General features: G+C 37.6%; 1 protein-coding gene across 2 annotated transcripts; it reads left to right on the forward strand.

Annotated features, from left to right (window-relative positions):
* Window positions 1-5,993: 5,993 nt before the first annotated feature.
* On the forward strand, window positions 5,994-104,937 carry CEP162 (centrosomal protein 162). 2 transcript variants are annotated; one of them, XM_028108126.2, is made up of 27 exons: window positions 5,994-6,080; window positions 7,098-7,199; window positions 20,037-20,151; window positions 23,888-24,034; window positions 24,396-24,579; window positions 27,275-27,342; window positions 32,373-32,488; window positions 34,215-34,245; window positions 40,505-40,618; window positions 44,720-44,911; window positions 45,487-45,568; window positions 50,048-50,330; window positions 51,279-51,537; window positions 57,918-58,051; window positions 58,302-58,529; window positions 59,064-59,204; window positions 61,320-61,432; window positions 63,769-63,874; window positions 66,334-66,460; window positions 67,672-67,835; window positions 68,610-68,714; window positions 72,068-72,280; window positions 75,640-76,292; window positions 81,133-81,274; window positions 83,296-83,394; window positions 91,360-91,494; window positions 104,001-104,937. In XM_028108126.2, exons 2-27 carry the CDS (start codon window positions 7,143-7,145, stop codon window positions 104,208-104,210), a joined length of 4,218 nt encoding a protein of 1,405 aa, XP_027963927.1. In that variant the 5' UTR covers window positions 5,994-6,080; window positions 7,098-7,142; the 3' UTR covers window positions 104,211-104,937. The 2 variants fall into 2 exon arrangements, with proteins under 2 accessions (XP_027963927.1, XP_087880046.1); XM_088023920.1 differs by lacking the exons at window positions 5,994-6,080; window positions 7,098-7,199; window positions 20,037-20,151 and adding an exon at window positions 20,676-20,761.
* The last annotated feature ends 8,480 nt before the right edge of the window (window positions 104,938-113,417 follow it).

Genomic DNA, 113,417 nt, shown 5'->3' on the forward strand with positions numbered 1-113,417 from the left:
TATAGCGGAATGTACATTTCAATGATACAGCAACTTACTACTGTGGCTACTAGCTCTCATAAAGTTTGGATAAGTTGAAGCAATTATGGTAATTTATAAAATTATCACTCTTCCTAAATCTCTGTACATATGAATAATGAAACATAATTGCATATTAAGATCTGACTTATTTGGATGTGTTTATCTTAAATTAGCTAATAAGATTAATGTCTTGGCCTGAGTTCCTCCTGAAAAGCCTTTCCCAGAGGTAATTTATCTGGGAATAGACTTCAAAAGCAGGAATAACGAACAAGGGAGAAAAACAGGAAGAAGGAAAAGATGAAATAGGGATGCATTATGAAAATGACTATGGCTAGGTGGCTCAGTCCGTTAAGGGTCTTACTCTGGATTTCAGCTTAGGCCCATGATCTCAGGATTGTGAGATCAAGCCCCGCATTGGGTTCCATGCTGGGCATGGAGCCTGCTTAAGAGTCTCTCCCTACCTTTCCCTTTCTAAAAAAATGGGGGGAGGGACTATGGCTATGGCCAACCTGTGCTGAATTCCATCAACTTTCTAAGAAACTTTAATGAGATCTATGAAAAAAATGAGAAAGATTTTTCTATGAGCTTCCATTCCCCATGGGTGGAGGTGGCCCCGTGGACACTGACTACCGCATAACCATTTGTAGTTTGCACATGTATGGCATTTCAGTGGATATTCCACATTTCTGTGTCAGAAAATTTCCAGCGAAGGAAGCAAGAGGCTCACACCCTTGGCCAGAGATGAGACACTCTCCAGTTGCACCTGCAGGAAACTGGTCAAAATCTATAAGAACTGGTTGTAGAAACAGTGACTTCAGTAAAATGTAGGGCTGAGAGGATTTTAAGTGATGGAAAAAGTGGTAACTGATGCAGTAGAACCTTTGCACTACTCAGATCCACCCTTTCTCTCCGTTAATTCCAGCCCATCACCAAATCTCTTTCAAGGTGCTTGCCAGCTACCATTTCTGCAAGAGGGTCTGTAGAGCTAGTGACAGTCCCTGCTACCAAAGGTGGTTCCAAAGTCTTGTTGATAATCATCATCTCTCTCCTCCACTACTTGATTTTAAATTTCTCTTATCTTTGGCCAGCATCTCAACTGATCTAAAGTTGCTTGCCTGGTAGAGTGACCCAGACCTTCTCATTCTAGGTTTGGTTTACTTTGCCCTTATCAGGGCATAGTTGCTGTAACTTCCATTCACCATTATTACCTGGCACAAAAACACTGGGAGATGCATCAGTCAAGCCTTTGCATATTTCTCCCTGCCTCCATTAAATAAGAGTGACCCAGTCTCTCTATACTAATAAGGGTAGATTAATCCTGTAAATATGTTGACATTAATTCACTTTTGCTTGATGATACAGAAATGAGGATCCTAGTCACTGGAATGAAGATCCCCAAATGACCAGGTAATAGTCAAGTTCTGTGGAACTCTTTTGCTTTTTCTTCTGTAAAAGCGTTCTCCTTTTTGGAAACCAGGACCTCTTATCCAGAAGGGATAAACTTTGAAAATGGGTCACTAGGACTAATGTTGAAAGAGATCAATTGTACTTCCATCCCTCGGTTCCTGAAAGAACACAGCACCATAGGTCAGCCATTGACACAGCACATATATCGTATCCTTTCTCCAGTCTAGAACTTTAGCTGAGCCTTCAACAGGCTATTCCACCACTGCATTAAGTCATCTGCCTCTGGGTGATGAGATACGCAGTAATGCACCCATTGTTTCACTACTTTTGTCAAAAATTAATCCCTTGAACAAAAGTAACATATGGGGGGTGGGGCGCCTGGGTGGCTCAGTCATTAAGCATCTGCCTTCGGCTCAGGTCAGGATCCCAGGGTCCTGGGATCAAGCCCCGCATTGTGCTCCCTGCTCAGCTGGAAGCCTGCTTCTCTCCCTCTCCCACTCCTCCTGCTTGTGTTCCCTTCTCGCTGTGTCTCTCTCTGTCAACTAAATAAAATCTTAAAAAAAAAAAAAAAGTAATGTATGGGGAATGCCATGCCAATGAGTAAAGCATTCTGTAAGCCCTGAGTTGGTGGAGGCTTTACTGGCAGAGAATGCAGATTCATTACCCTACTAGGTTTAAATTCAAGCGAGGATGAATTGTTGCCATTTCCCCAGGTGGAAGGGATCCAGTAAAGTTACTCTGATATTAAATGACTGGCTGGTGTCCTTGAAGGATGATATCATATCAAAGACTCAGTATCAGTCTCTGTTGCTGACAAGTTGGGCATTTAGAAAGTGGCAGTAGCTAGATCAGTATTAGGAGAGGGAGACCATTCTGTTGTGCCCATAAATAGCCTTCTGCCCAACCATGGGGTAATGTCTGTTCATGGACAAATTGTTCAAACAGGGAGGTGTCTAAAGATTAAGAGAGAGTGTAGCTCATATCCACAGGGCAAACTAACCTATTTGGTTGCTGCTTTCTACTCAGAGAATGCTCTTTGGTGGGCATTAGCATGAGACACAATGATCTGTATGCTATGTACCCACTCTTCCCATAGATCTATCTACATGCCTCTCTATCCAGATTTCCTTATCTCTGTTTTCTTTTTTAAGATTTTATTTATTTATTTGAGAGAGAGATAGAGCATGAGCAGGGGAGAGGGGCAAAGGGAGAGGGAGAAGCAGGCTCCCCCCTGCGTAGGGAGCCCAATGCAGGGCTCAATCCCAGGGCCCTGGGATCATGACCTGAGCCAAAGGCAGATGCTTAGCCAACTGACCCACCCAGGCGCCCCACAATGCCTCTTTCTTAATGATAGGTTCTGATATGTATCAATTTGTTCTTTATCTTTATCTTTTTGGTCCCAACATGTGCCAAATAGTAGGTTTGGGACCAATATGGCAGTACCATAAAGTTTTGTGAGGATTATCTTCTACTCTCTGGTTTGGATGTGCCTAGGTAAGATAACCTAGAATAATTTTCACTTCCTGCTCACAAATACAATTAGTATGATGCCATCAATATAATAAACCATCATGATATTCTGTGAAATGTCAACAAATTTCCTCCAGATTACATTCTGATAGAGTACAGGAGAGTTAGTTCAGCCAGGGGGGATAAAGTGCATGTGAACCATTGTCCTACCCAGGTGCATGCCAACTGCTTTCATGCTTTTTCTGAAGAGAATGTAAAAGACCATATTTGACAGATAAGTAATGGCATACCAAGTGCTGTGAACTGTGTTGATCTCTTCCAGTTAAGCAAATATATCTGGCATGACAGCTGAAATTGGGGCTGGTACTTGCTTAAGTTTACTGAAGTCCATTGTCATCCAAGATCTGCCTATTTTTTGTAGGAGCCAAAAAGATTGAAGAGGGAAATGCAGGGTTTACTACTCCTGCATCCTGTACGTCTTTAAGTGGTGGTGCTAATCCCTGCCATTCCTCCCAGGAAGAGGTATCGTTTTTTATTTGCTCACTTGGATGGGGGTGGGATATTTTCAGGATATTTCCACTTGGTTCTTCATACCATAATGGCTCCACAGATCAGGGAACCACACAAGAGTTCGAGTTTTTCCAGTTATAAAGTATACTTGGGTAATTTATATATCTCAGTTATTCATTTGGGGAGTGGGGATACAATCACAGAAAAGGCCACAGATCCATTGTACCCTTGTGAAACATACTTGGGCTAGAACCCTAATTTTTATCTGGCCTCCATATGTCCCCACTCTAACTGGAAGACCATTATGGGATTTAAGTTTCTCTGACACCTGTGTCAGTTCATACCCCTTACCCAGCAATCCTTGAAAAGCTGAGAATCCTTCTTTGAAAGTTTGTGTAAAAAGTGGATCGTGCCCCCGTCCATTCCAACCCTCTCCAAATACAGAGACAACTATGAATTAGTTAAGAGATCTCAGTTTTAAACCGTACTGACTAGTTTTAATATCTAAAAAATTACTAAAAAGTTATGCAATCTAAAATTTGTCTGGGGTGCCTGGGTGGCTCAGTTGGTTAAGCGACTGTCTTCGGCTCAGGTCATGATCCTGGAGTCCCGGGATCGAGTCCCACATCGGGCTCCCTGCTCAGCAGGGGATCTGCTTCTCCCTCTGACCCTCTTCCCTCTCGTGCTCTCTGTCTCTCATTCTCTCTCTCAAATAAGTAAATAAAATCTTAAAAAAATAAAATAAATAAAAATAAAATAAAATTTTATCTAAGGTGGTAAGAAAAGGGATACTGGTATTTAACACAGCACTGTTTAAAAAAGTGATAATTAAAAATAAAATAACTTCATGTTTATACTCCAACAAGCTGAGATGTCTCAGAAAACTGGTTATAGTCTGACCTGTTGGGTGATTTTCTCAAACTATCTTCAATGGCTCCAGAGCAGGTGTTTTATTGGGTAGGCACACTCCAAGGGCACTGGGGCAAAGCTATTGAAAGTATTTGCAAAAGGCTTTTGGAAGGATGATAGAATGCAAGCTGGATAAGAAAGCAGGTGAAAACAAGTCTTGAATTCTGGTTCAGCCACTATGATTTTGAACAAGTCACTTACCCTCTCTGCTTCAATTTTCTCATCTATAAAACGAGGACAACAACTTCATAGAGAACTTATGCATCTTTTTACATGGATTCCTTCGGACTGAATACTGCCTTTCTTCTCTTCATCAACCCTTGCTACCTTCTACTTATTCTTTAGGTGGTTTAGGTTTCAATTTAGACTTCCTCTAGGAAGCCTTCTCTAACCTGCTAGGAGGGTGAGAAGACCTCTAACATCTTCTAAGCACACCCAATTTCTATCATAGCTGTTGTCATACAGAATTGCAATTGTCTGATCATTTGTCTATCAGTTCCCTTAGACCAAAGACTCTATTAGGGCAGGGATTATGATCATTTTGTTCATTTGGCACATATTAGAAACCAAAATATAAGCTAAATTGAATTGACTTGAAGAGTGTAAGGATTAAGAGAAAGAATGCTTGTGAAGCCCTGTTAACCTATGTGTTCAATAAATAGTACCTTTAAAAAAAAAACCTCCATTACTGAGGGCATGTACTGCATGGAGCACTGGGTCTTATACAAAAACAACGAATCGTGGATCACCACATCAAAAACTAATGATGTATTGTATGGTGACTAACATAACATAATAAAATAAAATTTCAGAAAACCATTATTATTCAAATCTTTATCTGAGGGCACAGCTCCTGGTATGTATACACTTGTTTCACAACAAACACTTGCTGAACGAAAAGTTTAGGCTGGTGATAATTAAGTCCTTAACCTGTGTCTGCCAGTGGCAATCCTTTCAACTGTTGTTCATTTTACTTTCACTATCGTAAATGCTGTCCTCTGAAACTGAAACCTGTGTGTTTTAGAAGAAGCAAGAGCAAAAATAAAATTAAAAATCCAAGGAAATAATTGTAAGATGCCACTATAGAGTGGGAGTAAGGGAGGTGTAGAGGGAAACACAGAGATGCTCTGAGAGGAGTAACAGGTTGGGGTTGTGTATGTGTATTTTCAATTTTTTGCCCACTAGATGGTGGAACAGAGCCTCTATCTTCATAACAGAATTCTTTCTCACCTGAGTTTCTCTCACAACGCCTACTCAGGGGTTTGCACGTGGAGGAAGCCAATAAAATAATTTTTTCCAAAATTTCCGCTTGGAAAGCGGAGCCAAAACCACAAGGGTGGGGAAAGTTAGGAAGAGAAAAGACAAGACGTGAGGAAATACAAGGATTAAGGAAGCTAAACTACATTTCCCAGGAAGCCACGGGCTGGGCCTACAACACCCAGCATGCCTGTGTCCCGGCTCTCGAGAGCCGCTCGCTCAATCCACTTTTCCAAGGAGCGCAGAGAAAGCTGTGGAGTCTCTCCTGGTGCAGCAGCGACGGCTCTTACCCTCCAAATTATTCTGAGCCGCATCAATCGTCACCTTCTTGTACAGGAAAAAAGACACTAACCACGGTCCCGTTGCGGGGGGCGGGGTGGGGCGTCCACAAGCCACGTGACCAGTCCGGGTCAGGTGACTTGGGAGCCAGGCGGCTGGAGTATGTTACCCTGGTAACTCTTGGGCCCCCGCAGACCTTCGGGATAGCGCGGAATTCGGAGGCTGAGGTAGGTGAGGCTTCCCACTCGGTGGACCCTGACCGAGACTGTCCTCAGACCCGCTCTTCAGGGCTTTACTTTCCCAGTCACTCCCGCCTCCGCCCACACTCCGTTCAAGTGCGTCTTTGTCCTTCCGCCACTCTGGAACCCGCGCTTCCTTGAGCCCGTACCCCGCCAAGCCGAGCCCTTTTGATGGGATCCGTCTCCGACCAAGATCTTGGGGGCTAAGACCATAACTGCACACACCCTGAACTGATCAGAAATGCTGAAGAGGCGGGGAGGTGTTATTCTCAGGTTGGGAAAAATATTGTCCGGGCGGGGTCTCCACACACACGGCCCCACCTCCACCGCCTCTGGAAAGTGAAGCTGCGGTTTGAGCAGCCTCAAGGAGGTATATCCAGAAGCTGGAACAGATCTGAAGTTGTTTGGGTTCAATAGAGGGGTGGGAGAGCTTTGCGTTACAAGTCACTTACGAATAGTTTTGTTGGCTTTCCCTCCAAAAGGAACATAATTCGTTCTGATTTGTATACTCCATTAACTTGTATTTTAGGTAGATTTTTAATCTTAGTGAATTGCAGTTTGTCTGTGTCCGGAAACAGTCTATTTTGCAAACTATTAATATGTACTGATAACCAACCGAATGATAGGGCAGCACAAACTCTGTCCCATGCTTTGCAAAAAAAATGGCCTTTTGGACTTGCTAATTTATAATTTTTGAAAGATTCCTGATTTGTTTCAGGGATATTAAATACGCCCAGTAGGTGTAGGAAATATCGTGGAGGCTACCCTTCAACAATTGGATGTTAATAATGAAAATGTAATTCTGGACCCTAAGTACAGTGCAGACTGTGAAAGGTGCTTTTCCAAAGCGGCTTAATTCATGAATTCGGAATCTTTTGTCAAGGTTATTGGTCAATAATTGTACATATATACTAAATCATAAGAGAAATGTCTGAGGTTTAAGTCTGGATGCTCTTACAACGTGATATGAATTTCCTCAAAGCATGTTTATTTCTTGTCATTTAGTGTTTCCAATGTTATAAATACTTTGGGAAGTGAAAATTCTTGATTATGGCTCACTATTCCAAAGAAGAGCTGGATGAAGAGTTTGAAAAGTTCATGAAAGAGGTATGTTTATCTTTTAAAAGCTACATTGTAAATTTGTGTCACAAGAAATTCATCTTTCAATTCTCTCTTTCCCTTCTAATATGCAGTCAGCTTGGCCACCTTGAAAATAAAGCAGCCAGTTATCTTACCAGCAAAATGTGTTTATTTGGGAATGACAGAGGAACTGCGATTCAGAACATGCAGGCTGTGGCAAAAGCATAGGCAACTCCTGAGACCAAAGGAGAGGAACCATTACTTTATAGAGTAAATGAGGAGAAAAGTTGGGAGGGGCTTCTTTGAATGAAAGTCCATGGTAGGAAAGAGAGTTCGGGGTGGTCACAGTTTCTCATTGGCGGAGTTGTGGTATTTTCTTATTGGCTGAGCTAGTTGCTTGGCTTGGAGAAATTCATTCTCCCCCCTGCTGGAAAATGCAAGGTCCCGCTATCTTACTGTTGGGTTCTGCAATGGATGATGAGTTGGTAGATAGGGCATGAGAGCTCCCCCTTCTGGCCTCCTCTTTGATTCTTAAATGTAGTTTCCTTTATTTAGTTTCACATTTCTCCCTTTTGATCCAAATCGTTCCTCAAAAGCATTGCTGACCAAGAGTTGGGTCGTCTGTGTCTCAGTGCCAGGAAGGAGCTTTCCTGGATGTCAGATCCCACGTCAGAGAGAAAGTGTATAGCAGAACCCATTTTGGACCATATTTGAGTAACAAAGAAGCTTAGGAAGGAAAACTCTCGGGCATTTCCCTTCCAAAGTCTATATCTTGTTGAGGTCATACGTGTTGGAGATCATTCTTGAAGTGTTGGGCTAGCATCACCTTATTGGGTCCATGGTTTCTACAAAAGTTTGACAAGTAACAGGTGCAAAACTTAAAAATTATTATACAAAAGGTAACTAAAAGCATGACAATTCTAAATTGTATGATGGTTCTAAACCATGGTCCTAGGCCTGAAGAAAGCCAACTGAACAAAAGATCATTGAGAGTCATGTGAAATTTGTTATAGTAGGTGCTTGTCCCCTAGTTTTGTGCAATTGAGTTTCTACTTTTCCAGAAGAGTTTATCTATGTGCAGTAGGTGGTATCTGCTCTCGCGCAGATGCCTCCTTGCTCAGCAGGTAAGTAACGCAGAGCTATGTGAGTGTCCAAGGCTACTTCAGCCAGTGAGCTGAATAATCACTGTTGGGCTGGTGTTGCTTTGGCTATAGAACTGACCAGCTCTTCTAAGTTTAGGGAAAAACTTCTGTGTCTATTAGTACTTACTCTGAAGGGAGAAAGGCTCTCTCTATGGAGGCAGACTTGGAGTTGTGTATGCCTCCTGGAAGTTCTCATTTAAGATGGTCATGAGGGTTTAGTGACGTAGACTGGTAGGAAGCTGCTAGTTCCTTATGAAGCATAAATAGAACAATGAACACAGCAAGAGCACATTGTCTTTTATCCTTCAGCCATCAAGGCAATGAATTGCTCAAGCATAGGGGCCATTACCAAAACCTCCACGTGCAGAAGAGTAGCCAGGAGCTACACATAGGGCTCCCTCATAAGTATTGGCATTTATGGACCCATTTGTCGGTGTAGAGGCATTAGCATTATTCAGCCAAGACTCAAATACCATGTTACCACGTATTGAAAGTCTTCTAAATATATGGGTATGACAGCCAGCTTACAAATGGTCCAACTTACATTGGCTCTTCCACAATGTGTTTTACATACGTATTCAAGAGATCTCATTTCTCCCACCTAGATTTGGGTGGAATTGAGGCAGGAAACAAGTATATGTGGATTTAATACTCTAACTTTATAAACAGCTGGGCAACAGTTTAGGCATGCAGCAGCAATTGGACTTCCAGCAAAATTACTTGTAGGGTGAACTAAGGGATCCCTGTTGCTCTGGACAGATTGAGGTTTCTGGTGACAAATCCCACAAACAGAGAGGTTCCCCCTTTTGCAGCAATTGGGAAATGCGGGTAAGAGCATTATCTGTCATGGAAGAGAGACAAAAAATAAGCCTGGTCCAGTCATTTTGGGAAAGTGATCTTTATCAGATGCCTGCTTTAATTCCTGGAAACCACTTTCAGGTCACCAGTTGGTGTGCAGGTCTTTAGATGTGACGTGTGAATCCAGGAGTGTGTTTCTTGAAATTTGGTGGCACAGGGGTTGGTAAACAGTACCTGGTAGGGCCCCTCCAACAAGACTGAAGAGAGAACTTTTTGAGGTGTCTTTTGTAGTAGACAAAATCTCTGGGTTGCAAGATGCGATGCTTACGGCCTTTGTCTCCCGGGAGTGTGCCGTGAAGATAGTCCTACTAAAGCATGGTTAGTTTCAACAGAAGCAATGAGGCCTTTACAATATCCGAGTAGATCTCCTTTTATCAGCAGTGGATTAGACGAGGCAGGAGCCAGGTGCATCAGGTGCCCTGTGACTGTCTCAAAGCATGTGAGAGTTAATGAGTTACAAAGGGGGTGGTGGATCTCAGATTTAGAAGGACCCAATCGTGTGCTCACTTCAGCAGCACATATACTAGCGGGACTCCTTGAAGGGTCTCCACAAATTTTGCCAATTGAGTCTTAATGGTGCTGTTAGTGTTACTAGCCCTGAGGATTGAAGGTGGTAAGCACAGTGATAGTGCTGTGGAACCGGCCAAACAGCATAGACCTTATTGATGAACTTGACCATTCCCTGATCACTGGGAAGCTCGAGAGGGCTTCCTCAGGTAGGAGTAATCTTTTCTATTAGGATTTTAGCTACAGAAAAGGCCATACCCTATCTGCAAGGGAAAGCTTCAGATCAGTGAGAAAAGAAACCATGACCAAAACATAGATCCACAAGACAGGGGGAGTGGAATAAAATCCATTTGCCAAACTTTGAATGATCCCTTGGGCAATTTAAAATGCCAGGGTGTGGTGTGATGAGTTTCCCGAATTGTATTTTGGACAGGTGGGGCAAGCAAAATAGGCACTTTTGTGGGCTTCTTAATATTTCTCTACCGGAATTGATTCATTAAAGCTATCATCTTATCGGTAGAGCCATAATTAATGCATGTGCAGTGGTTAGTAATGAGATTTTCGAGACTCTGGCAGGACTAGATTGTTATTTCTCTCAAGCTAGAGTTCTTTTTAATCAAACCAACAATTATTTGATTTCCAATATTGTTTTTCCCTCTCTGGGGCCAATTGTTGGACATCTCTTGTCAGTTTTTCTAGATTGTCATTTGAGGCAACATTCCTTTGGACCATGACAGAGGTTTGGTTATCGGTTCCTTTAAGAGCAGTGTTTTTAGTGGAAACATCAACAAGGTAGTTTCCTTTGGCCTCCAGGGAGTCAAATCTGGAATGCACAGGGGTCTTAATAATAGCTAGGGCAGTTGGCAAAGTTTGACATCTAATGAATTTTGGACATAAGAGCCATTTGTAATTTTATTCCCATTAGAAGTAAGGAAACCTTGCTGTTTCCATAACATTCCAAAGTCATGAGCTGACCAAAGGGCATACTGACTGTCAGTATAGATGTTTGCAGTTTTACCCTTGGCAAAGGTACAAGCCCGAGCACGAGCATATAATTCAGCCTGTTGGGTCAAAGTAGCCAAAGGCACAAGTTCTGCCTGGATGATTTCAAAAGGAATTTGCAGTAGCATACCCAAGACAGTACCATTTTTGTCCTTTAAGTAAGACCCATCAGTAAGCTATGACAAATCTCCATTGGTTAGAGTTATCTGTAAATTGTCATGGGCAGGCAAAAGGTGATCTGTCAGCATCAAGCAGTGGTGAGGGGTTTATCAGAGTGGTGAAAGAGAGAATAGCAGGGTCAGGGTTATTACAGTGAGGAAGAGTTATATGAGGAGAAGCTAACAGGAGGATTTCATAGGAGGTAAGATGACTGGCCAACAGGTGTTGAGTGTGATGGGAATTCGGAGGAGCTTCTGCTGCATGGGGCACAAGGATGGTTCAAGGGGATCCCATGATTATTTCTTTTTTTTTTTTTTAAAGATTTTATTTATTTATTTGAGAGAGAGAGAATGAGAGATAGAGAGCATGAGAAGGAAGAGGTTCAGAGGGAGAAGCAGGCTCCCTGCTCAGCAGGGAGCCCGATGTGGGACTCGATCCTGGGACTCCAGGATCATGACCTGAGCCGAAGGCAGTCGCTTAACCAACTGAGCCACCCAGGCGCCCCCCATGATTATTTCTTCAGTGGCCTTCACTTTGGGCCTTCACTGCCCAAAAGGGCAGTGGCAGGAATGGCTCTGAGGCAGGGGGGCTATCCTTGGGCCACAGGGTACAGTTGTTGACTATAATATCCTGTGGGTCGATAAGTTTCCTGATATTTGGATGAGTTCTCCAAGGGCATAGCCTTCCTCTCATATACAAAAAGGATAATGGGAAGCTAATAATTAGGATGTCCAAGGGAAGGAAGCTTTGTTAAGATTTTCTTTAAGGCCCCAAAGGCTATGTCATTCCGATCTTCCCAAATAATAGGGTCAGGCTTGTTGTGTTTAGGTAAAACATATAGGGGTTAGGCGATAAGAGAGAAGTTTGGAGTCCAATTTTTGACAGTAGTCCCCTACCCTAAGAAAACCTTGTAATTGGCACTTAGTTTTAGGTTTGGGGAAGTTCAGGATACCACAAAGCCTAACTATGTCTAAATGAACCCCTGTTCTGGGGCACCTGGGTGGCTTAGTTGGTTGAGCAACTCTTGATCTTGGCTCAGGTCTTGATCTTGGGGTTGTAAGTACAAGCCCCGCATTGGGCTCCATGCTAGGCATGGAGTGTACTTAAAAAATAAATAAATGTATGAATGAATGAATGAATGAGTGAATGAATGAACAAACAAACCCCCATTCCAAGATCAGGTGCCTTAAATATCGAACCTCAGTTTGAACAAACTGCAGTTTTTTCCTTGGAAACTTTATGTCCCTTTAAGGCTAAAAGTTTTAACAGCTACATGCTGTCCTCCTGTGAAGAGGCTTGGGAAAGGGAGGAGAGAAGCAAGTCATCTACGTATTGTAACAAGCCAGGTAGGGCCTCCAGAAAACTTTATATCATCTGAGTCAGCTTTGAAGGTTTGGAAGAAGTAAGACTCTTAGTAAAACCCCGAGGCATTACTTTCAAATGTTTTGTTTTCTTTCCCAAGTTAAGGCAGAAAGTTATTGGCTAGCCTTATCAGCTGGAATACTAAGGAATGCACCACAAAGATCAGTTACAGTGAAAAACTTGCATTCAGTAGGAATAGATGCTAGTAGCATGTTGTGGTTAGAAACAGCAGTGTGCCAAAGGATAACGTTATTTATTGCCGGGAAGTCCTGGACAAACTTCCATCCTCAGCCACTGGGTTTTCTTACAGGTGAAATAAGGGTGTTACAAGGACTAGTGCAAGTGATAATGCGCCCCTGACTGAGCCTTATCATCTTCTATTATGGACTTGATGCCTTGAAGGGCTTCTTTCTTTATAGGGTATTGATTCATTCTGGGGAGATGTTTTGAGGGATCTATTTGAATCTTAGTAGGAAGTGCTTTATGTATTCTGCCAAAATCAGTTGAGGATTTTATCCATAAGGAAGATGGTAACTGATCCAATAGGGACAAATGGTTAGTGTCCTTAGAATTAGCTCCAGTGCTGTCAGAGACGAGCAAGTAAAAGATGCTGAAGGATCACTTGGTTGCTATTTTGGTTGCTTCTATCAAATTCTAGGAATTACTTCCCCCTTTTTGAAAAAAGAAATTCCAGCATGATATTTTTTCTAAGAAATCTCAGCCCAATAAGTGAGTTGGGTGAGAGAATTAGGGAAAAAGGGTGACTGTCTCTTGAAGGGCCTAAACAAAAGGGAATTGATTTAGAGATGGGAACCCTCACTATTTGCTCAGTTTTGCTCCTCTGAAGCAGGGGCTGCTTTGTAGTGGTGGCGTTGTGCACCGAGAGTGTAGCTCCAGTGGTGATGAGGACAGACAAATTCATTCCCAGTCTGGAGGGCTGCTTCTGTAAACCGACTGAGAGAAAGAATTGGGACAAACCCCTGTAGTTCCTCAGAGCCCAGTCACTGGGGATTAGGAAAACATAGGAAAGATTGCTTAGAGGACCGAACGGCATCTGGAGCGCTTAAGTTTGTAACAGTCCTTTTTCCAGTGTCCTGGTTTTTTGCAATAATGGCAGAGATCAGGAGGGTTTGGGGTTTGTTTAGGGGCCTGCATTTGTTGGAGATGAAACTTAAGGATTTTAGTGGTGTTACTGTTAGTCGACTCATCTAGGGTGTGGGCCAGCTGGTTTGCTAAATTAACTAAATCTGGGGCAGATGTAGTTTTTCCCATTGCATCCTGGTCCTTTTAACTTGAGGGAAAGATCTGGTTTAGCTGGTTAATGAATACAGAATTAAAGGCTACCTGCGTGGATTTGACATCTAAAGGAAGACCAGTTTTCCTTAAAAATAATCTGAAGTCAGTTGTAATAATCATAAACAGATGCATCAGGTTTTTGTGTGTGCAAGTCTGAATGATGTTCCAATCATCAGGCTTAGGAACAGCTTTTGTCATTGTGCCAAAAGTCAGAGATCTGTTTTTCTGAATCTCTTTCAGGACTTTTCTGTCAGACTAGTTTCATCCAGTGTTAGGCCTAGCCCTCACCAACAAGCGTGTGAACTAATTAATATAAATCTGAGAAACCTAGTCGATAAGTTTGAGTAACTGTGTTAAATTCCTTGACAAATCTGTGAGGATCCTCAGTAACTTTGGGAACGTTTTTGACTGTAGCCTGTAGTTCAGCTTTAGTCCAGGGAACATAAGAAGGTAGGAGTTTAGCAGTTGGATCCTTAGAGGGCTTAATAAAGGGACGGTTCTGATAGGTTCAGAGGAAGAGAGCGCGGGGAGGGGTTCAGAGAAGAAGGGACAGTCAGAAGATTAGACTGAGGAAGCGAAAGGGTAGGGTAGAGAGGGGCTGGGGACGGCGCTGCAGGGATGTAGGGAGATGGCAGCAAAGAAAAGGCCCGAGCACAAGCCGGCTGCTGCATGTCCCAAGACCAAGGATACTGGAAGGGAGCGGGGACTCAGAAGCCCTTCTGCCTTCTCGCAGTTGTTCAGTAAGTAGCCTAAGTTAATTTAGAAATGGTATTTTGCAGAGAGGCAATTTTGGAGTCCTGAATTTGTTGGGAAGCCTCCAGGTACCAATTAAAACGGGCATTCCATTCAGTTTGTTTAATTTTAGAGGTATGGTCTTCTAATTTGGTTTTGAGAAAAGTAAGTGTGAGGAGATCAAAAGTTCCCCCATGGTGGTCATTGAAATTCTAAATTTAGCTAGGTTGGTCTGTTTCGTTAGCAACGTGCGTGAGGAAGGATCGGAGTTTTTAAACAGACAGCCTGTCAGGGTCCCAGGAGGAGGGCTGTCCTGAGAGTTTGAGGATTGGGATCCTGTTAGTCAATACTAGAAGTTCAGAAAAACACATGAGTACTCATCAGAAGGGACAAAGCCTTCACAAAAATAGAAAGAATAAAGCTTGTAAACAGATTCTGAATAAAGCCAGAAAGAGAGCTCAAAACGCAAAGAGAGCAGAGCTTGGATTCAGGAGAGACTTACCTTCAAACTCCAGGCTCAGGGAGAAAGCAGTGAACTCATTGGGCTCAGTGGGTACAGACACCTGTTTGCTCCCCAGCCTCAGAGTTGTTGGAGTCTTCCCTGGATCCCACTGCTCATCACTAAGTAATGTCGACCTCAAGGATAAAACAGCCAGTTATCTTACCATTTATTTGGGAATGGCAAAAAAGTTGCAGTTCAGGACATGCAAGCTATGGCAAAACCCTAGGCAAGACCTGAGATCAAAGGAGAGGAACATTATTTTATGGAGAAAAGGAGGAAGTTGGGAGGGGCTCCTTTGAATGAAAGTCTATTGGAGGAAAGCAAGAGTTCAGGATGTTGATGGTTTCTCATTGGCAGAGCTGTGGCTGGGCGTGAAGATAAACCTTTCTTCCTCCTGCTGGGGTAGTAAAGTAGGCTTCTTCCTGTTGGAAAATGCAAGATACACTTCTTTGTTGGAGTCTGCAGTTGATGACAAATTGATAGGTTGTGAGAGCTCCCCCTTCCGACCTCCCAATTGTGTTTTAAAGAATGGGGTTTCCCCGGTATTCATTTTCACAAGTCCGTCACCAAGCTCTGTCAGCTCTTCCTCCAGAATGTGTCTTTCCTCTTCCTAGGTCTCTTCTGTTCACTGCTGCCATCCTAGTCCAGGACACCGTCTTCTCTCCTGGGCTCCTGTAGCAGTTCCCATATACCGTCCGCCCATTCCTTCACCACACTGCAGCCATTGTGATCTGTAACATGAATCAGATTGTTCCTCTTCTTTGTAAAACACTCCATTAGCTTCCCATCCCCAACGGAATAAACTCCAAACTTCTTCCCATGGTTTACAAAGCCCTAGATGATTTTACTCATGTCTTCCTCACTCTGTACCTCTTTTCCTCCTTATCTACTTACGCTACAGTGGCCTTTTTTCTCCCTCAGACATGCCAGGCTCATTTCACGTAAGGAGCTGTGCACGAGCTGTTCCTTCTGCCAGTAATTCTGTTCTCCTAAATTTATCACTACCACAGAGAGGTTTTGTTTCTGTTAATGCAGTAAAAAAGTTAACAGCAACTGGCTTCTTTGTGTACCATATATTTAATTCTCTGTGTAGCACTTGGCACTATTCATTATTTTCCTTGTGTAGGTCTGTTTTCTGCCTCCCTTTGTAAGAATGTGTGATTCGTGATGTGACAGCTCTATGTTCACTGCTATACCTGCTGTACCGAATAGATGCTTAGTAAGTACTGGCTGAATGAATAAATGAGAGGGTTGCACTATATCCTATGTATTTATATAAATAGGCCTTGTAGAGCATTCAGGAGTCACATTTTAAGCGATTATACTAACATTCTTGTTCATAAAGGGGATTTAGATGTAGGGTGTAGTAGAAAACCTCAGTTTCATCAACAGGAAAAAGTAATGCCTACTTTGTAGGATTGTTGTAAGGATTTTAAAAAGCATCTAGGGCTGCCTGGGTGGCTCAGTTGTTAAGCGTCTGCCTTCGGCTCAGGTCATGATCCCAGGATCCTGGGATCGAGACCCGCATCGGGCTCCCTGCTCAGCAGGAAGCCTGCTTCTCCCTCTCCCACTCCCCCTGCCTGTGTTCCCTCTTTCACTGTCTCTCTCTCTGTCAAATAAATAAATAAAATCTTAAAATAAATAAAAAAATAAAGCATCTAATGATTGAATGTAATAGACACTCAGGATAAGAATCTCACTTCCCGTTTGAAAACTGATTTTTTAAATTTTAAATATGGGTACATTTTGAAAATTATAGGAAGTATTTTCACTGTAAAAGATGAAAAGCAGTACAGGCCAGTTTTTTTTTCTCTTCTGCCCCTCGTTTACTTCCCTTTCAACACCCTCCCTCCCTCCCACTCTTTCTCTCATATTCAGGCTCAACTGGTAAAAGCTTTTATCTTATGCTAGAGATTTGGATAAGGCAGCATCTCGGTTTTTTTTAAATAATGAAAACCATGATTTTAGAGTCATGCTAACTTCTTTAGTCATTTTGCTAAATTACTGTTCAAATAGTTTGTTCAGTGATATGGCTTACATATCTCTGTTTATAAGGAGATTGGTGGGACCAGCTTTTTTTTTTCTTCCAAAGCTTTATTGAGTTATCATATACCATACAATTCACCCATTTAAAGTGTATAATTCAGGGGTGCCTGGGTGGCTCAGTTGGTTAAGTGTCTGACTTTTGATCTCAGTTAAGGTCTTGAGCTCAGGTTTGTGAGTTCAAGCCCCATGTTGGCGGTGAGGGGGAAGGCCCAGCATGGAGCCTACTTAAAAAAAAAAAAAAAGTGAAGTGTACAATTCAGTGTTTTTTAGTTTGTTCACAGCAATGCAACCAATACCACAATCACTTTTAGAACACTTTTATCATCTTCAAAAGAAAACCTGTACCCATTAGCAATTACCCCCTTCTCCAGCCTTTGGCACCACTAATCCACTTCCTGTCTCTGAATATATGCTTGTTATAGACATTTCATAGACATGGAATCATACAATATGTGGTCTTTTGTGACTGGTTTCTTCCATTCAACATAGGTTGAAACAAGGTTCATCCATTTGGTGGCATCTATCAGTACTTCATTGCTTTTTATAGCTGAATAACATTCCATTGTATGGGTTTACCACATTTTGTTTGTTTATCCACACATCAGTTGATGAACATTGAGGTCTTTCCACTTTTTGGCATTTATAAATAAGCTGCAATTAAAAGTCATGTACAAGTTTTTGTGTGGATGTATGTTTTCATTTCTGTTGTGTGTATACATAGTAGTGGAAATCGTCGGTCATATGGTGACTCGATGTTTAACCTTTTGAGGAATGGCCAGGCTGTTTCTAAAGTAGCTGTGCCATTTTACATTCCCACCAGCTGTGTATTAGTATATTAGGATTCCAGTTTCTCCATATGCTCACCAGAGTACGGTTATTCGCTGGGGACCAGCTTTTGTCTTTTGTTTTTAATGATAGGAATCTGGAAAGCAGTGTGGAAGATTATCAAAAGTGAGACTACCTACTATGTATTCTTTTCTGATCTTTGTCACAAGCTTGCAAGGTCAGTGGTACTATGACTATTTTTTAACAGATGAACAAGCTGAAAAGAGAGGATAATTTTCCCTAAGCAACAACTAGTATATTTTGAAGTTAAAATTTGAACTCAGATCTGTCTGGCCCCCAAAACCTATATTCCTTCCACATTCTTATCTGTCCATGGGGCTTAAGAGGAATAGACTGAGTTTGAGGCAGATTGTCAGAATTTGGTGAACAGTGAGATATAGGGAGGAGAGAGAAATGGAACATTTCAAGGTGATGATCAAGTTTAGAGACTGAGTGGAAAGTGATGGAACTAAAATTCAGATAAAGAATACTTTTCCTTCCCACTTCCCCTCTTCCTGCCTAATTGTCAGGAAAGACAATGATTTCTTTTTGAACATTTTAAAATTGACTTTATTTTAAGTCACTAAGATAGAGTTGTTTCGTTGGCAGGTGGAAATTTGTGCATTGTCATCTTGGAGGTTTAAAAGGGCATCCTGGGTGACATTGTCCCAGTTCGGGGACCACGCAGTATAGTGGAAAGTGGACAGGTGTTCTCAGACCTCGGTCTGAATCCCAGGTGTGTAACACTAACAGTAGCAAGTGGGGCAAGTTGCTTAACCTCCCTGAGCTTGTTTCCCCCTCAATAAATCTTGATTGAATTGCTTAAAGATTGAGAACCTGGTTATATATCCTGACATATAGCAGGCATGGAATAAATGTTGGTTTCTTCTCCAGGAAAAGTGTGCAGAGTGAAGATAAAAAGGACAAGCACAGAGTCCTGGGGAAGTCTAGTGTAAAGAAATGGGCAAAAGAACCAAGACTTATTAAAATAAACAGGTGGGAAAGGTCACAGAACTGAAGTATAACTTGGAGGAAGTGATGCTGTGAAATCAAAGATACAGAGTTTCAGGAAGAGTCAGTCACCGGTATCAAATTCCATGATGTGATCAGGGAAGATGACTGGCAGAGGTCCTTTATTTCTGGCATTTAGGAGACTTGGAACCTGGAGGAGAGCTCTTTGGGAAGGGAACCAGATTTTAAAGGGTTGAGCAGTAAACTCAAGAAATACACAGAAAAAGTAATAGGTAGAATAAAGGGGAGGTAGGAATAAGGATCTTGTTTGTTTTGTTTTGCTTTGCTTTTTTTAAAAGATTTTATTTATTTATTTGACAGAGGCACAGTGAGAGAGGGAACACAAGCAGGGGGAGTGGCAGAGGGAGAAGCAGGCTTCCCGCTGAGCAGGGAGCCCGATGTGGGGGCGGGGGGGCTCCATCCCAGGAACCTGGGATCATGACCTGAGCCGAAGGCAGACACTCAGCGACTGAGCCACCCAGGTGCTCCCTGCTTTGCTTTTTTAAAAAAAGGTGAAGTAGAACTGAATGTTCATTCTTCCGTTTCACAGTTGTGCTATGGCCTGAGGTTACAGAGATGAGCTGGTTTATAACCTGAGGGAAGGAGGGAGGGGAGAAAGAGGAGGAAGTGCAGATACAGAGATGACATGGGATGACCAAGGAAGTAAGAACCTAGAAAGGTAGGAAGTGATTGACCCCTCTTCAAGTTCTCCTTGGTGTGGAGGAAAGAATTTCTTTTCTGAGAGAGGAAAGCAGTGTCTTTACAGGTGAGTGTGATGGTGGAGTAAGGGAAAGGAGGGTGGCTTTTGACTGAAGGTCTTTATGTTCTCTGTGAAGAGAGAGGCCAAGTTACTGACTGAGAGTGGTGGCGGTGGGTCAGTTAGGATTAGACTAGGGGATTTAGGATTGTACTGAAATTTGGACCTGAAGAGTAGAAAAAGACAAATAAAAGTTTATTAAAGTTTATTAATCATTGTGACAAAATGCTAATTTTTCTGGTAAACACCTGAAATTCAGTTCATCTAGAATTTTGTGCTCTTTGAGAGTGATGGGTAACTTTGCTCAGTCATTATTTATTCTTAGACCCTAGAGAATGTCTAGAAGAGGATAGCATAATTCTTTTCTTCCCCTTCTTGATCGAGTTTCTTGATAAGTTTTCTTTATTTCTTTGTTGTTATCGTTGATGTTTTCTCCCTGGTTAGCTTACTTATTTAACTCTAGACATGAAATTGATGTTCAGAAATGTATGCTTGATTTTTAAGTTATTTTAGCCACGTATGTTTAAAAGGACAAATTTACATGTTGTTGCTGAGAATATTGTTTATGTACATGATAGCTGAACTGTGAAAGAACTAAAAGAAACATTTTTAGTGATGAATGTGGGATTCTCGAGTTTTAATTCAGTAGCTTGTATCTGATTTAGCTTTCAGATGATTCTTTTGAGAATTCAAACAAAACACCTAGACAACCTAAAAGAGAAGTGAAAAAGAAAGATGCAGTGCCATGGTGGATAACTGAAGATGATTTTGAAGATGGTGGTAAATACTGCTGATTTTTTTATTCCAAATTATTTGACCACAAGGGGTCAGTCAAGACTTTTTTAATTCTGGGATTTTGTTATTGGACTATACATATATAAAGAAAATAATACTAGTAGCGTGACTTTTTGAACCTTGAATTTTCATATTCACTTCATTATGTATTTATTATGTAATTGAGAATCTATGATGTTTCTGCATTATCAGGTTATATTACATTGGGATAATTTTATATTTACTCAAATTAAGATGATGAATAATACATGTATATTTCTACATTGTCATGTATAATGGTAAATTGACTTAGGTGATTTAATAAAATATTCTGACAATGTATTAATGCCATTACATTGGGAATATTTTAACAAATCTTTAGATTTTTGGTATCACAATCTCTTAATAACAGTAGTAAAAAAAGTAATTTATTGCCTTAATGGTAAAGAACTCATTAATGATCTTGCCTGACATATGTGTATACCTTTCCCCAAACTGTTCTTAGTCACTTCTTCACAAATGGAAAAGTACTCTCTGGAGTATTTGCTTTGGTATAACTGCTGTATATGATACTGCCGTATCCATAAGGAACCCTAGACTACTTCTCTTAACCTAGGTTTGTACTATTTATGGATCATTAAGCAGCATTTTATAAACTTAGAGGATTGTTCTATCCTAGGGGGGAAATTTGCCCCATAGCTTTTGTTTTTCCCCATGAAATTAAGCCCAAATTCCTTAATGTGCCTGCTAAGGCTCTGCATCATCTGAAGAGGACCCTCCTTTCTAGCTTCCCGTGCCCCAGCTATACTTAGTTATTCCCTGTCTCCTGGAAACATCATTGACTCTGTGCCTCTGGGCATTAGCTCATGCTTTCTCACCACTAGACTGCCTTTTCTCATCTTTCTTTCCTAACTCTTCCAGCTCCCTTTTCAGCATAATTATTTTCTTCTTTGTTTTGATTTCAAAACACCACAATAGCACTTACACATTGTGCTGACATTCATTACCTGTAGGGTTACGCCTGAGGTTGGGAGTTTTGTGAGGGCGGGAAACACTTCTTTTTGTTTGTATCGCCTGACCCCAACAGTAAATAAATAATAAATGTATTTAATAAATGAATGTTAGAGTAAATTTGATAGTCGTTTTTCTGTTCTTAAAACTATAAATAAGGAAGTGCCTTATTGAAAAATGCAGTGCATTTTTTCATAAATCCCCCAACCACATAACAGTGCTAAAGTTTGCATGCAAAGAATTCTTTTTTAGAATCTTTTCCCTGTTGGTGCTTGAAAAGAATATTACATGATGAAATACCATTGGAATTGTTCACAAAGATTTGAGGCTTAATTAGCATTAAAGTCTCTTTCTAGAAAGTAATGAATCAGATAGAATGTGCATACTCATCCCAAAGGGAAAGACTAGGTCCTGGACCAACACTTGAATGTAACCTGACCAAAGGTATTAATTTTTAAGAAAGAATTTATCAATCAGAATGGATTTGATTAGTAAAAGATTCAAAGAAGGATATTTAAGAAGCAAACTTTGACGACATCCATTTAAATACTGAGGAGAGGGTTTCTCCATTCAAGGACATATTCTGGTCCCTGGTTCAATCACAAATATTGCTGAGTTCATGTTGTGTTGGGCATACTAGGCACTAGTATACAGACAAGATAGGATTCCTGCCATCAAGAATGTAGAAGCTTCTGAGGGGGAAGTAAACACCCTCTTGAGGAGAGGAATGCATTACCAATCTTAGACATCATTTGTTTTTTTAAAGATTTTATTTATTTTTTGAGAGAGAGAGAGAGACAGCGAGTGAGGGAACACAAGCAGGGGGAGTGGGAGAGGAAGAAGCAGGCTTCCCACTGAGCAGGGAGCCGGACATGGGGCTCAATCCCAGGACCCTGGGATGATGACCTGAGCCAAAGGCAGACGCTTAACGACTGAGCCACCCAGGCGCCCCAATCTTAGACATCATTAAACATCAACATTGAGCTACTTCAACCTTATAATTTTCTCTTTCAATTGCCATAAGGATGAAATGTTCTGCCTAGAGGATGAAACAATCAAATCCTTCTACTGGTCATACTCTTCATTATGAATAACTAAATTGGATCTGGGTTTTGGTCATTAGTCTTTTGTGAGCTCAGTTAGTATGGGTCACATCCCTGGGTCCAGCTTCAGAGCCAAGGTGAGACCCACATAGGCACCACAACAGCACCCCAACCATGGCATGCACTTTTTCATTTGAAGTGTCTATAGATAACGTCTCTTGATTTTCTGCAACCATGGAAGTTAAGTTATTATTTGATCTATAAAACCATTATTCACACAAAGCCATAAAAAAATAGATTGGAATCCTTTCCAGGAGGATACTAATTAGGAAACTGAAGTCAGAACTTGACTTTTTTTTTCTTTTTTTTAAATTTAAATTAAATTAGCCAACATATATTACGTCATTAGTTTTTGGTGTAGTGTTCAACGATTCATTAGTTGTGTATAACACCCATTGCTTATCACCACACGTGCCCTCCTTAACGCCCATCACCTGGTTACCCCATCCCCCCACCCAGCTCCCTTTCCACAGCCCTCAGTTTGTTTCCCAGAGTCCAGAGTCTCTCATGGTTTGTCTCCCTCTCTGATTTCTTCCCATTCAGTTTTCCCTCCCTGTCCCTATGATCCTCTGCACTATTTCTTATATTCCACATATGAGTGAAAGCATATGATTATCTTTCTCTGATTGACTTATTTCTCTGAACCCTCCAGTTCAGAATTTGTGACTTTTTTTTTTATTAACATATAATGTATTATTTGTTTCAGGGGTACAGGTCTGTGATTCATCAGTCTTACACAATTCACAGCGCTCACCATAGCACACACCCTCCCCAGTGTCCATCACCCAGCCACCCCATCCCTCCCACCCCCCTCCACTCCAGCAACCCGCAGTTTGTTTCCTGAGATTAAGAGTCTCTTATGGTTTGTCTCCCTCTCTGGTTTTGTCTTATTTCCAGAATTTTTGACTTCTTAATAAGACTTCCTTCTAAGCAAAAGTGATATTCTTCTAATCTTAATATATACACAATGTAATTATTTGACTTCTCTGTTTTTCACTTTTTTATAACAAATATATGCTATTATGACAAATTTTGAATTTTGTATAGCTTTTTCAGTGTTTTCTAGTGTTTTTGGCATAAAGAGAAAAATGCTATCCATGGCTATGAGTACTGGCCTGGTCTGACCATTGACTCCTGCTCTGGGCTCATTTCCACCCGGACTCACCCTCACTCTCTAGATTCAACCTCACTGGCCTTTTGTATCCTCCAGTGTTGCCTGCCCTCCCATTGCTGACCCTTTGTACCTTGTCTCCGTCCTGCCTGGAGTTGTCTCCCTTTTCTAGTTCACCTATTCTTCCTTCACATAAGGCAGAGGATACTCTTTAAAGTGGCATGGTATACTGTATTAAATAATTGTGCTTCAAAGTAATTTTTAAAATTTTGTCTCATGTAAACTTTTGAGATTATTTATTAAGATACAATGCAGATAAATAGTGTTACAATTTTTCTTTTGTGAATTTTAGGTCTGATGGATTCTTATTTAATAGACCAGATTTATTTTGTAGCTTCTGTCTACAAAATTAGCATAACGGGAAAAAAAAGTATAACAGTTTTACTGGTTAATACATAGTGGTCAGAACAGTTTTCTGAACATAAATATCCAGCTATATCTTAAATCCCATCCCTAGGACTGCTTGGAACAAATGTAAGCTATCTGAAAGCAAAGAGGCCTTCTCAGCCTATTATGGAAATAGAAGCAGAGTCTGCTGAAAGGATTCAGTTTCTTCAGAGCAGTGGAACCTCTATCTTAAGTATTGACAGCTTAGAAACAAATGGTAAGAAACGTGAGGGATACGAGTTGACATATTAATTACTGTGCTTAATTAAATACTATAATTATACTATTAATTTAATTAAAATTTTTATAAGAACTAACCTGTATCTAGGACCCTCCTTTACTGAAGCATGTAGACATTCTTAATACCTTCCTAGAAGGTTTAGAATTAGATCTTGAGGGAAGCCTTATAACCTTACATACTGATTATGAATAGGAGTCTATATGTAGTGGGTGAGAGATTAAGTAAAGTATGTTTTAAATTTTTTAAATTTTACTAATATCAATAAATGCATCATTCAAATTTTATCAAAATTCAAAATTCTGCCTATTAATAAGGTATATTTGTCCTTTTCATTTAGAGATAGTAGTTTCTGAACTCAATCATAGTGTTCTTGGATTGGAATTGGACACATTAGAAGAACAAGAAGAAAAAGAGCAATTTTTTGCCAGGCTTGAGGAAGGCTTAACATCTTCCATTGATTATTCAAGATTAAATAAGGAACTGGATTCTAATGACTCCACACAATTTAAAGCTTTACATAGGTAATGTATGTACAATATCAACTAATCATTAAATGATTTCTATATTTTTCTCTCTCTATTTTTTTAATTTATTTATTTGACAGAGAGAGATAGTGAAAGCAGGTACACAAGCAGGGGGAGTGGGAGAGGGAGAAGCAGGCTTCCTGTGGAGCAGGGAGCCCGATGCAGGGCTCCATCCCAGGACCCTGGGATCATGACCTGAGCCGAAGGCAGACGCTTAACGACTGAGCCACCCAAGCATCCCTTATTTTTATCTCTTTTCTATGTTCATTGTTTGATCCTGGCTTCCCTAATATATGAATGGAATATGTTGATTTGTGTTTAAGAGCCCACTCTGCATCCAGGTATCTGAAATGTCATGCGTGTGATGCTACTGAGACTAATGGTGCACTGCAAAAAGACCTTACTAGGAAAGTAGCTTCTTAAGTGATTTTCCACAGATGAAGTAAATAAGAGAGTTCAGGTAGCTGTCATAAACTCAGAGAAAAAAATAAAAGGGTGAACCAGGGAGTCAAGACAGGTTTTGTCTCCGTCCTCCCTTTGTATATGGTTGACCCTGATGATTATCAGGAAACCTTGTTTATCCTGAAAACCCTACTAGTTGACTGAGCTGGCCTTCTGTAAGTACAGTAGACCTTTGACCTTTTAAAATTATAAATGGAGAGGCACCTGGGTGGCTCAGTCATTAAGCAGCTGCCTTCAGCTCCGGTCATGACCCAGCGTCCTGGGATTGAGTCCCACATCGGGCTCCCTGTTCAGTGGGGAGTCTGCTTCTCCCTCTCCCTTTGCCTACCTGTCTGCCTACTTGTGATCTCTCCCTTTCTTTCTCTCTCTCAAATAAAATCTTAAAAAAAAAAAAATTATAAATGGAAGCCAGATTACAACTTCAAGATTTTAAGAACACCAAACTATAATTAAATTAAGGGTGAGGAGAATCATTACCTCTTGTTATTAGAGTACCTGGCCTCCTTAGAATGCTTGGTTTCTTACAGACCATGGATAAAGCAGTACAGTGACTTTCATGAATTTTGTAGGGTTTGAGATTTTTACCCTGTTTGTAAGCTAACAAGTTACCCTGCCCGTTTTATGGATGCTGACAATAGACACAAGATTCCTGGGTCAGAAACAAAGGACTTTATTTCTCACAATAAAAGCCATATCTGAGTTTCATGTTTATTTACCTCAGTTCCCCCATGCTCCACAAAGCATGTGGAGGCAACATGGGGGGTCCATGATGGCTATCTGCATGGGCAGTGGGTTGCTTTATAGGAGACGAGCACTGAGCTTGGGGAATCCATTGCTTTTATAGTAAGAGGAAATAAGCCTGCTTCTTTTCTGGAAGGAGATACTGCCTCATCTCTCAGGGTTGCACTCTGCAAACACAATCTTGGGAAATAACCTAGGAAAGAGAGGTTTGTGCTTTGTATTCTTGGTGTACCCACAAGAACATGCAGGGACACTCAGGGCCCTTGGTGATTGCCTCTCCCAGTAGTAGCAACACAGATTAAGTATACACAAGTTGGCTACAAGTTTTGGCCCCTTTGTAATATTTCTTAACTTTCTTTATTTCTTTTTTTTTTAAAGATTTTATTTATTTATTTGACAGAGAGAGACTCAGCGAGAGAGGGAACACAAGCAGGGGGAGTGGGAGAGGGAGAAGCATGTTTCCCACTGAGCAGGGAGCCTGATGCGGGGCTTGATCCCGGGAGCCTGGGATCATGACCCGAGCTGAAGGCAGACACTTAACGACAGGGCCACCCAGGTGCCCCTTTTTATTTCTTAACAGTATTCTTAACTAGTCATATTTCTGCTTTAGGACAGGCGAGTCAGAGTGCTAAATAACATTGTGTATAGAATATTGTTGCTGCTGTTATTATTATAGTTATAGCTTCTTGGATTTGCTGATAATCTCACTAAAGACAGGGTTGATAGACTGAAAAAAGGGTGGATTCCTTGGTTTGAAAGAAAGCAGTATATGAACTAACCCAATATAATTAAAATTTGCTTAAGCTCCTTTGTTACTTTTCTGAGATTTTATTGGTTTAAGGTTCCTATTCAGCCTCTATGTCATGATTATATTGCTTATTAACAGATAAATGCTGAACCTGACATTTTATTCTGGCCTCCATGTAGACTTCATTGGGTCTCATGTGGTCAATTCCTAATCTTTAGTGTAGAAAGGATATCTGGGCCCTGAGACATGTAAATGCACACACTTATGTATAAAATTGTGTGTATTTGTGTATAAAGTTATGGCATTTTTTTCTTTGTATTAATTTGATAGCTTCAATTAGGCTATGAGGATCCTTTATTTTCAAAACATTTCCTTTATAACTCCCAGATTTTTAGTTTTTGTTAAAATAAGAGTACTTGAGAAGAAAAGTATAATGCTAGAGATTTTTAAAAAATATATGTGAAAGAATCCATGGAAATGTATTATTAACGTTTAATACTAAATTAAGTAAATTTGGGGGCACCTGGGTGGCTCAGTTGTTAAGCGTCTGCCTTCAGCTCATGTCATGATCCCAGGGTGCTGGGATCGAGCCCCGCATCGGGCTCCCTGCTCCGCGGGAAGCCTGCTTCTCCCTCTCCCACTCCCCCTGCTTGTGTTCCCTCTCTCGCTGTGTCTCTCTCTGTCAAATAAATAAATAAAATCTTTTAAATAAATTAATTAATTAAGTAAATTTTCTTTCAGTAATCAAGCTAATATAGAACTAAGTGAAGATAAACATGAGAATGAATCGAAACATGAAGAATTGGCAGGTAATTTCATTGGTTTAAAAATGTACAATACTAGATAATATAACTATTAATAAAGACATTGATAGAAAAATAAAAGTAAAACCATATCTTTGAAAGAGCCTTGATCAGGTAGAGTGAACTGCCTATGTTACAGTCTGAGCTGCTAAGAAATGATTGAAAGTGCACTGCTGCCTCATTTGTTGGGAGTGGGCAGTGGACCAATTAGGAAGACAGGAAAAGGGCTAGAGGAATCTATGGAGCCAGGACCAATGTCTCTAAAGCATAGCTCAGTAGGTATTTCTTTTTCTACCTTTGACTTTTAACATGTCCTTGTTTTTATATTTAAAATGATTTTCTCATAGTTAGCATATAGCTGGATTTTCCTTTTTTTGTCTAATCTAACAATCTCTGACTTTTAATTGAAATGTTTCTACCTTTATAAAAATATATTCATTGGTATGGTTTTTTACTCTTTGGCCATTTGGTGGTTGTGTTGATTTCGTCCTGCAGTCTACTGGATTGAGTATTTATAACATTCCATTTTATCCCTTCTTTGGGCTTGTTAGTTGTACCTCTTTGTTGTATTTTTTTTCTAAGTTTCTCTATGATTCATAACATGCATCTTTATCTTATTGAATACAGTCTATTTTCAAATAACATTATACCACTTTATATGAGTCTTAAAAACAGTAAACTCCCCCAACCTTTTTGCTATTTTGTCATACATTTTTCTTCTATATATCTTAAAACCCTGGGATGTCTTATTGTTACTATTATTATTATAATTAATATTGCTTTTAATAGTCTAAAAAATTTTTAAGGAATATAAAAAATGTATATTCATGTAAAAACATTTATCCACATATTTATCATTCCCAGTTTTTTGTATTCTTTGTAGATTTGAGGGTATTTTTTAACTTCTTATTTAAAATGAATTTAAAAAAATTTTTATATTGAAGTATAAGTGATATATAACATATTATTTTCAGGTGTACAACATACTGCTTTAATACACTGTGAAATCACCACAAGTCTAGTTAACATCTATAACCAGTACCAAGAAAAACATTTTTTCTTTGAGATAAGAACTTTTAAGATCTGCTGTCTTAGCAACTTTCAAATACAGTTGACCCCTGCACAACATGGGAGTTGGGGATGCTGACCCCCTACACAGAAATCTGTGTCTAAGATTTTTCGCCTGGTATTGTGGCAGTTTGATGATGGTGTATCTTGGTGTGACTTTTCTTGTATTTATCCCGCTTGGAGGTGGTTGAGCATTGATCTGTGGATTTGTAGTTTCCATCAAAATGAAAAATATGTTTTGTCCACTCACTAATTCTTCAAATATTATTTCTCTCATCCCCTGCCTTCTGACCCTAATCACAATTGTGTTAGATGGTTTTTTGTCCCGTAGGTCACTAAAGACTCTTTCATTTTTTAAAGCTTTTTTCTTCTCTGTGCACTTGTTTTTACTGCTGTGTCTTCAAGTTTACTGATTGTTTTTCTTCTTTCCTTTGATCTTCTGTTAATTCACTGAATCTTTTTTTTCTTTCAATCTAGAAGTTCATTTTGCAGTTTTTTTAAATCTCTTTTGTATCTTTTCTCATGTTTTTTTTCCCCCCAAGTCCTTAACATTAGTATATTCTCCTGATCCCAATGTTTGTGCATTTCTGGGTCTCCTTCTATTGAATAGTGCTTCTCCTTGTGATTTTTTTATTGGATGTTGGATATTGTAGATTTTTATATTGTTGAGTGTCTGGATTTTGTTTTTTTTCCCTATAAAAAGTGTTGAGTTTTGTTCTGGCAGATAATTGACCTTGCTAGCTTGATCCTTCCAAGGCTTTTCTTATGCTTTGTTAAGGGAAGTCTTGAGTAGCCTTTCCTAGTACAGCTTGACACTAGTACTAAGGCTCGGCCTTTCTGAGGTTTCTACTGAATGACCCTACTAAACAATGAGGATTTTTTTTCCCACTCAAGCTGGTTAGAACTCCAGAGTCTCTCTTTCTTGTGTGAAGCCTGTGAATTTTCTAGCCTATAGCTTTCCAGTTGCTCAAACTATACAAATATGGCTTAGTATTCCGCAAAGACTCAGGGAGACTCCGTGTAGATCTTTAGAGCTGTATTTCTACGTTAAGTGTTTCCTCTGTTACTGCCCTGCAACTTCTAATCAGCTCAGCCTTTCTGAACTCTTATCTCTGTCACCTTAACACAGTGAGACTGTCCTGATCTCCCCCTCCCTGCTTAACAATCCTGAATTTATGTACCTTCAAGTAACTGTAGGGCTCACCCCACTTGTTTATCTTTTCTTAGGAATCACAGTTTTGTGCTGCCAATTGTCCAATGTCTGTAAATAGTTGTTTCATATATTTTGTCCAGTTTACTCGTTGTTTGCAAAGTTCTTGAAATCCAACATAGTAGAGGAGAAAGTCCTATAGGTTGGATCATACTTAAATTTGCAGCTAAATTTTCCAACAAAGAATGAAAAATATCTCCAAAATCTATCATTCAGATCTTTTATATTGACTTTTATTTACTTTACCTCAATTTTAAAAACTTCTATTTATGCAAATAACATTTTCAAGTTATAAAGTTAGGGAATATAATAATAGAAATAGTACCTTGAATGTACAACATCTTCCTCCCAAAAAGGTTGGAACACAGCAAATTAATACCCTCATTGTTTTCCAAAACAATATGGAAGAGCCTGCATATTATCTGAGATTTGTCATATGAGAACCACCTTCTCAATGTGGTTTTATTCGTAGATTTTTATAAACTTAATTGGCCTCGATGTTTCTGAAATCTCTGATATGCTGTTTTATTTCCATTCATTTCTCTGCTGTGTCCTTTCTGTCTGTATCTTCCAGTGACTTTTCCTTCTTACCTCAAATCTAGTTTATTCATGACAAATTCCTAGAGAAGGGATTGGTCATTTGTATGTTACAGTATTTGCCTCTAGACTATTCAGTTACAAAATACAGTTAACAAAATGCAATATTGAAAAATACACATTAGCACTTTTCCCATTCAGAAATAATATTTGGCCTTATTAACTTATGATTTAGATTAAATGCAACACTAGTTATAATACTAACGAAAGTCATTATTACTACTAAACATAATGGCTAATGCTTATAAATAGGGAATATTATATACAAGCCACTGTTCTTTTTTTTTTTTAAGATTTTATTTATTTGACAGAGAGAGACACAGCGAGAGAGGGAACACAAGCAGGGGGAGTGGGAGAGGGAGAAGCAGGCTTCCTGCGGAGCAGGGAGCCCAATGCGGGGCTCAATCGCAGGACCCTGGGATCATGACCTGAGCCGAAGGCAGACGCTTAATGACTGAGCCACCCAGGTGCCCCACAAGCCACTGTTCTAAGTGCTTTAACTTTTAATCTTCTCAGCAGTCCTTTGAGATAAGTACTATTATCATCCCCACTTTATACAGATGGGAAAAATGAGGTTGAGAGGGTATGTGACTTGCCAGTGTTTCTACGCTAAAAGTAGTAGAACCAGGAATTAAATCCAAGCCTTCTGGCTCCTAGTCATGCTTTTAAGCACTATACTGTACTATTTAAACTGTTTCTTACACTGCCTCTTTGTAGTCACACAAATACTACTTCCCTTTCCATTGATTTCAAGTAGTTCTCAAATCCCATGTAGTTGTCTAAGTTCATTGTCATAGCCTCCCATATTTCCTCTCTCCTTGTTCATCATCTATACTTAAATAAGTCTGATCTTTGAGGTTACTTAAAATTCAGTGATTCCCACCTAGGACATTAGAATTTTAATCATGTTATATTGGTTTTAGCACCTAGAAGTATGTCTAATACAAAATAATATCTTGATAACTGTTTTGTGAATTTAATTATGTCTGCTGATATTTAGAAAATCCGAAACTGTTCTTTCTCATACGGAAGAGAAACAAAGGTGAGCTTCTCAGCCTCAGAATATAGATACCGATGTAGTTAACCAACTAAGGTAGTTTATTTACCTAAGGTACAATACCCACCTTGTCTTCCTTATGAACTAAAATGGAGATGTTTCTGTAGGTCGATGTCACTGGGACCATCTCTGTTAACTCGTAAGCCCTCTCAAATTCATTCCCAGACTTTCGTTATTAATTGCACTCAGGTTCTGCACTCCATTCTAAGAAAAGACAGCTATTCCAGAGCAGACTCTGCAGTACTTCGTACATCTTTCTTACATCAAGCCATCCTGTTTCTGAATGTGATCTAATTTTTAAAATACAATTAGGATTGTGTTTATTTATGAAATGATGGTTTCCACTCTGAAAAGGTCACAGATCTCTGTCTTTTGATTTAAGGGCTATAAACAACACGTTAAAAATTGGCTTAGAGACCCTGGCCAGATAGCCCCTACCCCACCTTCCCCGTAAGTAGTGTTATGGCATCATATTAACATGGACACACCTTTCCCTTCTGGTGTAAATTCATTGAGGTATAATTGGGGATTTAAGCTGAGAAGTGCCCAGGATTGGGAAATAATAGAGATCATATAGAGCCAGTATTTACCTGAGGGAAGGATTAGAGATAGAGCTTTCATAAGTACTGTTTCAGGCTTACATTAGAGATACCTACAGAGACCAAAAAAATCAACTTTAAAAAAATAAGCAAATCCAACCGTTTGTTTAAGAATGTCAAGATTTCACAGAAGTGCTATCTTTTGTAAGTAAGCTATTTGAGACTTTGTCTTTAAAAAATAAGCATTAAACTTTGGTTTAAAAATAAAAAAATTTTTGGACAGCTCTAGAAATGTTTTATTAGTTAATAATATAAAAGATTAAAAATTTAAAACTCTTATAACTAGAAGTAAACCTAAGTCTTATGAATTGAATTCTCATTAAATCTTCACACACAAAAAAAATCTTCCCCCAAAAAAGTATATCCTCTAAAGATAGCTTTATGGTAATATTTCAATAAAATACTCTTATGCAGACTCCTTCCTTTGGAAATCAACAGTCTTTTCCTGGAATATGACTTTTTTGATAGTGTGATCCTTGTATTTTTTAAAAATTATTTTCTTCAGAAAATTACAGTGATGATTTTGAAGGTGAGGAGGATATTGATGCACCTTTGACTACTCAAGAAGAGACTAATACCAAAGAAAATCCCAAATCTGAAAAACTACACGTACCCAAACAGGTATACATCAATTATATATTTGACAATTTTGAAACTTCTGTCATCACCTTAGCTGACTGTCACTATATGAAGAGTTCAAAGTATGGAGTTTGTCATTGTCTTGCTCATTGTTGTAAAGTTGTAAGTCTCTTAACACTCAGACATTTTCTTAATTTAGGATGTCAATTTAATGTAAATCTTAATGAAATATGGCAATTGATTTTTTAAAGGATCTTTTTGGCAAGTAACTTCTTTAAGTTTTAGAAATTAAAATTCTAATTGAAATCTCAAATCTAATTTTAAACAGGTATATTAAGCTACATTTTCTTTGGTAGATCTTGTCCTTGGGAAGTACAATCAGTATTTATGCTAACAATGACATTACTGTCTGAAACTTAACTTGGCTAAGATCATGAATTAAATTATTCCGTTCATATTCAGTTGTTGCTGTACTCCAGTTCTCACAAATACTGGCTTAAGTGTATTACTACATAATGCCTGACATACAGAACTTACCATTGAAGCTATTTAATAGTAACTAACTAGTAGGATAATTACTGTTTGTTATGTTGGTCTTGATCTGTACAAGTGAGGTCTCTTTTGTGGCTGCATGTTAAGACTAGATGTTTTAAATATGTATGAAACCATAGGTGTCTAAATAGAAGTAAGAAATGCTACCCAGATATTAATAAATACTTATTTTTAAATATACCTTGTGCTTTGTCACTGGGTGTCTCTACATCACTCAGTTTGGAGGGGAAAATAAGAAAACCTTTAGAGGGGCACCTGGGTGGCTCAGTCGTTAAGCGTCTGACTTCGGCTCAGGTCATGATCCCAGGGTCCTGAGATCGAGTCCCACATCAGGCTCCCTGCTCCACGGGAAGCCTTCTTCTCCCTCTCCCACTCCCCCTGCTTGTGTCCCTGCTCTCACTATGTCTCCCTCTGTCAAATAAATAAATAAAATCTTAAAAAAAAAAAAAAAGAAAACCTTTAGAAATACATGAAGATTAATGTGATCTGGTTATCCTTAGAAGCTTAATGGGATTTATACTTGGAATATGGCAGTTTAAATGTTTTATGAAAGATAGGTCAGTAGAAGGCACAGTGGTTTGATATATAAAGAAAATATAGCCTGCATAAAAATGTGTCAGTGTAAATGTACACATTGCCTATCCAAGTGGAGAACATAGGTGACACTAATTATAAAACTTACTATAAGGGAACTTAACAATTTTTTTTAGAGAACTTATAATTTTGACAAATTTCAACTATCTTGCCATTTGGTGGCCTGCCTCTTTGAAAATTTTGTTTCTCAAAATGTAGGTGAAACAGAATACAAGTTATATTTGATCATTAATTTTGAACAATAAAAGAAAAATGATTGATGTTACAATAGCAAGAATCTTATGTGAAGTATCCATGTTATCTTGGAGTTCAAAAAGTAGAATTTCTGAGCAAGGTGATGAGCAAATGGCATCTAGATACTTTAAACAAAGCTTTTAAAGGCCTAAAGGGATTGGTAATTGCTGCTACAATTCTGAAGAAACTTCTAGAAGTTCTTTCACAGCTATGTTCTCAGTCTTATAGAATTATTAGTGAATGATGGTGATGAAAGAAACTTAGAAAGTACATTTCTTGACTTTTTCATAATGGAGTAAAACACTGGTTTTCAGATTTTGCTATTATTTGCATTGTGGGCATTTTACATAATTTTGATTTCAAATCATATTATTTTCTTTTAATTTAGGAAGAAGAGAAAATTGGTATGCTGGCCAATGGTAAGTATTAGGTGGGAAAAGATTGGTCTCTTCAAATTGTATCTAAATAATTCTGAATAAGTTACTATCTTCCTTTGTTTTTAAATATCTCTAATGAATTAAAATCTACAGATTTTTCTCAGCAATATGTACCTTATGCCTGTCTTGAATAATTCCTGTTATATGTAAGAATACTTCATTTTCAAAAGACTAGGACCAGATGGCAGTATGGTAAAGTCTACCAAACGTTCAAAGATGGAATTCATCCTTCTTAAAATCTTCCAAAAAACAGAAGAGGAATTCTTCAAACTCATTCTATGAGGCCATCGTTAACCCTGACACCAAAACCAAAGACACCTCAAGAAAAGAAAACCACAAGAAAGCAAGCAATCCCATTTACAATAACATGAAAAAGAATAAAATATTTAAGAATAAATTAAGGAAGTGAAAGAGATGTACACTTAAAACTATAAAATATTGATGAAAGAAATTGAAGAACACAAAAATAAGTGAGAAGGTATTCTGTGCTGATTGATTGGAAGAATTAATGTTAAAATGTTTGTACTACCTAAAGTGATCTACAGATTTCATTACAATCCATATCAAATTCAAAAGGTATTTTTCACAGAAGTAGAGAAAACAATCCTAAAATTCACATGGAACCACAAAAGACCCTAAATAGCCAAAACAGTCTTGAGAAAAAAGAACAAAGCTGGAGGCATCACACTTCCTGATTTCAAATATATTACAAAGCTACAATAATCAAAATATTATGGTATTGGCATTTAAAAAAACCACATAGATCAGTGGAACAGTAATCAAAATAGAATGGTATTGGCATTTTAAAAAGATCAATGGAGAGTCCAGAAATAAACCTATGCATATATGGCCACTTAGTAATGGATAATGGCACAAAGAACACACAGTGAAGAAAGGAATGGTTTCTTCAATAAATCGTGTTTGGAAAACTGGATAGCCACATGCAAAAGGTGGAACTGGACTCCTATCTAACCCCGTACACAAAATTGAACTAAAAAGGATTAAACACTTGTACATAAGACCTAAGACTATAAAACCCATAGAAGAAAACATATGGGGTAAGCTCTTTTACACTGGTCTTGGTGACAATTTTTTAGATTTCACACCAAAAGCAAAGACAACAAAAGCCAAAATAAACAAGTGGGATTGCATCAAACTAAAAAGCTTCTGCACAGCATGGGACACCATGAGCAAAATGAAAAAGCATTCTGTGAAATGGGAGAACATATTTGCAAATTACATAACTATTACAGGATTAATATCCAAAACATACAAGGAACTCATACAACTTAATAGCCAAAAATGACCAATAGGCACATAAAAAGATGCTTAACTTCAGTAATCATCAGGGAAATGCCATTAACAACCACAGTGAGATAACACCTCACACCTGCCAGGATGGCTATTATCAAAATGGTAAGATGCTGGTGAGGATGTGGAGTAAAGGGAACTCTTGTTGTTGGTGAAAATATAAACTGGTATAGCCACTATGGGAAACAGTATGAAGACTCCTCAAGAAATTAAAAATAGGACTATTAACATGGTCCAGCAGTGCCACTTTTGGATAGGTATATCCAAAGAAAACAAAGTCATTATCTCAGAGAGATGTCTGTATTCCCATTTTCATTACAGCATTATTCATAATAGCCAAGGTATGGAAACAACCTAAATGTCTGTCAATGGATGAATGAAAATGTGATATATATATACTAATGGAATATTATTCAGCCTTAAAATAAAGGAAATCTTGCCATTTGCAACAACATACATGGACTTGGCTTAGTGAAATAGCAAGACAAAGATTCTTACAGATTCCACCTATAAGTGATACCATGCAAACAAAAGTTGAACTCAGAAACAGAGTAGAATGATGGTTGCCAGGGGCTGAGGGGTGGGGAAAATCAAGAGAGGTTAATAATAAAGTCCAAACTTTCAGTTATAAGATAAAGTCTGAGAATCTATATAAAATGGTGAATACAGTTGTAACTATTATATAATTGAAACTTGATAAGAGAGTAGAATTTAAGTGTTTTCACCAAAAAAAAAAGTGAGGTGATACATGCATTAATTAACTCAGTCATAGGAATCCCTTCACAATGTATACATAAATCATCATGTTGTCCACATGAAATATACTGAAGTTTTATTTGTCAATTATACCTCAATAAAGCTAACAAAAAAAAATATGGTTAGTTGACAGTAGAAAATGTAATTTACAGAGTAAAAGAATTTTACAGTGAAAATTAGAAAACATTGATGAAGAAGACACAGATAAATGGAAAGACATCCTGTGCTTGTGAATTGGAAGAATTAATACTGTTAAGATGTCCATACTACCTAAAGTGATCTGCAAGTCTACAAAGGTAATCCCTATCAAAATCCTAGTGACATTCCATTTTAAAATTTATAGGGAACCACAAAAGTCTCCAGATAGCCAAAGCAAGCTTGAGAAAGAGCAATGCTTGGAGGCATCACCCTCCCTGATTTGGAAATATATTTCAAAGCTATAGTAATCAGAACAGTATGGTATTGGCATAAAAACAAACATATAAAACCATTGAGACTATAGAATAGAGAGCCTAGAAATAAATATACACATCTATGGTCAACTGATCTTCAACAAGGGGGCCAAGAATATACAATGAAGAAAGGATAGTCTCCTTAATAAGGCATACCTTGTTTTATTGTGCATTGCTTTATTGTGCTTCACAGATAGTGAGTTTTTTACAAATTGAAAGTTTGTGGCCACCCTGCATAGAGCAAGCCTATCAGTGCCATTTTTCCAACAGCATTTGCTCACTTTATGTCTCTGTGTTATATTTTGGTAATTCTTGCGATTTTTCAAACTTTTTCATTATTTGTTATAGTGATTTGTGATTAGTGATCTTTGATGTTACTCTTGTGATTGTTCTGGGGCACCATGAACCATGCCTGTGTAAGGCAGCAAACTTAATTGATAAATGTTGTGTTCTGACTGCTCTCCTGACCGGCTGTTATCCCATCTCTCTCCCTCTCCTCAGGCCTCCCTATTACCCAAGACACAACAATATTGAAATTAGGCCAGTTAAGAACCCAATAGTGACTCTAAGTGTTAGAGTAAAAGGAAGAGTCACATGTCTTTCACTTTAAATCAGAAGTTAGAAATGATGAAGCTTAGTGAGAAAGGCATGTTGAAAACTGAGATAGGCCATCATAATACACTTGATCATCCAAGAGTTCTGATAGAGATGTATGTTGAGATTCATGTTGTTTTCATGCGTATGTTTCATAACACAGCATCCATTCTGCAGCCCATGGATCAGAGTAATTTTGACTTTCAGGTCTTACTATTTAAGAAATACATTTCATATGGCTATCATTGTGCAAGATAATGATTCCTCTGATGGATCTGGGTAAAGTAAATTGAAACCTTCTGGAAAGGATTCACCATTCTGGATGTCATTAAGAACATTCATGATTTACAGGAAGAGGTTAAAATATCAACATGAACAGGAGTTTGGAAGAAGTTGATTCCAACCTTCATGAATGACTTGGAGGGGTTCAAGATTTTAGTGAAGGAAGTAACTGCAGATGTGGTAGAAATAGCAAGAGAACTAAAATTAGAAATGGAGTCCGAAGATGGAATTGAACTGCTGCAGCCTTATGGTCAAATTGAAAGGATGAGGAGCCTCATGGATGAGCAATGAAGGTGGTTTCTTGAGATGGAATCTTCTGGTGAAGAGGCTCTGAAGGCTGTTGAAATGATAACAGAGGATCTAGAATATTACATAAGCTTAGTTGATAAAGCAAGCAGCAGGGTTTGAGAGGATCAACTCCAATTTTGAAAGAAGTTCTGTGGGTACAATGCTATCAAGCAGCACTGTATGCTGCAGAGAAGTCATTTGGGAAAGGAAGAGCCAATTGATGTAGCAAACTTCATTGTCCTACTTTAAGAAAGTGTTACAGCCACCCCCACGTTCAGCAACCACCGCTGTGATCGGTCAGCAGCAATCAACATTGAGGCAAGACTCCACCAGCAAAAAGATTACAACCTGCTGAAAACTCAGGTGGTGGTTGGTATTTTTTAGCAATAAAGTATTTTTAAACTGAGGTATGGACACTATTATAGATGTAATGCTATTGCACACCTAATAGACTACACTTTGGTGTAAATATAACATTTATATACACTGAGAAACCAAAAAAATTAATCTGACTGGCTTTATTGTAATATTTGCTTTATTTCAGTAATCTGGAATTGAACCTGCAGTGTCTCAGTTATGCCTGTATATGGTATTAAAAAACTAGACACTCATATGTAGAGGGATGAAATTAGGCCTTTATCTCACCCCACATACAAAAGTCAACTCAAGATGGACCAAAGGCTTAAATATAAAAACCTGAAACTGTAAAATAACTAGAAGAAAACATAGGAAAAAAGCCTCTTGGCATTGCACTAGGGAATAATTTTTTAAATATTACCCCAAAACACAGGCAACAAAAGCAAAAATAGACAAGTGGGAGTTCCTCAAACAAAAATGCTGCCTAGCAAAGGAAACAATCAACAGGGTGGAAAGGCAACCTATAGATGGTAGAAAATATTTGTAAACCATATTTCTGATAAGGAGTTGATAACCAAAATATATATGTGAGACTCAATAGCAAAAGACCTGATAACCCAATTAAAACTGAGCATAAGACCTAAATAGACATTTTTCAAAAGAAGACATACTAATGGTCAACAAACACATGTAATGCTTAGCTTCACAAATCAGGAAAATGCAAATCAAATGAGATATCCCCCTCCTACCTGTCAGATTGGCTATTTATCAAAAAGACAAAAAAATAACATGTTGGTGAGGACATGGAGAGAAGGAAACTTTTGTACACTGTTGATGGAATGTAAATGGGTGCAGCCACTATGGAAAACCATATGGAGGTTACCGAAAGGAATTTAAAATGGAACTACCTTATGGTTTAGTAATCCCACTTCTGGATATATATTTTGAAGAGTTATCTGTACTCCCGTCTTCACAGCATTATTGACAATAGCCAAGATACATACACAACCTAAATGCCATTGACACATGAATGATAAAGAAAATGTAGTACATGTAATATTACACTGTGAAGGACATCATGCTAAGTGAAATAAGCCAGATGCAGAAAGACAGATACGACTTTTTCTGTGAAAGGGAAGTATATGCAAATCAAACTTCAAAGGCCAAAGGAGTCCTAAGGCTGAAGGAAAAGGCCAACAAGTCCAGCTTGACAAGAAGTGGTTTATTAAGGGAATTTACAGGCAGAAGCATGTTTTGTGCACCACAAGATGAGTAGATCTCTATAACCCCACTTCCCTTCGTACCTGCCTGTATAGCCCTAGAGGCTGGGAGTACATGCTGAGGGACCACCCAAGGGGACAATGTTTAAGAATAGGTGTGGATCATAGTCCTATCTCCAGGGCAGATCAAGGACTCTATGCCCTGAGGGTGTACTTAAGGATGTGGTAAAGGAGAAGGAAAGAATGTTGGATGGCAGCTGTGCTCAAGAAGGTTTCAGGTCATAGAACAGGTACGGCAGATATGTCCAAGATAGTATTAGTCTTGTTCACCCATGCATGACCTCACTTACATGTGAAATCTAAAAATGTTAACCTTGTAGAAACAAGAGAGTAGAATGATGGTTACCAGGGACTAGGGGAGGGGGATTGGGGAAGATGTTAGTTAAGGAGTACAAAGTTTCAGTTATACAGGATAATTAAGTTCTAGAGATCTAATGTATAACAATACGGTTATAGTTAATATTATTGCTATTGAAATTTGATAAGAGGGGGAAATGTGTGTTCTCACCACACACATACACAAAACCAAAAGATAGGGTAATGGATATGTTAATTAGCTTCATTGTGGTCAGTATTTCACAGTGTGTACACATATGAAAACATCAAATTGTACACCTTAAATATATACAATTTTTAATTGTCAATTATGCCTCAGTTAAGTTGAGGGTGGAAGAATATTGCTTTTTTGTTCTTTTTCACAGGCCCTTTGCATTCCACATGTAAATGTACATTATACCCGTATATAAGCATAGTTATGCATGTTAATGTAATCATGCTTATTACATATATATGGTTATATGCTCTTTATATGGAAATATTTATCTTTGTTTTTATACAGCTTATATGTGATTGAAAATATTACATTGAAGGAACCATACAAATTTCTCTATATTCCTCTAATTTTTTTTTATATTGTTCTAGTGGTGCTGCTTGATTCCTTAGACTCTGTTGCAGAGGTCAACCTTGATGAACAGGATAGAGCAACTAAGCCGGAGGCCCTGCCAGAAATGGCTGATAATGAAATGACAGGAACAGGTAAAGGTAGAAAACTGGCTATTCTCTAAATATGTAATAGTTTAAGACTAGTTGACTTTATTTCTAGAGAAATAAATATAATATATAATAATATATATAATAACTATATCAACAATTAAAAAATTTTGGTGGGGGGTTGCTGAGGGAGAGGGAGAGAATCTTAAGCAGCCTCTGTGCCCAGCGCGGAGCTCAGTGTAGGGCTTAAACTCATGACCCTGAGATCGTGACATAAGCTGAAATCAAGCGTCAGATGCTTAACCGACTGAGCCACCCAGGCACCCCAACAATAAAATGTTAATCCCACATTTTTACCATTATTGACAACTTAAATAATCTGAACTTGCCAATGGTGACACTTACTGCTAGTAGGCCAAGTAAAGTGTATGTTTAATAAAGATTTGTTAATGAATGAATGCTGTTGATACAAAGTATAGCACTATAGTGAATATTAATTAATTTTCTCTGCCCCTCCAGAGTATTTTGTTAAATTTGGAACATGTAGGAGAAATGAGATTTCAGTCTCACTTTGCTTTTCTATTGTTCCCTCTTGTAGGAGAAGGCTAAATCACATTCCAAAATTCCAAAATGCCTTGGACCATCTAGACTTTTCAAAAAGTTATATAAAGATCTTTAAGACAATGCCTTTTCAAACTATTAAGGCAGTGGAATCCTTACCTCCAAATGAAATCTCATGTAGTACTCTCTGTGTATTTTATCAGTATAAATATAAACATTTACATTTATTACATTTACTTATAAAGTTGGTGAGAACAATAAGGGTCTTTTGAAATTTTTAAAATCAGAAGTTTTAGACATTTGTTATATTCTTATATCATCGTCAGACCTGTGGTATGTTTGTATATTTTATTTTTGTTGTATAATATTAAGATATTCTTGGTTTACTACATAAATAGTGGCAGCTGAGAAATTTTTAATCAGCTTGCTTTGCAGGTCTCAATTGACTGGTATGGTCAATTAAACCAATTCCAACATTTGGAACAAAAGAACAATAGAAATGATAAATCACTAACCAACTCTAAACATCTGCTTGTATTTTATTTTTATTTTATTTTTTATTTTTTCTTACATTTTTATTGAAGTATAGTGTACCCACAGAAAGTTCATGTATATAATAGTGCAACCTGATGAATTTTCATATACTGAACACACCCATGTAACCAGCAACCAGATCAAAAAACAAAGCATGACCAAAACCACAAAGTCCACTCAAGATCTTATTTCTAGTCACTGCTGTTCCAAAAGTCACCACTGTCTTGTTTCATCCACTTCCATTTAAAAACATAATTATGAGGGTAAAAAAATTACAACAGAATTTTCCCATTGAGTCATGTTATTCATTTACTTGTTATTACCCAGTTGAATATTCGCCGTAATGAAAGCATGTGCTGAGCACATGTTCCTCAGTCTTACTGCTGTTCAAGTACATGTCGTGTGTGTGTGCTATGGTAGTCACCCTACATGCACAGTTGTCAGCCAACACAAATTCTTATAAAAGACCAATATAGAGTTAACAGCTTTTCTAATCAGTGATACATTATAGGAAATGCATATACATACAGGATAGTCAGAGGAGCTGCATTCTAAGATGTGCATGAAAACAAAGGAAACAAAAGTTATCACTCTGATGGTTTTCAAAATATTACATTTGCCTAAATAGCACAGTTGAGTGTGCAGATTAATTTCTATTTTTATGTTTTAAAGCACGATTTAAGATGAAATTTCAGTCAAACATCTGTAGAACCTATGATTTTCTCCGAGAAACTATGATTTTGTAAAACACGGTATGAAAACCACTGCTGTAGGTGATAAGAAAAAAAATGTATTACTGAGTGAAAAAACTCTTACTAAGATGATTCAAGCAGTTATATAAAGCTGTAGTGTTCTGGTCTTATTTCTTAAATGCTCTTGACTCTGAAATAATTTGATTGTTATTACTGGAAGATAGTAAGTATGATCTTATTGTCATATATAGCCTTGGACTCATAGTCCCAGCTTTGCCAGTTATCAGCTGTGTGACACTGGACAACTAATGCCTCTAAGCCTGTTTCTTCATCTTTTAAAATGAGGCCTTGTGTTGGTCAACTCAGATAATGTATAATGCCTAGTATATTGTTAAGATTCAATAAGCAGTAGCACTATATGGTTCTTACCACTTATTTATAGCAATCCTCTGTTTAATGGTAGAAATTATAATAAAAAACTTGAAGGCATACAGTATAAATACTTATTGGCTGTGGGGTATTGAGTTTACCTACTATTTCAAAAATACACCTGATAAGCTTCAAATCAGCATCTGAACTTGGTTTAAGAACTGAAAAATCAGATGGTTGTTTTGTGGTTTGTTTTGGTTTTTTTTTTTTTTTTTTTTTACAAAATGTTTCTTTAAGTATTAAGCAACCTCAGTTTAGGTGATACATTGTCAAAGATCATCTTTTTAAAAAGGTATCACTTTTGAAATTCTTTGTGCTTTATTGTATTAGAAAGGTTGGAAGGTCAGATTTAGCCTTTTGCTTATTTTCATTTGTCTCCTGGGTAGGTACCATTTTGTGCTATGCTGCATGATGACAGTATTGCTTCACAACCAGATCTTGCCTCTGCAGTGTAGGATTTGACGCTTCTCAACTCCCTAAAGTAGAAAAATTAGGGAGCTTTTGACTTGTAATAATATATTAAATAACTACATAGAATCCTCTCTTTTTCATGTAAAAGGCAGAGAAGTCAGCCCTTTACTGATGAGGCTATATCTACAATTTTATTCTTAAGCATTAATTAATTAATCATGGGTATTAACAGAAGAGGAGACTACTTACCTTATTTCTCTCCTTTTCCCCCCACTCTTCTATGACTCTTTTATTCTTTTCTCTAATTTTAAAAATTCCAGTGTTAGTAATGAAAGGTACAAAATGAGTAAGAAAAATACTTAAAAATTTTTAAATCATTATTATCATTAGAGTCTTCTTCAAATTCTTTTTTCCAGAATTTATTTATTAATTGGTGGGAGAAGGAGGAGATTAATAGGGAAGGAAGAGTGAATGATGACATCAGGTTTTCTGTTTTGGATGACTGGGTGAATAGTGATGCCATTAGCTAAGATGCTTGTAGTAGAACAAGTTTTGTTGGGGAATATAATTAATTCAGGTGCGGATCTATTAGATTTGATTTACTTATAGTGTAAATGTCTGTTAGAAAGTTTAACATTTAGAAAAGAGGTAAGGACAAAGACATAGATTTGGGAGTCACAATCATATGGGTAACAGTTGAGCTAAGGGTCTTGATGAAATTCGCCAGCTCAAAAATAAATAAATAAATGAGAGGTTTAAAAAAGAGGACTGAAGATGGAACTGTGAGATGAGCCATTTACCATAAAGGATGGTAAGGTTTTCAAAATATTAAATATTTCAAAATATTGTGAAATATCCACAAAAGGATGGAGAGGTGGCCATCACAGTGGTGGGAAGAACAAGAAGAGGCCATACAGAAGAAACAGGTCCCAGGAAGAGGACAGTGTCAGATGTCTCACAGGGTTGGAGAGAATTAAAGATGGCTAGATTTGACTATTAGAAAATTGCTTTTGATTATGGCAGTGTATGCAGGATATTGGAACACATACTGGATCGCAAAGTTAGGGGAGTGAATTTCAGTTGAAGAAATGCAGACTACAGGATACTTGGTGGCACTGGGAAGCAGAGAGAGAATGCAAGAGTGAGAGTGGTAGTGGTAAGGGAGACAGAATCCTTGAAAGATTTTGTCAGCTTAGGAGATTTGGGAATAGTTTTATCCAGTGTAATGGGGTTGATTAAGGATAGTAAGAAGAGAAGGCAATAACTAGTGGAGTCAGAGTTTATTTACAGTTCCTGCGTCAGGACACATCTCAACTTGCTAAAGAGTTATTGAGCCTGCTCTGATTTTGTACTGTTAGGCTATAGCTCCATATTAGCAAGGGTTGTACTTAACTCTATAATGTTGCTGTTGTCCCACCAGCCTCATTCACCATTCCGAACACATTAAGGGATGATACTGGTGTTTTTTGTCTTTCATGTATTTGTGTGATTATACTGGAGATGACATTTATTCCAACAGGTGTTTCTTATGGACAAAGCAATAGTGACATTGAAGCTCTCCATCAGGCTTATTGTCAGATAGCCCATTCTTTGGGAGATGCAGACGAGCAAAGAACTGAGAGTAATGCAATGGAAAATATCAAGAGCTCAGTGAAAGATTATCCTCAAGAAAATGAAGAGTCCTCTAAAAACATCTCTACTACAGAATCTGGTAAAAGTTAACTCGAGACCCTCTCCACACCGTCTCTAGTGTGGTATAATTCCAGTGCAGGTTGCTGTAGTGATTGTTTCTTGGTCTCTGAATTTCACTTAAAGGGTTTGTTAAAATGGAATTTGGGAATCAGTGGTTTAACTATAAAGTTAGAGCTGAACATGGGATAAAATTTCAATTCCTCCTTCAGTATGCCTTGGCCAAATTAGGAAATCACCTAAGTGTTTTCACTTTATTTTATGCTTTTCTATACTAAAGTTATTTTTTAAATAGAGAACAGTATTTTGGAATCAACTGAAATATATTTAACAAATGTGTGTGCATGTATGGACATAGCCATGCACATATTTTTGATATTGTATAGTTAGATACATTAAAATATATATATATATTCATATATAAATCAGGAGATTTTCTTGGTACAAGTAAGTTTATAGTGGGAAACTGGGTTTATTGTATATGCCATTTTGTGAACTCTGTCAGTCAGAAAAAATGTAATCTTAGTGGGATTAGACTTTAAATTAAGCAATTCACATGATTTTTTGGGTTGCTATTTTAACTTTTTTTCCTCTTAGATCTGCCCACGGTAGAGGAGCTGATGAAACCTATCAGAATAGATTCCTTTGGTGTCAGTGGTTTTGATGTACAACCTGTCAGGTATGAGGGTTTTTGGAATGAATTGTGCAGGTTGTTTGTTTATTGTTTTGTTACTGGAAACTTTTAGTCATTTCTTTTACATACTCATTCCTAGTAAATGATTAACGGATAGCTTATATGAGTCTACCTGTGAGTCACTGCTCTCTTCTTATTAGTACTTCTTACTCAGTTTATCAAAATTCTTCTAGTGCTAAAATAAAAAAATATATATTTTTTAAATAGATGCCACTAAAAAAAAATGCTGCCATTTTTTTAAGTAGTCTGATGGCTTTTTACTGAAAACTAAAATCCTTTCAGCTTTAAATAGCTCAGGGCAGTTGATTTGAACAGTGAGAGGGACCATGAATTTTATTCTCTATGCATTGTAGACTTGCTTCTTTATAAACCACTTAGTTTTGCACTTAGTCACAGACCAGCCATCCTTTTACAAGGTAAGTGTTTTGGTCACAAGAGCAGCAGGCGTCAGTACATTTTAATGGAAGCTCGTGGGACCTCGCTGTCATTCTCCAGCACACAGAGTAGCACATCACAGTAACTTTGCGTTTGTGTCACATCCATCATAACAAATAGGGCAGGCATCTTTATCTGCATCATTCAAGTGATGAAACTGAGGTAAACCAGTTTAATGGTGGAGCTCTCACAAGAACCAGATGATGGTGATGGAGATGGTGGTGGTGGTGGTGATGACAGCTAACATTTTTATCACATGCTTACTGTGGGCCAGGTACTGTGCAGAGTTCTTTACATATTAGATTTCACTTAATCTTATAGCCATTTTATGTGGTATATTTTATTATCATCTCCGTTTCATAGATAAGAAAACTGAGGCTTAAAGAAGTTAAATAGGGGGGCTTGGGTGGCTCAGTCGGTTTAGCGTCCCACTCTTGATTTTGGCTCAGGTCATGATGTCAGGGTTGTAAGATCGAGCCCCGCATTGGGCTCCACGCTGGGCATGGAGTCTGCTTGAGATTCTCTCTCTCCCTCTCCCTCTGCTCCTTCCACTCCTCCCCCTAAAAAAAGAAGTGTAAGAAATTGCTCAAGATCATATGGTTATAACCAGGAAACACAAGAAGTCCATGTGCTTAAACACTTACACTGTCAGATCTTAGATCTCCATGAAATATTTCTGTGAGAAGCCTGTCATTCCCTCCATGTATTCATTTGTTCATTTGTGTTTTCAGCAGACAGAGTTTAAGTCCCTCCTTATACTACATCCTCATCATGTAAGTCCACTTGCAGTGATTTCTCATCCTGTTTCTACATTTGTTCCATCTGAGAGAAAACGAGGCAATGAAGCCAGTCTACTTCCTTGCTAAGTCTAGTATCCTTCCACTAATCTGCAGCACTAGTTAGTATGTTTTCAAGGGCAGATTATTCTCACTTATTGCTGTTTGGGGCTATGTTAGTATTAATGAAGAGATGTGCTTACGTATTTTTGTGTCTTTGTTGGCATAGGTGGAATCATTTTACTAATGTGTAATTTCTAAGTAGAGATTTTTTTCATTTGTTTAAGGTCTAAAAACAAGTATACTTACATTAAAGGCGGAACAATCATTACGGAAATGTCAATAGTATAAACTTTAGTATACATATCTGAAAACTCTTCAGTAAACTGAAGAGTAAATAATCCTGGCTACTAGGATTATTAAAATTTTAGTAGCTAAGCATCATCAAAAATTTATTTTTTGTTCACATCATAATCCCATGTGTGTCAGTGGGGTTGGGATGGGACTGTATTCCACATAGTCATTTAGGGACCCGGGCTACTTTGTCATCAACACATGGTTTTAAGGTTGTCACAGCCTCATCCAGCCAGTTGATAAAGAAAGAAAAAAGGTAATTTGGCACAATTCCTTTTAACTGCCTCAACACAGAAGTATTACATCACTTCAATTCACAATCTGTTGGTAAGAACTATCACATCTAGCTAACAAGGTCCAAGAGGCTGGGAAATAGGATTTGCTTATATGCTCAGAAAGAAATAGGATTTGCTTATATGCTCAGAAAGAATAGTTAAATGAGTTTGATAGGCATCTAGTTAGTCTCTACCAGAATCTACCCTTCTAATAACCAAATAATTCATTTTACTCTTCTTCATACACAGACCCACTATCCCCTCCCCAAAGCAGACAGCCCAAAGTCCCATTCAGAACTGTGTCCATCTAAAAGACCAGGATTTCCAGGTGAAGCACAGTCTTCCCAACAGGTTTGAATGTAGCTCCTCACTGTCTACTAATCAATGAATTAAAAACACAAGTTCTCTACTTCCTCACCCCCATCCAGTATATGATAGTGAAACTGCAACAAATACTCCCATTAAGATGGGAAAAATATGAGGAAAATACAGCAAATAATGCAACCTTGAAATCCACGGGAAAGGCCTTATAACAATATGTACACTCTTGCCACAACTGAAGTGGGTTTTGTGGGGAGGCTGTGCCTGTCCTGGAGGATGCATTCCTTTCTTAGTCCACTTCCTGCCTGCAGGTGGTTTTAAGGCTCCCAAATAAGTCTTTGGCTGTTATTGTTTGTTTTATAAATATGGTTGTAGTTTCTTTGTCATTACAGTTCCTTCAAAAAGTTTAGTAGGCTTCTGATCTATTAGTTTCCAGTGAGTCCCATGTGCCAGTAACTACATTTAAAGTCAGTTTGCTAGTCAGAGGTTTTAAAACTGCTTTAAGTATTTGCTTTGCCTGTCCCTCTTTCTTTCTTTTTTTCCTCTCAATTCAGTTGCAGCTATCTGTATATTATTGAGAACAATAACCTTAAGTGTGAAGAGGACTCCTTTAGTATGATCTTTGTCAAAGGACTGAGTCACTCTTTTCAACTTAGAAGTCTCATGAAATCCTGCTTTTTCATAGCATTTTTCAATCCTGAATCCTACTGTTAGGTTCACAGAGAATAAACCTTAGAGGCACTGAGTTTCTAGACTCTCTCTGTTTTCTTTGATTTCTTCTTATAAACTGGCCCTTTTTTATCCTGAGCTCATATCTTTCTTTTAGTATCTTGTCAAAAGTAGTCAATAGTAGCTAGCACTTAGAAACTCTCCTGCCATTTTTCTTAGTACCCAGACTCAGTAGCCATGTGATCTGCCTTATAAAACATTGTAGGTGATTGTTTGGCAAATGTTTGTCACTGTAAAACATAGGTTGCCATTCTCCAGCTTCTAGTATCATTTTCCTTGCCACCCAAAACCCAGCCACTGAGCCAGTGACACGTATCTTAGGTTCTTGTCACCATAGCACTCACATTCTAAAGGCAAGAACTAGTAATTGGCCCCAACTAGATTCAGGGAGGCGAGGAAATGTAGTTTAGTTAGTATGCAGAAAGAACAGGAGACAGTTTTGATGAGCTTCTAGCCAGGTTCTGCTACCTGAAGAAGGAAAGAACTATTATATTTTCTGATGATTCCAACTACTTTAGAAAGGCCTAACAATTACTGAGAAGCCGGTCTATCTTACAAGAAAATAGTAGCCTCTTAAACTTTATTTTATAAATGACATCTTATTTTATAAATTACAAAATTAAATGACCTAATAGACCATGATTACTCAGTTTGAAAATAACACTATCCATATTTTTGGAGCCCCTATGCTATACTGATATTTAACCACATGTAGAACATTTCCTTAAGGGATATTTTCTCTATTTTAAAAATTGAGGGGTGCCTGGGTGGCTCAGTCGTTAAGCGTCTGCCTTCGGCTCAGGTCATGATCCCAGGGTCCTGGGATCGAGCCCTGCATCGGGCTCCCTGCTCCGCGGGAAGCCTGTTCTCCCTCTGCCACTCCCCCTGCTTGTGTTCCCTCTCTCGCTGTGTCTCTGTCAAATAAATAAGATCTCTAAAAAAAAAAAAAATTGAATGGTCTGAAATATTACATTGTATTTAAGTGTTTTAAATCACAGACATAATTTTATTTCAAGATACTAGTGATTTTCCTGTTTTACTTTAAAATTTTTCCTATACTGTGATGAAATTTATGCTTTTTAATATTTATACTCTATTTCTCATTGACATAAATTATTCTTTAGTTTCTTCTAAAAATGTGTAAAATGTTTTTCATGCCTCAAATGCATGCTGACATGATATTATGGATAAAAGATTAATTACAGAGTTCATTAGAAATTCAATTTTTATTTTTTCTTACACAAAAACAGTCTCAGTCTTGCTTGGTTTGTCTTTCCTTTGAAGTAGGTCTCAGAGTCATCCAGTTTATACTGCATTAAATTATCTGAAATTTAAAAGAGTTATGGGACACTATATGAGTATACTCTGCTAACCAGAATTACAGATAATATGTTTGACATTAATATCCTAATTTGAGTGGTTACAAATATTATATATAAATAATAATATACATAATAAAATATAAATATTTCTTATATTTTGTGTGTGTAAATATATGTGATATGTATGGTATATGTATATATAATTGATATTTGAGGAGTCACTTAGGGTTCATTCTCTGTTTTGTTTTATAGCTATAAGAAACTGGCTGATAGAAAAGAAACTGAATTTGTTAGCCCTTTATCCCTTAAGACGAACCCAAATATTATATCTCAAGAGCCACGAAATGTGAACGAATTTTTTGACAGAAATGAAGAGAATGTGGTTTTACAAAAGACAACAAATAAAGGTATAGAAAATGGCTGTCCAGGAGTAAATAATACAGAAGAACATATAGATAAAATGTACCTTGATATTTTGAGGAAAAAACTATCTGTTGGTCCTTCGTCATTGCCTCAGGGTGACAAAATAAATAAAGTAAGTGTTTATAATCTAAGTTGATTTGAAATATTGATAAATGAAGTTATATAAATACTATTGATAAGTAGGTACTTCTTAAGCTAGTGGGATTGATTGCATACTAACCTCCACATAGATCCTGGATATTTGTGAGCAGTATTTATTACAACATCCCATAGTCCCCAAATTTTAAAATACCACCATAGCATTAGCTTTCTTTTGGAAGCCATTCTTTACAGTCTTCATTTGTTTTTAATAAGCATAGTCCAGGATTTGAGTAGCAGAAGAAACTAAAGTTTATTCATCATTCTAGTGCTTTTTAAATCTTTCCAGTAGTGTGTGTTCTACAAAAGCAGGTAAGTTGGCATTTTATATAAATGCTATTAGCAGCTGTTGAGAAAGTTATATTTCACTGTTCCTTTTTCTTCTGTTCTTGATCTATTCTGATTTATAGTTTCCTTGATCTCAATATTCTGGTTTTATTTTACAGTTTTAAGTTACGTGTTTACCATAAACTGTCTCCAGTTTTTTGTGGAATAAGACAGGGTATTAATACATTTTTATCTTGAGACTTCTGGAGAAAAAAAGATAAAATTTTATGTCATCTGAAAACATATTCTTTCCTCTTCTCTTCTATATTAATTCTAGTAATTACACATCTTGTTTTCTGGCAAGCTTATTTTGTTCTCTTATTTTGCTTGGTTTTACTCCTGACTGTGAAGATGTGCTTCAAAATACTAAAATTCTGATGAGTTAGACTTTGAGAACTTCAATGTGTAGTGGTTTGCCTTATAATATAATAATATATATTATATATATATATAATGTATGTAATATTATATGTATATAATATAATAATACAAACTATCATTTAGTAATCACTGTGGTTTTGTGATCTGTTAAATCTTCATTTACAACTATAGTTGAAGTTTATTTAAGTCCTAAAAAGTTGCTACTTGTGTGCAGACTTTTAAACAACTCAGTTCTGGAGAAGAAGGGGCTGTAACTGGTAAACAGGTACCATGCAAGAAGGCCAAAAGTGCACCTCCATTACTTCAAAGAAAACCCCAGAGTGGATTATATGCATCAGTTAGGAGCTCAGGCTATGGCAAATCCAGTTCACCATTCAAGACTTTTCCTACTCTTGAAAAGAAAACTTCAAAGGACATTATGAAAAGCAAAAACTTGAGATCCATTCCCACTTCAAATCAAGCTAGGAAAAAAGGTAATTATGTGCTCTTTTCGTAATAGAGTTCTGTGCATATAGTATATTATTTCACTTTCCTTGTTCTCTGCTTTCCCTATTTCTTTATCTCCTTCTGTGAACTTTTATTTTCATAGGAAAGAATTCATCTTAAGATAGGATATTCCATTCTGAAAGATTCAGTTTACAGGAGGATTTTGGTCATTGGCTCTAGGCTTTCCTGAATGACACTCCTACTAAAGTATGGGAAGTGAGTAGGAGAGTCAAACCCATCCTCATCTGGTTGACTTTGGAATATCCAGTGTTTACCAGAGAAGAACTACAAATTCAGAATGCAAATGGCAACCTACAAATGAAGGTTGATTATAGAGATTATTTGGTTATTGGTTCAGTATAGACTGAGCCAGGCTGGATGTTTTATATAGCACATAATGCGTATTTTTATATATCGCAGTGCCTCTGTTATTTCCTAATGCAGTCATTTATAGTGACAGTAGGAAAGGATAATTTTCAACTTAGGAGCCCATGCAGCTATTAAAAGAATAGAAATGTTCAGATCAAACCAACATTTCTACTGCCATTAAATTCCAGTGAGGAAGGGAGAGCTCTGGAGCCAGAAGCATTTTGTCCTTCCCTTTGTGATTAAATTTAATAGGTGACCAATTTGATCATTGTTATATGGTGATAGTTGTCACGAAGAGAACTGTCCTCACTGGAAAATTCATTTCTAGCTTGAAATGTCTTTCCTTGCTTTTGCCTAAGACAATAGATATTAAGTCCAGGACCACTTTAACTCTATTTTAAATTCTTGAGGCATTAAAGACTCTCTCCTGCCTTTGTGTTGTGTGTATTTGCTGCAGCAACCTGTGCATCTAAGATGAAAAGGAAGGCCAAGGTTGATTTATGTCAGAGTAGAGGAGAATACCAGCAGGAGGTAGTTATTCTGTAGAGACAGGAATATAATTCTGTAGGATTAATGCAAGCATCCTTTCATCTTGTTCTTAACCTGTGAACCTCTAATTCCTTCCCCTACAAAGTCTTTTGTATTGCCTTATTTTCTCTTGTTTTTGAAATGACTGTTCTACATGCAAGTGGAGACAACAAGGAACTAATTAGATAGAAATTCTAGAGTTCAAGAGGGAGGTGTAGACTGCAGATATGATTTAGGAGTTACTGTGAAAACTAATATAGATGGGCGACACCTGGGTGGCTCAGTTGGTTAAGTGTCTGCCTTCTGCTCAGGTCATAATCCCAGGGTCCTGGGATCGAGTCCCATGTTGGGCTCCTTGCTCAGCAGGGAGCCTGCTTCTCCCTCTGCCTGCCATTCCCCCCTGCTTGTGCTCTCTCTCTCTCTCTCTCTCTGGAAATAAATAAATAAAATCTTAAAAAAATAAAAAAACTAATATAGATGGTTTTTAAACCATGAGACTGACAAAGAGAGTGAGCATTGCTATAGAAGAAAAGCAGACCGAGGCCTGAGCTATGGGCATGCTAACCTTAGGAAGTCAGGGAGAAGAGGAGTAACCTGCAAAGAGAAGAGAGTAAGGTTGGAAGAAACCTGAATATGTGGGATCCTGAAAGCCAAGTGAAGAAAGGAGAATTGATTTATTTGTCAGTTGCTGCTGAAAGAGAAAGGAAAGTGGAAACTGGGAACTGACCTTTGGGTTTAGCATGGAGGAGGTCATCAGTAAACTGGACAGTTCCCATGGTTATGTGGCTGTTAAAGGCGGGCCGAATGAGAATAGGAGGGAACTGGATGCTTTATGGACCAGGAGGAAAGAGTGTAAAAGGCAGAAAAAAATGGGGTAGTAGCTGGCATGGGAAGTAGAGTCAAGGACAGCTTTTTGTTTTGCTTTTTTTTTTAACGGTAGGAATAATAGTATGCCTAATAGTATGTTTATGCATTTTGGAAAGATTTGAGTAGATTCATGGTGGTGAGAGGGGAAGAATTGCTAGAGCAGTGTCCTTGAGTAGAGGAACTGTAATGGAATCTAGAGTTCATTGAAAGGATTGGCTCCAGATAGAGGCGTGGACAATTCATCTGTGCAAGCAGATGGGAAAGGGGAGGACGTGACACAGATATGGTGGGTGGGTAGACGTGGTGAAAGAATGTGGATGATTTCTTCTGATTGCTTCCATTTTCTCTGAGAAATAAAACATAGTATCATTAGCTGGCATTGAGGATGGGGTAGGAGTGTTAGAGGAGAGAAGAGAAGAGATGAAATAGCCATCCTGGAGGACTAGATTGCCCGCAGCAGAGTCTTCTTGAAGTTAGTGATTATGGATTTAAATTGATACCGGGCAACGTATTGTGTGTGTGTGTGTGTGTGTGTGTGTGTGTGTGCATGTCCACATTTTGCTACATGATTGCAGGTGTTGGGTAGTTGTATAGTTGGATTTACCAAGAAGAGTGGTTTTTGCCAAATGAGTGCAGTGAACTGAGAGGAGCAAGAAGAGAGCTAATGGTGTAGGTGGACTTCAAATTGAGTAAGGAAGAAAGGACATCAAGTGGTGTCATACAGTATGAAACAGGTAGGATTGACCGTCTATGAGTACTGTTGGGGTTAAAGGATTGATGGAATCCAAATACCAGAGGGCATGAAGTGGGAGCTAGGATTGATAGAGAAGAAATGCCTAAGACTGAGATTAGAAGTGATTGTGTTACTAGTAGAGAAACGGCCTAGAGTATACCAATGGAAGTAAGTAGCTGAGGTGGAGAGGTTAAGTGGACCCAAGAGCCAAGGGTTGAAAGGATCACTGTGAGTATATTGAAATTACTAAGAATGAAGACCGAAGTAATGTCACAGTGGGTGGAAAAGAAACGAGGGGCGTGATTGAGAGGTTGATAGAGGAAACCAACAATACCTTTATGAGTATTTTTTCCTGTTTCAAAATTTTATGGTATTTGTGACTACCAAAATAAAAATAAAACAGTAGAATTTATATTAAAGTACAATGATAAACCTTGACTGTCCATTTTCATACTAAGTTACTTTTTTTCATTAGACTTATTATGATTTTTTAAATCTCTTTTTATTGTAAAATTCCCCCAGAGCAATTTTAGTTTTATTCAGAAGAATTTTAATTCCTTTGGGATTGTTGTTACTTGTCACAGGTTGGGTTCTCCAACAAGCGGACTCTGAGAGACAGATTAGTGTTCAGAAAGTCTAGAGAATGCACTTGGAATAAACCTTAGGATGAAAAAGAAGCCAGGTGCTGGGGCTTACTCAGAGTTTCTCTTTTTCATGTAACAAGAAGGCAGGAATAGGCAGTTCAGACCTGGTACCACTGTGCAAAGAGCCAGATCCCTTCTTCTTTCCTGCTGCAAAATCCTTTATCTGTGACTTTTGTCTTCATTATAACAAGGTGGCTATTTCAGCCTCCAGGCTGGGTCAGGAGGAAAGGTAAAAAGTAAAAGGTCCATGCCAGTTAAATCATCGACTTCTTCATCAGGGAAGTAGTGACTTTTCTGGAAACACCATGTAAGAAACTTTTGCTTTCATCTTATTAGCCTGAATTTTGATCTCATGGCCACCCTCAGTTGCCTGGAGTCCAGGGAGATGAGTATTTTCAGCTGGGTACATTGCTGCCCAGGGCAAAATTAATAGGGAGGTTTCTATTAATAGGAAAGAGGAGATTGGCAATTAGCAGTACCTGCTGTGTGGTTGTTTTCCTTTTTATTTTAAATTAATTTTCTTTGCCTATTACGTTTTTATTTTTAGACTAATAACTTCTTTTTTTTTTAAGATTTATTTGAGAGAGAGAGAACACAAGAGCACAGCTTGGGGAGAGGGGCAGAGGGAAAAGCAGAGTCCCCACTGAGCAGGGAGCCCAACGCTGGGCTCGATCCCAGGACCCCGAGATCATGACCTGAGCCAAAGGCAGACGCTTAACCAACTGAGCCACCCAGGTACCCCTAGACTAATAAGTTTCTTGTCAAAAAAGGAATAGTTGCTCATTACTTAAATTTAAAAATACAGAAAAGTAAAAAGAAAGCAATCATTTAGCAAGAAGCAATGGGTGTCACACTGAGTGAGCATCATTTCATGCTTCTCATGTGTATGTCCTTATACAGATAGAAGGAAGCATAGATGGTGGATGGAAGGAGAGAGGCAGACATATGGCTAAATGGACAAAACATTTTATAAGAACAGGATCACTCTTTGCAAGTTTTTTTTTTAAATATTATTTTTGAGAGAGTGCATGAGTGGGGAAGAGGGGCAGAGGGAGAGAGAGGGAGAGACTCCCAAGCGGGGAGCCCAACTTGGGTCTCGCACCCATGATCAAGAGTCGGACGTGATGCTCAACCAACTGAGCCTCCCAGATGCCCCTACAGGTTCTTTTAAATAAAACATTAGATTTAGTTTTTCTTAAATCTGTAAGAAAAAGAAACTTCATCCTAAGAAATATTATATCCCAAAAGAACCCTTTAAGAAAACAGATTTTGAAAACCACTCAAAAAATTGCCAGAATCATGCTGCTTTTAACTGCATTTTCAACTTTATACGTTATCAGTTTTCCCTTCTGTGAAATATAAGGTAGTAAAACTCTTATATCCCCCACTCACATTCCTTTTACTCATTTTTGTTGATTTCATTTTTCCTTGTTCAAGTTTATTTATTATATTTTATCCTGCAACCTTAATTCCCCTCAGCTTTTGAATTTAGGTCTTCGTTCTGATTATTAAAGAGATGGAATGCTTTTCACAGATCCCTTAGCCATAGCTTCTCCATTGTGGAATTATTTTGATTGGCTTATTTTTTGACTAAATTTTCTTAATCCATTGTTTTTTCAAGAAGGGTTCATGAGGTCCAAATTCTGCAATGTTTTCATATTTAAGTTTTCTATCCAGGCAAATTTTCTTCATGTATAAAGGAAAAAGATACTGTCTATGTATTATTACTAAAAATAATTTCTTAGAGAAATCAAAATTAAGAATTCAAGAAGAGAGAATTCTGGTATGAAAGCATTGGCTGACTACAACTTGAATAAGAACCACCTGCCACCCTTAGCTGCCACTTCCTGGGGAGAATGACAGTGCTAGCAGATCACACCTCATTCACTGGCCACATTAATGGATCTCCAGTGACTTGGAAGGATGAATGCCAGCTTTTACAATGACTGTTTCTTTTTGAACACTTTAAGTTCTCCAGAAAACCTTCTACACGGAATAGTCCAATTACATATGACTACTACTCTGTAAAGAAAACCACTGAATGCCTGCAAAAAAGATTAGAAAGAAATCTTACTTGTTTCTTTTTTTGACTTTTCTGTATTTTCCAAATCTTTAATAACCATGTATTTTTTCACTTTTAATGAAAAAGTAAACTTTACACTTAAAAGTTAGCATCTTGAAGAAATTATATTTAAAAATATAAATTTCAAATTCTTCATTTACCTCTAAGGCAGATAAATGAATGTTTACTGACTGTTCAGCTTGTAGTATTTGAATATGGGCCTCAAGATCTCTTCAAGGTATTTCTCATAAACATTCTTTTTATTGTTTACTGAGTAATTAATTGGCCTTAGAATTATTCCTACTGTTTGGGGATTTATGAGGTACCTTAAAAGCTGAAAATTTGACCAGAACATACATTAATCACATTTTTTTAATCCAATATAATTATCAGGGTTTTATAGCAGTATTATAATTTTACTTTTCTTTTTTTTAAGATTTTATTTATTTATTTGAGAGACAGAGAATGAGAGAGATAGAGAGCACGAGAGGGAAGAGGGTCAGAGGGAGAAGCAGACTCCCTGCTGAATAGGGAGCCCGATGTGGGACTCGATCCGGGGACTCCAGGATCATGACCTGAGCCGAAGGCAGTCGCTTTAACCAACTGAGCCACCCAGGCGCCCTATAATTTTACTTTTAAGTCAGATTTAGACTAGCTGTTATAAAGTTTCCGTGCAATTTATATTATTCCTCTGATACTATATCTTGATACACATTATTTATGAAAAGTGTGCTTTGAAAGCACCCTTAATTTGAACTGAAGTGCTTCGTAAAGTTAATCAGCTTCTCTTTGATTCATCACTTGGATATTCTTATTTGTTATTGCTGTGACTGACTATTTTAAAGAATAGTATTTGAAATTAGTAAGGCCTGAAATTATCCCTGTCCACCCACATTCTCCTCACATTTTTTTAGCTCCGTTTATCATTTGATATGACTCTTGGGTCAGTTAGCCTTCTCTGTCAGATTGAGTGAAATGTTGATTATGGGCAGCAGTTCTGACTGCAGTGAAACAGCCGTGTTACAGTTAGACCCCTGCCTCTTTCCAGACCCTCTTCTATCCTACTTTCCCATTGTATTAGTGCTTATTGTTACATGATTGCTGAATACACAGTCAACTTTGTTTGCATTTGTGGTGCTTCTGTCCTTTGTTTACAATATTTAGAAATCTTATCGGGAACAAAAGTCATCAAGCCTGCAGCTTTGGGTAAAGCAGCTCCCAAAACTGAAAGTTGCCCGGCTACTCCTAAGAAGGCTGAAGATTCTACAGAAACTGATTACTGTGTTCAGTTTCAGAATGTAAGTATTGAATTTCAAAATCACATTCATAATTTTTTCTGTTTTATAATATTAAAACTAATAAATAATGAAATTTGTTTTGCATCAAGCATGATGTGCTAATCTTACTGAAAATTTATTGATTTCTTTCCATAGCAGAACATTGTTAACCATGTCATTTTTATTCATTGTGTTTTTTTTTTTCCTAACCACCTGTGTTCAAACCTAGTATGTAAATATACTATAATGAAGTAATGCTTCTCCTTAAAAGGATTCTTCAGGATACCATGGTGAGAACAAGGAGACCGAGTTAATTATGTTTAAAAGAGTTCAGGAAGCAGAGGAAAAATGGAGGGGTGCACAAGCCCTAATTGAGCAAATTAAAGTTACATTCTCAGAAAAAGAGAGAGAGCTAGAAAATAAGATGGAAGAACTAAAGAGACAACAGGAAAAGGAACTCTTCAGACTGAACCAAGACAATTACATTCTTCAAGCCAAGGTACTAGACACATTGTCCTGTTTCTCCTTTTATTGATTAAAAAGAACTTGTACTCCCTGCAAAAATGCGTTGTCATCCTTTGTTTCTGGGACTGTTTTGACCTGATGTGTTTGCTGTATAAAATATGAACATGGTTGCCAAGACTGCCTCCTCACAACAGAGCCTAAATCGAACCCACTGGGAAAAAATCAAAATTTAAATTGGCTCATTTTGGTATTTTTCTTCTGTTAGCAGTCCTTTTTGAAAACAAATCCCTTAGTTCACTATGACCTTCAAAGAAGACAGTTTCAGAAAGAACTGCTATAGAAGGCCTAGATTCAGAGAATGACACTCTGTAGCATTTCTGAGTTACTCTCATCACCAGAACCATCAGCACAAAACGTCACATTGTAATGATTTAGCTAGTTGGTGTTAATTCCATTGTAGTTATAGGACAGTTTTAGATCTATGCACCTTGAGTTTTCTGTTATTCTTCTCATCTCTCACTTCATCATCTCCTTTCCTAAATAAAATAATGTCTGTATTTTCTCAAAGTTAAGTAGCTTTGAAGAAACAAACAAAAAGCAGAGATGGTTACATTTTGGAGAAACAGCTGATACTGTCACTGAAGAAAAATTGAAGCAAATTCAAAAAGAAATACAGGAACAAGAGACGCTTCTTCAAGGATATCAACAGGTGTGGTGATTTTTCAGCACTTTGTGAATTTGTTCTTGAGATCCTTTGATTATAAAAAGTAAGGCATATTAAAATATTTCTGTGCTTATGTAGCGGGTAACAGGAATTCTGGCAAAAATGATTAATAATTTGACTAGTCTGAACATTTTTCATAGGCATGTAATTAAGCTGGTTAAGAGCATGGGGACACTGGGGAGGGTATGTATTGTGGTGAGCACTGTGTATTGTGTAAGCCTGATGAATCACAGACCTGTACCCCTGAAACAAATAATACATTATATGTTAATAATAATAATTAAAAAAAAGAATCCAGTGTTAGTCCTCCCTCCACCTCTTGCAGTGCAGCCTTGGGCAAATCACTTCACCTCTCTAATAAGCCAGTTTCCTCATCTCTAAGTGGGGATGGTAATAACAGTAGCTGCCTCGTATGATGGTTATGAAATTAAAATATGAAAGTGCAAAAAAAATAAAAGTGCAAACCAACCTCTTAGTACCTGGCACCCAGTAACCAATTAGTGAATGTTGCCTGTTAACTATTTTTAATAGCCGTATTCCTTAGACACTGCCCTTTTCTTCTTTAGTTTTCTGTAATGCTTTTCAGTAGATTATATTGATTAGTTTTGGTATTATATTCAGAAATACAAATCTGAAATTAATGGCCAGTGTGCTGAGAGTGAAAAAATTTGAATTAAATGAGAAAAAAATCTGTGTGTCCTACAAGAAGGCAAATATTTGCCATGTGTGATGGATTCTTGGTAATGCTGACTAGCCAGTCAGCCAGGACAGGTTTAGTGATCTCCAGCATAAAACTTCATCTTAGTTTCCTCCCCTTTTTTCCCTTACTCCCTTCCCCTTCTCTTTCTCACTCATTAATGTTTTCTCTTTTGACTTTTAAACATTAAGCCTGTCAATAATAAGCATTGTCATCTGAGGATAACCAGAGAAAGCATTGTCCTATCAGTGATACATAACTTTCCTATAGATGAACTAGTACTGATTTTGTAGGGCACACTGCCCTAGAGTTAGTGAGAACCTTCCAAATCCTTTGCCTGCCATTGTGATCTTGCTGTAGAGAACACCTGTTTCTGTTTTTTGGTGTTTTTTTTTAAGATTTATTTATTTGTTAGAGCAAGAGTATGGGGCAGGGAGGGGGGAACAGTAGAAAGAGAGGGGGAGAGAATCCCAAGCAGACTCAGTGCTGAGTATGGAGCCCAGCATGGGGCTCGATCCCCTGACCCTGAGATCACGACCTGAGCCAAAACCACGAGTTGTTCACTTAACCAGCTGCGCCACCCAGGTGCCCTGAGAGCACACATTTTTAAGGAGTATGTCACAGACCCATAAGGATGCCAACCACCTTCTCCCACAAATATAACACAAAACTTGCATATCTGTATACATTACATTGCAGGTATTTAAGCACAGACCATCTTAGCAAGCACTAGGCCAGACATGGTGAGACAGTCCATGGTTTTTATTAGGTCCTCAAAGGTCCTTGGTTTTCACCAGATTCTTAATTTTTAAAAAAGTTAATAAGCCCCAGCACCTAAGCACGGATTGGTTTGAGTCACTCTTTAGTCCAAGGCTAGGGGAGAACTGGGCCTAGTATCTGCTTTGCCTTGTCCTTACACTTTCAGAAATACCTGGTCTCTAACTCCCTGCTCACAGAAAGTTCCAGAAACAAGCATGGAAGCCCATCGTGGCTATCTATATCCAGTTACCTCATTGCAGGAAGCCAGGCTAGAATCAGAAAAAAGAGGATGCAGACAGTCCCAGTGGGCCTTTCTGCCCCTAGTCCACACAGTTAGGCTGTAGTTATTTCTGTAGCCACTCAGCCTGCTTACTCCTGTGAAATATAGCGCCTTACACTGAATTAGGATCTTGGGAATTTTTGCAACTTTGTTTTTCAAGTAAGCATTTTGGAAAGAATTGTTTTCAGGTAACAGGTTTTCTTCTGAGATGATATAAAGAGTTTTAAAAAGATTTTGCTTACTCAAAACTAAATAAACTTAAAAGACTTTGAAAACGTTTAAAGGATGTATCTGTTGTGAGCATAAATAGTTATGTAAGTACCAATGACTATTAACTAAAATGTAATTTTCTGTTTATAAAAAGGAAAATGAAAGATTGTATAATCAAGTGAAAGATCTCCAAGAACAAAACAAGAAAAATGAGGAGCGAATGTTCAAGGAAAACCAGAGTTTATTCAGTGAGTTAGCTTCCTTAAAGTAAGTTCTTTTTGAATTCGTAAAATCAAATATACGTGGACTATTTCTAAACATTTTATTGTTATATTAAAAATACATTTATTTTTACTTAGAACTGAAAAAAATTTACACTTATTTATGGTTTGTAACTTTTATAGGTTTAAGATTCAGTATATTTTTCTTTTAGTACTAAATGGCTAGTAGTACATATTTTAGTATTTTTAGCATACTCATATTTGAGTTTCACATCAGTTTTAGGAAACTGAATATACAGTATTCCTCTTGATCAGTCATTAAGCCTGAGATGCTTAGCCATTTCCTAAGGAACCATGTGATTAATCATACTAAAAATATATGTATCATATAACTATCACTTAATGTTTTAGGTCAGGTTCTGTAGAAGTAGAGCCTGAGGTAGGGATCCTTATGGAGGTGATTTCTGGGAGGATAACCCTAAGGAGAAGGGGAACAAGAGAAGCAAGATGGGATAAGGGGAGGGAAGGTAAGTAAGAACGTGGTCTTAGCCAGAGACTGGCTTTATTTATGCTGTTCTTACCAGAAAGCTCAGGAAAACAGATTCGATCACAGAGTTGGTCCCACTTGAGGCAAGGGGAGCAATCTTTTATACCCTCAAACTAGTCAGTCCCTGGGTGAGGTATGCCCCAGGAAGAGAGTGGGGGATATCCTCTAGGCCAGGGGGCAGAGGCTGCTATTTGGCTGAGGGCATTTCTCCAGAGAAGAACTTGTGAGTTGTTATTAACCAGCACTCGGCCCGGCAGGCTCAGGGAGCACCAGCACCTACTTAGGAATCCTATTTCAGACTGTAAGATCTGTAAGATCTTTTAGATAATACTACATCCAACTTTAACATATTAAGTGAAAAAGCTGAACTCATAAACATGGGCAAGCTAGGGTACTATCTTTTAGGAAATGGCTCACCAGTTATGTGTCACTTCACATAGACACCTGATCACTTAGATGGGACTGCTATTAGAAGAAGCTTCTTTGGGGGCGCCTGGGTGGCTCAGTCAGTTAAGCGTCTGCCTTTAGCTCGGTTGTGATCCCTGGGTCTTGGGATCGAGTCCTGCATCAGGCTCTCTGCTCAGCGGGGAGCCTGCTTCTCCCTTTCCCTCTCCCTGCTGTCCCCCCTGCTTGTGCTCTCTCTCCCTCTGACAGATAAATAAATAAAATCTTTTTTTTTAAGATTTTATTTATTCATCTGAGACACACACAGAGAGAGAGAGAGAGAGCATGAGCAGGGAGAGAGGGAGAGGGAGAAGCAGGTTCTTCGCTGAGCCAGGAGCCCGATGTGGGGCTCGATCCCAAGACCCTGGGATCGTGACCTGAGTCGAAGGCAGACGCTTAATGATCTGAGCCACCCAGGCGCCCCAAATAAATAAAATCTTAAAAAAAAAAAAAGAGGGCACCTGGGTGGCTCAGATGGTTAAGCGTCTGCCTTTGACTCAGGTCATGATCCCAGGGTCCTGGGATCGAGTCTCACATCAGGCTCCCTGCTCAGCGGGGAGCCTGCTTCTCCCTCTGCCACTCTCTCTCTCTCTCTGTCTCTTATGAATAAATAAATAAATAAAATCTTAAAAAAAAAAGAAGCAGCAGCAGCAGCTTCTTTGGCCTTGAATGTATGACCCCAAGAATGTATGACCCCAAGCCAGTTGTGATAATCTGCACAGTTCTGATGCATGAAAGCATTTATATCTGATTTCTTTCCAATCAAGTATGCTTCAGTAAAGCATTCTAAAATATCACATCTTATATTACATGGGTTTAAAAGAGATCTATTCCCGGATCCCAGACTGAAGCTTTAAATGCACTTTCACAATGAAATAGAGGGTTTCTTTACATTAGGATTAGATGATTTTAAATACAGTCCTAAACTCCTTGTATAATGTTTCTGGAAAACCAGAAAAATTGATTCTAACTCCAAATAATAGACTGTGTTTGGTTTTGTTTGTCATTTACCATGTGTATGATTGGTGATTTGTGTCTCTTAGAAAGGAGTCTAGAATGATGTAGCAGGGAAGATGTAACACCGCAGGAGAAATGCAGCACATCTTTCTCGTACATTGGGTTTTGTTTCTCTGAGAATTAGTAGAAGGTATTTTTATATTATAAAGAAAGCAAGACGTTAGTGTTTTGATTCTTTTAAGTTGAATAAACATCTCCCTTATACCTCTTTTACTATTTTACTATTTTAATGTTTAGACTAAATAACCTTTTTTTCTTCAGTGGCTCAAATAGTTGCAATGTCCATTAGATTTTTTTAATTTTAAGAATTGTGTATTTTGCATTGAAAGGAGTACTTTGTTTAAAAAAAATTGTTATTTTTCAAAATAAATCAGAGAACAGATGCACAAAAGTCGTTTCCTGTCTCAAGTAGTTGAAGATTCAGAGCCCACCAAAACCCAGAATTTTACAGATCTGTTAGCAGAACTACGGGTGGCACAGGTAAGTTGCATAAGTATAGTAAAGAATTTATTATTAAAATTTCCGTATGTGTAAAAAAAAATCTGTTTTTGTAATTTATGAATAGATAAAATGTTATAAATTTCATACCATTAAAAAATTTAGGTATATCTGAAATTAGCATTTAATATACATGTGACCTTAGAGAAAATGACATAATACTGGTTTTCGATTGCATCCTCTTTATTTTATTTTTTTAATTTAATTTAATTTTATTATGTTAGTCACCATACAGTACATCATTAGTTTTTTTTTCATTTTATTATGTTAATCACCATACATTACATCATTAGTTTTTGATGTAGTGTTCCATGATTCATTGTTTGCGTATAACACCCAGTGCTCCATGTATCCTCTTTATAATCCAGCCTCTCATCTAGTGATCATCAGATGGAGCCATACTGGAGGCATAACCTTACTTAGGGCAGATATACCTTATTTCAAAAATTCCTTATTAGAAATGTAAGCTAAAATAGGAAAATACTTTGAAGGTGATTATTCAGCTTAAAACGTTAAGTGGCTTTTTACCAGTCTTCAATGAACTGTGCACTTCTAGAAGGCAGAGACTATGTCTACAAATATTTGCCTCCCATGTACTTAACACAGACGTGAAGTACAATAGCAGCTCCATAACTTTTTTCTTTATTTTTATTGAATCATATTATAAAGGATATGGCTTAGAATTTTCTAAAGCGGTATTTACCAGTGGGAGATGTTTTGGAATTTGGGGCAAGTTAATTTTATTTTAAGCAGAACAGTTCCATGTACTGCACTATTTTTGTCATCCCTATCCCCAGGAAGTATGTACTCACTGCCACATTTCCGAACTTGTCCCCTGTGGGATGTAGTTAATTCTCCCCACTCCCTCCCATTAAGAACCATGGCATGAAACTAAAAAAGCCCTTCTAACCTATTTGAATGACTGTATGAATTAGAAAAATGCCAAATACGTACACTTTTTAACGAGAAATTATATAAAGTTTTGTTACGTAGAAATGTAAACATACCCTGGTTTAATAACATGTTTAGCAGGCTTTTGTGGTATATAAGATGCAGCTTCAAATATGAATCTATTTGGCAACTTTCTTCAGGTGCATGTGTGCATGTATAGCATGATTAAAGAGGTAGGGTAGTTAGGCAGATAGGTTTAGAAGAAAGAGTGAATAGTTGGACTCTCCCTAACTCCCTTGCCAGTAGGCCTCAAAAATTAGCAAGTTAAAAGAGAAATTAATATCACTGTGTTTTATGAAGGCTTGGAAAACCATAGTAAGGTTTCAAGCCAAACATCAGCTTTATTCAAATTGTTATTAGCAACCTTTTAAAAGTGCTGTTTTGAAAATATTTTCTGATAGGAAACTAAAACTTGCACTAGAAACATCAGAAAATGCTGGACAAAATAGAATAAACATCTTGTAAATGCAGAATGTAAAAGCTCTCAGGAAAGTGAGAGAACTCTCTAGGGACCAGAAATGAGGAGGGATAAAAACCTAACAGTAAACATCTGCTCCTAGGCCTTCAGTTTAGTAGCCACAGGCTGGAGCTTTAACAGCAAAGTGGAGACAGGACACCTGGAGTTCAGCTGGCCTTACCCTTCAGTACGGCAGCAGACTAGGAAAACATCCACCCACCATCACAAGGGGCTAAGATGTCAAGAAACTTTTCTGTTTTAACTGGATTGCTAGATAGGATAGGGAGAAAGTGACAACATGGTTGGATCTAGAGGGTATCATGCTAAGTGATAAGTCAAAAGAAAACAAATGCGTATGATTTCACTTACATGTGAAATAAACGAGCAAACAAAACAGACTTGTAGGTGCAGGAAACAAACTGTTGGTTACCAGAAAGGGGTGGGGGGTGTTGGAGGGCAGGTGAAATATAAATTACCAGTTATAAAATAAGACACAGGGGTGTAATGGACAGCATAGGGAATCTAGTCAATAATGTACTAACTTTGTGTGATGAGAGATCATAACTAGACTTACCATGGGGATCATTTCATAATGTATAAAAATATCAAGTCACTATGATGTGCACCTGAAACTAACAGGATATTTATTGTATGCCAGTTATACTTCAATATTTTTTTAATTAAAATCTCTTTGGCTACTGTGAGAATAGACTAGCTGCTAAAAGTGGAAGAGGCACACTAGTTAGGATGTTATTGTAGTAATCCAGGAGAAGTGAGAACAGTTCATTGGGAGGTCTTTAGGCTATGTTGAGTTAGATGATTAGAATTAATCTAGTAGGCTATGGGGAATTATTAATAATTTGGCGGGGTGGAAGAACATGATGACACCAGAACTAAATTTAGGAAAAATACTTATGTATTTATAAAAAAATACGTATGTAGAATTTACGATGGATGGGGTAAAAGAGAGCCTATACCACAATTTTTTTTGTGGCTAGAAATAATTTGCTTTTGTAACTCTATGACTATCAAGAAAGAGAAAAACAGTTTATTGGAAGACGTCAAAAGACTGAAGCAAGACAAACAAGCTCTTGAAGTAGACTTGGAAAAAATGAAGAAAGAGAGAGACCAAGCCAAAGATCAGATTGCTTATGCCACAGGTAAGACGCTGAGCTGAAACAGTTTACCTTTATACTCATAAGTGTTCTAATCTTGAATTTAAGTAACAGTTGCTATTACTACTTAAGGAATCAAAATGCTATTCCTTTAAGTATGTTGTAATTTTAGAAAATTTTTAAAAAACCAATTAATAGGTATGTACATTTGATTGGTTTTAGCAGGAATAATTGCAGGATCAGAAAAAATCAAGGATTATTTTGAATTTGTGGCATCTTGTATTTATTCATGTTCATGTCTGTCACCCTAGCTAGATGGTGACCTTCCTGAGGGCATGGTCTGCCTTTTTGTCCCTGGGTCTGAAACTTAGGCTCTCAAGTATTTGCCAAATGAACAAATAACACTGTACTGTGTTTATAGAAAACACAAGGATAAATGTGACATTCTCTGCAAGGGAAAACAAAGGAGAGTAAGATAAGAATGCAGAAAAGTTTAGTATTTTAAAAATTACAAATAAACATGAGACATGGTACTATGATACTACACAGGGCTTTTAAGGAAGAGTAGCATTTGAGCTGGGTCCTGACAGATTGGAAGACACAGAAGTGAAGGGATGGAGGGAGGTTGCTGGAGTGTGTTTCTTGAGCATGTTATTGAGTGCGCCTATGGATTGGAGCTTAGGATGACAGAACCCAGGGCTAGAAAAGTGGATCAGAGGAGCCCTTGTGAGGGTCTTTCTGCTGTGATATTATGATCTTCAGTGTAAAGTATGTACAATAAAATCCACTTACCTGTTTGTAAGAAAATTACATTTGCTTTCCTCATCTGTAAAATAGAATAATAATAATAATAGTGCCCATCATGTTTGTTTTATTAAATGAAATCATGCATGGTAAACACTATTGTTTCCCGTTGCAATTTTTAATATAATTATAGGAATTCATGTTTATTATTTCTTGGATCCAACATTCATTGTCCCATGGAAACAACTTTGCTTTTATAATGAAAGTGGGAAAATAACTGATTTATCAAAAAATTTATACACAGCCAATTTTGCTATGAATTTGAGGATTTGGACTTTGAAGACAGTCTTCATTGCTCTTTACTAATTGATTAATAAACTGGACATTACATTGCAAAGATCATTTTTTTTTCATAATGCTTTCATTATATAGGCATTGATTTTCATGTAATTTAGTTTATTTCCATATTTTGGAAAATTACAATCAAGTTCAGGAGTTCCTTTTTCTTATAGGTGAAAAATTATACGAAATAAAAATTTTAGAAGAAACACATAAACAAGAAATCAGTCGTCTGCAAAAAAGATTACAGTGGTATGCTGAAAATCAGGAACTTCTGGATAAAGATGCAGTTCGGCTTAAAGAAGCAAATGAAGAAATTGAGAAGCTCAAACTTGAGGTAGTAAGATCATTTTAGAAAGTATTTCTGTGATGAACCCTATTCAACAATTAGTTCTTCTTAGCTTTATAAGTGTAATTGAGTCAATACCTTAAACATTTTAATAATGAAAATAGCTGGTTTGGGTTTGGGTTTGCTCTTAGAGATGTGTAGTCTGTTTTCGATTAGACAGAATAAATCTAAGCTCCTTTTCATAACCCGTCAGGTCCCTGTATTGTCTGAACCCTGTCTGCCTCTCCAGCCTCATCTGTATGTATCACACTCCACACGTCACTCTCCTGCAGCCACACCAGACCTCCCTCTGATTCTTGAACATGCTTGCTCCACGGGTTGCCTTGGTCTAGATTACTCTGGCCTGGTTTCTTCCATGTCTCACTCCTCATTCAAGTCTCAGCTCCAGTTTCTACTCCCCAAAAAGACGTTTCCTGATCTCCTCATCTAATGGAACTACCAATCCTGCCCCCTTCTGACCTTTCTTCCCAATCTGTCAGTGTGTTTTATTTTCTTCATAGCACTTGTCACTCTCTGAAGTTATTTTACTTACTCGTTGATTTAATTTACTCGTTGATTTAATTTATTAGCTTATCATGTGTCTCCTCCACTGGAGTGCAGGCACTATGAAAGCAGGCTTATCTTGTTTGCCCTCCATATCTCCAGCACAGTGCCCTATCTGGGAATTCATAAATGAATGAATGAATACATTATGCATCTCTCCTGGGGTTTCTCTGGTGTGTTTTAAATATGCTTCTTAACATTTTCTTTACCTTTTGATAGGTTGAGAAACTGAAAGCTGAATCTGGAAATCCATCTATTCCGCAGAAGATACGTTTAAAAGAGAAAGCGGCTGATGCCAAAAAAATTCAGGATCTAGAGCGACAAGTATGTGTTCAGGGTAAATTTTCACTAAGTTATTTTATATACAGTGCATTTTTGTTTTCTCTCGTTTCAGTGGTTCCTACAAAATATAATTGACCTGAAAATTCTTGTTTTTATTAATTTATTCTAATATAGAACTGCCCTTTAAATACTTGATATACAATAAAGTGACAGTAATAAAAGTAGTAAACAAAATCATTTTATATAGTCTGTGTCTTTCTGCATAAAGAATGTGTAGGCTGTTGTGCCTCATTGGATGGTAGACCTGTGGATGAAACGTTATTTTGTATTCCAGCTCTATTAGACATCTAGACACAAGCAGCATTTTAAAACTCTGGGTATAGAGTTAGGATTCCTTCTCCTGATGAAAGTTTGGTGAGAAAGGAGTACAGGAAAGGAGATCCTTGAGTTGGGAACATGTTAGAAGTGCTTGGGAAGTGTTGCAAAATGCCCTGGAAATAGAACATTTAGCCTTCCAAAAGGCTGGCCTTAATTTTGAGTTCTTGCTCACTGTCAAGTTTCGAAATACTCATTTCATGGTCTGGGTAGCTGGGAGACCTTTTCAAAAATCATATAGTGATGCTGATTAGGATAAAGATGTTTTTTCATTGAAGTAGTTATTTTGTAGGGTGGAATATTAACTTTTCTCCTTCTGTTTTTAAAGCTGTAATGTAACATTTGTATTCATAACTCAGTATTAAAACAAAATAAGAATTTCCAGCCCTGTCCATAAAAGGGAGCATGCATCTGTAGTCAAATCATGACACTTCAATGTACGGCCATTATTCCCTCACAAACCCAAAACTGTGAGGTCATCACTGGGCTGAATATTATCCCAGTTTTATGAGAGAAGGAAAACTAAGCAAAAAATTAACTTTGTTACTTTTACAGGACCTGTTCTTATATTAAAAGGTATGATTTTTAGTTGGGCTCAGTAGCCAGGAAAGAAATAGGACAGAGTGTCTTGAAGAGCTACAAATATTCTGAAATCACTACAGTCCAGGATTGCTTGGCTATTTTTCAGTGCTGAAGATTTAAATTAGCTAATGTAGATGAAGCCATCCGGAACGGTGAGAGAAACAAGACCAGAGAAACTTCTTCTCCACCTGATGACTTTAAGAGAAACAATGTAGAACTAAATGTGTCAGAGTAAAAAACTGAAGCGTGCTTAAAAGCAAAATTAAGGCTTGAAATGATCCATATTGACTAGAAATATAGCACTTGGTACAGGTTACCTTTCTCTTTTATTAATGGTTTCATTAAAAGTTTATTGGTTTACCATTTTAAACTATATCTTTCTAAAATATTACTCATTAATAGTATTTTGTGTAGTTTGCTGCATGTACATTTCAGATCTTATTCTGTTCCCATGAACATTTTTATCCTGATGATTTTAAACCTTAACATATATTTTAAAATCAAGGTATATCACAGTATATTCAGAATCATTTTGGAGCCATGTTCTGAAATAGATTAATTATAGAATAATGAATAGCAATTAATAATCTCCTTTTCTAAATAATATATAAGTAAAAATGGGACTAGTTAATTAGATGCATGTTATAATGAAAATTTCAGATTATGTGCTGTTTTTTACTCATGCTTTTATTTAATGGAATATTCCATAGTTTAATTTCCACTGAGAATATTTAAAAAAGCATTTACTTTGTAGGAGAGCCACACTGATATCAGTGACCAAAGAAAAATATTGAAAAGCAAAATTAAAGAAAATATAAATAAAATCAAATTTTCCCCCAAAATGTAATAAACATTTAAGAAATCAAAATTAGATTAAAACATTTCTTAAAATTTTAAGTGAAAGCATTAATTATGAATGTTATAAACCATTTTTAAAAATTGAGATCTTTTCCAATATATATGATGTGTTATGTGTATGTATATACTCACATGCTTAGATCTCCAAATAACTAGATTTTTTTTTTAAGATTTTATTTATTTATTTGACAGAGACACAGCGAGAGAGGGAACACAAGCAGGGGGAGTGGGAGAGGGAGAAGCAGGCCTCCCGCTGAGCAGGGAACCCTATGCGGGGCTCGATCCCAGGACCCTGGGACCATGACCTGAGCCGAAGGCAGACGCTTAACGACTGAGCCACCCAGGCGCCCCATAACTAGATTTTTAATACCAGAGAAAGCAAAGCTTTGAAAATGTTGCAGATGAAATTACCAATATTTGTATCTGGATATATTTCAATTTATGGTACATATGTGAATGTGCAAGCTGTCTTCGTGAATGGAAATATTTGCTTTTAACTTTGCAAATGATGAGATCCTTGAATACTTAACATGAACAATATTCAATCTATAAACAGGATTTTGAGCACCAGCAACCCATTGTGCCTTAGGGAAAAGTAGTTTTTGAGACCAGATCATAATAAAAGACAATATTAACAAGCCCTTACGGTATGCTGGGCATTCTGCTAAGCACTTTACCAAGATAAATGTCATCTGATCCTCACTTAAATTTATCAGTGCCATGAAATTGGTATTGTTGTCATTCCCACTTTACCTCTCATGTGCTATTTTATTGTATTGTATGCTCAGAGGGTAGAAAACTGCTCAACAAAGAATTTTATGTTTTAATATGTTTTTCTAAGATACCTTAACCATAATACCTTTAACAAAAATAAGTATACACACAGGCACATATATAATATGCTCCAGTTTCTGTGGGCCTTGGCACTGTTCTTTCTTATAGAAAGACCATTAAAATATATTATTGTTTAATAGACCAAATGAAAAGTAGTCTTTTGTGAAGACTTCATTAAATATTATCTAATCCTCCTTTCTAATTGAAAGAAGTAACTTTAAAATAGATCAAACTTCATTTGGAGGGGGACATCGGTCGGAGGGATGAGGTTGGGTGGAAACTGTTGCAGGTAGGGGCAGGTGCTTAGGAAGCTATGTGTTTATTGCAAAAATTCTGTATGCAGAAATGTGCATATAAGTCATTTTTCAATTAACAGATAGTATAAACATGGTCATCTGAGGGAGTCTGTGGGAAAAACGGAAAGAGCATCGTCCTCAGAAACATGGGCTATTACTACTACAATAGAAAGTCCCAAGATCTATTTCAAATAAATATAAGAGGATTTCTATAAATTAACCAGTACTAAACTAGACATCATACTATAGGGTTTTAAAATCAGATAATGTAGCGATACAAAATTTGAAATTAATCCATGTTTTTGTGCATTTGATTCAGTCTTAAGATGTGATATAAACATCTCTTTGAAATCTAGACATGACTGATAGAGCATAATCTAAATTTATACATCAAACTGCTTAATTTTAATATATTTGTGACCTTACATATATGCAAAAATATTTTAAAAGGTTAAGGAAATGGAAGGCATTCTAAAGAGAAGATACCCCAATTCTTTACCTGCTTTAATATTGGCTGCATCAGCAGCTGGTGACACAGTGGATAGAAATACAGTGGACTTTATGGAAAAAAGGATAAAAAAACTAGAGGCTGATTTGGAGGGCAGAGATGAAGAAGCAAAGAGAAGCCTTCGGACCATGGAACAGCAGTTCCAGAAAATGAAGGTAAGAGCCAGCTAGACCCTCAGGGTCTCAGTATGATGGGCGCTGGGCACTTCTCAGGTCTCATTTTTACAAATTCCTAAACATCCTAAAAAACCTTTGCCTATAAAACCTTTGCCATGAGTGTCAGCAGATGCGAAAGAAACCTAGAGCCATCCTATCTTTTTTGTTCTCCTTCAGCAACTTTTCTTTTTGTTTCAAGCATGGAAAATCAAGCGCAGGGCCCCCTCTCAGTGATAGTAGAATTAGTGGAAATTAAGTCATGAAAAGGCAGAGTAAAACACCTCTGATGTATATTCAATAAAAAATTGTTTTTTAATTACCATGGTTGAAAATACTTTTTTGAAATTTCCCTAGATAAGGGAGAAGGGAATAAGAAGAATATGTCTTGGGGTAGAGCAGGGGGCCGGGCAATGCCTGTTGAAAATGTCTTTCTGAGTTTTCTGATCCTTCATGAGGAAAGAATTTGAAAATACAAGTGCTAGGATGACCAAGTATAAAAGAAGATGTGGTATTTCATTTACTTTTAAAAATTTGTTGAGCACACAGTTTCTGCGGTAATTCACGCTAGATGCTTTCACAGACATTTTAGTTCATCCTGCATCATCCTTCAGTCACTGGTGAGAAATAGATAATTGCTACGCTACTTTACAGCCAGGGCAACAGAGATGTTCATAACAGAGATATTCACAACAGAGATGTTCACATCTTGCCTGAGGTGCTACTGCTGGTGAGGGTTAGAGCAAGGCATCAAATCCTAGGCCATGCTACTTCTAGGAAGCAGATCTTATTCTCCACAGATTTACATCCTGAGAGAAGCAACAGATGATAGGATATTAGATTCCAGAAACAGTGAAAGGTTGAAAACCTGGCAGTACATTGGCCTGCTAGTTAATTTAAGGTCCTGTCAAGGAAGTTGGGCTATTTTTCAAATCTCTCAGTTCTCTGCCTGGTTCTCTTTCTTCTCTCACTCTCCTAACTTCCAAGATGGACTTCTCTTTAAACCACCCAGTTTTCAACCATGCTTACCTTCCTCGCTTTCTGCTCCAGTTCACCCATCTCTTTCTCCACTCCTCCTCTCACACAAATCTGTGTTTCTGAGGAGATGGCCCAGTTGTGAGAGTAGGGCTGTCACAGGTGTGTAGGTGTCTGGTCTCGCGAATTCCCTCAGTGCTACTTGACAAGCCTATTGCTATGGCTAATCGATTTCTTCTATTCCCCGAAACGTTCACTCCAGACCTCCTTCCATCAAGTTCATCTGACCCCACACTACTTTTAAATAGACTGCCTCCTATCCGAAGGAGACTGCAGTGCAGTGGAAAACACAGGCTTTTAGAGTCAGACCAGCCTTCTGTCCAGGCCCAGTTTCACCATTATGGCTTCATGACTTTGCACTAGTTACTTCAGCTTGCTGAGTCTCTCATATGTAAAGGCGATAATAACTGACTTAGTGCCAGTTATACCACTTTTACTCCTAAATTGCTTTCAGTTCCTCTGTCCCTTTTTATCACCATGTCAGTCTACGGCCATCATTCATAAAAAATGGCTGGATAACTATTGTAATCTCCTGACTAGTCTACACATACCCACTTCACCCCATCCATCCTCTAATCAGCTCTTAACAGTAAAGCCAAAATTATATTTCCATATCCCTCAGTCTTAGACACACACACACACACACACACACACACACCCCCTACACCCCTACCTTTATTTATATCCCTCAATAACTTCCTGTTCCTCTTAGGATAAATAAATGGCCTATAATTACATGTATGGCCAGACCCCACTCGCTGTCCAGTGTGTTCTCCCACGATGCTTTCTCTGTCCTGTTATGCTAACGTTTCTCCTACTTGCCATGTTTGCTGCAGCCACACATGTTGGCAGACTCTTGCCTCTGCCCACCTCGTTCACAGTTAAGATATTCCTGTCCTTCAGCTCTCAGTCCAGGCGTTGCTATCCCAGTGAGAGCTTCATGGACTCCCTAGTAGACAAATTATCTCACAGGCACTCTAGTCCCATGCACTTCTCCATTGCATCCACCACATTTTCCGGCCATTTTGATTGGATCATGAGTGACCGCTCTCCCTGTCTAGCTTCTGGACTTCATGATGGCTGGGACTGTTCTGCTTTTACTCACCATTGTGTTCCATCATTCAGCAAGGTGCCTGACACAGAGCAGATGCTAAAATATTTTACTTAATAATCCCTAATTCATAGGATATTGGGGGATAGAGTGGCAAAGTATATGTAAAGCCCTACTGCCTTGTCTGAAGTGCAGCAAACATTCAATAAATCATTATAATAATTCAACTGGTATTAGCATTCCACTCACCAAATAAAGGCATGAATTCCAACCCCCTACCCTATTTTTATATATCTAAATCTACCCACCCTGACTTTTCTCTTTTTGCGTTTCCCTACCCCATGCCCCTCCTGTCCCTGCTCACTCTGTCACTTCTTTTCATTTCTGGTTCCCAGTACATGCCAAACATTAGATTGCCTTTACATGTATTCTTCCTATTTCCAAAATGCCCCTGCTTCCACTTATCCTCAAATTTACACTGATCTCTCAAGCCCAAACTTAAATGTGCTCCCTCTGTTGCAGTCTTCCGACCTTCTCTCAGGCCTCCAGACACACTGAGGTGCGTCATCATCCCCGTTGCATGTATTCATAGGCCCGTTATCACAGTTATCCTAGGACATTGAAACTTGCCATATCACTCTCCTGATCAGGCTGTGAACTGTTTGAAGGCTGCGCTTCTTTATCTTTAGAATCTGGCACAGTGCCTGGCACACAGCAGTAGCTCAATAAATATTCATTGAATGAATGAACAAACACTGTAGTGCCTCCCTCCACAGAGTAACCTATTTAGGTTATTTTGTTTGTAATACTAAAGCTCCAGTATAACAAATCGAAGCTGATTTACTCCCTATGAGATTCCTAAATCGATACTAGGAAGTTGAAAATGTACTATTTCTTAAAGATTTCAGAGCCCCCAATTGCTTTCCCTATTTCTCCTGAAAGCATACAGTTTGTCAGTTTGCATAGAGAAGGGTACATAATAATAGGTTCGATTGTGATACTTAAAATAAGTTTTGGGGTGTAGAGAAATGTGTAATTTTCGTTTATAAAGAAACACATTGTGAAATTATACAACATATGGAGAATATATACCATTATGCCCTTTTAAGATGAGGACTTCAGTACATTTGACTGAGGGAACTCAGAGTTGGAGGCATTAGAATATGTAATGAGTGCCTGAATGAAGGAATAGGTAGGACCCAGAAGAACGCAGGGCTTCAGTAACGAATGACCTACTTAGCAGTGGTTTTGACATTACATGGATTCTTTTCTTCAGATTCAGTATGAACAGAGACTAGAGGAGCAGGAGCAGCTACTTGCCTGCAGATTAAAGGAGGCACCCCAGAACCACCCTGACAGTGCCTGCAGGGTTGAAGCACTAGAGAAGGAGCTCGACGACATCAAGGAAGCCCATCAACTCACTGTAAGAAAACTTGAAGCTGAAATAGACATTCTTAAACATCAAAATGCTGAATTGGAACTCAAGAAAAATGATAAAGATGATAAAGATTTCCAGCCTATAGAATTCCAGATAGAACAAGCTCATGCTAAAGCTAAGCTGGTGAGACTTAATGAGGAGCTGGCCGCGAAGGGGAGAGAAATACAAGACCTTTCAAAAACTGTGGAGAGGCTTCAGAAGGAAAGAAGGATGATGCTGTCTAATCAGAACTCTAAGGGTAAAGAGGAAGTGACTGCAAAAAGGGTGAAGAAAGATGGTTTGCATTCAGGTAAAGGAAGTGCTAACTCATTCCCTGGAACCCTGGATGGCAAGCTTTACCAGCCACATACTTTTACTGATTCCCATGTTTCAGAGGTTTTACAAGAAAACTGCAGATTGAAAAATGAACTGGAGAGATTAATTGTGGAGAGGAATGAGCTAAAGATGAAATCTGAAGCAGCAGTGAACCAATTTGAAAATTCCATGAAAAGGTAAAATGTGAATCTGTAATTATATGGGGACATATAAAGATAAAAACATCAAAATTATAAGAAGTATTTCCTCTGGTAGTTTTACCCTGAACTGAATTCATTGCCAAATTTTAAGAAATTGCATTACATTGCTAAGCATAGATCTCTTTCAGAGTAGGATCCTCTACCTGTTGGAAGCCCAGATTCTGATAAACCTGAATCTCCATGTCAACCTGAACCATGTCCTCGGGCTGACAAATCCTGTCTTTCTGCATTTATCTAGGTAGTGTTAATAAGCTGACCCATTGGGCCTTTTTGCAAATGAATGTCATTATTGATGAGAGACTGCAGAAAACAGCTATTACTAAAACTAGTTGAACATGTGCGCCTGGGTAGCTCAGTCATTTGGGCGTGTAACTCTTGGTTTCGGCTTGGGTCATAATCTCATAGGTCCAAGCCCTGTGTCAGGTTCCACGCTCAGCAGAAAGTCTGCTTGAGTTTCTCTTCCTCTGCCCCTCCCCTCCGCCTCCGCTCATGTGCTCTCTCTCTCCCCGCTCTCTAAAATAAATAAGTCTTTAAAAAAAAAACAAAACTAGTTGACATTCTAAGAGGAAAAGGTCTTCTTTTCCAAAGTAACTCTTCAAATTAATCTAGTGCTCACATCCATTCACACCTTGAAGAACTTCCGTGCTTATCCCTTTCCTTCTCAAAATCACTAGTCTACTGTCTCTTTCCTCTGAGCCCTTCTAACATGCTCAGATCTTTTTCACTGTCATCAAACCAAGTCCTAGTCCTCTTTCTGTCAGTACCAGTTTTCCACAAGTAACCTCTTATTTGCACCTCACTTCCTCTTTTTTTTTTTTTAATTAACATATAATGTATTATTTGTTTCAGGGGTACAGGTCTGTGATTCATCAGTCTTACACAATTCACAGCGCTCACCATAATACGTACCCTCCCCACTGTCCATCACCCAGCCACTCCATCCCTCCCACCCCCCTCCACGCCAGCAACCCTCAGTTTGTTTTCTGAGATTAAGAGTCTCTTATGGTTTCGTCTTGTTTCATTTTTCCCTCCCTTCCCCTAGGATCCCCTGTCTTGTTTCTCAAAATCCTCATATTAGTGAGATCATATGATACTTATCTTTCTCTGATTGACTTATTTCACTAAGCATAATACCCTCTAGTTCCATCCACGTCGTTGCAAATGGCAAGATTTCTTTTTTTGATGGTTGCATAATATATACCACATCTTTTTTTTTTTTTTAAAGATTTTATTTATTTATGTGACAGAGAGACACAGCGAGAGAGGGAACACAAGCAGGGGGAGTAGGAGAGGGAGAAGCAGGCTCCCCACTGAGTAGGGAGCCCGATGTGGGGCTCCATCCCAGGATTCTGGGATCATGACCTGAGCCAAAGGCAGATGCTTAATGACTGAGCCACCCACGTACCCCTATACCACATCTTTATCCATTCATCTGTTGATGGCCATCTAGGCTCTTTCCATAGTTTGGCTGTTGTGGACATTGCTGCTATAAACATCGGGGTGCGCATACCCCTTCGGATCACTACATTTGTATCTTTGGGGTAAATACCCAGTAGTGCAATTGCTGGGTCGTAGGGTAGCTCTATTTTCAACTTTTGGAGGAGCCGCCATACTGTTTTCCAGAGTGGCTGTGCACCAGCTTGCATTCCCACCAACAGTGTAGGAGGGTTCCCCTTTCTCCGCATCCTCGCCAACATCTGTCGTTTCCTGAGTTGTTAATTTTAGCCATTCTGACTGGTGTAAGGTGGTATCTCATTGAGGTTTTGATTTGGATTTCCCTGATGCCGAGTGATGTTAAGCACTTTTTCATGTGTCTGTTGGCCATTTGGATGTCTTCTTTGCAGAAATGTCTGTTCGTGTCTTCTGCCCATTTCTTGATTGGATTAGTTGTTCTTTGGGTGTTGAGTTTGAGAAGTTCTTTATAGATTTGGTGACTAGCCCTTTATCTGATAGGTCATTTGCAAATATCTTCTCTCATCCTGTCGGTTGTCTTTTGGTTTTGTTGACTGTTTCCTTTGCTGTGCAGAAGCTTTTTATCTTGATGAAGTCCCAATAGTTCATTTTTGCCGTTGCTTCCCTTGCCTTTGGCGATGTTTCTAGGAAGAAGTTGCTGCGGCTGAGGTCGAAGAGGTTGCTGCCTGTGTTCTCCTCAAGGATTTTGATGGATTCCTGCTTCACATTTAGGTCTTTCATCCATTTTAAGTCTATTCTTGTGTGTGGTGCAAGGAAATGGTCCTGTTTCATTCTTCTGCATGTAGCTGTCCAGTTTTCCCAACACCATTTGTTGAAGAGACTGTCTTTTTTCCATTGGACATCCCTTCCTGCTTTGTCGAAGATTAGTTGACCATAGAGTTGGCACCTCACTTCCTCTTAACCAGGGATCTCGTCCTCACCAGTCTTTTAAATCTCATCTCTCAGTAGTGACCTCTTCTGGTCCAGTGATGTTGTCTCTATTCTCATTTCCTTGACATTGACTTTCCTGAAATATGGGTTTCCTCCCAGAACCTCCGTGACTGACACCTCTGACTAACACTCCTCTTCCTTGTCTTTTAACTAACTCTGACTCCTCTTCATTCTCCTTCCTCAAAAATCAGACTTCTACCATGGTTCCTTTTCAGCTGTTTATTCTCTGTTCTTTTTCCATTGCTAAATTCATCCATTCTTGTGGGTTCTATGAGTCATGACTCCAATTTACTTTTCAAGGCTTGTTTTCTTTCCTAAGCACAGATGTTAAATCTACCATTTTCTGGATTGTTCCTCTTGGAATCAGTAGTATCTCAAATTTTATTCCATTTTTACCTGTAAACTAGCTCCTCCTCACAACTTTTCCATCTCTGTCTATGACCATATTTTACAGTTGCCACGTCCAGCTTTACCTCCTTTATTTCTTGGGCTTACAGTTTATGGGGTGCTTCCTTATAAATATGTCTCCTTTTGCTTTCTACCTTCCTATAGAAAGCAGCCTTACCTGGTTTACTAGACAGCTTCCCCACCCTGATCTCCCTGATTTTAGTTTCTGTCTCCCCCAATCATTTTGCTTAAAAACCTTTAATATTCTTTAAATATTCCTGTATCTGAGTTACACTGCCCTCCACTGACTCCCTGCTTCCTGAAGTATCAAGATTAAATTACTCTACATGGCTTTCCACGTGCCATCACCATTACAAGACCTCTCTATGGGCCTGACTTGCTGAATGTCTTTGCTGCCTTTTGCTCATCCACGCTTCAAGTACTGCCACTTCCACAAAATATTTCCTAGAGCCTCCCAGGAAATTTCCTGCTCCCAGCTCCTCTATAATTTATGTACCAAGTACCAATATTAAGTACCAAGAAAGCACTAGTCATACACTGCCTTGTAACTCCTTGAGAACTGATGTTAAGATTATACTTTTGCAACCTCCCATAGGAGCAGAATGAGCAAAGCAAGCACCTAGACAAATACGTATTGATTGATTGGCAGCTATGTCTGATTGAGTCATCCTGGCAACCATAAATGCTTCCAAATTGAAACCTTATTTCTTGAGTCCTGAATGTGATACTAGAAATGAAGGTATTTGGAAAGAATCATATTCTTTTCTGGAAATAATTTAAAATTGAAATTTTTCCTATAAATTTTTCTATACATAATTTAGTATTGTTAATCTGTTTTTCAAATAGCTCTGGGCCTGAGAAGTGCGGAGTAACCTTTCCCAATCCCAGATTCAGGCTGTTTTGGATTTTTTTGTTCATTTGTTTTTTACTTTAGTTCAGTTATATCATAAGTGCTTTAGATTTTTATGTTTTTCCAAGGACCCTAGTCACACCATTTCCATGAGGAAATATTCATATAGACAAATAATCAACTGATAAATTCGTTTATAGTTTGGGAATTGCCATATTAATATGTATTTTTAATAACTTTTCCAATAAGAGAAAATGGCTTATCTGTAAGAAATGTCTTTTTAAAGATTTTTTTCCTTTAAATTTTTATTGTTATGTTAATCACCATACATTACATCATTAGTTTTTGATGTAGTGTTCCATGATTCATTGTTTGTGCATAACACCCAGTGCTCTACACAGAATGTGCCCTCTCTAATACCTATCACCAGGCTAACCCATCGCCCCACCCCCTCAAGTGTTTATCAGAACTTTGTCACCTACTAAACTGCCTCTGAATGCATAAATTTTGTCACAGAGACAAATCAGTAGTATCTCACATTTAGCAATCCAAACAAATTAGGTGCAGGGTTACGCTGGGTCCTAAAGAATTACCGTAAAGATTATTTTATTTTTATGACATGGCAGCTAGGTCTCGAGTCATATCCATGGACCAAAAACCAGTGAATGTTGCCTAGGGACAAAGCTTTGGAGATTCTAAAAGGAGCTGTGATTATCAAAATAAGAATCTGGGCAAAAATCTGAGTTTATCTTAAAAGATAAAATGTGAGGCCCCTGCTTTAAATCCATACAGAACATTTAGAACCTTTGATTCTAACAGAAAGTATAGCCCCAGGCTTGGGGTTGAGTGAAAGTCCCAGACTTTGAGCTCCAACTCTGCTGGGCTTGAACCCCCAGCTCTGCAATTTACTAATGAACTCTAGAGACATCACTCTTTCCTAAACTCAAGTTTGCCCTTATAAAATTCAACAAATAATAGCTCATGGCATGGTTGTAAGATCTCACAGGCAATCATGTATAAAGCACCTGACAGAGTGCAGTAAGTATTGGTGCTCTCTCTCATTTCTTTAATTTCCAGACTTCTTACATTATTTTTGTGCTAACTCTGAATTGAAGAGCTGTTTTTATGTGTGAGTTTCTTTGATTTGCTCTACAGGGTCAAGGAAGATACGGCAGCACGCATTGCATCTCTCAAAGCATCTCATCAGAGAGAAGTAGAGAAACTCCTTTGTCAAAATGCAGTAGAAAATTCTTCTTCCAAAGTAGCTGAACTAAATCGTAAAATAGCAACTCAAGAGGTAGATGACTTTAACACACTTTCTTTGGCTTTAAAATTATTTTTTTCAGGACTGTTAACATTTAGAAATGCTTCAAGTTCACTTTTTGATAGAAATGAGAAATTCTTGACTTGATTTTTTTTATAGGAGAGGATGCCATTATCATGCATTTAACTGTTCTACTTTAAGATTATTCTAAATAGGGGGTTTCATAGTTTTGTCCCAACATTTCTTAAATAGTTCTTCTTCTAAGGCAGTTGTAAGGGATGGTACAATCACATTATGTGATTGAGACCTGAGTACTTGAACTTGAATGTTGAACCATCTCCCTCCACCCAAGTCCCAGCTGACAAGTAATTATCCTAGTCATTCTTCTTGCCCAATTACCTTTCATTCATTAAACAAATAATGATTCAAGGTCTATAGACAATCAGGCACTGGGGATAAAATAATCAACAGAGAGATACACACAGCTGTAGCCATTATGAAGCATAGTCTTCTTAGAATTATGACAGAGTATGCTGAAAGTTCATCTGCATTTCCTCAAAAAAGTGTATCTTCCTTCTTGGTTAGTATGTACATCTACATGGAATATCATGAGTATCTACTATGTGGTCCATCTTCTGTGGTGTTAGAAAATTGAAAAAACAGCATTAAGATAGAATTTGTATCTGTATCCCCCCTCCAAAAAAAAAAAAAAAAGCAAATATGGCAAAAATGTTAGCAATTGATAAATTGAAGAATGAATGTCCATTGTGCTCTTTTCTCTAGGTTTTAATTTTAAAAAACAAGCTGAGGGGCGGAAACCAGGAAATGATGATCTTACCCCCACCTCTCCCATCAATAATTATTTAATAGCATCTTGATTAAAAACAAATCACTCAGGGGCGACCAGGTAGCTCAGTCGGTTAAGCATGCAACTCCTGATCTCAGCTCAGGTCTTGATCTCGGGGTCGTGATTTCAGGCCCTGCCCAGCATGGAGCCCATTTAAACTTCCCCAGTTGAGCGATTTTGTTTTTAGGGCCAGATAGTGGATATCGTGAACTTATTGTACATTATTTCAGCTATAAAAATGCTATTATGGGTTTGTGAGAAGGTGTCCTTATAAGGAGATGCACGTTCAAGTATTCAGGGGATAGAAGCCTGAAGGGTAATGAGGTCTATAATTCATGTAGCTCAGAAACGGAATTTTGTCTATTTTAATATTTCAGTGAGAAAAATTTAGAGTGCTTTTCAAAGGTAATCGTAGAGCAGTTGCAGATAACTTCTCTGGCTCCCCCCCACACACACAATGGGAGCAGGGTGTCAGTGGGCAGTGTAAACAGGATAGCAAGTCAGTATGTAGTTGGGAGAGGTGGATAAAGTAGTGTCAGGGCGCCACACATGGTGCCCTTAATGTTACTTTCCCAGAGTTCTAAATGTGATATTGTAAATTACGAGTTAAGTGGAAGTCAGCATAGTCTGATGATAGAAATAGTAAAAGGAAAGCACTGGAGGTAAGAGATGCACATTTTCCCCAAGTTTTCAGGTTCTTGATGAAAGTATTTATGTATTTCAGTTGGCCAAAAATGTGTGACATTTATTTCATGCTAATACTAGGCTTGTGCTGTCTTTATTTTGTCAGTAGCTCTTTAATAAAAACTATTATCCTTACTCACAAAGTAATAAAGACAATATTGGCTACTTTCTTCAAAATGCTTGGACTTTATAATTGAGGTTTATTTTAAAAGGTGTTTTTCAGGCCTCCAGAAGAAAAATACTAGAGATAAAGAAGCCAAGTAGTTATGTAGCCATTAATTTGTAATATGTATGATGCTTTATATCAAATATTGAAACAAAATAATGAGTGAATTCAATGAGCTTAATTAATCCAATGAACTTAATTCCTGTGGCAATTTATTTCCATGTTAGAATTTGGTAATTTTAAAATATTGGGAATTTTTTTTTATTACAAACGAAATTCATTAGTTGGTTTTCTTATATTTTTCAAATATTTGAGGAAGAGCTTTCTTAACTCAGCACTTCTAACATAATTTCCTAGGTACTTCTAAAACATTTCCAAAATCAAGTTAACGAGCTGCAGGGTAAACAGGAGTCTGTTGTAGTTTGTCAAGTTCGAGAAGAAATCCTACAGAAAGAGGTAAGAAATAAGAAAAATATTGGATTAACATAAGCTTTTCTTTGCCATTTCAATCATATTTTTGTATAAATTTTTTTAACTGTACAAGTAGAAACCTGAAAATATTTATCACATGTCAAAAAATATTAATAACTTGTTTATGGTACGTCTGCTTTCCCCAGATGAAACTCTCAAATATTAAGTTTATTATGTATTTGATGCTGAGATTTTTCTGGGCAATGAGGAAATAGAGGGGAGGGGTATTTGGTTCTTTTGATTTTTTTTTTTTTTTCTTAAGGACATAAAATTGGATGGTTAAGGCCACTTCTGCATTGAGTACTAATACTATTTAATTTGGTTAAGAAATAGAGACAGCTGTCATTATAATCATGCTGGATTCCCAATAACAATATCACAGGAAATAGATCTTTCTGGAAACTCACCATTTTTATCACTCTAAGATCCTTTTGATTCTAGGAATTAAAAAAAAAAACAGATAAACTGTGCATTCTGTTCTTTGAAGCATATACACCATTTTTTATTATTCAAGAATTTATTAAACCATACAAGCAGAACGTACAACTGATTGCAATATAAAAAGATTAATGTGCAAACACTCCACAATTAGGTAACTATCAATTAAAAAGTTTTGTTTCAGTTATTGAAAGGCTGTAGTTCAGCACATGTGCATTCTTTTCAGTGTTTATGATGTACATGAACGTTGTTGTATAAGCAGTAATTTAACAGAACTTCACAAACCTAAAGTAAACTTTTGGGAAAAAGCAATAAAAGGAAGTATGTTCTAGTGTTTGCATGATAAAGGTCAGTTTTAGTCAAATTACAGTGTTGTTAGTTTAAGAATAGCTAAACTATTTTGAAAATAGAAAAGCTGCAACACATGATTTTCAAACCTATTTACTGGAAAACTAAGTAAAACACTCCATCTCTTGAATAAAATGACAATCTGCATTTTTAATATGCAGCACATTTATAATAGTTGTTTGAACAGGGCTTATTTATTCCCACTACTGATAACCTTTTGAAGGCCCTCGAAGGGTTTTTCTCTCAGGCTGGTGGGAATAGTTCATTTTCCCAGACCTGCAGGAATTCCCAGAATTATTCAGGCTACCATTTCCACTGGCTTCGGAACTGCCTCTGGGCAGCCAGCTAGACAGTCTTAGAGTTCATCTTGTATGTTTTCCATCCCTCACGAATCACCATCCTGCATTGCTGTTAGCTAGGGTTTGAAAACAGTCGTTTCACATGTCGTCTGGTTTTTCGGCTAAGAAAGGAGGGTAAATCCCGGTCTCTTTCTGACCACAAGAAAAAGCACAATACACATTTTTTAACAGTAGCAAATTCTGTTTTGTTTTTTGACTGCTTGTTTGTTGTTATTCTATTTCTATAGAAAAAAACAGTGATTTGAAATGTTCCAGCATAGTTCAAGACATTGGGAAGTGAACCATCTCCCACTAGCGTGTTAATCATGAAAACCTGAAAAGATTTTTCAAATTTCTGCATTTTGTTCCATGCCTATGTTACCTAAAGGGTTGTTAAACCACATCTCTTTAAAATCATATCTGCTGCAATAGGCTGAAAACATTACCACGCCTCTGGTGTATATTCATTCAGTTGATGCTAACTCAGGCATGTACTCCTCAAATCTTTTTTTTAAATATTAAAATGTAAAAGGTAATCTTTCATGTTTAAACATTCATCATAGATTTCCGGTCTTATTTTTCCACTCACTGTTGAGTGGAAACAACCATCTATTTATTTCCTTGCACCCTAAAGTTGAAGAGGAAGGACTTGAATCTTTACTCAACTCCTTAAATTTAGACAATTGAGAGGATTGCTGCTATTGTTTCCATGTCCTGCAGTTAGTATATGCATTTTATTGGTCATAGTTTCTTTTTCATCAATAGGATTTTGTTTTGTTGTATTTGTATAGTCTATACAAATTTTAGAAACCATTCAAGAGTGACCTCTAATATGGGAACCCAAGGACTATTACAGTGACTCCTAAAAGTTATCAAAATTCTTCTTCTAATTTGTGTCAAATATGCTACAGCTAGCTGCTTTTAGGTTATGAATGAATAGTAGGAATGATTTGGGGGTTTATGATAAGATCTGGGTTTAAGTTGTTAAACATGTCAGTGAGCCTTACGGTGGCAAGTCATGTAAACATTTAGAGTGATACAGTGACCGTAGGCCACACTTGGTACTCTGGCTGCAGACCAGGAAACACAAGGCAACAGCCGGCATGAGTAGGTCCCACAGCAGTCCACACAGCTGTCCCAGGAACAGCACACATGCAAGGGAATAAGACTCACATCTGGCAGTTGGAGGAACCACCCAGGCTTAAACTCTCCCCGACTCCACAAGAACCAGCGTCTCTTAGAACAAATAACTCATGCACAGTGGACCCCACAAGGACATGCCCAGTGCAAGAGTCACTGCACTCAGGAGAGCCCAAACCTACCCCTACCTGTCCCACCAGGTATTTCAGTTCATACCAAGTCCTCCAAGCCCAGATGATTTTCCACCAGTCGGGGCATTACCACAAGCAGTGTACGTAGATGACATCTATCCTTATCAAGAGAACAAAGCGAGGAAGTGAATTGAACCCACGGCCAGTTTCTCATGCAGAATGAAGAATTACATTTACCCTTTACCCACAGGCATTTGCTAGTGTTTTTAACTCTCTCAGTCTCAGGGTTTTTTTTAGCTATTAAATGGAATAAAATCTACTTCCTAGCATTTAAAAAGTGTTTAGGTGTCAGGCACTGTCGACAGGCTTTTGGGATATAGAAATATAGAACTAGAAATATAGAACACCTAAAGGTAACACCCTCAAAGAGCTTGCATTCTAGTGAGTGGGACAGAAAAATAAACTGATCCATATAGACTGTAAGGTCCCCGAGCTAACTTTCTTTGCATCAGAACTGAGTCACATGCCCACCTCCAAACCAGGCATTGCCTGCGGACAGTGGACAGTAGTAACAGGCTTAAATCGGTCAGTATCTCCTTCAGTGCTAGACCGTATTAGAATCTAGACTCCCTGGATTAAGTGTTCACAACCACTAGCATTCATCCCAGCAGCGTGGCCAGGAAAATGAATCGTGCCAGTAAGTTGCAGAGTATGAAGGCACGCGAGATGGTTGAAAGCACACAGACTCAAGCCGGTCATGCTCATTTAAAGGGGGAAAAATAGCATAATTTTATGGTCCAGTTTGAATTGAAATTTGTAGTTGGTAAGATTCTCTACTCACCGGCGTATAAGAGGACAGTATATAGGTCTTCTTTGGAAAGAGGTCTGTGGGCTATGCATGGATCATCTGAATTCCCTTACCTGAGCCTCCTGCTGCTAGTGGTCAGTGATGTCTGTCTCCTTTACCTTTAGTAACATGATCTGGGAGAATCACTCTTTCACTTTAGTAAAATAATAAACTAGTAAGACAATAAGAATTTTATTCATTAAGGAATATATGCTTTCTTTTTATTGATGTTATTCACTTCTATCCCGGTTGAGTATGGATTTATTTATAAATAATATTTATTTAACATTTAATATATTTTAATATAAATGTTTATTATATATTTAAGAATATTGAACATGTTTTTATACTAAGATTAATATATATTAGAAGGTATAAAAACACCCATGATCCCATTACCCAGAGCATATTTTGCTATATATTCTTCCAGATTTTATTTATTCGTAGACAGATACAAATACGGTGAGGGTGTGTGTTCATGCATGCACACACATAAAATACATGTTTGTGTATGTGTGTATGCATAATGATTTTTAAAAGCTGTTTTTTACCTAACAGTATATATATATTCTCATGTCAGTATATACGTTTTCTCTTTTTCCAATTTTATTGAGATATAATTGACATACACTACTGTCTAAGTTTAAGGTATACAGCATGAAGATTTAACCTACATAGATCATGAAGTGATTACTGCAGTAAGCTTAGTTATCATCCATAAAGAAAAAGATTTTTCTTACCTTATGGTGAGAACTCTCAGGATTTACTCTTAACAGCTCACGTACACCGCGCAGCAGCGTTGAGTATTGTCGTCATGCTGTACACTGAATCCCTAGTATAGTTATAACTGGAAGTTTGGTCCTTTTTGACCGCTTCGTCCCCTTCCCCTCTCTCCCACCCTTTCCTCTCCACCTCTGCTAACCACAAATCTCATCTCTTTTTCTAGGAGTTTGGGGGTTGTTTTGTTTTTTTGTTTTTTCAATTCCACATATAAGTGAGATCGTATGATATCTGTCTTCTTTCACCTGGTATAATACTGTCAGGGTTCAACCATGTTATCACAACGGCATGATTTCCTCCTTTTTTGTGGCTGGATATATATCACATCTTTATCTATTCACCCATCAGCGGACACTCGAGTTGCTTCCATGTCTTGGCTATTCTAAACAGTGCTGCTATGAGCATGGTGTACAGATATCTTTCCAACATAGCTGTCTTCAGGTAAATACCCAGATGTGGAATCCCTGGATCGTATGGTCATTCAATTTTTAATTTTTTAGGAGCCTCCCATACTCATTTTCATAGTGGCCATACCCGTTTACAACCCCACCAACAACACCCATGGATACCCTTTTCTCCACATCCTCACCAGCCTTTGCTGTCTTTTTGATGCTAACCATTCTGGCAGGTGTGAGGTGATGCTGTAGTTTTGATTTGCATTTCCTTAAAGATTAGTGATGCTGAACATTTTTTCACGTACCTATTGGTTATTTATGTATCTTTGGAAAAATGTCTATTTTGGGTCCTTTGCCCATTTTTTAATTGGATTATTTGGGGTTTTTTTGGCTATTGAGTTATATAACTTTTTTATTTGAGAAGCAGACTCCCCGTGGAGCAGGGAGCCCGACATGGGACTCGATCCCAGGACCCTGGGACCATGACCTGAGCTGAGGGCAGACGCTTAACGACTGAGCCACCCAGGCGCCCCTATAAATTCTTTATATGTTTTGTATATTAACGTCTTATAAATATAGTGTGCAGATATTTTTTTCCTTTCCATAGATTATTTTCATTTTGTTGATTTTTCTGTATAGAAGCTTTACAATTTAATATAGTCCCAACTTGTTTATTTTTTATTTAGTTGCTTGTGCTTTTGGTGTCATATCCAAAAAACTGTTGCCAAGACCCATGTCAAGGAGCTTTTCTACTGTTTTTTTTCTAGAAGTTTTCTGGGTTCAGGTCTTACATTTAAGTCTTTAATCCATTTAAGGTTAATTTTTGTAAGTGGTATAAGATAGGGATCTAGTGTCATTCTTTTATATGTGAATATTCAATTTTCCCAACACCATTAATTGAAGGGACTGTCTTTTTTCCCCTGAGTATTTTTGGCTCTCTTGTCATGTATGACTGTGTGCCTGTGTTTGTGCCAGCGCCGTACTGTTTTGATTGCTCTAGCTTTGCACTACAACTGGGAATCAAGAAGTATGATACACCGCTCTCTCCCTCTCAACACCGCACTGACGTTCAGGGTCTTTTGTGGTCCGTAGACGTTTTAGGGTTTTCTCTATTACTGTAAAAAATGCTGTGGGAATCTTGATAGGGATGGCATCAAATCTATTGATGGCCTTGGGTAGCATGGACGTTTTAACAGTGTTAATTCTTACAATCTATATTTCTGGATCATAAGGATTATGAGATCCAGGAATATGGATTATAAGAATACTTTTTATCTTGTATCTACTTCAATTTCCATTATCAGTGTCTTATAGATTTTGGTATAGGAATCTTTCATCTTCTTATTTATGTTCATTTGTAAGAATTTTATTGTTTATGATGCTTTTTAAATGGGATCATTTTTTTCAGAGAATTCATTACTAGTGTACAAAACGCTACGGATCTTTAATTTTGTATCCTGCAACTTTACTGAATTCATTGATTAGATCTAACAGTTTTTCTGGTGGAATTTCTATAATTTTCTCTATATAAAATCATGTCACTTGCAAATAGAGACAGTTTTAATTCTTTCCTATTCTGATGCCCTTTATTTCTTTTTCTCGCCTGATTGCTCCGGCTAGGGCTTCCAGTACTATAATGAATAGGAGTGGTGAGGGTGAGCACCCTTGTCTTGTTCGTGGTCTTAGTAAACCGTTCAAGCTTTCACCATTGAATCGGGAATTCAGTGTGGGCTTATGATATATTATCATCATCTGAAGTACATTCCTTCCATACCTAATTTAAGAGTTTTTATCATGAACAGGTGTTAAATTTTATCAAATGCTTTTTCTGCATCTATTGAGATGGTAATATGATTTTTTTCTTCATTCTTTGTGATCTATTACACTGATTTTCATATGCTGAACTATCTTGCATCCCAGAGATAAATTCCACTAGATCATGGTGAAGGATTTTGTTAATGTACTGCTGAATTCAAATTGCTAGTATTTTATTGAGAAATTTTCCACTCATATTCATCAGAGATAGTGGCCCATAGTTGTCTGATAGAGTCTTTAAAAAAAATTTTTTTTTTCTTAAATATTTTTAAGTAATCTCTACACCCGATGTGGGGCTCAAACTCACGACCCTGAGGTCAAGAATCGCATGTTCTACTGACTGAGCCAGCCAGGTACCCCTGATAGTCCCTTTATCTGGCTTTGTTATTAGGGTAATGCTGGCCTTATTAAATGAATTTGGAAGTGTTCCCGCCTCTTCTGTATTTTGGAAGAGTTTGACAAGGATTGGCATTAATTCTTCAAATTTTTGGTAAAAATTCACTTATGAAGTCATCGGGTCCTATTGGGAGATTTTTTACTTATTAGAATTCTCCTTCACTTGACTACTTCGTTCACTAGACCAGAACTTCCAGCTGGTATACAGGAATGGGTTCCTTGTGGATCGTAAGATACTGATGACTGGAAATGTTGTCTCATTACAAACTCAAAATTTCAGTCATTAAAAAGTTTATGTGTTGAAGTTGAAGTGATATTTAACCATTATGTGTATGATAGTGGCAGTCATCCGAATTAAAGTCTGCAGATTTCTTTGGTCACGGATGATATCATCAGGGATGTCCCACATTTAAATATTTAGATTTAGATTTGCTCCTGACTTAATTTGCTTGTATTTTCACATTTTAGAAACTACTTAGGAATTGTAGGGGGTTTGGCAGTGGGGGGGTAGGGGTTGTTTTTTGGGTTTTCTTGTAGTGTTAGTGTTTTTATTAGGTACTGTTTCATGGGAAACATGATGGAATTTGTTCATTTTAGCCATTTTCACTTATTATTTTGCCTTTTGCTACTAACAATTAGAAAATTATTTAAAATTATATGGTAAAAAGAAAATACATTTGTTTCAAGCCCAAAAGAAAGAGCTCTCAGATCCCCTCTGTTTTACTAATGGGTACCATGAAAATATTACCATTTTCTCTGTTGACCATAGTATGAAAAGGGAGGTACCACACTAGACTGTAATCTCCATGAGTATGGACTATGTCTTTCATGTCTGTATCCTCAGGACCTAAGACAACAGCCAGGACAGAAGGAATTCAGTGTATTTCCTCAGAAAGAGGTTGAACTCTGTGTGTTGGGTACTATACTGTGTAGGGTGCTTTAAATGTATTATATAACCCTAAAAGTAATCAGCCTTGTTAAATACATTGATACTTTGTTAGCACAGCTAAATATACCAAAGACAGTGCCCACCTTCATTTTGAATGCTGTAATCAGCCTGGCGTACATGGGAGGAGGTGGTCCAGTCATCGGGAACCTTTGGATTATGAGGTCATTTCAGAGCTAGGATGAGCCTTTTTTTCCTGAACATAGGGAATGCAAACTCTTAATTCTAACAACTCAAGATATTTTTCTTATTAACAAGAAGAGTCTTCTCTAGAGAAATTTTATACAAAGGAAATGTAGTAAATATTCTTAAAACTACCTGGTAAAAAATTTATTTTTCTTACCAGTTTTTCATTTATTTTGTATCTCAATTTTAGATTACAAAACTCCTAGAAGAACTAAGAGAAGCCAGAGAAAACCATACACCAGAGATGAAACATTTCATGAGCTTAGAAAAGAAAATTAAACAGATGGAAATGCGACATCAGCAAAGAGAGCAGGAACTTCAACAGGTAAAGTAGTAAATTATATTTACATATTTGTATAGCTCTTCACTTTTAAGTACCTCCAGTTTGCTGTAGGTTGGCCATCCCTAGCCAACACTTCCTAAAGTATTTCATTGTGTCTTGATATTAAGAATAAAAATACAGCTTTTAAGAGCATATAAGACTTTATGTATTTGAAATTTAAAGATTGGTCTTATCTCTGGAATAATAGAGAAACAACTTGTATCTTTTTTTTTTTTAAGATTTTGTTTATTTTAGAGAGGACACAGCAGGGGAAGGAGCAGAGGGAGAGGGAGTGGGAGGAAGGGAAAGAATCTCAAGCAGGTTCCAAGCTGAGCGTGGAACCTGATGCATGGCTTGATCATGATCCTGAGATCACGACCTGAGTCTAAACTGAGTTGGATGCTTAACCAGCTGAGCCACCTGGGTGCCCCTCATGTTCTTAATTATTGATGGTTGCCTAAAATGTTAGGCATTTTATCCTGGGAATGAGTTTTTGGAAGCCATATTCCATATTCATTTCATAAATGTTTGTAAGAAGTAGAATTATATTAAAAAGAAATCATTTAAAATATATGCCCTGCACTAGTAATATCACAATTACTCTCCTTAACTACAAACAGATAAATTAATAGAAATTAAAAATGGCAGGAGTAAGGGCATGATGTTTTTAGGCATTAACCTTTCTGCTGATATTTAGCTTTGCTTGAACAGTATATTGGTCTGCTTGAGCTGCCAAACTGAGTTGCTTGAAAAACAAATTAATTTTCTCATAGTTCTGGAGGCTAGAAGTCTAAGATTAAATTACCAGCTGATTCATTCTGGTGAGCATTCTGTTCCTGGCTTGCAGAGGCCTTTCCCCAGCATGTGTGCCTGGGGGTGAGGGAGGGCGAAGAGCGAAAGAGCTCTCTGATGTCTTTTCTTATAAGGACACTAATCCAGTCTGATCAGGACCCCACCCTTATGACCTCATTTAACCTTACCCCAAATACAGCCATACTGTGGGTCAGGGCTTCTACGTATGAAAGGGGGGGTTGTGGGGACACAGAAAAGATTCAGTCTATAACAGCGTAAATGTATATATTCTTTGAAAACAAAAAATACCACAGAAATGCAAAGGTTTATGGTTGACCTGAGTCCCACAGAGAAACCCTAGCTGTTTAATCATGTCAGAATTTTAGCCTTTATCATTATAGGAACTACAAAATGTAAAATGGATGACAAAGAGATTAGTGTGATTGATTTCTCATTCTTACATAGGGTGACTGAATGGATAAAAAGAAAAAAAAAACAAAACACCTCTGTATGCTACCTACAAGAGATTGACTTCAGACCCAAAGACATATAGATTGAACATAGAGATGGAAAGAGATATCCCATTGCAAATGGAAATCAAAAAGGTAGCAACACACAGTCATGAGACAAGGGCATTACATAATGATTAAGGGATCAATCTAACAAGAGGATATAACGATGGTAAATATTTATGCAACCAACATAGGAGCACCTAAACATATAAATCAAATATTAACATACATAAAAGGAGAAAGTGACAGTAATATCATAGTAGTAGGGGATTTTAACACCCTCTCTTACATTAATGGATAGATCATCTGGACAGAAAATCAATTAAAAAACCAGTGCCTTTGAACAACACATTAGACCAGATATACTTAATGGATATTGGATGTAATATGCTGTATATAATAGCAGCATATACATTTTCAAATGCACATGGAATGAGCTTTAGGATAGATCACATTAAACCACAAAATAAGTTTCAGAATGTTAGTAAGATTAAAATCAAAGCAAGCATCTTTTCCAACCACAATGATATGAAACTACAAATCAATTACAAAAAAAAAAAAATAGAATACAAATACATGGAGGCTAACCAAGGTGCTACTAAATAATCAATAGGTCAATGAAGAAATCATAGAGGAAATTTTAAAATGCCTTGAGACAAATAAAAATGGAAACACAACATTCCAAAATCTTCTGGACACAACAAAAGCAGTTCTATGAGGGAAAATTTTTATAGCTATAAAGGCCTACCTCAAGAAACAAGAAATATCTCTCGGCACCTGGGTGGCTCAATTGGTTAAGTGTCTGCCTTTGGCTCAGGTCATGATTTCCGGGTCCTGGGATCAAGCCCCGAATTGTGTTCCCTGCTCAGTGGGGAGTCTGCTTCTCCCTTTCCCTCTGTCCCTCCCCCCACCCACTTGTGCTCACTCTCAAATAAATAAATAAAATCTTAAAAAAAAAAAACAAAAACGAATATCTCAAACAATCTAATATCACACCTAAAGGAACTAAAAAGAAGAACAAAGCTCAAAGATAGGAGAAGGAAGGAAATAAAGATCAAGACAAAAATAAATGAAATAGAGACCAAAAAATAGAAAGAATCAATGAAACTAAGAGCTGGTTCTTTGAATGATAAACAAAATTGATAAGCCTTTAGCCAGACTCATCCAGAAAATAAGAGAGGACTTCAATAAGTACAATCAAAAATGAAAGAGGAGGAAATTAACAACCGATACCACAAAAATACAAAGGTTTATAAAAGACTACTATGAAAAGTTATATGCCAACAAATTGAACAGCCTAGAAGAAATGGATGTCTATAAATACACAGTCTCCCAAGACTGAATCAGGAAGAACTAGAAAATCTGAACAGACTAATTACTAGTCACAAAATTGAATTGGTAATCAAAAAACTCCCAACAAAGAAAAGTCTAGGACCAGATAGCTTTAAATGTTGGAAGAAATCTTTACACCTGTAAAGAAGAATTAATACCATCCTCTTCAAACTATCCAAAAAAAAAAAAAAAACTGAAGAGGAGGGAATGCTTTCAAAGTCATTCTACAAAGCCACTATTACCCTAATACCAACAACAGACAAAGACAGTACAAAAAAGAAGAAATTACAGACTCTATCCCTAATGGACATAGATGCAAAAATCCTTAACAAACTATTAGCAAACTGAATTCAAAAGTACATTAAAAAGATCATTCACTACAATATGGGGGATTTATTCCAGAGATGCAAGGATGGTTGAGTATCTTCAAATCAACATGATATACCACATTAACAAAAGATAAAAATCATATGATGATCTCAGCAGATGCAAAACATTTAACAAAGTTCAGCATACATTCATGATAAAAATTCTCAACATACTGGCTATAGAGGGAACATAACATAATAAAGGCTATATATGACTAACCCACAACTAACGTGATGCTGCTCTATGGAGAAAAACTGAAAGCTTTTTCACGATCAGGCACAAAGATGTCCACTCTCACTGCTTTTACTCAAGATAGTACTGGAATTCACAGCCACAGTAATTAGAAAGAAAAAGCATACAAATTAATAAGGATGAAGTACAACTGTTACTCTTTATAAATAGCACGATACTGTATATTGAAAACCCTACAGACTCCACCAAAAATCAGAATAAATGAATTCAGTAAAGTTGCAGGATAGAGACATCTGTTGCATTTCTATATACTAAAAACTAGCAAAAAGAAATTAAGACAGTCACTTTATAACTGCATCAAAAAGAGTATGTAGGAGTAAATTTAATGTAGGAGTTAAAAGACCTGTACTCTGATAATTCTAAGACCTAGATGAAAGAAATTGAAGATGACATAATAAATGGAAAGATATACCATACTCATGGATTGGAAGAATATTGTTCAGATATAGTACCCAAAGCAGTCTGCAGATTCAGTGCAATCCCTATCAAAATATCAATAGTACAAAATAAAAAAAAAAAACTCAAAGTGGACTAAAGACCTAAATGTAAGACCTGAAACCATAAAACTACAAAAATAGTAAACTCTTCGAATCAGTCTTGGCAATTTTTTTTGCATATGTCTCCTCAGACAAAGAGAACAAAAGCAAAAATAAACAATTGGACTACATCAAACTAAAAAGCTTTTGCACAGCAAAGGAAACCAACAGAAGGAAAAGGAAACCTTCTGAATGTGAGAAGGTATTTGCAAATCTTATATCCAATAAGAGTTAATATCCACAACATATAAAGAACTCATAACTCAGTGCCAACAAAAATCTAATTTAAAAATGGGTAGTGGACCTGAATATTTTTTACAAAGACATACAGATGACCAACAGACACATGAAAAGATGCCCAACATCACTAATCATCAGGGAAATGCAAATCAAAACCACAATGAGATATCTCCTCACACCTGTTAGAATGGATAGTATAAAAAAATACAAGAAACAGCAGGTGTTGGTGAAGATGTAGAGAAAAGGCAATCCTCATGTGCTGTTAGTGGGAATGTAAGTTGTTCCTTCCACTATGGAAAACCATATGGAGGTTCCTCAAAAAAAAAAAAAAAAGAAATACCAGGGCATCTGGGTGGCTCAGTCAGTTAAGCATCTGCCTCAACTCAGGTTGTGACCCCAGGGTTGGGCTCCCTGCTCAGTGGGGTGTCTGCCTCTTCCTCTGCCCCTCCTCCCCACTGGTGCACTCTCTTGCTCTTTCACTCTCTCTTTCAAATTAATAAAACTTTAAGAAAAATAGAAATACCATATGGTCCAATAGTGTCACTTCTGGTATTTACCTGAATAAAATGAAAATACATTCAAAAATATATATGCACCCCTATATTTCTTGCATCATTATTTACAATAGCCGAGATATGGAAACAACCTAGGGATCCATCAATACATGTGTCAGTAAAGATGTGCTACATATGCACGTGTATTTGTGTGTTTACACACACACACACAACAGTGCAATATTACTCAGCAATAAAGAAGAGTGGAATCTTGCCATTTGCTACAACATATTATTCTGAGTGAAATAAGTCGGAGAAAGACATATTGTATGATTTCATTCACATGGGGAATCTAAAAACAAAACAGACTCAAATACAGAGAGCATACTGCTGATTGTCAGAGGAGAGAGGGATGGGATAACAGGTGAAATAGGTAAAGGGGATTAAGAGATACAAACTTCCAGTTATAAAATAACTAAGTCATAGATTTTAAAGTACAGCAAAGGGAATATAGCCAATAATACTGTAATGTCTTTGTATGGTGACAGATGGTGAGCTTTTTATAATGAAAATAAATGTTAAATCACTAGTTGTATGCCTGAATATTGTATGTCAACTATGAAGTTAAAAAAATAATAAAAAATAAATAGATCAGCCTAAGCCTACCACTAAGAAAACATCACATCACAAAGGAAGAGCACAAGAGAAGAAAGGAATAGAAGAACTACAAAACACCCAGAAAATAATTAACAGAATGGAAATATATACCCATCAATAATTACTTTAAATGTAAATGGACCAAATTCTCCTATGAAAAGACAGAATAGCAGAATGGATTTAAGAAAAAAGGGGGGCCCCATCTATATGCTGCCTACTGAAGACTCTCTTCAGATGTAAGGAAATAGACTGAAAGTGAAGGAATGGTAAAAGGTATTTCATACAAATGGTAACCAATAGAAAGCTTGGCTAACTATATCAGACAAAACTGACTATAAAACAGTAATAAGAAACAAAGGTCATTACGTAGTGATAAAGGAGTGACCCAAAAAACATACAATGTGACATACAAAATACATAAAGCAAATTTTGATGAACCTAAAGGAAGAAATAGCAATACAATAATAGTAGGGATTTATTTTTTTAGTTTTTAATTCCAGTTAACATACAGTGTAGTGTTAGTTCAGGTGTGCAGTTTAGTGATTCAACACTTATATACAGCACCCAGTGCTCATCAGAAGTCGGGAACTTTAATACCCCACCTTCATCAATAGATCATCCAGACACAAAACCTTAAGGAAACATTGGCTGAAATAACACATTAGGTACGATGGAATTAACATATACAGAACATTCCATCCAAAAGTTAACAATACACGTTTTTAAGCACACATGGAACATCTTCCAGGATTGGTCATATATTGGCCACAAAACAAGTCTTAATAAATTGAAGACTGAAATAACAGGCCAATTTCCCCAAATACGATGATATAAAATTAGAAACCAATTACAAGAAAAAAAAAAAGGAAAATTCACAAGTGTGTGTAATGAAACCAAAGGCTCTTAAGCAAACAGTAGGTCAAAGAACAAATCAAAAGAAATTTAAAAATATTTTGAGACAGTTGAAGATGGATATACAATATACCAGAACTTAGAACTATTTTTTGCTGCATCCCCTAAGAGAGAAGTTGATAGTATTAAGTGCCTATGTCAAGAAACAAGATTTCAAATAGACAACTTTACACCTCAGGGAATTAGAAAGAGAATAAGTGAAGCCCAAAGTTGGCAAAAGGAAGGAAATAACAAAGATCAGAGCAGAAATAAATAAAGACTAAAAAGATCAAAGAGACTAAGAGTTGGTTCTTTGTAAAGATAAAATTAACAAGCCTTTAGCTAGACTAACCAAGGAAAGAGAAAACTAAAATAAATGAAATCAAAATGAAAGAGACATTACAACTGATACCACAGAAATATAAAGGATCATAAGAGACTGGTATGAGTAATTGTACACCAACAAATTGGACAACTTAGAAGAAATGGATAAATTCCTAGGAACATAAAACTTACCAAAAAGACATCATGAAGAAATAGAAAATCTAAAAGGACTGATTACTAGTAAGGAGATTGACTTAGTAATCAAAAACATCCCAACAAAGTCCAAACCAGACGGCTTTTCTGGTGAATTCTAAAAACATATAAGAAGAATCAGTACCAATCCATTTTGAACATTTGCAAACAATAAAAGAGGAGGAAACTCTTCAAATTTATTTTGCAGGGCCAGCAGTACCCTGATACCAAAACCATGCAAGAAAACACTGGTCAGTGTCCCTCATGAACATAGATGCAAAACTCATGAACAAAATATTATCAAGTCAAATTCAGCAATATGTTATAGGAAGATCATACACCATCAAGTTGGATTTATTCCAGAGATGCAAAGATGGTTCCCCATCCACAAATCAGTGTGATACACCTCCTTAACAAAATGAAGAGTAAAAGTCATAAAATGATCTCAATAGATGCAGAGCAAGCATTTGGCAAAATTCAACATCTTTTCCTGATAGAAACTCAACAAATGGGGTATAGAGGGAATGTACCTAGACATAATAAAATCCACATATTAGAAGCCCACAGCTATCATCATACTCAATGGTGAAAAGCTGAAAGCTTTTCCTTTAAGATCACAAACAAGACAAGGAGGCCCACTCTCACCACTTTTATTCAAAAAAGTATTGGAAATCTTAATCCGAGCAATTATTCAAGAAATGAAATGTCCCCAAATTGGAAAAGAAGTAAAACTGTCACTCTTTGCAAATGACATGATATATAAGAAATCCTAAAGACTTTACCAAAAAACATGAGAGACAATGGACTCCGGGAAACAAAGTGAGGGTTTTAGAGGGGAGGGCGGTGGGGGGATGGGTTAGCCCGGTGATGGGTATTAAGGAGGGCACGTTCTGCATGGAGCACTGGGTGTTAACACAAACAATGAATCATGGAACCCTACATCAAAAACTAATGATGTACTGTATGGTGACTAACATAACATAAAACAAAACAAAACAAAAAAAAAAACGAATTCGGTAAAGTTGCAGAATACAAAACCAATATACAGAAATCTGTTGCATTCCTATACACTAATAAAAAGCTATCAGAAATTTTTAAAAAGTTAATTTAAAAAATTCTTAAATGCTATACTCATAGAGGATAGGTGGTTTTCAGAGGCAAGGTATGGGAGGCAGGCAAAATGCATGTAGGGAGACAAAGGTAAAAACTTGTAAAGTTGTAAAGTAAGTAAGTTATAAGGATGGTGACTTACTTACTGTAAGTAAGTTATAAGGAAATATAAATTGTATATTTGAAAGCTGTTAAAGAGTAAATCTCGAAAGTTTTCCTTACTAGAAAAACACATTTTGTAACTATGTATGACGATGGATATTAACTACTATTATGTAATCTTTTCACAGGCTATGCAAACATCAATCATTATGTCATACACAATACAATAAACATAAAAAGCTAAGTTCATTACCACTAAAATAAATGCTAAATGTAATTTGTCAGGTGGAAATAAAATGAAACCAGTTAACGTCATAAAAACATACAAATGTTAGGTGTAAAAACTCAGTGGTAAATAAGTTGTCAAAGTAAGATTCACTAATATTGTAATGGTGCTTCCTAATTCATTTACAACTCTAGTTTATAACAGTTTTTACTCTAGGTAAAAAACATATTAAAAATAACTAACTACACTAATTTGTTATTGGATACAAAATATTAAAAATTAATTTTAACTTCAGTAACCTAAAGCTTGGGGGGCATGGAATGAAAATGTAAAGTGTAGGTATGCTATCAAAATTAAATTAGGTTGTTATAAATATATTACATTTTATGTAAGCTTCATGGTAACCACAAAGGAAAAATCTGTACTAATTACAGAAAAGATTATGATAAAAGACTCAAAGCATACCACTACAAAAAGTCATCACATCACAAAAGATGACTGCAAGATATAAGAAGCAAGGAACATAGGATCTACAAAACAGAAGGGAACAAAATGGCAATATTAATTCATTATCTATCAGCAGTTCCTTTAAATGTAAATGGATTAAATGCTCCATTCAAACCACAGAAATTGCCAAATGGATGAAATATAGTCCAAATAGTATGCCACCTAAAAGAAGACTTTAGCTTTAAAAACAGCATAGACTGAGTGATGGGACAGAAAAAGGTATTTCAATCAAATGGTAACAAATAGAAATCAGGAGTAGCTGTAGTTACATCAGACAAAATAGATTATAATCTAAAAATCTCCAAAAGAGACAGAGGTAACTATATAATGATAAAAGGGTCAGTCCATCAAGATATATCAGTTCTAAATATTTATGCACCCAACATCAGAGCACCTAAATATATAAAACAAACACTAACAATAACTAAAAGAAGTAAACAGCAATACAATGATAGTAGGGGACTTTAATATGTCACTCTTATCAATGGATAGAACGTCCAAACAATCAATAAGGAAACCATGGGATTTAAATAATGCTATAGACACAATGGACCTAATAGAACAGACATACACAGTACAGTCCCTCCGACAACAGCAAAATATACATTCTTCTCAGGCACACAAAATTTTCTAGGATACATAATATAGTAGGACACAAGATAAGTCTTAGCAAATTTAAGATTGAAATCATAGCAAGTATGTTTTCTGACCACGATGATAGGAAACTAGAAATTGCTAGGGAAAAAACTGGAGAATTCACAAATACATAGAAATTCAACAACATACACTTAAATAACAAATGGATCAAATAAATTAAAAATGAAATTAAAAAGGATCTAAAAAAAAAAAGTATCTTGAGCCAGTTGGAAACACAACATACCAAGATTTATGGGTAGCAGCAAAAGCAGTTCTAAGAAGGAAGATTATAAATGCCTAAATCAAGAGAAAGATCTCAAATAAACAACCTAACTTACCAGCACAAGGAACTGGAAAAAGAACAAAATAAGCCTAAAGTTAGCAGAAGGAAAGAAAGATTAGAACAAAAATAAATGAAATGGAGTTTAGGAAGATAATAGAAAAGATTAACAAAACTCTAGCAGTTGATTCTTTGAAAAAATTGACAAACCTTTAGCCTAACCGAGAAATAAGGACTTAAGATTATAAATGGGAGAGGAGACATTACAACTGATACCAGAGAAATGCAAAGGATCATAGGAGACTACTATGTACAACTATATGCCAACAAACTGGACAGCCTAGGAGAAATCAGTAAATTGCTAAAAACATACAGCCTACCAAGACTGAATCATTAAGAAATAGAAAATAGGAATAGACCATTTTACTAATAAGACAGAATCCATAATCAAAAATATCCCAACAAAGAGAAGCCCAGGGCCAGGTGACTCTACCACACTTTTTTTTTTCTTTAGGTTTTATTTATTTATTTGTCAGGGAGGGCACAAGCAGGGGGAGGGGCAGAGGGAGAAACAGGCTCACCACTGAGCAAGGAGCCCGATGCAGGACTTGATTTCAGGATCCTGAGATCATGACCTGAGCCGAAGGCAGACGCCCAACCGACTGAGCCACCCAGGCATCCCTCTACCACACTTTTAAAGAATGCCAATCCTTCTCAAACTCATAAAAAGTAGTGGGGCGACTGGGTGGCTCAGTTGGTTAAGCATCTGCCTTCAGCTCAGGTCATGGTCCCAGGGTCCTGGGATCGAACCCTATGTTGGGCTCCCAGCTCAGCGGGGAGCCTGTTTCTCCCTCTACCCCCTGCTTGTGCAGTCTCTCTCTCTCTCTCTCTCTCTCTCTCTCTCTCTCTCTCTCTCACCCCCCCCTCCCTCTCAAATAAAGTCTTTAAAAAAAAAAAAAAAAACTCTTCCAAAAACTAGAAAAGGAAGGAACACTCCCAAGCTCATTTTCACAAAGCTGGCATTAACCTGATAAGAAAGCCAGATAAGGACACTACAAGAAAAGAAAAACTATAGGCCAACAAAAATTTTCAAAAAAATATTTAACCAAATTCCACAGCACATTAAAAGGACTATACACTATGATCTAGTGGGAGTCATCCCTGGGATGTAAGGATGGTTCAACATATGCAAGTCAATAAATGTGGTGCATCACATTAATTGAATGAAAAATACAAATCCTATGATCATCTAAATAGATGTAGAAAGAGCCTTTGACAAAATTCAGTATCTATTCATGATTTAAAAAAAAAACCTCAACAAATTAGGGAAAGAAGGAATATCTTGGGGCGCCTGGGTGGCTCAATTGTTAAGTGTCTGCCTTTGGCTCTGGTCACAATCCCAGGGTTCTGGGATCAAGCACCACATTGGGCTCCCTGTTCCACGGGAAGCCTGCTTTTCCCTCTCCCATTCCCCCTGCTTGTGTTCCCTTCCTCCCTGTGTCTCTGTCAAATAAATAAATAAAATCTTAAAGAGAGAGAAGGGGCACCTGGGTGGCTCAGTTGGTTAAGCGACTGCCTTAGGCTCGGGTCATGTTTCTGGAGTCCTGGGATCGAGTCCCGCATCAGGCTCCCTGCTCAGCAAGGAGTCTGCTTCTCCCTCTGACCCTCCCCCCTCTCATGCTCTATCTCATTCTCTCAAATAATAAAATCTTTAAAAAAGAAAGAGAGAAGGAAGGAAGGAGGGAGGGAGGGAGGGAAGACCTTAACATAATAAAGGCATGGGTTTATTTCTGGGCTCTAAATTGTTCCATTGGTCTATCTGTCTATTGTATATTTGAAAGTTACTAAGAAAGTAAATCTTAAGTTTTCATCATAAGGAAAAAATTTTAAAACTGTGAAGTGATGGATGTTAACTTTATTGTATTAATCATTTCACAATGTATGCATTGTGTACCTTAAACTTATGCTGTGTTATATGTCAATTATATCAATATATCTGGAAAAAATTGGTTAAATGCCCAATTTCAATAGACATCCAAAATTTTCCAAGTATGCTTAAAGCTTAGAATTGAAAGTTCATACAGCATTTTGTGTTTCCCTTAACTCAAGTATTTACACAGTATTTTTCCAGTGCTTTTTAGAGTTATGAAGTTATTCTATAGCCAGACAGAATTATAAAAATTATATTGCAGAGGTCCAACATATTTAATAGTTAGAAACATTATTGCTTTTGTTGCCCTAGCTAGTTGTTTATATGTCCAGCTTTTTGTGGTTTGTAATACTTGTGACTAATGATTCCCTTATGGTAAGACATTTTGAAATTATAAGAAGTATATTATAAGTTACTGGACAGGGTACCCTCATTTCAGAGTTGAAAAAATTCATCCACATGAGCAAGACGGTCTAGGGTGGTAGTTAAGAGCAGGGACTCTGAGGCCAGACTGCTGGGGTATAAACCTTGACTCTGCCTCTAACCAGTTGTGTGTGAATCTTGGGCAAATTATTTTTTGCTTAATCTGTGCCCCCATTTCCAGAAACTACCTGGTAAATGGGGATAAATATATAGAATTCACCTCGTGTGTTGGCAGGATTAAATGAGTTAACATATGTAAAATGCCTATTCTTTTACATTTCTATTGTTATAATGTGTGTAAATGACATGTGTTGTATATTAGAACTGTTTTGATTGCACCTCAAGTGCTATTCTTAAGAGGAACAACATTTTTGCGGGAGGTGGCAGGGCGGGGGTTGGATTCATACTAAGGTATTAGAAATTTCTGATGCTTTAAATGCTACTTTTTTTTTTTTAAGTTTTGAGTAAGAAAAAAAAAAAAAAAGACTAAAACTTCCTAACTCCCTATCAGATTTAGAGTTCCCACTTCTTACCCGCTTCACCCACCAGCCTGTTGATTGACACAATGGATCCCATTAGGTAAGGCTCCCCCTCCTGCTCCCTCCCTTCTACAGTCAGCATTGTCCCACTTCAGTTCTTTGAGATTGTTAAGTCTTCACCCCCACTGTGAACTGTAACGGTAATGTGAATTTTTTTTTCCTCAGATAATACAGCAAACACACCAAGTAGTAGAAACTGAGCAAAACAAAGAAGTTGAGAAATGGAAAAGACTCGCACAGTTGAAGAATCGTGAGCTGGACAAGTTCCGCACAGAATTAGACTCCATATTAGATGTTCTTCGAGAGCTGCACCGACAGGGGGTGGTTGTGCCGGTGGCTTTTGCAGATGAAGTGAATGCGCCAGAGTATTACTAGAAACTGGGATTTCCCAGGACCTCATGGAAAGCCCTGAAGATGGAGGGTGAACGGGATTGTGCCACTGTCAGAAGAAGGCTTTTGAAAACAAGTGTTCCGGTGTGTGGCCAGGAAGCAAACAATACAAAAGCAACATTTCAAAATAAATTGCCCTAAACCAGTAAGGAAAAATATTATGCTGTATTTTACTGGAAATCATTAAGCAGTCACATGTTAATTTATGGACACGTCCCTTTGTGTCAGATGATTAGAACGAGTGAGCTTAGTTGGAAAAGGTCTTCTAGTCTAGATGTGGAAAGAAAAAAATTGCTCACGCTCTACCATTTTTTGACGAAGTGTGTATTCTGAATCCTTGGTGCCAGAAAAACAGCTCTTTCTCATGGAAACATGGAGAAGAACGTGAGCACAGTGGTTTGGACAGTCGCAGCGACAGTCCCCAGAGTAGAGCTTCCACACTAATTGACAAGAATGGTAACTTTGTACAGCAAACAGTGAACGCTCTGCATTCTCCCAGATTTCCACTTCTACCTCTGGCTGCCTCATGTTTGCACCTGACAGAAGTTCACATGTAATAGGGGAATGCGATTTCTTCATTGTTTTAATCTTTTATGCTCCAGGTCTTAAATACTAGTCCTTTTTTGAAAGTCTTAGATTACAAACAGAATATAACATCTTTATTTAAAAAGTAATGTATGTTCATTAGAAAAAATTAAAAGCATGCATAAAAGTAGCCAGTTGTTCTTTTTCACAATGCCTGTTTCCAAAAGCAGATCGTATATAAAATACTGGTAAATTCAAGCTGGAGCCACCTTGTTTTCAAGTGTTCCAGCCCTGTGCTGTCCTATAGGAGTATAATATGAGGCACATGTAATTTTCAGTTTCCTATTACAGCCGCATTTAAAAAGATAAGAAGGAAATGAAATTAATTTGGTTAATTTATATTATCTGATATATCCAAAATAGCAGTATAAAATGAGTTTTTACATTTTTTTCCATACTTAGTCTCCAAAATCTGATGTGTTTCACATTTACAGCACAACTCAATTTGGACTAGCCACATTCCAAGTGCTCAATGACCATATGCCACTAAGTGCAATTCTGAAATAATAATATAGTGAAATATTTTGTAAAAGACAGGTGAAATAGATCTTGGTGAAATTATGGGTAGCAAATGTGAAATGTGGAAATTAAGTAATTCAATTAATGTCACTGTTCAACATTTTTTATGTCCTTTAAGAGGGCAGAACAAGCATTAATTAAAGGTAGCTATTTTTTATGTGAAAGAATTTTAAGTTACAACATAAACTATTTTGGTTATTGAGTGTACTTTTGTATATTTTTTATCTGCAAACCCATTAATTTATAGCTACACCCCTCCCTCCCTTTTGACTCTATCCATTAGCCATTCATTCCAAGCACAAACATGGTTGATTCTGAAACATAAGAAGTACAAACATCAAATATTACTATCAGAAAAAAGTACATCCTATTTTGATGAGGATTCGGTTTCTCTTTTGGAATAAGCTGTGCACATGACAGGTGTTCAATTCTGTTTACAGATTAAAGATCCCTAAGTACTATCAGAATTATTAGTTACAATTATAAACCTCAGGAACCATACTCCATTCCTTAGTCATTGTCCAAAGGGTCTAGGATGAGAACACAGAAGATAGACAGCACTTAGGCTATCTTGAATAGGAAGGCACTTTTTAAAGATTTTATTTATTAGAGTGCACGAGTTGGGGGGAGGGGTAGAGGGAGAGAGAGAAGCAAACATCCTGCTGAGCACAGAACCCTGAGATCATGACCTGAGCCGAAGGCAGATGCTTAACCAACTGAGCCACCCAGGCGCCCTTGAAAAGGGAGGCTTTTGTGAAGAATTAAGCTCCAAAAATTATCAGTCCCTTCCTACCAATTCCATCCCCCTCACAATGTCATAAGGTACCTGCATCCATAGGGCAGAAACCTTATCAGGATACAGGGCTTGCTGCTGACACCACTGCTTCTGTGCAGAGTTCTGATTCAATCTATTACTTTGAGCCCATAGCATGCTATAACTAGTGTCAACCCACCAACCTTGGGAAATCCAGACTTTTAAATATTAGGGTCCCATTCCATATTACAAATATCCTAAATTTGTGACTAAATGCCAAGAAGTTGAAAACAGTTTCCTACCCATACTACTAAGGACTCTAATTAGGTCAGATCCACAGGTACATGATGTAACTGAGATAATCTCAGAATAAGATAATTTTATAGTTACATAGCTATTCACACTATCCTGCTTTGAATAACTCCTTAGCAATGAATGGTGATTAAGAGTGAAGTTTGAAAATTTTCCAAACCTCCCAAGTGACTCTAATTCTATTTTGGTATTCGAACCCATGAATTAGAGCCTTCCTTTCCAGTTTCTGTAGAAAAGTCTAAAATGAAAAGCACATGGATTCTTTCTCAGCACCTGTCCAACCCTAATTAGTCTTTATGCCCCTAAAGTCTAAACCATAGTAGGTCCATTTGTCTCCAGGTTTGCTGAAAGCTTCAATCACAGCCACATAAATAATATACATAGGAGGAAACATTTTTTCCACCCACACTCGCTTTGTAGAATTGTTAGGAATGTTTGAAGGGCAGTGTCAGAGGGGATATCTATTCTCTAGGAGGGGAAGGGAAGCATTGAGTTTTATCAGGACAAAATGAATCATTAGTAATTGAGGAACAAAGGAAATGGACTAGACTTTGGGGAGAAGCAGACCAAAAAAAAAAAAAAAAAGGGTAATTGTACCAGGTAAACATCCCTGGAGCACAAAAGTGAGGTGAGAACACAGCAGGAGTCTGACCCAGTGGAGCAACTCCCATTAAACCTTCCCTGCTCTTGAACCCTTAATGGTGGCCTGCCAGTGGTCCCCACCTCAGGGTACTAATATGACAATTAGAAAATCCTGATGCAGGGGACAGAGGATAGTAGACTGCACATGGTCTGTGTTTAAGTCCTTGGAGAAAGGTCTGGAAGGGATTTTGGAGAAGACTGTGAGGTAGGCAAAAATGAAGTCATGAGAGAAAGAATATTTATAAAAGGGTTAAATTGAGCCTGCTTATTGGAAAAGACTGAGTAGGAAGAAGCATATTTGCGGGGGTGGTTTTAAGTCACCCCAGCTCCTAGCAGTAAGTGTAAATAACCACACATTTGCATGTCCATGTCTTACCTGTTAAGCTCACTATCAGGGCCACATGCAAGGAGCCCCAGTAAGAGCCAGCAGGTTCAGCACCTTCACAGCAGCCGCGTCCCTTATACATAGTATCAGTACATTAATTGCCTTCTTTTGTCCCTTGACCATCACCTGCAAATACAACCCTCTCCTCCCTCCAAGACCCAGAGACTAATCTACACTCTGCCACCCGACAGGATAACGCAGGGCCTGCATCTCTACCTTTTCTCTCTCGAGTGCCGGCCCCTATTCCCAGTTCCTGCCGGAGTTACCCACTGTTCTCAAAAGAAGTCAACATGTTTGAAGTCAGGTCATTTTTCTTCCTGAAACCCGCTGCCCGTTGCCCTGCGTTTAAGCGTTCATCCAGAAAGTTCTAAACTTTGACGCCTTCTCAGCTGTCAGTCAATTTGGGATGCGTTAAGAAATTACCCTAGATTGGGTGGTTTAAACAACAAACATTCATTTCTCACAGTTCTGGAGGCTGGGAAGTCCAAGATCAAGGTGGGTGCATGACAGTTTGCTTCCTGACCTGAAGAGGTCTTGTCCGCTTGTATCCTCACAAGGTAAAAAATAGAGAAGCAAGCTCTCCTGGGACTTTTATAAGGGCTCTAATCTCATTCATGATGGCACCACCCTTACCACCTGATCTAATCCCAATTACCTCTGAAAGGCCCCACCTCCTAGTACCATCACACTGAGGGGTTGGGTTTCAACATACGCATTTTGAGGGGACAAACATTTAGTCCACATCGACAAACTCTCCTCAACATGTGGTCATCAATCCTGTAGCCAATCTCTTCAAAAATAGTATTTGTATCTACCTGTCCTTTTCCATTGCCATATCCACCACCACAGAAGCCCGGTCACCAGTTTATTCCTTACTTTTCTCGTAGAGTTAAGTTTAATTGATGCCTCTCCCCCAGTGCTCTCCTCACTCCAGATAGCCTGCAAAACAACATTGCTAGGTAGTTCTTCCTAAAACTCTGCTTGATGCATACCAGCTTCCCACTTCTCCCAGCTGTTTTTTAGGTGTAAAGTTAGAATCCTTACCCTAAGCCATCAAGGCACTATTCAGTCTGACCTGGCCTTCGTCTTCACTCCATTCCAGACCTCTACTCTCTTACACAAATACTCCCTATGCCAGTTTCCTATTACTGCTGGAACAAATTACCACAAATTCAATGGCTTAAAACAGCACAGATTTATCATCTTAACCATTCTGTAGATCAGAGCTCCAACACAGTTCTCATTGGGCTAAAATCAAGGTATCAGCAGGGCTGCATTCCTTCTGGAGACGGAGAAAATGTCTCCTTGCTTTTTCCAGCCTTTCCTTCTCCTTTTCCACCTCTATTCCTTAGCTTTGCCCCCCTCCCCTCATCCTCACAGCGACCTTCCATCTCTCTGAGCATTCTTCTGTGCCTCTGACTCAAAACAGCTGGAAGACATTCTCTGCTTTTAAGGACCCATATGATTAGGTTGGTCCCACCTGGACAATCCAAGATGCTCTTCCCATCCCTCCATTTCCAGATCCTTAACAACAAAAGTCGCTTTTGGCAGGTACAGGACATTTTCACAGGTGGCTACCCTGGGGGGAGGTTAGCAGAGAGCATGATTCTGCCTACCACACTCCTCTCATTCAGATCCATCTCCTAATCTAACCATGCCATCTATGCTAACACCTTGGCTTATGTTCTCCTTTCCATTTGACCGTCTCGCCCCCCACCATGTCCTTTGTTCACCACACCAGGTTTTAATGATCACATTCTTCTCTAAACCAGACATATAGTCTGCATCCAATGCCTGATTATATTTCTCATTGTATACACACATACACTCACATCCCCACCTCCCCTGTTCATCTCTTTATTTTCCTAGGATCTCTTGGAGGAATCAGTTCCATGATGATGATGATAATGACAGCAATGACCCAGGCTTCTCAGGGACTTTGATTGAGAAGGAATCATTGCAGAGCTGCTACAGAAATAGGCTTAGAAATAAACAACTGCTCTAGTGTTCATGGAATCTAATAGTTAATTTTTTTTTAATTTTATATCACTCTATTTCAGATTTTAATGTGAATTTTCTTTAACCACAAAGACTCTACTTGAGGAAAAAAACTGAAGGGGATTTCTATCTTCTAACAAATTGTCTACTAGCCTTTTAAACAAATGATGCTTTAAGCACCGTTAGTGCTGTACCACAAATAAATAGGATTTACCGGGTGTAGCGAATATGGAAAGACAAAGGGAAAAAACCAAAAAGCCATTCATAAGTGTGAATTTGAAGCTCAGATTGTTCACAGGAGAAACCATAATCCTAGGTGAGTATCACATTGACATAGCCTGAGTGTGATGAGAAAGCTGATTTCCCTACTTATATAATTATGCTGCTAATTTCTAGGTGCTAAAGCAGTTTCCTCGTATTTGTTCCTAATAAGTATGGAACAGTTTAGACTCTACAAAATCAGACTAAATATATCCCCATACTGCCAGATCACTGGGCTAAATTTCCGCCATGAGAAGGATATACTTACACTCCCAGAAAAATTGTTCCTGCGAATAATAGGCTTTTCGAGAGTAAGTTTCCCGCAGTGGAGGGCTAGAGTAGAGCCAGAGGAAACCAGTGGAAATATAATAAGTCTGAGTTGAGGTACTGCTGCCCTAGGAGCCAAAGATATCATTGATGTCCTTAAAGATATGACATGCTCCCAGAAGTTCACTGATGAGGGAGCATGTGAACAATAGATTAAGACACAGCTGCATAATTATCACCACAAGTCATCTAGAATATGTTTTGATATTTGGACAACAGCCCATTGGTACCAGCAATAGGAATAATGAAGCCTGAGAGAACTTGGAGATATGATAAAATAAACCATTCTAGATCTGTTGGACTCCTTAACAATATGCAGGAGATGAGCTACATGTCTTCTGTAGATCTCTCTTAATGCAGGGCTCATGCCTGCAAAGTCTAAAGCTAGCTTTTTCAGCAGGGAGAGGGTACAAATCAAGATTCCTGACCTGGTGAAGTTTACTATATGGCAGGAGAGATCAGACAAGTACACGTAGCCAAATAGGAATAAATGCGATAGGGTGTTACGAAGTGTGAGTGGAGCATGGAAGAAAAAGAAATTCCTTTCACCTGGGATGTGGAAAGCCTTTTTGGAAAATGTGGCTTTGGGGATGGATCTTAAGGAATGGGTAAAATTTTGGCACAACAGGACATAAGAAAGGAAATTCCAAAAACTGATTCCAAAATTCACATAGAAATGCAAAGGACCCCAAATAGCTACAACAACTTCAAGCAAGAAGAACAAAGTTGGAGGACTTACAATATCTGATTTCAACACTAATTATAAAGCTACAGTAATCAAGAAGTATGATTTGGCATAAAATAGGCAAATAGAAAAATGCAACAGAATAGAATATCCAGAAATAAGCCAACACATGTACATGGACAACTGATTTTCAAAAAAGGCTCAAAGGCAACTTGGTTGAAAAGAAAAGGTTCTTTTCAACAAATAAGGCTGAAACAATTAGATATCTTAATATAAAAAATAAAAATAAAAGTAAACTTTGATCCATACCTCACAACATACACAAAGATTAACTCAAAATGGATCATAGACCTTAATATAAAACCTAAAACTATAAAACTTATAGGAAATAAAATAAGATTAAATATTTATGACCTTAAGTTTGGTGAAGACTTCTTTGACACAAGACCAAAACTATGACATATATTAAAAAGAATTGATAAATTGTACTGTATCATAATAAGGAACTTCTGCTCCTCTAAGACACTATTAAGCAAATGAAAAAGACAAGCTGTAGGCTGAGAGAAACTATTTGTACATCATATATCTGATACAGGATTATACCATAATAAAGAACTCTCAAAAGTCAGTAATAAAACAAACACCCCCAATAGGACAATGAGCCAAAGACATGGAAAGACACTTTACCAAAGATAGAAGTTTTCAGACGACACAAATAAACAGGAAACTTAAAGCCAGAATGGTAAGCTTGTGAGCTAATGCCATAGCACCCCGGGGGACAGGGTTTTAATCTACATCATGAAGTGGGTTACAATATCCATTCAGAAAAAAAGGGTTCATACCAGATGTAGAGACCCCCCGGCTTTCCTGAGACCCTTAGTGAAAGGAGACAAGGAACTCCTGACTGACAGAGTAAAGGGATGAGGAAAATGGGTCTACCAGGGTCTCAAAGAAAAACAAAGTCTCCCTGAAAACATCTAAACCCCAAGCTCATGCTTCATGTGGAGGTGGGATCCAAATTCATACTCCATTTAAGAGGCAAAAAATCCCCAAGCAAAAATTCAAAAATAACATAATTCCAGATTGATCAAATCACTTGGGGCTTAAGGATAAGCAACACAAACACAAAGTTGTTCTCTAGGGATGTTTTTGTAAAACCAGGGTGCATGGGACAATCATAGGAAAAAAACAAGAGTCCTTGAAAGGAAGCTCGTGCAACTACACACACACACACACACACACACACAAACACACTAAGAAGAGCTGCAAACAATTGGCTGTAAGAAGTAGCAAACCCAAAAAAACCCCAGGATGATTAGTAGTCCAGAGCCTAAAATTATGAAACAATCTAAAAGACAGCATGAGTATGGCTAAATAATTTTTTAAAAAAATATATATAAAAAATAGAGATAGATGTAAATCATAGCAAATGTAATGAAAAAATCAGGACCTCATGAGAAAAGAACAGATCAATTTTTTTGAAAGAGCCAAACAGGGGCGCCTGGGTGGCTCAGTCGTTAAACGTCTGCCTTCGGCTCAGGTCATGATCCCAGGGTCCTGGGATCGAGCCCCGCATCGGGCTCCCTGCTCAGCGAGAAGGCTACTTCTCCCTCTCCCACTCCCCCTGCTTGTGTTCCCTTTCTCGCGGTGTCTCTCTCTGTCAAATAAATAAATAAAATCTTTAAAAAAAGGAGCCAAACAGAACTTATGGAAACAAAATATATAAAAATATATATAACAATTGATACATAAATTCAATTCAGTGAGTGGTTAAACAACAGACTTTAACTTTCAGTATCAAGTATGTTCATTAAAATTCAAGAGTAATCTCTAAAATACTTTAAATAAATATACAAATAAATGAATGAATGAATGAATAAATAAAATACTTCTTTAAAAAGAGAGTAAAAACAACTACAATGGAATTAAAATTTTTAAATGAGAGAGAAAGAATAAAAGCAAATGAGCCACAATGGAGTATGCAGAATAGACCAATCACTATTTTAAGTGCTTTACATGTTTTATCACTTAATGCTTACAAAGTTTTAGATGGATGTTATCCCTTTTTGAATATGAGGAAACAGTCTCAAAGGGGTTAGGTACCCTGGTTACGACTCTACAGTTAGCAAGTATGGAACCAGTCCAAATAGACTATTTCTAGACCCCATGCTCTTGACCACAGCTGCATGAGATGAAGCAAGAAAGGAGAAAAGCAGAGCAAAGCAAATAGAAATCACAAAATGAGATGCTAAAAATAAAACATCATCAGTAATCACAATACATTTAGATGGAAAAACCATGCAAGTTAAAAGATAAATTTACAGATTTCATTCGCTTTCCATAAAACCAGATTGAAAGTTAAAAAGAATGCATAAAGAGGTCAAAAGTTAGAGACAGAAAAAAAGAATCAGATAAATAGAAACCAACAGAAAGGGGACCATTCAAGCCTTCCACAGTTTCTCAATTTCTTGGAACCCAGTTTGGTCCTCTGCTTGGCAGCCCTGCATCTGAACAATATACCAGATCTCCCAGAGCCTTAGTTCTTCCTCCTGTAAAACAGATCTAAGGAACAGTCCCTCTCTCCCTTCAGCCAATTTTTATGGACTGCCTACTGTGTTTCAGGCACTGGTTTAGCCCTTGCAGAGCTTACGTTGTAGCAGGAAGAGCACAGAGGAAACCACGGACATAATAATCATGTAAATTGTATAGTATGTAGGTGATAAG

The sequence above is a fragment of the Eumetopias jubatus genome, unplaced genomic scaffold (genome assembly GCF_037043125.1).
Source record: "Eumetopias jubatus isolate StellerSeaLion01/CBP00866 unplaced genomic scaffold, mEumJub1_p1.0 scaffold_6, whole genome shotgun sequence".
Taxonomy (NCBI): Eukaryota; Metazoa; Chordata; class Mammalia; order Carnivora; family Otariidae; genus Eumetopias; species Eumetopias jubatus.

What these genes read in the sequence shown, in the direction of transcription:
- CEP162 (XM_028108126.2), top strand. Translation starts at nt 7,143, where the DNA reads ATGGCTCACTATTCCAAAGAAGAGCTGGATGAAGAGTTTGAAAAGTTC. An exon ending in TTCTTCAAGGATATCAACAG is followed by an intron (nt 59,205 to 61,319) that starts GTGTGGTGATTT and finishes GTTTATAAAAAG; the next exon opens with GAAAATGAAAGATTGTATAA. An exon ending in GAGAGCAGGAACTTCAACAG is followed by an intron (nt 91,495 to 104,000) that starts GTAAAGTAGTAA and finishes TTTTTTCCTCAG; the next exon opens with ATAATACAGCAAACACACCA.